Source organism: Zootoca vivipara, chromosome 15, assembly GCF_963506605.1.
Source record: "Zootoca vivipara chromosome 15, rZooViv1.1, whole genome shotgun sequence".
NCBI classification, from domain to species: Eukaryota; Metazoa; Chordata; class Lepidosauria; order Squamata; family Lacertidae; genus Zootoca; species Zootoca vivipara.
In genome coordinates, this window is record NC_083290.1 from 11787946 (window position 1) to 11910576 (window position 122631).

Here is a 122631-nt window from a genome sequence, read left to right on the forward strand (position 1 = left end):
TCCCCAGTGGGGCTTATTCACAGGATGAGTGGGCAGAGAAGCTGGAGAAATTCAATTAAAAATGAAGCGGAAATTGGTGCAGTTTGCATGTTCCTCTGGTCGGGAACATAAATCAGTCAAGCAAATGCAATTGATATTCACATCATTGTTGTCCACAGATAATGCCTAATTAAACTGCTTTTTTCACATGGCGTTGATGGTTCCTTTACATTTAAATGAATGTCAGTAATGTAAGTTGCATAAATAGTTATGCAAGTCACATAGTATTTGGCAGAAACTGACCTGCAGCAGAATGTAAACAGTACCGATTGCAATGAATACACTTCACAATGGAAATCACTCCCTTCTTACATCCTGTGAATAAGTCCCATTGGGATCAGCTGTGCTTACCTATAAGTAAGCGTGTATCATTTCACTGTTGTTGACATCCGTCTGTCTCGCGAGAGGCACACAAGGCACCATCCAACTGTCTTCAGGACTCCGTTCCTGATTTGTGCAGGGTTTACTCCTTAGCCTTTTCTTCTCCCAAAGAAATCCTGCAAGGCAGCGGAAGTTTAGGATCAGAGTTTTCGTTCTCCTAGATCAGGCATCCCCAAACTGTGGCCCTCTAGATATTTTGGCCTACAACTCCCATGATCCCTAGCTAACAGGACCAGTGGCCAGGGAAGATGGGAATTGTAGTCCAAAACATCTGGAGGGTCGAAGTTTGGGGATGCCTGTCCTAGATGGGCTGTCTTCCCATCTGCCCCTCACTTCCCTCTGCAGCCCGTACAGAAACCACCTTCTTGACCATTGAACCCACTATTGGTCTTGTCCATTCAATCTGCCGCATGCAGGGGAAGTTCCTAACTCACTGAGGGTTTGAGGCCCATCACCAGCTACCCTCACCTGGTTTAGCCGGCCAGTCAAAGCCGTTTCCTGCTGTTACAATGCTGACATCTAGGAGCCACTGGTGAGAGCTGAGTGCTGGGTGGGCAGCAAAGATGGATAAACTAACCCAGAAGTAGCACGATGTGTGTGTGTCTCCCCCTCCAGGTACTATCCCTCCTCTAACACCATATATACCCTCACTGTATTGCAAATATTAAAGTGAATAGAGATAAGTTGGTTTTCTCCCTTATAAGACTGGAACTCGTGGGCATCCAAAGAAGCTGGAAGATTTGGGACAGATAAAATAAAGTATCGTACTTCTTTTTTAATGTATTTTTTATTTTGCATTTCACTTTTGCATTTTATTTATGCATTTCACTAATTTTATGCATTTCACTAATTTTACAATCATGTTGACATTTCAAACCTTGACTTCCTTCCCCCTCTTTCTGCAGTTCCTTAAATTTGTTTTTAATGCCTTCTGCATATCCAAATTAACTTAATTTGCTCACTTAGTCATCTTCTTTAAATATATATTCTTATGAAACTGCAGGTTATTACAATAACCCTGCCAATGTTTTTATCTGTTTATAATTTATCTGTAAATATTCAATAAACCGTTTTCATTCATATAGAGAGAGATATATAAAAATTGTTAAATTGATGTATTATTCTTCCGGTAAGTTTCGCCATTTCTGCATATTCCATAAGTTTTTTTGTATCCGTTCTTCCTTTGCTTCTTTCCACTTCTTCACACAGTTGTTAAAACTATGGATCTCGCTTCAGCAAGAAGCAGGGGTGGGCCCCATCTTGGATAGTACAATTTTATGGAAGATTGGGCTTCTTTCACAGTGGCGATTAGCCACAATAGTTATGGCTCTGCCTCCACAATCAGAGGCAGCAATGCTTCTGAATACCAGTTGCTCGAAGCCACAACACGGCATGGAGCGTGTTTGGGTGCTGCTTGATGGTTTCCCACAGGCATCTGGCCACTGTGAGAACAGAATGATGGAGTAGATGGGTCTCCTTTGGCTTGATCCAGCAGGCTCTTCTTGGGTTCCTAAGCCCTATATCAGGGCATCACCAAACTGCGGCCCTCCAGATGTTTTGGCCTACAACTCCCATGATCCCTAGCTAACAGGACTAGTGGTCAGGGAAGATGGGAATTGTAGTCCAAAACATCTGGAGGGCCAAAGTTTGGGGATGCCTGCCCTATAGCATGCGCATACAATGCATTAGGCTGGAATAACTCAGCCGGTAGAGCGTGAGTCTCTTCATCTCAGGGACGTGGGTTCAAGCCCCATGTTGGGTAAAAGATTCCTGCATTGCAGGGGGTTGGACTAGATGGCCCTTTTGGTCCCATCCAACTCTACCATTCTATAAGTGCAAAGGCACCATCTGGTGCACTTTATATCATTCTCCCCAGTGTGCCAGAGTGAAGTTCTCCACGTATCTAGGCGAACGCCTCTTCCTGGCTATTGGAAAGGTCTCGTGGCCAGGATTTGGGAGCAGAATAGAGAAGAAACATCCAACATATATAAGGTGCTGAGAAAAAGCTAAGTAGGAACTATGAGTCTCTGCACATGGGCATGTACAGAGTGCACCTCCTTTGCAGAACCTCTGTAATAAGATGGTCTCACAAAACAATAGAGCCCATCAGGGCTAGCTATCTCATTAGAGAAGGATAAAAGGTTAAAAAAAAGTATGGTATTATTTTTCATTTGTTTCACTTGCTTATTTTTTTTCCAAATTTTTCCACATTTAGGATTCCTAATAATGATGATTGGTGATTAATAAATCTGGGTTACATATTGATAATAATAATAATAATTTATTATTTATACCCCGCCCATCTGGGTTGCGAGTGACAATAACTTTATGAGCTCATCAAGGAGTCAGTGAACTCAGAAATATTGCCATATTATGTACAGTACATTATGTGGTCATCCAGATATGAGAAGGAGGTAGCAGTAGACTTGGGGCATGGATAGGCAACCTAAGGCCCGTGGGCCGGATCTGGCCCAATCACCTTCTAAATCCGGCTTGCAGACGGTCTGGGAATCAGCGTGTTTTTACATGAGTAGAATGGTCCTTTTATTTAAAATGCATCTCTGGGTTATTTGTGGGGCATAGGAATTTGTTCACACACACCCCAAAAAATAGTCCGGCCCCCCACAAGGTCTGAGGGACAGTGGACCGGCCCCCTGCTGAAAAAGTCTGCTGACCCCTGAGGCAACCCCAAGCTTTGCAGAAGTAAAAGGACAAAACCCTAAAAGGAGGGGGGAATCAATCAAAGTGTCCCTGTAAGTATTCTGTAAGCTCTGAGGCACAGAGTGCTGGCTGGCTTTTGGAAAAAAAACAAAGCAGGAAACCAGGTGTGGAGAGGAGTGGAATACAGTGGTACCTCGGTTTATAAACAAAATTGGTTCCGGAAGTCTGTACTTAACCTGAAGCGTACTTAACCTGAAGCAAACTTTCCCATTGAAAGTAGTGGAACCTCGGTTTATGAACACCTCGGTTTATGAATTTTCGGTTTACGAACGCCGCGGACCCATCTGGAACGGATTAATTCACTTTCCATTACTTTCAATGGGAAAGTTCGCTTCAGTTTATGAACAGACTTCCGGAAACAATTACACCCATGCTTTGGGTTAAGTACGCTTCAGGTTGAGTACTACGTGGACCCGTCTGGAACGGATTAATCCACTTTCCATTACTTTCAATGGGAAAGTTCGCTTCAGTTTATGAACGCTTCAGTTTATGAACAGACTTCCGGAACCAATTGTGTTCATAAACCGAGGTACCACTGTAATGGAAAGTGGATTAATCTGTTCCAGACGGGTCCACGGAGTACTTAACTTGAAGCGTACTTAACCCGAGGTATGACTGTAATTGGTTCCGGAAGTCCGTACTTAACCTGAAGCATACTTAACCTGAAGCGAACTTTCCCATTGAAAGTAATGGAAAGTGGATTAATCCGTTCCAGACGGATCCACGGACTACTTAAACTGAAAATACTCAAACCGAGGCGTACTTAAATCGAGGTATGACTGTAGAATATTCCAAAAGAGGCTGGCTGGGCAGCTGGCTGGGGCCCTAAACAGGAGCCCATTGCACTGCCACGCAGGCCTCACTTTTGATAACATCTCCCAAGATGCCTGTTGTTTTCAATGGGTCTGAGCAGGACTGCAAAGGATACAGTTGAGTAGGACTGTGGTGTAGCGGTTAGAGTGCTGGACTAGGACCTGGGAGAACAGGGTTCAAATCCCCTGGAGCCCACTGAGTGACTTTTGGGGCCATTTGCCATCTCTCAGCCTAACCTACCCCACAGGGTTCTCGTGCAGTTAAAACTAAGAAAGGGAGAAGTCTGGGTGTCACCTTGAGCTCCTTGGAGGGAGAAGCATGTAAAATGGGACGTAAATGGAATAATAAATGCAAATAAATAAATAGGGCTGTATCCCACCAAGTTCTGCTCGATAGTAGATTGATCCCTAGCTCTTGGTAAGACTGCAGATGCTGATAACCTGTTTTCTCCAACATCTCAGCGCCGTCGCTTTCCAAGGAACGGTTTTAATCAAAGCTGTCGTTCTTTAATTAAGCTCCATTGAGATGCCATCTGCTCAGGACACTCTTTCCCCCCTTCCTTTCTTAATAAACCCGTTTCATGTTTCGCCACTTCTAACAAGGATCGTGATTGAATTTGGAGCGTGCAAGCATGTGCAACATGAACAAATAAACCGTCAAACTCCTTCAAAAGTTGTAAAAGGATGCGTGGAGGGGGGGGTTGGAAGAATTGCAGCTCCCGCCTCTTAATTGCAATGAAGCAAAAAGTCCCTTCTGCATATAATTATGTTATATACAGAAGCTTTGCGTGGAAAGCAGGAGACGAGTGAAAAGATGGGTGATTGTGGGAAACAGCAAGAATTAGCAGCAGAGGGAAAACAGTAATAAAGCAATCATGGGATTCTCTTGCAATTTTGGCAGAGAGAGAAAGAGAGATTCCTTATGAAAGCCATCCATAGAACACAAGCCTGACTACATATGAGCAACACTTGTGATCATCTGGGGCACCAGCAATGCAAGACCTGGTCCAGGAGGAAGGCCTAACACCCGCTGCGATATCACCAAAGGCGCCGAGTTCTGCACAACATTGTGGGGGCTCGTTCCATGCGTGTGATGTCACACGTGCAACACCTGTGACGTCACACGTGTTGGGAGGAGGCCACGAGGCCCGGGGAGCTGCCACCACCACGGGCAGGCCCAACAAGGCCCTCTGCCACCATGCCTCGGCCCAGTGTAACTGAAGGAGCGTCTCCACCCCCATTGTTCAGCTCTGAGGGCCTTCTGGCGGTTTCCTTCTGCAAGATGTGAGGCTACAGGAAGCGAAGCAGAGGGCCTTCTCGGTAGTGGCACCCGACAGACACAAGTGTCTTTGTAAGGAATCTCTTCATGACCAGCAGCTGTGCTTAGGAAGTGGTTTAGGAGGCCACAGTAGATAAGACCTCTCTCTTGAGCCTTCTAGTTGTTTACTTAGATGTGCTTCTAGTTCACTGTCTGCGATTGACCTTGGACTGTTCCCTGACCTTGTTTCTGATTCATCTTTTTGGACCTAAGCTGACTATCTATGCTTGGCCTTTGCTTGTTGGGGCTATGCTCTCTTGGGCGTTTGGTCAAAGGCTTGACCCTCCTTGGAGCTTGTGACCCTCTGGAGCTCGTGACATTCAGCTGCTTCTATCAGCTGCACCTCCATGGGCCAAAAACTAAGCCAAGTGATGCTTAACAGGCCCTACAGACCCCCCTGGATGTTAAGACCAGCAGGTGGGGACCCTCAGAAGCTCGAAGGTGGTGGTAGCCCAGGAGAGGACATTTTCTGCGGCAGTCCTTTAGTTGTAGAATTCCCTCCTTCATTATACAGCTTTCATATGCTGAAGACACACTTTTGTTGCCTTGGCCCAGGGGTAGTCAACCTTTTTACAGGGGCGTACGAAAGGGGGGTAGAGGGGACGGGCCGCCCCGGGCACCACTCAGGGGGTGACAAGATGGCCTGCTGCCCCATCTGTAGAGCAGCCGAGGGCGCACGCAGTTAGTACAGGCTGCCGCTCTCGTGCGCCATCTGTACGGGATGCCGCACGTGCGCAGTCCGTACGGACGTCGTGTGCGCGCTGCTGGGCGGTTTGCCCCGCCCCTCAGTGTCCTGCCCCAGGTTCCAGAGAGGGTTCCTCAGCCACTGCCTTTTTATACCTACCGCCCACTAATGCATCTTTCTTGATGGTAAAATTTCCTTACCGCCCACCAGTGCTCGATGGAAGGAGGATTCAGCTTGTGCCGTAGAACCCCCTACCACCCACCTAGAATCCTGAAACGCCCACTAGTGGGCGGTAGGGACCAGGTTGACAATCCCTGCCTTGGCCTCTGAACACTCAAGATATATGTATTTTAGTACCCACTCTAGTGCAACAGAAATTTGTTTTAAATCATTTTTAATACTGTATTTTATATTACCCATCCCAGGACCCTCTGATGAAGGCTGTGTAATAAATATAATAGTAAGAAGTTGAGACCCAAATTGGCTTGGTGGGACTGGCCTACTACCAGGTAGGGCTTCCAAGAACTGGCATCACATTCTACTGTTTTCAATGGGACTTCCTTCTCCGTAAGCATGCAGACGTGCTCAACAATAACTTTAAAACATTTTTTTTTAAGAGCAAGGCAACACTTCCTTTTTTTATTCAAAAAGGCCCTGGCGGCAGGAATATAGTGTAAAAATCATTGGAAAAACTAAAAGGCATCGATACATATTGGAATATACACTTTGTACAAAAAAATTACACATCGTCAGAGATTTCTTTTTGTGTGTGTGTTTGTGTGTTATATAATCTGAGGTTCCAATTCGGTGAATGAGTTCTCAATAATTCATGGGTCCTGGGATCTGAACGTTGAGACCTCCGTAGTCCAACATGTACATCGGCCATTGCTGGGGGGGGAAAGCAAGAGAGGGGAAAACTCATTATAATAATAATAATAATAATAATAATAATAATAATAATAATAATGAATTTTAAAACACAAAAGGACATTGCAACACTGCAAATATTGGGCTGCATTAGGGCCAAATGGGATGGCTACATTTGCACATAGTTGAACATTAACTCGGAAGAGCCAGTGAGCCTTGGACCTGCACTGTTCCCCTTTCCTCCTGGTGTGACTGTCAGGAGGTGTTTGGAAGTTTTCACTTGCATTTCATGTTATTTGGTGATGTTCCAACCTGGACAAACTGCAATGAGTCTTTAACTATGGTTAGTGGTTATTAGCTAACCATGGTTCATGGCAGCAAGTCAACCTTCAAACCATAGGTCATGAAGCTGGCTTGTTTTTGCTAATTGTATTTAAGATGAACCATAGTTTACGGTTTGGGTTAACACACGAAACTGTGGTTAATCGAAGCTTACAATCTCCTTGCAACCACACTGGGAAAGGAGAACAGGGACGAGCTTGATCTCGCAGCGCTAAACCAGGGTTGAGAACCTTCATTAGCCCCCAAACCACTTTTACCCTTGGCATGCCAGCTGGGGGCGCAACCGAAAATTGGACATGACTTCCCACACTCTACAAACACAGCACACACATCTACGATTGGTAGAAGAGAAGGAATTTCATTTTTTCTAAGCTACTGCCTGCTACTCACTGATTTTTAAGCAATTAATTTTTTTAAAGCATTAAAAAAAGCACTATACCTGGTTAATTACAGTGTGCTTTTATTAAACACGAAGCCTTTTAACCAAATCGGCTAATGTACCACAATGAGTACAAGGACTCAGCTACATTTGTAAACATAAAACATTATAAATGTGTTATAACACTGTGACACCAGATGGTGCTGTAGAGCTGAAATCAGAACTCTATGAATTTTTCCATTGTGAACTTTAAAATGGTTTTTCTTCCAGAGCGTTTTCAGAATGTTTTTTTATAGCTGTGTAGATGCAGCCCTCGAAACAGCCAACAAACAAAGAACCCCCAAGGGATTCCAGGAAGCTAGTGCTCTATAATGGGGCCTGTCTAGACCAAGGGTAGTCAATGTGGGCCACCTCAAATTTGTTGGAGTGCAACTCCCATCAGCCCCAGCCTGCTACACCAATGGCCAAAGATGTGGGAGATGCTGTCTAGTAATATCTGGAGGATACCGTGTTGGTTTCCCTGGGTCTAGGGGATATTTTTCTAGCCCCAAATATAAGCCTTCTCAGGCCGGTTCACAAGCTAGAACATGTGGAAAGGAGGGCAACCAAAACGATTAAGGGTCTGGAAACCAAGCCTGATGGGGAACAGTTGAGGAGTTGGAGATGTTTAGCCTGGAGAAGAGAAGACTGAGAGGTGGTATGAGGGCCACCTTCAAATATCTAAAGGGCCTTCCTGTGGAAAATGGAGCAAGCTTGTTTCCTGCTGCTCTGGGGAGGAGATCCAGCCTAAACATCAGGAAGAACTTTCTGACACTAAGAACTGTTCAACAGTGGAACCGACTGCCGCGGGAGGTGGTGGACTCTCCTTCCTTGGAAGATTTTAAGCAGAGGTTGGATGGCCATTGGTCATGGATGCTTTAGCTGAGATTCCTGCATTGCAGGGGGTTGGACTTGATGACCCTCGGGGTCTCTTCCAACTCTACAATTATGTGATTGTAAGTTAGCAATGCCCATTATTTTCAGTGGGTCTACTCTGAGCAGCACTAGCATTTGATAAAGCCCTCCATCTGAATCCTCTTTAGGGCAACACTGGGTTTTGAACGCAGCGGACGTGCTGTGCGTTCAGTCATAGAATCATAGAGTTGGAAGAGACCAGTCCAAGCAGGAAACACCATCAAAGCATTCCTGACAGATGGCTGTCAAGCCTCTGCTTAAAGACCTCCAAAGAAGGAAACTCTACCACACTCATTGGCAGGAAATTCCACTGTCGAGTAGCTCTTACTGTCAGCAAGTTCTTCCTAATGTTTAGGTGGAATCTTCTTTCTTGTGGTTTGAATCCATTGCTTCGTGTCCGCTTCTCTGGAGCAGCAGAAAACAACCTTTCTCCCTCCTCTATATGACATCCTTTTATATATCTGAACATGGCTATCATACCACCCCTTAACCTTCTCTTCTCCAGGCTAAACATACCCAGCTCCCTAAGCCGTTCCTCATAAAGCATCGTTTCCAGACCTTTGACCATTTGGGTTGCCCTCTTCTGGACACGTTCCAGCTTGTCAGTATCCTTCTTGAACTGTGGTGCCCAGAACTGGACACAGTACTCCAGGTGAGGTCTGACCAGAGCGAAATACAGTGGTACTATCACTTCCCTTGATCTAGAAGCTATACTCCTATTGATGCAGCCCAGAATTGCATTGGCTTTTTTAGCTGCTGCATCACACTGCTGACTCATGTCAACAGTGTGATGGGAGGCCCGATCCACAGCCTGAGGTGGTGCAGTCCAGACTCAGACTGACCCTCCCCTTCAGCAAAAAACAAGCCCCTTGGTGTATATTTACCACAAGTGAGATCTGGTTGGTTGCTGACGTGGACTCCAGATTTGAAGAGGAGGAAGATGATGATGATGATGAAGAGGAGGACACGGAATTCCCTTCCGAAATCCTCTTCCGCTTCCGTTTGGGAATGGTGCTATCGTTTTCTAGGGACATCCAAGGGGGACATGGGTTCAAACGGGAACTGAAGCAGCCCTCCTGCTTCCCACCCCACTATTCTTCGCAACACAATACACACACCTTCAGTGCCCTAGTTGTGCGGAAACCACGAGTGCGGGGAAGGATTAAACAACAACCCTCTCCCACTTAAAATCTCATCCTCCCCCTACTAGAAGTTTTAAGAGACTCGCAGGATTCTTCTGAAGTTCTTACGGGCAAAGAGAGACTGTTTTGGGGTTGGGGGTTGTTTGTTTTTAATCTCCCCTCCGCCTCGCTTTTCAACCTACCTGGCTGTTTGGCCTCTGATCCTAGGTCTGCAAAGGGCCTGCAGTGTAAAAAGAAAAGAAAAGAAAAGAAATAAAAATGAATGGATAAATAAAAAAATATGGCATTTGCATAGTGAAAGATTGATGGTGATTCTTAAGAAAATGAAACAAGACAAAGTTTCACAGACAAAGAAGAGTTTGGAAGTCCCTGTGAAAAGTCTGCAATCTTGGAATCAAAACAGAAGAGGTGCCTTTATCTGTGTAATCAGAGGTATGTTCCATTGACTTAATCCCAGGGAAGTATGTATAACAGAATGCACAAGCTTCGTATCCTGGCAAGGACGACGCTCCCCCAGGGCTCATCAATCTGGGGTCAATAAAAGCCCCCCCTCCCCTCCTGGTTTCCTATTTTCTCTCCCATCTCTTTCCTGCCCAGTGGGCTACTGTCAGAAACATAGAATCATAGAAATGCAGAGTTGGAATGCACTAAAGGATCATCTAGTGACCAACCCCCTGAAATACAGGAATCACAGCTAAACAATTCCAGACAGATCCTCTACCATTCCTCACACAGACCCTCGATCATGTTGGTCACCCTCATCTATACACATTCCAGCTTTAATTGTGGTGCCCAGAACCGGACACAGTACTCCAGGTGTGTTCTGATCAAGGCGAAATAGAGCAGTACTATTACGCCCCTTGATCTGGACACTAGACTTCTGTTGGTGCAGCCTAGAATAGCATTAGCTTTTTTTGCTGCTGCATCACACTGTTGACTTATGTTAAGCTTGTGGTCCACTAAGACCCCCAGATCCTTTTCTCGTGTACTGAATGCTGAAAATGCTCCACTTTAACTTGGCCTTTGACCCTTGTGATGTCTATTTTTTAGGACCCCCTCTTTTCTGGTGAGTGTAATTTGTTTCAAACTGTGGTTTTGTTTTGTTTTTGCTTGCCTTTGTTTATTGAAAAAGTTTTATGTACCACTTCTCTTTAAAATAATACGAAGACGGTATATACTAAAACAATTCAATACAAATTAGCAACTGTTATTTTGAAATGTTTTAAACCGTTTTTAATGTTTTATGATCCTTCAGATATTTGGGGCCTAAGTTATTTAGAGCTTTAAACACCAATGTGAGTACTTGAACTGGGCCCAGAAATGAGCTGGCAATCATATGCTATTATGTTATTAGTGAATCATAGAGTTGGAAGGGACCTTGAGGATCATCTAGTCCAACCCCCTGCAATGCAGGAATATGCAGCTGTCCCATAAGGGAACTGAACCTGCGACCTTGGTATTATCAACACCACGCCCTAACCAACTGAGCTATCCAGCGATATTATACTTTGGGAGGGGGCTAGCCATTATTTTTGAACTACCATCTTTAGATTGTTTCTTAGCGTGAACTGCTTTGACCCCAGGTGCTGTGGAGGAAAATGCGGTAAATAAATGAATCGACTTGTGTTTGTATGTTCTGATAAATTCACTTTCTGCAATTCTGCCGCAATTAAACCAACAAAGCAGTTCTGGTTTAAGGCCAGCAGAGGCCACTGTGACATTACATATCCAACAGAAGCGCTCGGAGGTGCGAGGTGGGAACTGGGGTGCCCTTACTGAAGCTGGTTGGTAACCGCCATCCGGATACGATCTCTGGCTTTGAGGATCTTCTCCAGCCGGTGGATGTCGTAGGTGTTGGGGTTTCGGAAAGGAATGTCATCCGGCAGGCCAGTTACTTCGATGGCATCGGGAGTGTCCCTGATCAATTTGTATGGCACCAGGACGGGTCGGTTCAGGCCCAGAGCTTCTCCTGTAACAACAGCGAAGGATATTCAGTGGAACCTCGGTTTATGAACACAATTGGTTCATAAGTCTGTTCATAAATTGAAGCGTTCATAAACTGAAGCAAACTTTCCCACTGAAAGTAATGGAAAGTGGATTAATCCGTTCCAGACGGGTCCGCGGAGTACTCAACCTGAAGCGTACTTAACCCGAAGCATGGGTGTAATTGGTTCCGGAAGCCTGTTCATAAACGGAAGCGTTCATAAACTGAAGCAAAGTTTCCCATTGAAAGTAATGGAAAGTGAATTAATCCGTTTCAGCTGGGTCCGTGGCGTTCGTAAACTGAAAATTCGTAAACCGAGGTGTTCATAAACCGAGGTTCCACTGTAGTGAGATGCAAAAGGCAAAAGACGGAGAACGCTTTCACAACTCACAGCAAAAAGGGAACCGGCCTGGTCCCCATCCTGTTTGTGGTTTCCAAAACATCCCTGGAACGGCTGGTCCTAAGTCGTAACTGTGAACATCTACTCTGAGTAAAAGTTAGTTGGCCTATTCTCTTTCACGAACTGGGCAGAAGGAGGCAGCAAGCAGACTTGGAAGTAACAGAGAGATACGTGTGGTGTGCTGTTTGTCAAGCGAGAGAATGGAGTGTGCCACCCACGGGTGAAGTCAAACCCCGGGAGAATCTTGGCACCTGCTGCAGCGGCAGAGACCGCTAACTCATAACTGCTGCCTCCTGTGTTGTTTTGGCTGAGTTAGAAGGATTGGACTGACCTCCCTGGGGCGCAAGGTGACCTGGGCTGCCCAGACAACAGGGCTGGTCCAAAGGAAAGCAAAGCAATACGTTTGGCACCAGCTTGGCTGCAGGAGTTGCCGGAAGGAGACGCACAAGGCAGCATCCAACTGTCTTAGATTTTGTGTAGGGTTTACTCCTTTCTTCTCCCCAAGATGTCCTGCAAGGCAGCGGGTATGGAGTTTTCCTTAGGGTTTACAGTGGTACCCCACAAAACGAATGCCCTGCAAGATGAATTTTTCGCAAGACGAATGTGTCTTGCGATCTGATGGTGAGTCACAAGACGAATTCGTCTTGTGAAAAATCCGTCTTGCGAATCGCGGTTTCCCATAGGAATGCATTGAAATTTAATTAATGCGTTCCTATGGGCTATAGTGGTGAGTATCCCCGCCTGTCACGCGGGAGACCGGGGTTCGATTCCCTGACGGGGAGCCAGGTGGGACCCAGGTGGCGCTGTGGTTAAACCACTGAGCCTAGGACTTGCTGATCAGAAGGTCGGCGGTTCGAATCCCTGTGACGGGGTGAGCTCCCGTTGCTTGGTCCCAGCTCCTGCCAACCTAGCAGTTCGAAAGCACGTCAAAAATGCAAGTGGATAAATAGGAACCGCTACAGCGGGAAGGTAAACGGCGTTTCCGTGTGCTGCTCTGGTTTGCCAGAAGCAGCTTTGTCATGCTGGCCACATGACCTGGAAGCTATACGCCGGCTCCCTCGGCCAATAATGCAAGATGAGCGTGCAACCCCAGAGTCGTTCACGACTGGATCTAATGGTCAGGTGTCCCTTTACCTTTACCTTTACCTTATGGGCAAAAAAAGAAATTTCAGTGCATTCCTATGGGAAACCGCGATTCGCAAGACGAATTTTTCGCAAAACGAATTGACTCGCGGAACGAATTAAATTCCTCTTGCGAGGCACCACTGTATTCCTGAAGCCTTTTTCACAAACAACTGCACTTGCTGGAGTTTAGGAGGCCAGATTACACAAGGCCTCCTTGAGCCTTCCTATTGCTGCCCCTCTGCCTCACTGAGGTGCACTCAGCCCGCGTTTCCTGTGATTCCAAAATTATCCACCTCTCCCCTTAGGAACCAACCCAGACCCTGCAGTGGTCCTCTTGAGGCCCCCCTCCATGGGATGCCCAGAGAGGGGCGAGAGGAGCACGGCCTTTTCAGTGGTTGCCCCCTGATTACAGAATGCTTTCCCGGGGAGGTTCTCCTGGCGCCATCATTGGATATCACTGGGCAAGAGGCAAAACCTTTTTTTCGCTGACCGCCAGCGCCACCACGGCAGATCTAGTGTCGCTCACAGAGCAAGGCAACCCACCGTATTTTTCGTTGAAGAGCTCCTTCACTTGTTCTCGGAGAATCACCTTCTCGCCTAAGCGGTTGGCGTCATCCTCGTCTGCGGAGACAGGAAGCGGAGCTGTAACCTTGAGAGCGCTTCCTCCCACCCATCCGGTTGCTGACATAACCCACTGCATGTGACACGTAGTTTGCCTCCGCCTGGTTTATTTTAGCTCGTTACGTTAACTGCCCGCCTTTCCTCCAAGGAACTCAAGGTGGCGTACGCATGCCTTCCTATTTTATCCCCCAAACAACCTTGCGAGGTGGACTAGGCTGAGGGTGACTGGTCCACGCTTCACCCCCCGTGACCTTTCTTGGCTGAGTGGGGATTCGAACTCTGGTCTCCCACATCCTAGTCCGACAATCTAACCACTACACTGCACTGGCTAACTGTCTAGCTTGTGTGTAGGAGCTGCATCTGGACTTAGAATCATAGAGTTGGAAGAGACCACAAGGGCCATCCAGTCCAACCCCCTGCCGAGCAGGAAACACCATCAAGGCATTCTTAACATATGCCTGTCAAGCCCCTGCTTAAAGACCTCCAAAGAAGGAGACTCCACCATACTCCTTGGCAGCAAATTCCCCTGTCGAACAGCTCTTACTGTCAGGAAGACTCCACTTCAATGTGAGGAGTGGGAGGCATTTCGCCCTTGGTCTTTAAAAATTCAGGGGCACCCTGTACAAGGCCAAAATTCGTCCCCCTCCCCCTCCCTGCCTTCCGCCTCCCATTCTGCTCAATTCACTATGTCATAGTTGCGAAGCCCCAGGCTCAGATGAAGGGTAGCATATAAATTTAATAAACAAATTAAAAATTTGCAAGCCAGTTTGAAGGTGTGGGTCAGCTTGGGTACTTGAGGGGCAGGACTGATACAGATCTGGCCCTCTGGGGTCCTCAACACAGGCACTTTATGACAACCCTATCTGGTGCCTTTCGGACTTTTTGGACTACAACTCCCATCAGCCCCAGCCAACACAGCTTTGCCGGGAGTTATGGGAGTTGTAGTCCAAAGCACCCAGAAGGGCACCAGGTTGGAAGAAGATGATCTATGGCCTGTTGCCACCCAGGTCTGCAGCTTTTCATGCTATCAGGGTGGAAAGATGGCCTGAAGCAGGCATCCCCAAACTGCGGCCCTCCAGATGTTTTGGCTTACAACTCCCATGATCCCTAGCTAACAGGACCAGTGGTCAGGGAAGGTGGGAATTGTAGTCCCAAACATCTGGAGGGCCGAAGTTTGGGGGTGCCTGGCCTGAAGGATTTAGAAGGATCCGGAGGAAAGGGGCTCGGCCTCCCCTTCGCTCTTTGAGCTTCCCGCCACTTATGCTCAGTTTGGCAGACGTGGGTGTGTTGATGGTAGCAGACAAAGAAAGCAAACTCTGGACTGAAAAACGCGGCTGGGTATTTTGCTCGGTTTGAAACAGCACCAAGCAAAGGAAGCTGCCTCACATTGAGTCACACTGACGGTACCTCAAACTCAGTAGGGTTTACGCCGGGGATGTGGAACCTGTGGTTCATTGAGTGCTAACAGAATCATAGAACTGTAGAGCTGGAAGGGACCTTGAGGATCGTCTAGTCCAACCCCCTGCAATGCAGGAATCTCAACTAGATCATCCATGACAGATGGCCATCCAACCTCTGCTTAAAAACCTCCAAGGAAGGAGAGGCCACCACCTCTTGTGATCCTCTTCCACCTGCTGAGCAGCTCTTAACTGCTGTTGCGCTACAATTCCCATAATGCCTGACTGTTGGCAATGCCCGATGGGAGTCCTAGTACAGCGCCACCTGGAGGGCTGCAGGTTCCCTGCACCTGCCTCAGGCAGTGAATATTGGGTGCAATGCAAGGACAGAGAAGTCTGGACCGTTTTTATCCGAAACCTTGGCTTTTGGCACAGCTGCTCAAGCCCCTCGCGACAGCAGAGGCCGGCCTCAAAAAGATAGCTATGCAGGATGTACAAGACTTCCTCCAGCTATGGTGTGTCCCCAGCTACGCACCATCGATGGGGGAAATGGCGGGGCCACCAGTGTGCTTCAGGAGCCACTGGTGTGCTTCAGAAGGTGCCATTGCGCACCAGGGGCTGACTGCTCCCGTTCCATCATTGCGACTCATAGTGGTGGGCAAGGTCACAAAAATCCCATCATCCTGGAAGCACCCTTGGGTGCCAATGCAGCCGTTGTCACCCCTTGAGTTGCTCTTGAGGACGCAAGAAGTCCCAACGGGCCGGATGTGAGTATGATCTCGCTCTCCCGCAGTCTCAACACAACTTGAGTCCAAAGTATCTAAAGGACCATCTCATTCCTTATGCTCTGCGTCGATCCTTTGATGGCCACTCCCTGAGGTTCCTCACACCCCTGGGGTTTGGCCAGTCTTTACTAGAGGCCTCCAAGCCTTTAATGCGGCAATCTGTGCCCTGTGGAACTCCCTGCCGCTAGAGGCTCGGCGGGAATTATCCCTACATTCCTTCAGGCGTCTCCTATAAACTGTTACTCAGCGCTCTGCAAGGTGACTTTCCTTTTTGGCCAGCCGGAATTTACTGCTGTTTTTATTTATCTCACAGTAATTCTGCATGCTGCATTTTTTTTAATGGAAGTGCTGTCTATAAATAGTTCAAAAAAGTAAACAAACTTCTTCCTTATTCTGCCCCAAAGACCTACTCCGATGCCATTGCTGACAATTGCAATTAATGAGAGATATAAAATGCAGAGACGTTGTAATTCATGGCTACTGTAGAATGCCTTGGTCAGCTCCTTCAGCCTAGGAGTAAGGTCCTCTCTAGCTAACCTAAGAACATAAGGAGAACTCTGCAGGATCAGACCAGATCCCCCAATGGAATAGCTATGAACAGGTCATGGGAGCCATAGACTAATCTTGTGGTGGCTGCTTCCCAGCGACTGCTCTTCAAGGGCACGCTGCCACTAATCCTGATGGCTATTTGTCATCCATAGTCTTATCCTTCTGCCTAATCTCCTTTTGAAAGCTGTCCAAGGATCAGGTCCTCACTGCATCTTGTGGCAGCGAGTGCCACAGTTCAGCTGTAAAATGAAGCACCTCCTTTTGTCTGTCCTGAATCTCCCAACTCTCACCTCACCTGACCACACAGAGAGAGGGCCTTCTCTGTGGCAGTCCCTAAGTTGTGAAATTTCCCTCCCCACGTGGTATTTTCGCAATACAGCTTTTAGAGAATGTGGAAGACACACTTGGCTTTTTAAACTTGAGGTGTACATTTTTAGGACCCATCTTATTGGTGTAATTTTGAATTGTTTGGAATAGTCTCTAATATTGCGTTTTAATTGTTGTAAGCCGCTGTGGGATCTTTGGGTGATAGGCAGGTAATTAATAATAATAAAATAATAAATCTTGTCTATTTTTCCACTGCAAAAAGTGGGTGCAACTCTTAAGATTGCTTATTCTCACTTTAAGTGGGGGTAAGAATCAACCTATAGATCTGCAATCTGATCTCTTGTGCCTGGTTAAGTTTTATTTTAAATATTCAAAGAAGCCTTTGGGAGGGAAGCAAAGAATGAAGCTGAACCAGGGCTATATTCACACCATGCATTTAAAGCACGATGCTATGCCACTTTAAACAGCCGTAGATTCCCACCCCCACCCCCACAAAAAAGAATCCCGGGAGCTGTGGCTTCCTAAGGGTGCCGAGAGTTGTTTGGAAGGGCCCCTCTTCCCCTCAATGAGCTACAGTTCCCAGCGTGGTTTTAACAGTCAATCCCTCTTCCCATGCAACTCTGTGAACTATAGCTCTGCAAGGGGAACAAGGGTCTTCTAACAGCTCTCAGCCACCCTCAACAAACTACCATTCCCAGAATGCTTTGGTGGAAGCCATGGCTGTTTAATGTGGAACCATGTTGCTTTAAACATAAGGCATAAATGTGGCTCAGGTCAGGGCGCAACTTTCCCAGCCAAGTTGCCATCTCCCTCCATCCCATTGCCACCTGTTCTTTATAGGATCACAGAACTGTAGAGTTGGAAGGGACCACAAGGGTCATCTAGTCCAACCCCCAGCAATGCAGGAATATTCCCCCCCAATAGATCCCTGAAATGGTGAGGGTTGGCAGCCTCTTTGGCGGGTAGTGGGGGTAGCCAGGCTTAGCAGCTCCACGGCACTCCTAAAATGCCAGCTACAGTCCCCGGGGGCCAAGCAGTCCTCTCGGCACTCGATCTCAGGAGCCGATGCCAGCTATTAAAAACCCACCAGGGCCCTTCCACAGCCGCTCGGTTTAATCGCATGTGCCCTTAGCCAAGCGTTTCTTGTCTGCTACCATCCATGACGCACCCACTGAGCAACGTACCGTGCAGAGCAGCGTAAGCTTTTTCCAGTGTGGAAATCCGTCTAGGCGCTAAGGAAAGAGAGAAGGGGGAGCGAGAATGAGCAGAGTTCAGTTTTCGCACGAAAACCGAGACAAAGAGGCTGCGGCTGATCCACACACGGAGCTTGCCCCCGTCCCCCAAAAGCTCTGTGCCAAAATTAAGCTACAAATCTGGAGGCAAGAGACCTTGGGGACATTGCACCAGAGGCATAATCTCTCATGCCGGTGGCGTTTGTTCTACTGCTCCCCTGAGGTTAAGTGTTTTTTTCCCGGGGACGAGGGCCGTAGCATAAGAGTTGCAGGTAGAAGATCCCGGGGCCAGTCTCTAGTATCTCCAGCCAAGGGAGGGAGAGGCTCACCCCCCACCCAGCATCTCTTAGCAAGATTGGGGGGGGGGGAACCTCTCGCTTGAAACCCTGGAGTCATGGTAGACAATATTGACCCAAATGGCCCAGTGGTCTGAATTGGAATCAGGTAGCTCACTTCCTCTTCTCCTTTTAATATGTTGGGTGGCACTGCGGTCTAAACCACTGAGCCTCTTGGGCTTGCCGATCGGAAGGTCGGCAGTTCGAATCCCCGCCCGTTGCTCTGTTCCAGCTCCTGCCAACCTAGCAGTTCGAAAGCACACCAGTGCAAGTAGATAAATAGGTACTGCTGTGGCGGGAAAGTAAACGGCGTTTCCATGCGCTCTGATTTCTGTCACGGTGTTCTGTTGCACCAGAAGCGGTTTAGTCATGCTGGCCACATGCCCCGGATCCCTCGGCCTGAGGGCGAGATGAGCACTGCAACCCCATAGTCGCCTTGGACTTGACTTAACCGTCCAGGGGTCCTTTACCTTTTACCTACTTTAAAAACCGCTAATTCTGTTGTGTGTGTGCATGCCCTTTAAGTTGTGCAATGTATTTTATTTATTAAATTTGAATTCCGAAGATCACAGGGCAGTTTGCAATGTAAAATAATGGCAAGCGCTTCTTTGTTCTGGCCGTAGGAAAAGCTAGCCTTGTGGAGTGGCAGTAAGTGTGCCAGACTAGGACCCGGGATGCCTGATCTCAGGGTGTCAACTTGAACAAAATATAGGGAGGGGGCAGGTAAGCCCCCCTCACTTAGAATCATAGAGTTGGAAGAGACCACAAGGGCCGTCCAGTCCAACCCCCTGCCAAGCAGGAAACACCATCAAAGCATTCTTGACAGATGGCTGTCAAGCCTCTGCTTAAAGACCTCCAAAGAAGGAGACTCCACCACACTCCTTGGCAGCAAATTCCACTGTCGAACAGCTCTTACTGTCAGGAAGTTCTTCCTAATGTTTAGGTGGAATCTTCTTTCTTGTAGTTTGAATCCATTGCTTAATCGATCACAAAACACGACACACACGTACCAATTGAATGTCAGTGCCCATTAACTTTGGGGGGCTTTGCACCCTCAAATATTTTATTGGGGTGTGTGTGAAGGGACCTCAGCCCCTAGGAGATGACTCCTGTTGCCTGGTCTCAAATCTCCACTGGATGTCCTTGGGCTAGTCATTGCCCCTCAGCCTATGCCTATCCCACAGGGTTGTTGTGTGAGGATAAAACCGAGAGCGGAAGAACCTTGTACGCCATTGTGAGCTCCTTGGAAGGAAGGTGGATTAGAAATGTAATACATGAATAACAGTAAATTGCAGTTGCAATATGGGATTTCAATGTATAATCAATCTTGCTTTGATATCTTTGTGAGCATATGGACTCTTTGTATGAATATGTAAATATTTAAATTCAGATTGATAATAATTCTTATTATCTGGCGTTTCTTTTTCTGTTATATTTGCTATTAAAATTATTCTTATTCTTATTCTTATTATTATTATTATTATTATTATTATTATTAAAAGATAGATACATTTTTAAAAATCCTTGCTTTCTTGCCTTAAGCTGAAAGTTTAAAACAGGCATAGGCAACCCTGGCTCTCCAGATGTTTTGGAACTACAACTCCCATGATCCCTGACCACTGGCCCTGTTAGCTAGGGATCATGGGAGTTGTAGTTCCAAAACATCTGGAGAGCCAAGGTTGCCTATGCCTGGTTCAAAAGGTACTCTGCTTTCAGGTGGGCAAAGCCTTCCCTCCCTCCTCATTGCATTCCCAAGCATGATTGCTCCCTGCCCCTGGGCAATTCATGAGACTTAGAAGAAACTCTTCTTGATAAATTGGCAAACAGGTCACTAATAATAATGATAAGTCACCTTCTAACTTGCAATTTCCTTTCCCCCTCCTTTTTTGGAATAAGCATAATACATGCAACATATTGACCCTAATGACCCTTTTTTCCTTTTTCAAACATATTTGTTCTCCATCTCTCCTGCTTTCGAAAGCCCCATTTTCCCAAACACGTCATTTTTCAGACTGAAAAGGAAGGGCTCGTTGTCATATTTTTGGGTTACACCATATCCTCTTCACCAAAAGTCATAGAGAGCTTTCTTCCTTAATACAATTTCTGCTTCTGATGGGCTGTGTTCTCAAAATATGAACTCTTCATCAGAATAAGCAATGATCTGCCAACCCCCCCCCCCCCCAAAGTCCTAAGCCTTTTGTTCCCTCACTTGCAAAATGGACTTAACATTGAACTCAATAGGTTTTTGAAGTATGAGAAAAGAAGTTATAAAGCACATTCACTATTTAAAATGTTATGGAAGGCCCCTTATATACCACACTGTTGCTCCATCCAGCTTAGTTTTGTCTGGACCAGGGATAGGGAATTTGTGAACCTCCGGTTGTTGTTGTACGACAATTCCCACCACCTCTAACCATTAGTCATGCTGGCTAGGGCTGGTGCGAGTTGAAATCCAATAACATCTGGAAGGCACGTAGTTAGGGAAGGCTAATTTACACTGACTAGCTCTCCAGGCCTTTTTAGACGGTTGTGTTTCCTAGCCCTGGTAGATGGAGATGCCACAGGCTGAACCTCAGATGGTCTGCATAAAAAGCACACACTTTTTGTGTGTTGTGTGTGTGTGTTCAATTTGTAAATGCTGAGCTGTTTGTTGATGAAACGTTTTCTGTTGCTCACCCTTTTGCTGCTTTGCTTGGTCTGTTTATGGGTCATTGCAGTGACTTCTATTGTAAGGCAATGTTTCTGATTTTATGCAGTGCCTTTGGCTCTTAAGAGATCTTGTCGTAATAAGCCACTAATGAAAGCCATTATGAACAAATTAGAAACCGAGCATCCAAAGAAGGCCAACTAGGCTGTATGAAAACCAAAGTATGACTGCGGTTCATGTTAGTTATACAGAACTAGCATTCTGTATAACTAATATGAACTACAGTCGTACCTTGGTTTTCGAACAGCCTAGTTCTCGAACGTTTTGGCTCCTGAACGCCGCAAACCCGGAAGCGATTGTTCCAGTTAGCGAACATTCTTTGGAACCCAAACATCTGACACAAGTTCCGTGGCTTCTGATTGGCTGCAGGAGCTTCCTGCAGCCAAGCAGAAGCCGCGCTTTGGTTTCCGAACGTTTTGGAAGTCAAACGGACTTCCGGAACGGATTCCGTTCGACCTCCAAGGTACGACTGTATTATAAACAGACCAAATATAAAATGGCTGGACTCCCGTCAACCAAAACGAAATATGGCCAGACACATTTTGGCCCTGTGGTCATCCTCAGTTTGGCATGTATATATAGAATATGAATTTACAGGGTAACAAACAATTTAAACCAGGCAATGGAATACACACACACACACACACACACACACAGAGAGAGAGAGAGAGAGAGAGAGAGAGAGAGAGAGAGAGAGAGAGAGAGAGAGAGAGGTGAAAAGCAACTACATCTGCAAAGACACACAGAACTAATGCACATACAGAAGGGAGAATACCATGGAGCAAAACTTTAACAGACAACACGCCACCTCCCCCAAATGGACAGCCCCACAAAATTGTTAAAGTTATCTTGTTTTCCAGAATCAAGATATACTTAAGTCGTTGGTTGCACTCGGCACTTACCAGGCTTGGGAATGAGTCCTTGGAAAGGCCTGGAAAACAAAATATGTATTAATAAATAAGTAAGCAATTATTACGATTATCATAATTGATTAGAGTATTTCCTTTCTTTAACTCCCCACCCTCACCCCCATTTCAGTCTTTGTTCTTTGTGGGTTATGGTGTGATTTATTTATCCTGTTTATAATAAGCAATTCCACCCCAAACTTACATTAATATTTAGTTATAGTGCCATGTACGTTTGGCAACAAAGAACTTTTGTTTATTTTTATAACGGGGGGGGGGGGGGAGAGAAGAAGCATTTCCCATCATGTCTCATTCTGTATTTACACGAATCTAATGCGCACCTCAGTTTTCAAAACCCTGAGACCGAGAAAACTATTTGCTGGCAAATGTAAATGCGCCATCAAATCTAATGTGCATGCTAAATCACGACGTCATTTGGCCAAGAAAGGTGCGCATTAGGGTGATGACTTTTTCATTTTTTCCTCAAAAATTATTTTCTGTACCACAAATGGATGAACTTTTGCCTATTAATGACTAAAATGAGGTATATTCCATTGAAATGTTTTAAAAGGTTACGCACAAACCGCTTTAAATTTTTTTGTATGCCGTTTTACCATTTCATAAAATTGTATTAACAATTCTATATATATTTCGTATCAAATTTGGACACAACGCCACATTCCACAATGGGGAGTGTTCTTAGCAACACTGGATATACAAACGTCACACCTGCGCAAGGTAAAAGCCCCTTTTGGGGACCTCAAAACTCAGCCAGCAGGCCCTGCCGGGCATGCTGGGAAAAGAACCTACAGGAGAGGTAGCAAAACATCGTCCTCTAGCGGCGTCTATACTGTTACTGCAGCTAAAAAAAGCTTCCTTGTGTGTTTGAGGGCCCTATATAATGTTGTATATATGTGACTCTAAAGCTTGGGTTCAATTTTATATCTGCTTACAGTGACTTCAAAAATGGTCAAAAAACTGATAAATAAAAATTTTAAAATCATTTTGTGTGTGAGGTGTTTTTTTTTAATCGAATCTCTTTGAAAGTAAGATTTTATCTAATCTTTAATGAAAGCCCATCAAATTATGATACAGGGAAATGAGGTTGTAAAAAAGTCATCGCCCTAATGTGCACGCTAAATCGCGACGTCATTTGGCCAAGAATGGTGCGCATTACATTTGAGCAGCAGGTGGGAGAACCTTTCTGCACCTTCTTCACCTGCTAGGCCAGATACCTTTGGAGGGGAAATGCACGACAGTGGTGGGCAAGGCCGACACATCCACGTTCTCACACATATACAAACCCATGTAAGCCTAGGACAGTGATGGCGAACCTATGACACGCGTGTCAGACATGACACGCAGAGCCCTCACTGCTGGCACGCACCCCATCGGCCCATTCGCACTGTTGTTGTTGTTTCCTGCCCCGCCCCCCCATTTGTTCTCCCGCTCCTCCTCACGCTACAGCTTGTCTCCGCTGTTAAAACCCGGATCCTTTTGTTGTTGTTGTTGTTGCTGGTAGCCAGAGATTGGTTTTTTAACCCTTTCTGTGCTGGGTTTTATTGGCGCTTTCGCAGACTATGTCAGTGCTGCGTGTTAGTTCCAGTGAAGGTATTATTCGTCATTTATTTCTGTTTTCTTTCCCCCCCAAAAAGCGCAGCAACTTTTTCACACACCCCCAAAAGAAACCTCCAAAACTTTGGTCAGCAGCTCCCCCCAAAAAGCTCAACAACTCTGGGCGCTTTGTGATAAATAAGGGGTTTTTGGTTTGGTTTGGTTTGGTTTGGTCAAATAATTAGTTTTTGGTTTATTAAATACAGTTATATATTACAATTATACATTTTTGTTATTTAAACTATAAATATTGCAAAATTATGGTTTTTTTCTTGAAGTGACACACCACCCGAGTTATGCTCGGTTTTTTGTGTGTGCAAATTTTGACACACCAAGCTCAAAAGGTTGCCCATCACTGGCCTAGGAAGAAACCCCAAGCGACTTGTTTTAGCAGAGAGTCATAAACGCAGGCCACAAGGCAGAAGGCCCACTGCTCCCTGCAGCACAAACCCACTTGCCCTCACAAAAGCGCAACCTGGGAAGGATCCCTGAGGAGGGAAATACCTTGTTACCGTGAACTTGATCTTGTCTGCCACGGCTAATATCCTCTCCAGGTTCTGGGAGCCGAAAGTGCAGGGCTTCCGGAAGGGGATCCCGGGGGGCAGCCCGTCGATGATCACAGAGCCCGGGTTGCTCTTGATGCGCTTGTATGGAACCTGGACAGGGTACTTGATGCCCAACGCCTCACCTGAAAGGCAAGGCAGGCAGGTGAAAGGTGGGCAGGACGGCGCAGTGGTTATAGCACTTATTTTACCCCTTGACTTATTTTACCCCTTTTATCAAAATTTACACCCTTACAATATTATTTGGAATCCCCCCCTCCTGGAAATCTTACAAAAATTCCTTCTGGAAGATTCCTCAAGCCCAGTGTCGTATGACGTGGCCAAATTCTGCACTTTAGCTATTAAGAAACGTAAATCCCTTCTATTGCAAATTCCTTTTGTGTAATTGTTCTATTTCTGGTGATGTTATTGCTGATTTTCTTTCGTTTGAAATTATGATATTGTGTATTGCTGGCTTTTGCTGTAATAAAAATTGAACTGGGGTTGGAGACAGGCATGCCCAAGTTCTGCTCCGGCTTGGCCTTGATAAATGTGGAGTTCGGGTCGGTGACAACAGACAACGCTGTTGGAGCCATGCTGCCTTGCCAGGATCAGACCCCATATGGAAATGTAAAAGGAAAGAAGGTACTTTCTATCATATGTGGTGGACATGTGGGATGGTAAAAGCTTTCTGGGAAATGATATATAATGAGTTTAAGATAACTTTTGTTTAAAAAAACACCAGAGGCCTTTTTGTTAGGTATTATAGGCGAGGAAATACCAAAAGAAAATAAAAGACTTTTTATGTATGCAACGACAGTGGCAACAAGAATGCTTCTAGCCCAGAGATCGAAAGGAGGAGAAGTGCCGACCAGAGAAGACTGGCAGACTAAGCCGATGGAATATGCAGAAATGGCAAGACTGGCGGGAAAGATCAGAAAGCAGGAAGACCAAGTATTTTTTAAAGACTGGAATAACTTTTTGATGTATCTGGAAGACCACTGCAGAAAGCTGAAATCACTGGCAGGAATACAATGACACTTGTAAAGTCAAACGAACTTTGGTTACTAGGATTTTATAATAGATCGATTGCAGTAAAAGATGCAGAAAATAGAACGGTTTTTGGAACGGTTATGTACAGGTGAAACTCGGAAAATTAGAATATCGTCGAAAAGTGGATTTATTTCAGTAATGCAACTTAAAAGGTGAAACCAATAGATGAGATAGATGCATGACATGCAAAGCAAGATGTGTCAAGCCTTTATTTGTTGTAATTGTAATTATTTGTCGTTAGGCGGGTCAATTATAAATGGAAGGTAATTAATGAAATGTAATGTAATTAAATGAAATAAATGTAATGTAATTAAATGAAGGTAATTAATGAAATGTAAAGGTAATTAATGAAATGTAATAGCGATGTTTATTTTTGTATTATTGTAACTATTTGTTTTATTACTGTGGAATTTCCAAAAGAAAGCATTTGTGAAAACTAAAAGAAAAAGAAAAAATAATAAGTTGCATTACTGAAATAAATCCACTTTTCGACGATATTTATTCGACGATATCTAATTTTCCGAGTTTCACTTGTATAACTTTACGTAAAAGTAATAAAAATTTATTATCAGCCCCCATATGACCAGGAGACAGAGAACATCACAGAGGGGGAATACTGGGGACAGGGATCACCATGCCCTGAAGCAAAGCTCCGAAGACACCTCTGGACCAGAGACCTCTGCGGGAGGAGACCTCTAGGGCCTAGAACTAGCTCTACCACCACAGCCTTTGGAGGCTGCACTCCTCTCCTCTCACCCTTCTGAGGACCACCTACAAACTTTGCAGCTCTCCCCAGAGCAAGGTAGAATGTTTAGGGTCTGATGAGCTGCACTCGAAGGTGCTAAAGGAGCCTGCAGGTGCAATTTCAGAGCCTCTGTCTACAACCCTAGACAGATTCTTGGAGAACAGGTGAGGTTCCTGCAGACTGGAGGTGGGCAAACGTTGTCCCCACTTTCAAAAAACTGTAGGGAGAAGATCCAGGCAACTACCTATCTACCCCAGGGCCCCTTCCAACTCTACAATTCTATGGACCGCAAATGTCAAGATTAGCATCCAGCCAGATTACTCACCATACTTCTTATTGAACAGATCTTGAACCTGTTCCCTTAGCGTGTTTGCAATATCTATCCTTGAAAGCCGAGTGTCGTAATTTTCTGAGAGAGAGAGAGAGAGAGAGAGAGAGAGAGAGAGAGAGAGAGAGAGAGAGAGAGGAAACTATCATAAAGTTCTGCCTGTTAAGTTTTTTTGGGGGGACACACTACACACAACAATGCTTAACTATAGTACACTTTTACAACAGGGAAAACCAGGATATAGGCTCAGCTCTGAAATAGCCGGTCCATTTTTTAAAAATGGGGGGTGGTGGGGAAGCATCCTAGAACTATGTCAAATGCCTGTTCCTTTTTCATACAATTCTGTTTACATTATTAGGGGGAAAGCTACCAACAAGGGCCATTTCAGCTGCAATCTCAATCATACTAATGTGAAGTAATGTGCCACTCAAATCAATGGGGCTTACTTCTGAGTAGACAGTAGAAGGATAGGGCCGTTTGTCTGAGACCCAATAAACACTGGTATTCTGAAAGTCGGTATTAAACAGATTTTAAAACACAGAGAGAGGGGGGGGGAGAGATGGGAGCTCACATACAAAAATCAGATCAAATCCCAACTAAAGCAATAGAATGCAATCGAGTCAAGAAGGCTAGACAAGAAATCTCTTCCTTGCAATCTAGTTTTCTATATGCAGGGATTTCTTAACTGCAGGGGCACCATCTACAGGGGGCCAGCCCCCCATATTTTCAAGACAGGGGCCGCCCCCCCCAAAGGACAAACCAGGATAAAGTTGCTTGGCCATACCACGTCCTTTTGAGGATGGCCAGGGTACTGTAGGGCAAAGCAACTTCACCCCACACATCTCTTTGAGGTGGGTGGTTAATGGCGGGCCAGGTGGGGGGGGCGTCACGCATGTGATGTCATGCACGTGTGACGGGCCCCCCCAACGTTAGGCGCAACTCAGCTCCTACGCTCAACTGTTAACACATATCTTGAACTGAAATATTATATACGGGTGGGACTGGCAACAAAATGTTGCAGCACAGAGTTCTCCTCTTCAGGGTTCATGGCGGCCAGATGTATTCTAGGATACTCCAATCCATTCCACCCTCGTACCCAGTTTTCAGTTGTTGCCCTTGTTTTGCCCTGCAACAAGAAGCTTGGCTTCTACACACACATACATACCTCTCTCGATCTTCCATCCAGGCAACAGAAAGGCATTGTTAAGAGTTCAAAGACAGAGCTCAGAGAGGCAAAATCACTTGAGAAGGGGACAGAGCAGTGCTAATGTAGCAGCAACCCTATGCGCAGTTCCTTGGGAGAAAGTCTCTGCAAACCCACAGCAGGAGTGGGCAATGTGTTAAGGCACCCAACTGAACGCCAAATCGGACGTGACATTACCGGAGCCAAGTTGCCCTGGGATGTCAACAGTAAAATAAATAAGCACCACATAATTTGGGATATCAGATGGATTGTCGTCATTTCTTCTTTTCTCACCTTGAAATCCTGGTCTTTTCACCGGTTCTTCTACAAGACGTTCACTAGAGTCTCTCTCGCTGGCTGCCAACAGAAGAGGCACCAAGGTTCTTATTTATTTGTCTTAACTTCAACGTCTGTTCTGAGGACTCATCCTCTTCCACATTTAAAGCAGCATCTAGCTATTCCCCTCTTCAGCATCCAACCCCACGACGCCCCACAGAGTACGCTGTTTCTGACCCAATTCTACCCACTGAAATCAACTGGACTTAAGTCGGGCCACACCCTACATTTAACGTGGTGTCATACCACTTTAAACAGCCATGGCTTCTCTCAAACATTCCAGGAAGTTTAGCTTGCCAAGGGTGCTGGGAATTACTAGGGAGCCCGTCAAGAGAGTTCTGATTCCCAGAATTCCCTGGGAATTCAGCACTCCTTGAATTGTAGCTCTGTAAGGGCCACACCCTTAACAAACCTCAGCTTCCAGGATACTTTGGGCGGAAGCCACGACTGTTTGAAGTGGCATCATAGTGCTTTAAATGTTTAGATGGGGGCTTATCATGCCTATTCGTTGCAGAGGTTCTACACTGGATATGGCCCCACGAGTTCTATTTTGAGCTCTTAGGGCTAACAGTATGTCCCAAGCTAAACTGGCCTGTTCCAAAAATGGATTACCTCTTTTGCTAGGTGATCCTAAGGCTCAGGACTGTAACACTGCTTATTCACACATGCATGCAAGAGCTTCCTTGCCCCCAAAAGCTTACAATCTAAATGTAAATAAGGAGAGACAATGCAAGAGAGCAGACCCTCCACATGTCCCTATTTTCCAGGGACTGTCCTGGATTTACAGAAGCTGTCCTGGATAGCTGAGGCAACCCAGTAAGATGTGTGGGGCATAAATATGATGATGATGATGATGATGATGATGATGATGATGATGATGATGATGATTGAATAGCCACAGACTGCTCGTTGACTGCTGATGGTCCACATGACTCAGTTCAGGAACCCATGGGTTCATTAATCAAATCACTGGAAATAAATGTGCTTTACCTATTGTTCCTGGGCTATCAGAAACTGTCTCCTTCACTGCTTCTGTAAGAAGTTCTGGCCTGAAAGAGAAATTTGCAATAATAATAATAATAATAATAATAATAATAATAATTAGGAAACACAGAAAGCTGCCTTCTCTTGGTGGGACATGGTTGGGCCAAAGCGAGAGGAAGGCTTTGAACTTACTTCTTGATAACAAACCGGATACTGCTGCTTGCCTGGAGGATCTTTTTCAGTTTCGCAATCCCGAAACAGTTTGGCCGCCTGAGCAAGATCCCATCTGGCAAGCCCACGACAAAGAGATCTTCCGGGTACATCAGGAACTTGGAATACGGGACTTTGACAGGCTCGGAAATTCCTATGGCTTTAGCTGCAAGCGCAAGAAACACAACTTCAGAAAGGATCTTTGGCCTGAGCCCCTGTATATTAAAGGTCATTTGTCAAGATATCGAAACATCACTGAGAATGTTAAAATGCTTGCTGCTGCCAACATGATATTACCTCAAAAAGGATACAGTCATACCTCGGGTTGCGTCCGCGGCAGGTTGCGTTTTTCTGGGTTGCGAACGCGGCGGACCCAAAAGTGTTTACTTCTGGTTTCCGACGTGCGTGCATGCGCAGAAGCTTTCTGTGCGATTCACACATGCACAGAAGCGCTCTATCACGCTTTTGTGCATGCGTGAAAGCGCCGCTCAGGTTGCGGACATTTTGGGGTGCGAACGGCACTCCGGAACAGATCGGGTCCGCAACCCGAGGTTTAGGAAATGGTTTAGGAAAAGGTTGCCTCTCCCCATAAAAAACAACCCGGACACTGTGTTAATCCTATGAGGCCCTTTGTGTGACTCTTCCACGATCTCTAGAGGGTGGCAACACAAGAAGGGGCTTTTTTGCAGTGGCTCCCCATTTGTGGAATGCTCTCCCCGGGGAGGTTTGCCTGGTTCCTTCATTATACATCTTGAGGCGCCAGGTGAAAGCACTCCTCTTCAACCAGGCCTCTGGCTGATTAATATTCTACAGCCTTTTAAATGTGTTTGTGAGGGGGGGGGGGTGTTATTCTTTTGTTTTAACTTCCTAATATGTGCTTTTATGGAGACAGTATATTTTATCTTCTGACCTGCCCTGAGATCTTCACATGAAGGGGGGTGGAATAGCTGTCCTGCCTAGGAAGTTCTAGAGAAGGTGTGAGAAACCCAGAGCGTTCCAGATGTGCAAAGGTTAAAGGCAGATCCAGGTTCCAAAAAACACACTTAAAAGGAAGAAGCCAAGTATCTCACCATATCTAGCGTTGAACAAAATTTCAACTTGTTTCCTCAAGTGACTTAAAACGTCACTGACGCCATCTGGAAAAAAACACACAACAAACTCAGGGATTAACGGCAATAAGATTCACATATGTGTGTGTGTGTGTGTGTGTGTGTGTGTGTTATCTTGGCATCCTCAAAGAAAAAAAATCCAGGCCAACTCATAAACAAAGGACTAAAATGCAAATCAAAGCAAGGAATAAAGCAACAGCAAAAATCACAAGCAAGCAAAGCACTGATTAAAATTGAGATGGTTGACACGTCTGGGGAAATGCAAAAGAATAAGGCTCGAGGCCACAAGTAGGAGAGGGAGAGGAATTGGGCAGGTCAGTGTCGTACAGATGAACCGACCTGCCCACCCCTCATTAAAAGGACTTCCCTATTAGACTCCAGGACTGGAGAGACTATTCCTTTAGTGAGGAAACAACACCACAAAGGGCCTCCACACCTACCATCTGCCTCATCTGAGATGATGCAGGGGGGGGGGGGGTAAGGTGAAGCGCCTATGAAAGCCATCTTCAGGTACCTGCAGGCCTACACTGGAGGCGGTGACCCATCAGGTATCCAGGCAACGGGCCAAACTCACCTTTGCCCTCCATCTGCTTCTCATTATGTTGTAAATCACTGCTGGGCCCTTTATCTGAAACCAGAGAGGAGACGGGCATTTAGCAGGAAACTAAACAAACTGAACAGCGGGTGGCGCTGTGGGTTAAACCACAGAGTCTAGGGCTTGCCGATCAGAAGGTCGGCGGTTCGAATCCCACAACGGGGTGAGCTCCCGTTGCTCGGTCCCTGCTCCTGCCCACCTAGCAGTTCGAAAGCATGTCAAAGTACAAGTAGATAAATAGGTACCGCTACAGCAGGAAGGTAAACGGTGTTTCCGTGTGCTGCTCTGGTTCGCCAGAAGCGGCTTAGTCATGCTGGCCACATGACCTGGAAGCTGTACACCGGCTCCCTCGGCCAGTAAAGCAAGATGAGCACCACAACCCCAGAGTCGGTCACGACTGGACCTAATGGTCAGGGGTCCCTTTACCTTTTAAACATCCTAGCTGAGGACTGTAACCTGAAAAATGCATTATATTAAGGGAAATTGCTGGCAAAAAAAAATGTGTAGATTAGTCCAGCCTTCACGCAAATGTGTTTATTAGGAGAAATTTGCACCAAAATGCTGGCGAATCTTCACGAGGCTTAAAAAAAAATACACTCTTTCAAATTGCTGCAGAAGTGTGGAGAACTGTATTTCAGTTGACGAAAATGAGAAACCGAGAGAAGTGAAGATGGCAGACCCTTCTGTCTTGGCTCCGGAGCCATTTCCTGGTCAACCTCTCCTCTCTGCCACTGGCCCCCACTTGCCTCCCCCCCCCGCAGTCCGCCATTTTGGTGATGCCAATGACGTGGCAGCGCCACCATTACCTCAGCCCCTGACCCCCTCTTAGCTCTCCCCACATTCACACCATATATTTGAAGCACTATGACAACACTTAAAACCGTCATGGTTTCCACCAGAGAATTCTGGGAGCCATCATTTGTTGAGGGAGCTGTTAGGTGACCTTCTTGTTCCCCTCACAAAGCTACAATTCCCTTCGGGGTGGTTTAACAACCAACCCCTTTTTCCCAAGGGAACTCCTTGCTCTGTGAGGGGAACAGGGGCTTCCTAAACAACTCTCAGACACCCTCAGTTTTTTGAGCCTACTGCTCCCAGAATTCTCTGGGCCGTAACCCAGCAGGCTGAAAACTGTTCCCAAATCGACACTGCCCATCTAAGAAGCAATCTTAATCATGCCGGCATTGTCGAGAGCTTTTATCAAGTCTACCTGGAACGGTGATTTGAATGATGTCCACTTCGTCCGGTTCTATCTTGATGCGTTTTATGCTTCCCAGTTCTCCTGAAGTACCTTGTCAAGGAAGATGGAAACAGGAATGAAGAGGGGCGACGACAAATCACCACTGACTGGTAGAAGCTATCCAGGGTTCGAGGCCGGAGTCTTTCCCAGCATTGAACCTGGGACCTTCTGCACTCAAAGCAGCTGCTCTCCCGCTGAGGGACAGCCTTCCTTAAGCCAGCGTTTCTCAACCGCTGTTCCGCGGCACAGTACTGTGCCGCGGGACGCTGGTTGGTGTGCCGGGAGACGCTGGCGACGAGAAGGGCGATTTGCTGCCCTGTCACGTGACTGGCGGCCTCCATTAGGGGCGCTGACCCGCCGGAAAGGAAGCTGGCCGGGTCACGACGGGGGCGGGGCGAGCGCAGCTCTCAACAGCCACCACCGTGGCTGTTTGTCTCGCTCTCGCTCCTCTTGCTGGCGGCGCCCGGGAGTTTTTTGGTCGGCGCGGGAGTGAGCGGCCTCTTCGGCAAGGAGTCCTGCAGAAGGTGAGGTGCTCTTCTTGCTAGCCCAGGGGTCGGCAACCCGCGGCTCCGGAGCCGCATGTGGGAGCCTCAAAAGGGAGCCTCACCAAGAAGCCCCAGCCCACACAGACAGGGACCGATCGGAGGTCGGTCCGTCGTTTGTTCCCTTCCGCTGCAGAAACTCCGCCGCCGGGGCTGCGCGCACGGGGAGAAGGCGGCGAGTGGCTCCGCCAAGGACATAATGCAGAACAGACCCGCAAAGGAACCCCTCAACAGTCTTTTGCCATTAAACTCCAACTTTTACACCATGCACTTTTTGCACCCGTGTGTGTAATGATTACGTCTCCCCTCCAAACTAAACTAAATATAGGGCGGCACAGAGTTGGTGTGCTGCGGGATTTTTTTTCATAGAACAAGTGTGCCGTGGCCCAAAAAAGGTTGAGAAACACCTTAAGCCACCTGCCTCATGTTAACTTAGGTTATTGGTCCCTCTACCTCAGCATTGTCTACATTAGCTGCCAGTCAGAACAGGAAGCACTGGGCTAGATGGACAATGTCCTGGCATTTATTCATTTGGAAATACACTTATCATGTACTTCCAGTGCCAAGGGCCTTCTGGTGGTTCCCTCGCTATGAGAAGCCAAGTTACAGGGAACCAGGCAGAGGGCCTTCTCAGTAGTGGCACCCGCCCTGTGGAACGCCCTCCCACCAGAGGTCAAAGAGAAAAACAACTACCAGACTTTTAGGAGACACCTGGAGGCAGCCCTATTTAGGGAAGCTTTTAATGTTTAATAGATTGTTGTATTTTCATGTTCTGTTGGAAGCCACCTAGAGTGGCTGGGGAAACCCAGCCAGATGGGCGGGGAATAAATAAATTGTTGTTGTTGTTGTTGTTGTTGTTGTTGTTGTTGTTGCAACAGTTCTGGATTCAGGGTCGCTAGTTGTCATGATCCCAGAATCCAGCAGTGGCAAGAATAGGGGATTCATGCGAATTAGACTCTACGCTTCATTTAATGCAGAAGCAGAGAGCTTGACTATAGCTGTACTGAAATCCTTTTCATCCCTAACCACTGAGTGCGCTGACTGGGGCAGTGGACAGTTGGAGTCCAACAACATTCCTGTGTTGCAGTGGGTGGACTAGAAGACCCCCCCCAGGCTCCCTTCCAATTGTACAACAACAAAAGAGCTACAGGTTCTGCCCTCTCCCACGAGCCCCCAAATCTACATAGAATCGTAGAGTTGGAAGGGACCACGAGGGTCCTCTAGTCCAACTTTCTGCAATGAAAGAATAGTTTTGCCCAATGTGGGGCTCGAACCTTTGACCCTGAAATCCAGAGTCTTATGCTTTTACCAACCAAGCTGCTGCTTTACTACTTCAAGCAGTGTGTTGAAAGGACACAATGCGGTAGTTCTGGGGTCCCCTAAGGCAGGGCTTCAGAATCTCCAGCCCATGGGTCTAACAAGGCCTGTTCATGCTCTGTATTTGGTCCGTGAGGCCATTTCAGCCAAGCTACACCCACGTGATTTGCACCTAGCATCATACAGTCAAAAGGGGGGTTTTGCAGGCATTTCCCCATCAGCTGAGCAGAGCATTGTGAACAGGGCTTTTGCAAGATGACAATTCCCCTGCTTTCACACAGCTTCACAAGAAGCAGTGGCTTTTTGCAGCTTACCTGGTTCACATTCTCCAGAAATGGGGCACTTTTCAGATCTGGCAAAGGAAAGCAATCATGGTTAAATTTCATTTCTATCAAGTGCTTGATGGGGGGGGGGGATACAATGTGCTGTACAACCAAACAGGTACAGCCCACAAAAAGAAGCAATTCCATAGATTCATTTTTTTAAAAAAGCACAATGTTTGAGCTTTTTTCACCCATAGGAGCAAACACGACATTGTTCTGCATAATGGAGGGTCTATATTAGAGTTGCCCTATTTCAAAAAGTGAAAATCCGGACACAATTTTTTTTTGTGTGTGTGTGTTTTTGGCCAAAATTGTTACAAAATCTTTATTTAAAAAAAGAGGAAATTTGCCAGAATCTAGACTTCCAAAATGGGATGCCATATGTCCGGATTTTGCACGACATTTCAGCGATTTCCACCTGGACACTGCTTCCAAATGCTGTATTCTTTCTATGTACGATAATTTCGGTCATATGGCATAGTCTGTATGGAAGCAGGTGGTCTTTCAGTTATTTGGGAACGTAGTTTTTATCTTGCATTTTAATACTCTGAACCAGCCTGAGATGTACAGATGAAGGGCGATATACAAATTTAATAACTAACTAACTAACTAAAATGAAATAAATAGTCATTTAGGGCTTTAAATTTCAGGGCAAGACCTAAAATTAAGCAAACTGGCAGCCAGATACATTCTCAATACAAAAACACAAAATACATACCGTAATCAAAATATAAACAGAAACAGGCAAATACCCCCCCAAAAAACATCAAAACAGTGAAAAATAATTATAAAAAACTTAAAAACACAATTAAAAAGCAGTTGAAAAGAATGTTAACAGTAATCTCTGCTTGGCGGCAGCAGTTCTTCGGTAGTCTGTCAGGCCCCAACCTAGGCCTGGTGGAGAGAGACAGGAGCAGGACCCTCAGACTCTCAGCAGATTTCCCTTTCTTGCTGGGCTGTTGGATTCAACTCACAGGCTGCGATCATATGCCCTCTTACAAAGAGGAATGTCCCATTGTGTTTAATGTTACTCACTGCTGAGCAGACATGCATAGGACTGCTCTGTTACCACTGCTCAGTTTACCTTCATAATTCACCAAAAGTCCACCATCACAGACAAATCAGATTACACTCTTAAATGGCACGGGGTGCTGCTCAATGTTGGACCGAGTCCCAACCCATCAGATTCCAGCGCTCCATTGATTCATAAGCTTATTATCTGTCTTGCTGCCTTTCCTGCCTCTGGCAAGACGTGTTGATTTAATCATAGAATCATAGAGTTCGAAGAGACGACAAGGGCCACCCAGTCCAACCCCCTGCCGAGCAGGAAACACCATCAAAGCATTCTTGACATATGCCTGTCAAGCCTCTGCTTAAAGACCTCCAAAGAAGGAGACTCCACCCCACTCCTTGGTAGCAAATTCCACTGCCAAACAGCTCTTACTGTCAGGAAGTTCTTCCTAATGTTTAGGTGGAATCTTCTTTCTTGTAGTTTGAATCCATTGCTCCGGGTCCGCTTCTCTGGAGCAGCAGAAAACAACCTTTCTCCCTCCTCTATATGACATCCTTTTATACCGTGTTTCCCACATTTTAAGACACCGTCTTATATTAATTTTACTCAAGAAAATACGCCTATGGCTTATTTTCGGGGGGTGTCTTTTTTAAAAAAAATATTATTACTGTAAGTACCCCTCCTTACCGCGGCCAGCATTGCTGCTGCTGGGTCCCGCTAGCTCAGGGCGCACAGCAAGGAGGACGCCTCTGACCAAAAGTTTAAGGGGGGCGTGTCGGGAATGTTCCATTTGGCAGGGGGGAGTTGGAGGCACAATAGTCCTCCATTGCAGGGCCTTCGTGGTCCCTTCCAATTCCACAATTCTGTGAAACCGGAGGACATCATCGGCAATGGTGGCATATGACAAAGGCGACGCTAAGCAAACCAAGCCGAGAACGGATGGCATAGACAGAAAAGTCCCTCCTCCCCCGACGCTGCGGTGGACCTGCTGGCGGTGCTGAGCGGGGGGCCGAGGCCGTAGAGCATGGCTTGCGCAGGTGGCTGGAGCGGGAGCGCAGGGGCTGCCGTGGGGCTGAGCTGCACCATGCAGGCATCGCTGCTGGCGTTGCTGCTGAGGCTGGCGCCGGTGGGGGACATGCCCGTGCCTGTGCCCGCAGCAGTGGCGAGGGTGAGGGTGCTGGCCGGCTCGGCGCGCTGCGCTTGGCTGTTGCTGCGCCGTGCGGAGCACCGGATCGAGGACCCGGTCTGCAGAGTTAGCGCCCAGCAACGCCGCACGGAGCATCGCCTCCTCAATCCAGCACGGCGCTGCTGAGCGCTGACTCTGCAGACCGGATCCTCGATCCGGTGCTCCGTGCAGCGCTGATCAGTGCTGACCCGGCAGGCCGCCGGATCAAGTAAGCAGCCTGGAAGCTTCCCAGGGTAGTGGGAAAGAAAGAGGGAAAAGATGTCGGCGGGGAGAGAAAACGTGTGAGTCCTCTCCCTTTCTTTCCTGCTTAGCCAGCTTGTGGGCAGGCCGAAGCAATCGAGCCGACGTCTCTAATGACAGAACAGCTTCTGTTATTAGAGACGTTGGCTCGATTGCTTCGGCCTGCCCACAAGCTGGCTAAGCAGGAAAGAAAGGGAGAGGACTCACGCGTTTTCTCTCCCCGCCGACATCTTTTCCCTCTTTCTTTCCCCCCTCCCACCACCCTGGAAAGCAACATAGGCGAGGATCAATTGCTTTCGCCCAGGGGTTGCCATTTTACAGGAACAAACAACATGAAAAGAAAACAGAAGCAACAAGCCCAGTCAGCAGTGCCTCCCTCCCTCCAACTCCCCCCCCCCCCCCGCCAAATGGAACTTCTCGACACCCCCCCTAAACTTTTGGCCAGAGGCGTCCTCGGCCCCGTTCCCACCTTCGCTGCTGGGCGCCAACCCTGCAGGTAGACCTATGTCTTATTTTCGGGGTATGTCTTATATTTTAAAAATCTTAAAAATCCTGCCATGGCTTACTTTATGACTACGGCTTAAAAAAGGGGAAACACGGTATATTTGAACATGGCTATCATATCACCCCTTAACCTTCTCTTCTCCAGGCTAAACATACCCAGCTCCCTAAGCCGTTCCTCATAAGGCATCGTTTCCAGGCCTTTGACCATTTTGGTTGCCCTCTTCTGGACACGTTCCAGCTTGTCATACTTGCTGCATGGCAGATCCTTAAGAACCAGCCTGAGATCGGCAGAACGTAAGAACGGCATGGCGGGACTAGGCCAAAGGCTCATCTAATCTGGCATCCTGTTTTTACAGTGGCCCGACAGATGCCTCAATGTGAAGCCCAAAAGCAGGACATGAACACAACAGCTCATGATTCCCAGCAACATAAGGCATAATGCTTCCAACTGTGGAGGAAGAATACAGCCGTTACGGCTAGTAGCCACAGATAGCCTCGCCCTCCGTGAATTTGCCAAATCCTCTTTTAAAGCCGCTCAGACTGGTGGCCGTCCCTGCCTCCTGTGGGAGGGAGTTCCATAGTTTAAACAGCGTGTGAAGAAATAATTTCTATCGTCTGCCCTGAATCTCCAACCATACAGCTTCATTGGATGTCCCCAAGTTCTAGGCAGGGAGAAAAAACCATCGAAAAATCTCCTCTAAATAATTAAATGTAGAGCAGGTGGTCTCTCAGGAATCAACTTGGGGACTCCAAAATAGGTTTTGGGGTGGTGATGGGCAAGGACGGAAGGACACCCTAATCACGGCAGAAGCTTCCTTTCTTTTCTCTGTTTTTTTTCCCAATGGTTTCGAAGTCACTGGCCTGGGGCGGCGGCCATGTTTTCCTCCTGTCCAGTAGTGGCATTTCAGAGAGAAAACATGCTGGCCGGAGCAAATTAAAGACAATACACTAAGACACCAGGCTTCCCCAACCTGGCGCCTTCTAGATGTTGCAAGACTACAACTCCCATCATCCCTGACCATATGGTTATGCTGGCTGGGGCTAATGGGAGTTGCAATTCAACAACATCTGGAGGAGGGCGCAGCTGGGTTAGGAACTGGGAACCTTGGGTTTTTGAGGAAGTGCTGTGAATTTCTGCCATCAAGGAGGGGGTTTAACTAGAGGACCTTGCAGGACCCTCCAACTCTATGATTTGATACGGGCTTACCTATGACTGGCCTGTGAAGTTCCTGCTACATCAAGAAACGCCATTCTGTGCGGGTCAGGAGAGATTTCCCCAGAAGGGCTGGATGGCTCTATCTTGGTTGAATCTTTGGTAAATTTACTTCCTGTTTGCAAGGAAGGAAGAACAAACAGATATTTTCCAGGCACAGAGTTTTGAAGCAATAATTACCCATGGCCAGGCACAACCTCTCCCTGTCTCTTCCTAGTAAGCCTGCCATTCATACAAGATTGGTTTAATAGCTAGGGGGGGGGATATTTCGAATTGCTATGACTTTATTGAATTGCATTAATCACTTTGGTGAACCTGTTGCTGTTTGCTTTATTTATATGTTCTTGTGTGTGCTTGTTTGGAGGTTCCAGCAGGGGAGCGCAGCTATCGTATACCCTCGACCGAAGAACGGTACACTCCTTCTATCTGGGAAGGTCGTCCTCTTCCACCGAGCGCGCAGCTTCGGGAGGGACGCACATGGGGCGGTGAGGGAGGAAGGGGACACCCGCCTAGCCAGCCAGATCGGCCGAATCAACCCTGGCGATCAATGGGGTGACAGATGTCGCAGCCCGATCGTTTACAGTGGCAGCTGTAAACAAAATTTGCTCCCCTATATTCTATGATTTAAATATCCTAAATAGCAGAGCCAATTACGTCACCAAGTTAATAATCCCAGCCCAACATAGAGCTTTGATGTTGGCCCGTCTGAATGTTTTTCCCTCGGCATTTGTCAGGGGAAGATATCAAAACATTCCTAGAAACAAGAGATTCTGCAGATGTTCTATGAATGTCCCGGACACTGTGGAGCATATTCTCTTTCATTGTCCATTGTACAGTATGCTCCGTCAATGTGCGCTGTCCCCTCTTTTGGGTGGTCTGGAACCCCAGCAAGGTGAAAGTGTGGGATTCTGCCTGTCTGACATTGACCAAAGGGTAACGGCGGGGGTAGCCGAATTTTTGGTAGCAGTCCTCCAAGGAGCAGGTTAACAGGGAAAACCCCAGGTTCTACATATATTTATACAATCAGACTATGTAGCCAACGGCTGCCTACTTTATATATATTTCAAGGCTCTTATATGTGATTTTCTCTTTTATGGTTTTACAGTGGAACCTTGGTTTACGAACACCTCGGTTTATGAATTTCCGGTTTACGAACGCTGCGGACCCATCTGGAACGGATTAATTCACTTTCCATTACTTTCAATGGGAAAGTTCGCTTCAGTTTACGAACACTTCAGTTTAAGTACTCCGTGGACCGTCTGCAACAGATTAATCCACTTTCCATTACTTTCAATGTAACTGAAGTTCGCTTCAGTTTATGAACGCTTCAGTTTATGAACAGACTTCCGGAACCAATTGTGTTCATAAACCGAGGTACCACTGTATTTGTAAAATGCCTAATAAAGGTTTGATAAGTAGTTATTGTGTGTGATAGCACAGTGATGATGATGTTTGTTGTTTTTTGAAGCTTTTGTGATCATTGTGAGCCGCCTTTGTTGTTGGAAAAGCAAAATAGAAATATCAAATCAAAAGCTATGTGGGAAAGAGATTCGGGCATCAAATGCCCCAATATGGAGGGAAAGGTCCAAATTCTTCCCAGCGGATTTGGGAAGGTAAACTGCCTAAATGCTGAGCATATTCTGGTCACCTCCCAAAACTACCAGAAACTTGTGACTTGGCTCGGAAATGGGACACTGTGGCAATGCGGTTGGTCAGCTTTTAAGGCAGGTTTGGGGGAACATTGGCCCTCCAGGTGTTGCTGAGATACAACTCCCATCAGCCCCATAAAGTATGGCCAATGGCCAGGGATGGTGGCAGTCACAGTTCAGAAACAACTGGAGGGCCACCCGTCCCCAGTCAGCAAGGCCAATACCCTGTTTCTCCGAAAATAAGACACTGTCTTATTTTATGGTTACGTCTTGTTTTCGGAGAAACAGGGTAGTTATGGAGAATGGGAGCTGCAGTCCAACAGCGTCTGGAGGGCAAGAGGTTCCCAGTCTCCGCCAGGTAGATGCCTTTCCCATCCTTACCGAGAGATGCTAGGGACTGAGTGTGGGACTGTCTGGAGACAAAGCATGCGCTCTACCCACTGAGCTACCACCCCTTCCCCAAAATGAAAGACTATGCCCATTGCCCAACGTACCTGTAAAGATCCTTTCATCAAACATCCTGTAAAAGGAAAGGCAACGATTTAGGAGGAGGAGGAGGGAAAGGAGGAGGGTAAAGATAATTCAAGATTTCATTTAGGATCTTCAACTGGTGGGTTGTGCTCTGGAGCCTTAGGAGGGTCACCACAACGGCCATTTTATTGGCTTGATACAATTTATATACCGCTCTTGATTCTTTTTAGTGCACCGCTTTGGGATTTTCATGACAAAGTAAAATGTTTAAATGATCAATAAAAGATGGTTAAAAGCAGGTTTTTTAACACACACACACACACACACACACACACACACACACACACACCATGCAGAACTAATTAAAAACAAGAATAAGCTAAATCAGATTATTGCCACCACCTTTACCACATTCATTTGTTGCCATATAGCAGGGGTGAGGAACCAATATTGGCAGTGGAATTTTAAAGGAAAGCAGATTAAAGTTTGGATTATCTGCACCCTGACTTGACGCCAGCCAGTGCGGCAGAGCGGTTAGAGTGTCGGACTAGGACCTGGGAGACGCCAGGGTTCAAATCCCTGTTTGGCCACAAACGGTGTGACTTTGGCCCAGTCACCGCCTCTCTGCCTAACCTACCTCACAGGGTTGCTGTGAGGATGAAATGAGGAGGGGTGGAACCATGGCCTCCTTGGAGGAAAGGTGGGGTGTGAATAAAATAAACAAAAGTATGCACACAATTAGGGAAAACAATGGTCTGTATCCAACTAAGTTTTCCTCAGAACAGATCCACGGGAATGAACGGGTTTAAGTTGGTAATGTTCATGAACTTCAGTGGGTGTACTTCAGAGCCGTCCCATCCATGATGCAGGGGGAGGCAGCTGCCTCAGGTGGCAGAAACGTAAGAGGCGGTACCCCTGCAAGCGCCCAAACTTCCCGCCTCCCTGTTGCCGCAGAAGCACCCCACTGTTGGGTGGTTTATGGTTTAAAATATTTCACCTCCTGAATATGTTTTTCAACTCTATTGTCTATTTAGTATTCTTGCACTCCACCTGGAAATGTTTCCATGACGAGTGGTATACAAATATTTTAAAATGGAGGAGAAACAGCAATTTTGGGGAAAGAAGAACCTCTCTCACACAAAGCTTGCTTTTGAGTCACGCAGAGTCAAGCCCACCTCTCGGTTCTCTGCAGTCATGAGCCTCTCAAAACAATCACATACCTTTTGATGACGAAGTGGATGTTGTGCCTCTCTTCCAATATCCGCTTGAGTTTGGGGACGCCGTACGTGCAGGGCCGTTTGAACGGGATTTTGTCAGGGATGCCGATGATTTCTACCGCTTCCGGGTCGCAAGCAATTTTCCGGTACGGGACAGGGACCATGTGATCGAGCCCCAAAGCTTCAGCTGAAAGTGACAGAACATTTAACCTTTAAAGGGTAAGAGCAGACAGGACACTCTTAACAGCAGACACTGCTAAACTGGGTCCGCCACTGGCATAAACCCAGTTTCGCAACCCAGTTTTCCCTGCAGGGAAAGTTTTTTGAAAGTTAAATGCTGCTTTGCCCTTTCAGTAAGTCCTGGCCATGTTTCAAACATGTCGCATTGGCATGATAACAGAGAAATAATAATAATAATAATAATAATAATAATAATAATAATAATAATAATAATATATTATTTATACCCCACCCATCTGGCCGGGTTCCCCCAGCCACTCTGGGCGGCTTCCAACAAAATATTAAAATACAGAAATCCATCAAACATTAAAAGCTTCCCTAAACAGGGCTGCCTTGAGATGCCTTCTAAAGGTCTGGTAATTGTTGTTCTCTTTGACCTCTGGTGGGAGGGCATTCCACAGGGTGGGTGCCACTACCGAGAAGGCCCTCTGCCTGGTTCCCTGTAACCTAGCTTCTCATAGTGAGGGAACCGCCAGAAGGCCCTCGGTGCTGGACCTCAGTGTCCAGGCAGAGCGAAAGCTGGAATATAATGTCCTGTGCTCAGAAACTAAGGTGCCCAACAGGATGCCATGAGTTCAATAAATACTCTGAAGTGCTATAGAAATTATTATCATCATCCATTAATTTATGGCCACCCTTTTCAGTTCAATGGCAGCCAATATGGTAAAGTGGCAAATCACATTCTCAGTGAAAATATTGGAAGTGGAAGATTGCTCAGTGGGCTCCTGAAGGCAATGCAATGCCCGTGGACAGCTTCTTGGGGACCACAATACTAACTGCATACATCCAGACTCATAAAGACAGCAATTTATATAGTATCAGTTCAAAGATAGGCAGGGTCCTAGCAGGATACTGGCATAAGGCAGCCTTCCCAAACTTGGTCCCCTCTGTCAGTGTTTCTCAAACTTGGTTCCCCAGCTGTTGTTGGGACTACATATCCCATCGCCCCTGCCCGCTGTTCCTGCTAGCTAGGAATGATGGAAGTTGTAGTCCAACAGCAGCTGCAGACTCAAGTTTGAGAAACTCACCCATTGGGGACTCCAACTCCCACCCGTCTCAGCCAGCTTACCCAATGGCAAGGGATGATGGGAGTTGTAGTTCAAAGGGCACCTAGAAGGCACCAGACTGAAAAAATTATGTATAGGAGATGGCTTTTCTGTGGCTTTTGCCCCATCAGTTTTGACTCCAAGAAGGACTTCCACTGAGGAAGCCAGAGGACCCCATTTAGGCCAACTGCACATTTACTGACTTGATACAAACGAGTTTTTTTTTTTTAAAAAAAAACCCCCACCCCAGTAACATTTGCATTAATTAGAAGCCGTGGGCCTGGAAAATGCCATGCCAAGAAAGCAATTAAGTGAAGGGACACATAGCATATGGTGTCTGATGCTGCGTCAGAGAATAAGAAAAAGAAAAGGGGGGGAAAACACCAGAAAGTCAGAAAAAAAAGTCCAGAAAATCTCTCCATAATGATATGCGCGCCATAAGCACCGCAGATGAAAAACAGGCACTTCACATCCACTCACCATATCTGCTGTTGAACAGAATTTGCACACATTCCCTCAGGGTGTTGATATCCTCGGTTTCTTTTATAAAACTGTCCCATTTATCTAGCAAAAACAAAACAAGAAGTTTCCATATGGCATCTCTCGGCACAGAGGCTCCCCATCCCTCTCACTCTGCTCTCAGGAACAAGTTTTTTGTGGTTCCTCCCCCCTCTGAGAACAAGCCTGAGCTTGAGGGGGAAGCAGGAGGTTCCTACTGCGCCAGCTGCACTGGGTTCGAATCCTGGGTGCTGCTAGACGGTTTCCCTTAGGCAAACCCTGCAGCTGGCAAATGGAGACAGTGACTGTAAACCACCCAAGATAAGAACGAGAGGAGCAACTGGGCTGCTGCATCAGGGCAAAGGCCTAGCTAGCCCAGCACCCTGAGCCCCAACGAGATGCCTCTTCTGGGAAGCGCATAACCAGAGCATGGAGGCAACTATGCTCTCCCCAGCAACTGGCTTCCAACCTCCAGTCATTTATTTACTTAAAGCCATTTCTATTATGGCTTTATACGTCAAGAAATATCTCTCAGCAGTGTGCAGAAAACCAAACGAACAACCGATGTTACAAAAACACGCAACAAACCCAGTCGTTTTTATTTATTGTATATTATTGCTTAACACCCCACCTTCCCTCCAAGAAGCTCAAAGTGGCACACGTGGTTCTTCTCCATTTTTCTCCTCACAACAACCCTGTGAGGTAGGTTAGGCGGATTGTGACTGGCCCCAAATCACCCAGTGAATCCCATGGTTGAGTGGGTCACGAATTCTGTGCCAGTAAGCCCCTGACCATCAGGTCCAGTCGTGTCCGACTCAGGGACTCAGGAAGTTTATTCGGCTTTACGCCCATCATAAAACACAACACAACAAAATAAATCAAATAAAACAGCGGACTCGTTCAAGCCACAAATAATAAAACACAATTCACAGCTCACAAGGACAAATATTAACTATTAAAAAGAACAGTTTAAGATAATGATTAAAAATTTAGGCACTACGCTAAAATCAATATCAGATGTCATTATAGAAAATTCTTATGACTATAAATAATCTGCTAACATTCCATTCCGTCTCTTGTACGAGAGGACGGCTGTTAGGAATTTAGCAACCTGTAGAGTAATATTAGGATCCACATCTTGAAGAACCCAGGCAAGCTGTAGGTCAACTGGTTTGTCAGCCATAGGGTGGATTATGGAATTTAGTATACTAGCACAAGCCGAACTGTACATAGGGCAGATAAACATAACATGATGTAGAGTTTCAGATGTTTTAATTTCACAAGGACACATTGAAGAGACTTGGCCCTGAGTAAATCTATGTCTCAGCACGTTTGTTGGAAAAACATTAAACCTAGCTTTAATGAAGGCATATCGGTGAGACGCAGCCGTAAGCGATGTTAAATAGGACGGAGCACGGTAGATAGGGGTTATGCCGAAATTTAACGGCGAGCATACTCCACCACCAGCTAAGAAATTTTGGTATAGCTCCGCATCATCCAGCCTTTGATTTATACACCTTTTTGCCGCATTTAGATCCAGTTTGAGCAATTCAGTGGGCGAGATCTCATAGGACAGCAATTTGGCATGGATTTTTCCTGACCACAAATTTGTGAAGTCATCCCGCCACATGCATTGAATGAGATAGTGGTTCGGGAGTTTATGCCATAGGGATATCCAATGAATCAAAACTCGCCTCCATAAAACTAACTCCACTGAGGGGATCTTCATTTCTAAGCGAATAGCCGCATTACTTACGCATGTTGGTAATTTTAGAAGTCGGCTCCGACTCTGGGGTTGCGGCGCTCATCTCACTCTATAGGCCGAGGGAGCCGGCGTTTATCCGCAGACAGCTTCTGGGTCATGTGGCCAGCATGACAAAGCTGCTTCTGGCGAACCAGAGCAGCGCACGGAAACGCCGTTTACCTTCCCGCCGGAGCGGTCGCTATTTATCTACTTGCACTTTGACGTGCTTTCGAACTGCTGGGACCGAGCAACGGGAGCTCACCCCGTTGCAGGGATTCGAACCGCCGACCTTCTGATCAGCAAGCCCTAGACTCTGTGGTTTAACCCACAGCGCCACCTGGGTCCCTACAGGTTGTATAAGTACACATTTAATAATTGCTTTTGTTCCTTAATGATGGAAACTACATACAACTTGCAGCCGACCATCATAGAATCACAACTGTAGAGTTAAAAGGGACCCCGAGGTTCATCTACAATGTAAAAAATCCCCTGCAATGTAGGAATCTTTCGTAAGGCTCAAACCCATGACCCGGAGAGTAAGAGTCTTATGCTCTACCAACTGAGCTAGGTCGGGAAGGCCCAGTCATATGTTTTAGCACTTGGGAACTGCTCTCTGCCGGCTGAAGGCAGATGTGGCAGCAATTCACCACAATGGGCTCATACAGGGAGTCGTTCTGAGCAATTACTGCAGCTCCCTCCTGATGCGCAGGAATATTCTGAAGTCAGATGGCTGGTGTTCACACATCCCCATAAACAAACTGTGATTAACCCTGTCAGTACTAAAAAATATTCCAATAAAATTTTCATGTTAATAGCGGCATCCAAAATCCACGTGGCGATAAACCGATGGGTCAAGTAAATTTGGACTCACGGGTTGCTGTATATCAAAAAGGTCGGAAACCATTAGTTAAGAGAACACTCAGAACAGAGGGACCGCCGTGGTCTGACTCAGGATAAAGCAGCCTCTAATGCCAGGGAGGGAATTTGCAGAGGAAGCTCGCTCATGCGCCGCTAAACTATGGTTTGGCGCTGCATGCAAAGCGGTCGATGTTGTCGATTCGTTCCTACGAAAGACCCCTGCCCAAACATCCAAAATGAATATTTCATATTGGAAGGATTATCCAAGCGCCTAGGTAATTATTGACACATCTACTTCAAACATTGAGTTCATGACCAGACTTAGAAGAGCGGAAGAAACACACGAGTCTAAAAATGGGAGTTTGTTACGCTTGGGAAAAAATAAAAATAAAAAAGCTAGCCTCAGCCGTTGCTCTTTAGTCCTCTTCACCTCAACACTGACGCAGAGATGCAGGTGCGAAACATGACATGGACACCCTATCAGTTGTATATATGAACTGTGGCACCGTTGCGCTGTCCTTGCAGGGAAAGAACTCGGGTGGCAGTGGCATTACAAGCAGGTGTGGATCTGCAGTTGCCGCTGCTCTGCCCCGTCTCGAGCCTGGCAAGCGCTGGCACTGCCATGGCTGCGACTGTGGTGCGCCTACGTCATGTGCTGTGACTGCATAGCTGCCTTCTTCATTCACCCCATGCCCCCAGGTATTGCCTAGGAGCAGATACTGCGAATGGCAAGGACAACAGAAATATGTGCAGTGCCTTGATGCTCTGGGCATCAGCGTGTTGGCTGGAGGTTGCCTAGCACACCCTTGTGGTGCGTTCCACCTCTCCTCTGGGGGGTACGGGCAGGTCAGATCCAAGAAAGCGTTGGGCGATCAGTGGGTGGCTGCACACCCAGCATAGGAAAATGTTGTCGACTGAGCCAGACCGCTGCTCCATCTTTTTCAGTATTGTCTTCTGTCACGGGTTGGATGGACGCAGAGGAACGGCAGGAGGAACCAGCTGGGGAACCCCAAGGAAAGAAGGCTGAGAGCCTGGGGAGTAGTGATGAGTGGTCAGAAGAAGAAGATTGGGAAGAGGTGGTGTCGGAAGCTGAGGAGGTAACAGGGCTTCGTGAGCTGGGAGAGTCTGTGGCAGAGAGCAGTCCAGACTCGGAGGCAGAAACTGAAGAAGGAGGTTTGGAAGAGAGAAGCCAAGAGGCAGAGATGAGTCAGGGACTCTCTCCCGCCTTCTGCGGCAAGTTCCCCTCCCCCCGGTCCCTCAGAACCAGAAGAGGCATGAAAAGGATGGAGGGTTGGCAATGTTCAGACAAAGTCTCTGATTGCTTGGGGGAGCGGGGAAACCCTGGAGAGGAGGGGACTTAGAGAGCTGTGGGGAAGTGAAGACCTACCGGGGATGAGTTGCTGTGCTCATTAGGCCTGAGACTCCTGTGTCGACCGTGTTTTTGCCAAGAAAGGGTTAACTCCAACTTGCATGGTGTGATTTACAGCTGGCTCGCTCCTGACATCTACACTGGCTGGCAGTGGCTCTCCCGGGTTTCAGGCAAGAGTCCAGCTGGGGATTGAACCAAGGACCTTCTGCATGCAAAGCAGATGCTCTAACCACTGAGGATAGGGGTGGGGGGCACTGAAGGGACCGTGAGGGGACGGTGGGTTGGGTGAGGTATAAAGGGGGAGTGGGTTGGCAGGGGGGAATTTGGTAGGGAGCAGAGTGGTCCAGGTTGGCAAGCAACACGAGCAGAGGTGGCAGCCCCTTCTAAGAAATAAAATTCCAAGAACAATAAACTTAAGAATGCCCCAGGCCTTAAATCTGCCATTCTAATGGTTCTGGAATAGGTTTAGCTTCTGCCAATAACCTGGGCCTGCCCAAACGTCATACCCTTTTCGCTCTATGGTTCCTAAGCAAGGGTGTGTGTGTGATTTAAAGCCCACACGCCGACACTCCTAAACCCCATTTCCATTTCGCAAGCGCCAGCAAGCGTACCTGATTTGTCGTGCACTATGGAGAACAGAATACGTTTGGAGGAGTGTACGTTCTGGATGAGCGGACCGCCGGGGAGAGCAGATTTCTGTCCTGGACACAGGAAGGAACGAAAGCAAAGCAAAGAAAAAAGAAGAAATAAATAAGATGAGTTTTTCTCTTTTTGGGGGGGGGGAATCCAAAAGGGCAAGGACAAATGGAAAGGTGTTGGGTGCAAACAAAGCTGGACTCCATCCCTCCTGACCTGATATGCAAGTTTTGGCTAAGGCTATTACAGCTCAGTCAGGTCTGTGTGCCAGCATGCAGCATCCGCTGGCAGCTGCCGGGAATCTGCGCCCCCCCCCCAACAAGTATTGGGTGCCTTGACCTGGGAGGCAGTATTTCACATCTAATTTGAACTGAGCCGTGGGATTCTTGCCTATTAGCAACCACCGTCATATGGGGAGTTATCAGCATTTCAAAGAATCATAGAATCACAGAGTTGGAAGAGACCACAGGGGCCATCCAGTCCAAGCAGGAAACACCATCAAAGCATTCCTGACAGATGGCTCTCAAGCCTCCGCTTAAAGACCTCCAAAGAAGGAGACTCCACCACACTCCTTGGCAGCAAATTCCACTGTCGAACACCTCTTACTGTCAGGAAGTTCTTCCTAATGTTTAGGTGGAATCTTCTCTCTTGTAGCTTGAATCCATTGCTCCGTGTCTGCTTCTCTGGAGCAGCAGAAAACAACCTTTCTCCCTCTTCTATATGACATCCTTTTGTATATTTGAACATGGCTATCATATCACCCCTTAACCTTCTCTTCTCCAGGCTAAACATACCCAGCTCCCTAAGCCCATTTGCACAAGGGGTCGTGTGACCCCCCCTCCCCAAAGCATGGGAATCTGCCTTCCTGCTGCTAGAAGGAGAAACTGAAGCTCATTCCAGACCACCTCCCCATTTCAGCTCCCCGTTTGGAAAGGGCTGTGGCTCAGCGGCAGAAGGCCCTGGGTTCAGTCCTTGAGGGCAACCCCAGGCAGGGGACTACCTGTTTGAAACCCTGGAGAGCTGCTGCCAGTCAGTGCGTAGACAATGTTGAGCTAGATGGACCCAAGGCCTGGCTCAACATATGGCAGCTTCCTATGTTGCACTACTTGGCTGCAAACCCCGAAGTGAGCTTTCCCGGGTTCTCTGAACGGAGCTCAACCTAGAACCATAGAACTGTAGAGTTGGAAGGGACCCCCAAGGGTCATCTAGGCCAACCCCCTGCAAGGCAGGAATCTTTCGCCCAACGTGAGGCTCAAACCTCATGAGATTAAGAGTCTCTACCAACTCAGCTGTGGCTACTGCGCCTTCTGCAGGCATCGTGGGGGACACAGCTGCAGTTGTGACGCTAGAAAAGCCACCAGGACAGGATTCCTGGTTCCCCACCCAGTTTTAGTCCCGATCCAAGGCATTTGAGGGCCTCTCCGTAGGCTTTTAACCAGCCACGCCTCGGACAGCAAACATGAAGGCCATTACCACAGCAGTCACCGAACTCCTGTGGCGAGGGCACCTTCGCTTCGCCTGACAGCCGGGGCCTCAGCATCTCGCCGGCCGTGCTCATCCCGTGCCGTCCGGCAGGACCCTCCTGCTTTATCTCCATGGCGATCTGCGCGGGGAGCGACACCCCATACAGGAAGCTGTTCGTAGTGACCGCAGGAAGAGCTTCCGGGTTGGCCGGCTTAGCGTGCACGTGGTTCAGCCCTGGCTCTCGGTTCCCCTTTGGCATTTGGATGGGGCCGCCCGCCTCGACAGGAGGGTTGGGGTCCCAGCCGGAGTCCTCAGGAGGTCTGAGAAAAGGAGAGGAAACTGTAGCTAAATGACATGGGGGGGGGACTCCAAAGAGGGTCGTAGAACTGGGGTCGGAGGCAGTGCTGAAGGAGCGTCTCCACCTCCATCGTTCTGCCCGGACACTGAGGTCCAGTGCCGAGGGCCTTCTGGAGGTTCCCTTTACTGCGCGAAGCCAAGTTACAGGGAACCAGGCAGAGGGCCTTCTCGGTAGTGGCACCCGCCCTGTGGAACGCCCTCCCACTAGATGTCAAAGAGAACAACAACTACCAGACTTTTAGGAGACATCTGAAGGCAGCCCTGTTTAGGGAAGCTTTTTAATGTTTAATAGATTATTGTATTTTAATGTTTCATTGGAAGCCGCCCAGAGTGGCTGGGGAAACCCAGCCAGATGGGCGGGGTATAAATATATTATTATTATTATTATTATTATTATTATTATTATTATTATTATTATTATTATTGCCAGTTGCTGGGGAGAAAGAAATGGAGAGGGCAGTTGCCTCCCTGTCCCGCTGCTTCCCTGAATTCTGAACAGGATTATTCTCCTCGTGTCCTATGCTTTCTGTGAGATGTGGGGAGGAGAGGCTTCTTGGAAAACCCCATCCCTCCTCCAGCAGCCTGCTATTCTTAGTCGCCCACATTCAACTCCACTGACCACCTGCAGCGTTAGAAATCAGCCAGGCACAAGGTGTGTTTTGCGACTGGCGCGGGTCCGATTGTGACCACGCAGAGGCTAGGTTAGTGGTGGACATCTCCATCTAGCTAGCCCCTCCAGCTTTTTCGAGCAGGTAAGCAGAAGAGCTTATTTACTGTGGTTATCTCCCACCTTTTTCTCCAAAGCGTATACATGGTTCATTCCCCTCCTCGGTTAATCCCTACAACAACCCTGTGAGGGACGTTCAGAGGCTGACTGGCCCAAGATCACCCAGTGAGCTTCATGAGTGAGTGGAGATTTGAACCTTGATTTCCCAGGTCCCAGTCCAACACTCTAACCACTACACCACACTGGCTTCCTAGAGTACAGTCATACCTTGGATCTGAAACGCCTTGGCTCCCAAACAAATTTGCTCCCGAACAATCGAAACCCGGAAGTGAGTGTTCCTGTTTTCGAATGCTTTGCGGAAGCCAAATGTCCAGCGTAGCTTCCGATTGGCTGCAGGATGCTCCTGCAGCCAATCGGAAGCCGCGCCTTGGTTTCCGAACAGTTTCAGGAGTCGAACAGACTCCCAGAACGCAATCTGCTTGAGAACCAAGGTACAACTGTGCTTCTGCTCTATAAATTAAGTAGGTCAATAAATAAATATGGGGATATAAGTAGGTAAATAAAAAATGTCACATCGAGAAAGATCTGAAATATTGAAGCTTGCATTTGTTTTATTCTGCATTGTTTTATTGGGTGTTTTAATGTGTTGTAAACCACTTTGAGATTTAATTCTCTTTAAAGTATAAAGCGGTATAGAAATGAAATAAATAATAATAACTGCCATTGCAAAAACAAAAAAGGCACCTAGATAATCCGTGATACCAGCCATAACCTAGGTTTAAGGTGGCCTTTGGGGATTAGCTTATATTTCTAAGTTTCTAACACTGACTACCTGCATGCAATTCCTGCTCACTTATGCCTACCAGGCTAGCGCTTAAATGCAAGGTTGCAACAAACCACAGTTTAGTGTGGCGTCCAAAGGCAGCCATGGGAGGACAGCCTGTTTTATCCTCATGCAGATCGACTCTCGAGGCCTGAAAGTATTAGCTGAGCACACGGGAGGACACCCCTTACCTTTTGAGCCTGAAGCACATGCTGTGGCTGTGCTCCAAGATGGCCATCAGAGATTTTGCATCGTACTCGGCGGGCCTCCTGAAGGTGAGCCCGTCGGGCAGCCCAGCAACCATCAGAGAGCCAGGCTCTTTCAAGAACTTCTCGTAGGGGAGTTGCACCACACTGCTCTTCCCTAAGGCCTCGCCTGGGGCAAAAAGGAAGAATCACAAACACAGATCAAAAACAGAGTTCAGATTTTAGCCGGGCCACGAGGTGATCCTGGGCCCCATCTCTTTGCCACACCGTTACCAAGAAATGCAAACACTGTTTGGTTGGAGAATTGGGAAATATGGGAAAGTTTTGGCGTTACGGCTCCTATTAGAGAAGACAACATGACCTAGACACCCAGCTGCAGAAGGCAGCAGAGACTGAGCCCAAACCGAACTGGATCCCAAGCTCTTCCTTACTGTAAAGCACGTCAAAGACTTCTTCCACCATCTTCCTGAGAAGGTAAACATCCGATCCCTGATCCGGGGAGATCCGGGGAATGGTCCGGCCAAAGTCCTTGGGCTTCTTCTGGCCATCCAGATCCTGCTCTTTCCTCTGTTGGACTCCTGCCAACAGGAAGAGGGAGAGGCGGAAATTCAGAAGGCGGGCGCTAGGACCCAGCACCGCATCTCAGACCAAATGCAGTCCCCATCTAAGGCCCTGCCCCTTCTTCCTAAGCCCCACCCCTCAAGGACTCTGCTCCATAACCCTAACCTGGAGACATCAGGGATTGAACTGTTGGCATCAAAGGCAGATCCTCTGCCACTGAGCCACAGTCTATCAAGGAGCTGTCTATCAAGGAGCTGTCAAGCTTTGCCCAGGTCAACCACAGGGCAGGGAAGCACAGGAGGCGGGGAATGCAATTAGCTTTTTATTAACAGAAAATGACAACACAGTAGAGTCCTTCAGTTCATCTGAGATGTTGCTGAAACTGACCACTAGCCCCACCCTTTCCCCAACCTCTCTCTCTGAATCCTTCAAGTTGTCTTCTTCTGTGTCCTCCCGGGGGGGGCTTTTGGGCTGGGGGCTCCCACCACTCTTCCTCATCCAGTGAGCCCCTGACACAGTCCTTCCCCTAATCCAGATTGCGGCAGCTAGACTGGTGACTGGGAGTGGCCGCCGGGACCACATAACACCGGTCCTGAGAGATCTACAATGGCTCCCAGTACGTTTCCGAGCACAATTCAAAGTGTTGGTGCTGACCCTTAAAGCCCTAAATGGCCTCAGTCCAGTATACCTGAAGGAGCATCTCCACCCCCATCATTCAGCCCGGACATTGAGATCCAGCACCGAGGGCCTTCTGGCGGTTCCCTCATTGCGAGAAGTGAGGTTACAGGGAACCAGGCAGAGGGCCTTCTCGGTAGTGGCACCCGCCCTATGGAACGCCCTCCCAGCAGATGTCAAGGCAATAAGCAACTATTTTACTTTTAGAAGACAACTGAAGGTGGCCCTGTTTAGGGAGGGTTTTAATGTTTGATGCTGTACTGTTTTTAATATTCGTTTGGAAGCCGCCCAGAGTGGCTGGGGAAACCCAGCCAGATGGGCGGGGTATAAATAATAAATTATTATTATAATTATTATAAGGATGGGGCAGAGAAATAAGGACGAAAAGCAAAAGGCAAGATCAGGCAGATTTTTAAAGGAAAGGTTTTTTAAGAATTTTATTTCTTAAACGCATGGATAAGAAGTCTTGCTAGAATCAAACTGCCCCTCAAAATCCAGCCTCTTTGCTCCACTTCTGGCCTGCCTAAAACACATACCAGGAGCGAAGCGAAAGGCCACAATCTTTGCTAATGCTGAAAGCTCAGAAACGGATTAGACTCTGGGCGAAATTCGCAGCTGGTGCAGACTCGGCACATAATCCAAGCCAGCATTGACCTTGACAGCCTAGCAAGGCTAATATTTGCCGGAGAATGAACTGTTCTTGAGCAGTCCCACTGAGGGGATTAAGCATAAACTCTCTGCCAGCATTGAGCACGCAGGCCCCCGCCTGGTTTTCCTAGCACATCAGAAACCTCGGGATTATAACTAAGCAAACATGTGTGTTTTTGTTTACAAGGCTTTAAGGCACTTTGTCCCGCAGAAAAAGCCCAACTCGGAAGCGCTTGCCTACCTGACCGCTCTCTGAGCACCCTGCAAATCAAACCCAAGCAGAGCTCAGTCAGAAAAGCGTGAGGCTCTTAATCTCAGGGTTGTGGGTTTGAGCCCCACTTTGGGCAAAAGATTCCTGCAATGCAGGGGGTTGGACTAGATGACCCTCGGGGTCCCTTCTAACTCTTACAATGCCAGGATTCTGTAATCACAACTGAGTGGAGGCTCGGTCATACACAGCGGAGGCTGGCGCATTCGGGCAAATCATAGCATTGCCCCACGAGGGGGGCTGGAAGCACACACACACACACAATATTATATTAAATTAAAATTCACAAAAATCTCAAAGCCACCATCTTTCTTCTCTTTCATTCTTGTAACTTATAACTAGCCTTTATTGGCATAAGTTAAAACAGTAAAATCATAAACTCAAACAAAGTCATTCAAATACATTGATAATCCAAACACATGCAATATATAAAAGACTAGATAACCACCATTGAATAAACCAGCCAACTTTAGATTTAGCTTTAAAGATCTCGGGTAAGTACCCTGAAACAATCTTGGTAGTTTCGGGAGTATTGTCCCTCAACAAATATTGGATTACAGGCCCTTTGCAAATCGATATTTTTCGCTGTAAGGGAGACAACTAGGAGATCTCTGCGATGGTTGTCAAGAATAGGGCAATCCAAAATTATGTAATGTATTGTATCTTGACAAAGGTCCGTATAGTTAAAGCTTTGGTTTTCCCAGTAGTGATGTATGGAAGTGAGAGCTGGACCATAAAGAAGGCTGATTGCTGAAGAATTGATGTTTTTGAATTCTGGTGCTGGAGGAGACTCTTGAGAGTCCCATGGACTGCAAGAAGATCAAACCTATCCATTCTGAAGGAAATCAGCCCTGAGTGCTCACTGGAAGGACAGATCCTGAAGCTGAGGCTCCAATACTTTGGCCACCTCATGAGAAGAGAAGACTCCCTGGGAAAGACCTTGATGTTGGGAAAGATTGAGGGCACTAGGAGAAGGGGACGTCAGAGGACAAGATGGTTGGACAGTGTTCTCGAAGCTACGAACATGAGTTTGACCAAACTGCGGGAGGCAGTGGAAGACAGGAGTGCCTGGTGTGCTCTGGTCCATGGGGTCACGAAGAGTTGGACACGACTAAACGACTAGACAACAACAATTGTATCTTGTGTTTTCTTATTACAGGAACAGAATCTGTTCTGGAAGGGGATTTTCTGAAACCTTCCAAACAGTACAGACAAGGGGGTGGGATGCATTTAGATGAGCTAGCATGAAAGCTCTTTCATTCTCCAGGATATTCCCAGCCCTATCAGGAGATGCTAAGAATTGAACCTCCATGAAAAGCTGATGCTCTAACACTGAACGACAGCTGAAACACACTCAGTTTCCACTAACAGGCTTCTTGGGGGGAGTCCGGTCAGCCACTGTGAGAATAGGGTGCCAGACTAGATGGACCAGTGGCCTGACCAGTGGCCTTTATATGTTTATATGATGTAGTAGGAACAAACGTGTCCTGAAAGCTTCACATCTGCCTGCCCCTCTTCTACAAGATTGGCGCAGGCCCAAGACCACTGGTGGAGGAAGGGGTGTGTGGGCCGCCCTGGGTGCCATCCCAGGTGGGGACATCGCCGCCGCCCCCACTCGCCTCGCCCCTTGGGCATTCACCATGCGGGGGGCTAGCATCGCCCCCCATGATGCTCACTGCACGGGCAGCAGGAGGGTGTTGGAGCAGGTAGCTCCGCTTCTGCCCAAGACTGAACAATGCGGCTCTGCAACCATCCTATCCAGTTCTACCCAAGGTTTCAAAACCCAGCATAAGGTATATGCAGGCAGCAGGATCTGATCTCGCCCCATTCTTGCCAGACGCAGGACAACCCAATACCTACTGCAGAACTTCTTGAAATCTGCTTGGACCTCCTTCCTCGTGTTCATGAAGATCCTCCCTTTTTCTGTCCCGACGACAAAGGTGTTTTCATCGTGGACCGCGATGCAGGCAACCTCAGCGTTGAGTTTAGAAAGTGCTGAACACTGCGAAAGAAAGAGAGGAGAGAACCCGGGTCGTTTGAATTTAAGCATTATGTAGTCTACATGTTTCTGTCTCGTCGTTCTGACACAAGGGGAGCTCCAAGGCGGCTTAGCATTGTGAGTGTAATAAAACAGCATGTGGAAATATCTTAAGAGATTGCCATACCAGTACCAGGAAATCTCCTTCTGGACTGCTGCAAAAGCATTCTACACAGGAGATTTACTGGTTGCAGGTATGACCTAACACCAATTCTGGCCTGAGTGCAGCTGCCAATTAGTTTCTGGAAGTAGAGGTTGGTGCAGAATGCTACAGCACGATTGCTGATGTGAGTGAGGTACTGTCAGCATATAACTGAGAGACCCACACTGCAGAGAGACCCATACTGGTTGCCAATTTCCTAACAAGTCAAGTTCAAAGTGTTACTATCCATATACATACAAACATGTAAACTGGGCATGTGGGTTACTATCCACTTTTCTCAGAAACCGCTTCACCGATTCCGTTCAAATTTGAACACAACGTCCAAAGCGAATGTCCGAAGGCTCTTATAAGGTTTTCAAAGACAGATGCCACACTTCCGCCAGGTGAAACCCCCCCAAAACCCGTTCCAGAATGCACCACTCAGCCAAAAGTGCATGCTGGGAAAAGAAACAGGTTGCAAAGCAGCGCCTTCTAGTGGCAGCTACACTGGTACTGCACCTATAAAACCTTTCCTCTCAACAGCACCTCAGCTGCCGTTTACATACTAGGCCGAAGTCTTTACAGACTAGGCCGAATGGGGGTACTGACTCGCCTGGGTGGGGGTTGGGGGGGGAGGGGATAGGTCAGGACACAGTGGGACCAGTCACAGGGATGACCCAGGGGTGGGTGGAAGAGGGGGCATGATACGTCATGGGACGGGCCAGGTTGGGGGAAATCACAGGGGAAACCCGGGGGTGGGGGGAGGAGGGGGCGAGATACGTCAGGGTGGTGGCAGTCACAGGGATTAGCCATGGCAACGCGTGGCAGGGCCAGCTAGTTAGTATAGAAAATGCTGAGCAACTTGGAACCAGTTTGTCTGCAAGATCACTTTACCCAATACAGGCCCACTCGACTGCTTTGATCCGCAGAACCAGCACTGTTACAAATGCCCCATAATACTCATTCTGCATTTGCAAGAACCCAATATTTTAGTGTGGCACCACCTACCCTACGGAACTCCCTGCCTCTTGATGTGCCTTCACTGTACTCTTTTGGGTGCCCACTAAAAACATTTTCGCCTAGGCAAGCCTGTCCAGATATGTAGACTGTTGATGGACCCATTGATGCACTCTTCAATCTGCTTTTAGTCTATTTCTGGCTTTAATTTTTTTGAATGTTTTCAACTGTTGTTAATTGTTTCCACCAATAATTTTATCGTTTTATCTTATTTTTAAACCACTTTGTTTGTTTTTTGTTTTTTTACAATCAAATGGTGAATAAATTGTAAGCGCGCACACTCATCATTTTTCATGTGCATTACAAACCACAACAGAAGAGGTCTCTGCCCCTGTGACTTACAAACCAACGAATCCATCACAGAATTCCCACACAGCTACAGTTTCAGGGGGTGAGAACAGTGTATGGGGAATCCATTTCAGTCGAATCGGTTTCAAGCATGTGTAGTCTGAATGTGTCCCCCTGAATGGGGCTTTTATTTAAAGAGCTTCTCTTTTTATTTACAGCATTTTGAAAACATGTGTGAGCAAATACACACACACACACACACACACACACAAACTGTTGCCTGTCTGATCTATTTTGTAGTTAGAATAAGATCACTTTTGATGCAGAGATGTAGCCAGGCACATACATCTTGTATAAGGGAAAAAAATAAACTTATGTAAGATTCATCGTGGGATTCATTTATTTTAAGCCATCAAAAAGCAGAGAGGGGGAGAAGACTCTTACTTCTTCCTTTTTTGCAGGAATTCATGCAAATTATTTTCTTTGTCACAGAGATAAAAGCCACCACTGTCTTGTTGTGGAAAACCCCACACAGGAGTTTGCAAAACACAAGGGACGATCAAGCAGCAGATTCCAGCATAAAGGTCAATAGAAACCTCAATATGTGTTCTTAAAGATTCTGACTTCAAAACCCTTCTGGCTGTGGATGCGAGGAAGCGATTTTCACTTCAGAGCCCAAATCATCCCTAAAGCTGTTTGTCCATAATATCAGCATAAGGCAACAGGAGTGCCGTGTCCACTCTCTGACATGTTCCCAAGCACAGCTCATAGTCTTCTTTCCGGTCCCAAGGAAACATTCCAGGACTGATCCTTCCCCCTCAGTCACATCACAGCAGCTCAGCAAATAGTGGGCAAGAGGAAATGGGCATATTTTTTTAAAAAGAATTTTTTTAAAAAAATATTCATGAAAAAGAAGAAAAGAAAAATATACAATTTCACAACTCTTAAACTATCTTATACATAAGTATATGTTAACCAAACTTAAAAATGAAAATATACAGAAAATGTGAAATAATCATAAGGTCACATCTGTGTGACTTCCCTCCACCTCAACTCGACTTACTTGAAACTCGGGAAATTAGAATATCGTCGAAAAGTGCATTTATTTCAGTAACGCAACTTAAAAGGTGAAACCAATATATGAGATAGATGCATGACATGCAAAGCAAGATATGTCAAGCCTTTATTTGTTGTAGTTGTAAATATTTGTCATTCAGCGGGTCAATTATAAATGGAATGTAATTAATGAAATGTAATAGCAATGTTTATTTTTGTTTATTTTTGTATTATTGTAACTATGTGTTTTATTACTATGGAATTTCCAAAAGAAAGCATCTGTAAAAATTAAAATAAAAATAAAAAATAATAAGTTGCATTACTGAAATAAATGCACTTCTCGACGATATTCTAATTTTCCGAGTTTCACCTGTATTAGAATCTTATTATCATTGTGCAACGAAATGGGCATTTTTGTGTGTGTCATAAAAACTTAAGATGAGCCTGTTGGGCCAGGACAATGGCCCATCTAGTCCAGCAACCTCTTCTCACTGCGGCCAACCTGCGGGAAACCCGAAAGCAAGATTTGAACACAAAAGCCCTCTCCCCGCCTGCGGTTTCCAGCAACTGGTATTCAGAAGCATTGCTGCCTCTGTCCATGGAAGCAAAGCAATAAGCCCCTGGCTGCCTTCTCCTCCTCCAAAAATTTGTTTGACACCAACTTGAATGCTTTAAAAAAGAACAATCACCAGTCTAACTATAGGCTAGTTTGAAGAAGTTGGGTTTTTTTATCTGCCCTGCGTGTTACAACATGTCGCTGAGTTCTAGCATCTTGTCACTCTGTGGCAGGCACCCCCAAACTCGGCCCTCCAGATGTTTTGGGACTACAATTCCCATCATCCACTGGTCCTATTAGCTAGGGATGATGGGAGTTGTAGTCCCAAAACGTTTGGGGAGGACTGCTTGTGGGAGTCAGTGACCATTGCAAAAGCAGCAGAGCAGCGATGCCACAGGAAGCAAGATACCAGCGGGGACTTCCGTAAGTCTTGTCTCGAGCACACACACACCTTCCCACCGCATTAAAGTTTGCAAATCATGCGTGGTTTGGCCCTCACCTAGATCTCTGCTAGCCCCTTCACAAAGAATCCACATTTTAATGTTTTATAACGTCGTACAGTTTGGGTGCAGAGAAGAGGCAGAGGAAGAAGCTTACCATAGAATCTAAGGCAGATACTAAGCTGGTGATGACTTCATCTTTTTGAGAGAAGACTAAGTGCCACTGGTCAGACCTGGAGTGGTTTGGAGGGCCCTCGGAGAGCTTTCCCAGCAGTGCCATAGCCACCTGGAAATCAACAAGAACGAGATCTCCGTTATTGTTATTTATTTAAATTTATATGGCCGCCCCTCGATAAAATTTGTAAATTACACCATCCCATATTTTAAAAATCCAGCAATTACAGCATTTGAAGAAGAAAAACAAGATAAAACTCTTCTTCCAATGGAAACGGAATAAAGACGCATGGCAATTCAGCTCAAAACTATGGTACACAAGAGCATCAGTTTTCTTTGAAAGGCACAAGCCTAGAACTTGTTTCAAAACACAAGCTTGTTCAAATAAAATTTGTCTTTGTGTGGTACTGAAAGGATCATAAGGAATGTTCCAGGTATAGCATCTAGATCAAGGGAAGTAATAGTACCACTGTATTCCGCTCTGGTCAGACCTCACCTGGAGTACTGTGTCCAGTTCTGGGCACCACAGTTCAAGAAGGATACTGACAAGCTGGAACGTGTCCAGAGGAGGGCAACCAAAATGGTCAAAGGCCTGGAAACGATGCCTTATGAGGAACAGCTTAGCGAGCTGGGTATGTTTAGGCTGGAGAAGAGAAGGTTAAGGGGTGATATGATAGCCGCGTTCAAAGAGAAGCGGAGACGGAGCAATGGATTCAAACTACAAGAAAGAAGATTCCATCTAAACATTAGGAAGAACTTCCTGACAGTAAGAGCTGTTCGACAGTGGAATTTGCTGCCAAGAAGTGTGGTGGAGTCTCCTCCTCTGGAGGTCTTTAAGCGGAGGCTTGATGGCCATATGTCAAGAATGCTTTGATGGTGTTTCCTGCTTGGCAGGGGGTTGGACTGGATGGCCCTCGTGGTCTCTTCCAACTCTAAGATTCTATGATTCTAAGTGAGCCTCTCTGGGGCAGCTATTCCATAACAATGGAGACACCGGCAATAAGACCCTCTCGGTCACTTGGTGGGAGCACTCAGAGCAGGGCATCTAAATATGGCCTTGAGGTCATCTAAGACACAATTGTTTAGCTCCTAAGCTGTTTAAGGCTCTATAGGTGAAAACCAGAATTTTACACTGAGCCCGGAAACCGACTGGGAGCCGGTTACAAGCGCTGCAGTTATAGGACTGAAAGTCCCCGCTAAGGGTCTTGCGGCTGTGTTTTGAACCAAACTGCAGTTTCCAGGTTGTTTTTTAAACACAGTCCCATGTAAAACATTCCCCGGTTGTAGAAAGCCCTGCCGAGAAGCTTCCTAAAGACGTGGGTGTAGAAGAGATGGCACCTTCTCACGTTTGATGGGGAACCCTCCTGTTCACAGAATGCACCTACGTAAGGGCTGCCAGGTCAGGAGGAGCGTTAGAAATTCCCCCATGTGCCAGGTGCATTTTGCAACTGATACTGGTCCAACTGCAACCCTGTGGAGATCTCTGGATGCCACGTTGGTGACGAGCATCTCCATCGAGCTGGCCCCTCCAGCATTTTTCAGCAGGCAAGCAGGAGAGTTTATTTATTGCCTTCATCTCCCACCTTTTTCTCCAAGGAGTACATGGTTCACCCCACCTCCTCGGTTAATCCCTACAACGACCCTGTGAGGGAGGTTCAGAGGCTGACTGGCCCAAGAACACCCAGTGAGCTTCAGGACTGAGTGGGGATTTGAACCCTGCTCTCCCAGGTCCTGGTCTGACACTCTAACCACTATACCACATGGCTTCCTAGAGTGCTTCTGCTATGGGGCAGCTCTATAAATTAAGCAGGTAACTAAATAAATACAGACATACCTTGGAAGTCAAACGGAATCCGTTCTGGAAGTCCATTCGACTTCCAAAACGTTCGACTTCCAAGGTGCGGCTTCCGATTGGCTGCAGGAGCCAATCGGAAGCCACGCCAGACGTTCGGCGTCCGAAAACCAGAACAATCACTTCTGGTTTTCAATCGTTCAGGAGTCGAAACGTTTGATTCTACAGGCGTTCGGTTTCTGAGGTTCCACTGTATGGGGAAAGCAAAATGTCACTTAGAGAAGGATCTGAAAAATTTTCCTTGAAGCTTGAATTTGTTTTATTCTGGGTTGTTTTATTGGATGTTTTAATGTGCTTTAAACCACATGGAGATTCCCCCCCTTTGAAATATAAACCAGTGTATTATTTGTTTATTATATATATATATATATATATATATATATATATATATATATATATATATAATATTAATTTCATTGTAAAAAAAATGGTGCCTAGGCATTCCGTTGTGGCGACTGTCACCTAGGTTTAAGGTGGCGTTTGGCGATTAGCTTATATAGCTGAGTTTCTAACATTGGTCAGGAGCATCCCTGATCCTGCAATTTCAGGGCTCAAACCTGTAACTTAGTGATGGCCCCGCTGATGTCACGGGGGTTGGCTCTGGTAATTCTTCCTTTGTACTCCCTCCCACCACTTATTCCTGGAGATGGAGGTTAATTGGGAGCAAGGCTGGAGGGAGCGGAGGGAGCCAGGATCGCCACCCTCATCCACCTGGAGAGTCTATGCAATCATTTGCAGTTGCTTGCAAGCTGTGCGCTTAGTTTTTATGATAAAAAATAAACACATTTAACGCCACTCTTGCTCACCTGGTGATTCCTGCCCTCCTCCTCCTCCTGCCACCTGGAGAGGGCCAGGCCAACCTGGAAACTTGGGGGTCTGGCAACCCTTACCCTACACATTTGGATTTTGACAACTGTTTGACAACGCTTGGATCCTATTATTCCTCACCCATCACTGTCTTCCTGCAACTGTTTCACGTCCCAAACACCTGCCTCCTGCTGTAAACGATTTTTGCACAGTAACATTGAGTGGTGGGGGTTTTCTTTTTAAAAAAACCCGAAACCCTGCCTCACTTCTCCAGCTTCTTTCTGCAAACAGGATTCTGTAGTTTCCTTGGCCTGGCTCTCAGGGAGCCAGTGAGAAAAGAAGAAGACTGTGTCTCAGTTACACCGCTGCAGTCTGTGGGTGGAGGGCTGCTATGACAAAAAGCAGAAGGATGGGGCGGGGAAGGGGGGGGGAGGAATGACTAGAATAGAATTGGGGTGGATGGGTCAGTCTATTTCCGGACCGTATCAGTTTTCTGTGTGTTCATTCATAAGTCCATTCCATCTGTTTCCCCATCCACTTGTGATTTCTTTTTCTAAAAAAGACTGTACCTTACCTTAAAAATACGTATTTCTGAACACAATTTTATCATTAAGAAATATTTTGGGCGTGCCAAAAACTGAATCTCAAAATTCAGAGACCTCAGGAGAGCTGCTTCCCAATCTAAATTTTTTTTGTATACCACTACTCGTATAGCTTTGTTTATTTTAAAAAAAACACCCAAAACAAAATCAGAGCGGTTTTCAGCAACCATACATACAACCAAAAACCATGCAAAAATTCAAATTTAAAAATCAGTGCAAATCAGGTTGGTTTTGCTTTACAAAATCTTCTGAGCATCCCTGGGCGAAGATGGAGGACTCCACAAATGATATTGACATGATGTCACAGTCGAAAACCTTTTCATCCCCCTGCCTCCCACCTCCTTGGGCTACTAAGCTCCATCAACAGCTGTGAAATTTATTTGTTTATTTGTTATGCTTATACCCCAGGCGCAGTTCTGCCCCCATCCCCATTTTATCCCCTCAACAACCCTGTGAGGTAGGCTAGGGTCAGAGAATGTGACTTGTCCAAGGTCGCCCAGTGAGCTTCATGGCTGAGCGGGGATTTGAACCCTGGTCCCCCGAGGTCCTAGCCTGACACTCTGACCACTGAACCACACTGGCTCTCGTTTTGCAACAACTCTGTCCCCCCACCATGGATGCGTGTTCCCCGTCACAGCGCTACAATTCCCAGAATGGTCTAACAACCAACCTCTCTTTACTGAGGGACCTCTAGGAATTGTAGCTCTGTGAGGGAAACAGGGGTCTCCTAAGGACTCTAGTCACCCATACAAACTACAGCTCCCAGAATGCTTTGGGGGGAAGCCATGAGGGCTTAAAGTGGTATCGTATCCGAATGTGGTCCTGGTGGGAGCAAACTCCACTGCCAAAAGGGAGTGGCAATGAAGATGGCCATCATTCACAGTTGCGGGGGTGGGCAGGCGATCAGAGACAGAAAACCTCTAATGGAGGAGAGGAGGAGGAATTGCTGAGTCTGGGAGCGCCTGTCTGGAGAATAAGAATGAAGCCAGCTCGGTTTAACTCAATTTGCTAAGCAGACAAAAAGATTCCTCCAGGCTCTGTGGGGGTCTGGGATCAAACTCCTCCTCCCCACCGTGCAAGGATGGATGCAAAACATGACTGGCAGAGGAAAGAAATGAGGAAGGAGATGGGGGGGGGCGTTTTAAATGGGTTGGCCAATGCCTTTAAAAAAAATATCATAATTAAATATTTTCTTCTAATGAGCAATTGCTAAGAGCAAGCTTGGATGCAGATATTGACTCTGAGCAAAACTGCCGCACTCACAAGGAACATACGAAGTCCCATCTAGACATAGAATCCAGACCCTCAAAGTGTCCCTATTTTCCAAGGACAGTCCCAGATTTACAGAAGCCATCCTGGTGTCTGATTTAAACCTTGAATTTCCCACTTTTGCTTAGGACATCCCTATTATCATCAGATAAATGTTGAAGGGTATGGAGTAATGCGACCCCCCAAGCCAAGGAGATAAGTAACTATGCAACCTTTAAAAGACACCTGAAGGCAGCCCTGCATAGGAACTTTTAAAATGTTTAATGTTTCATTATGTTTTTATGTATGTTGGAAGCTGTCCAGAGTGGCTGGGACAACCCAGGCAGGGGAATAAATAAGAAAATTATTATTATTAATATGGAATAGTCTAACAGGGTTGCCATATTTTTAAAGAGCAAAAAAGAGGGCACATATGCCAACTTCTGCTTTTAACTATGGATCACTATCACGACTCTACCCATGAAAGAATGTACCTGTCCTGGAAAAAGAGGACCTATGGCAACCTTAGAATTGGACATCCCTATTTTCATCAGATAAATGTTGGAGGGTATGAGAATCGTAGAGGTGGAACAAGAAAGAGCTAAGTTTATCATAGGAAAAAGGCGAAAGATTTATACGATCTGAAGAGAAACCAACGGAGAGGTAAAAGATTTGGATTATTATAAAAGACGCAGGAGGAAATGATTAGCAATAGGACCCACAACGGGGAGGAGGGAAGTCCGAGAGATTTCTTGGAATCTTGTTTTTTATGTTGTATGTTGAATATGTGACTGTAAAATTGTAGTTACAGGTAGGTAGCCGTGTTGGTCTGACGCAGTCAAAACAAAATTAAAAAAAATCTTTCCAGTAGCACCTTAGAGACCAACTAAGTTTGTCATAGGTACGAGCTTTCGTGTGCCTATGACAAACTTAGTTGGTCTCTAAGGTGCTACCGTGTTTCTCATATTATAAGACACGTCTTATATTTATTTTTTTCCTCAAAAAACACACTATGGCTTATTTTCAAGGGATGTCTTATTTTTTTCCTCCTCCTCCTGCCGCGGCCGGCATTGCTGCTGCGCCTATCACTATGTCTTATTTTCGGGGTATGGCTTATATTCCTTGAATGCTTAAAAATCCTGCTATGGCTTATTTTATGGGTATGTCTTAAAATATGAGAAACAGGGTACTGGAAGGATTTTTTTTATTTTGTAAAATTTTAATCTGAAAAAACCAAATGAATAAATTTATATATACATGCTTGCTTTCCCATCTTTGCAAGAGAGAGAGAGAGAGAGAGACTCAGCAGCCTGGCTCAGCATAAGGAAGATTCCTTAGTGAAGGCTGCAGCTCAGCAGTAGAGAACATAAGTCAACCCTGCTGGATCAGGCCAGGGGCTCATCGAGTCCAGCATCCTGTTCTCACAGAGGCCAACCAGACGCACCTATGGGAAAGCAGGATTTGACAGCAACAACGTTCTCCCCTCCTGCGGTTTCCAGCAACTGACATTCGCCTCGAGCTCCTTAGAGGAAAAGGTGGGGTACAGATGCAATAAATCTATAATAAGATAAGGCAGAGCGGGGGAGAGAAAATGCACTGTTCACCCTATTTAGGCTGAGTTTCAGCAAAAGATGAGGACTAGCAATTTATGCTGAAGGAGGAAGGCTTGCTTCTGAGGCCATCAGAGTTAGTAGCCACTGAGCAGGAAAAGGAATGCAGGTTCAGCCTTTGGCAGGACTCCTGCCTGAAAACCTGGAAATTTGCTCTCTAGATGGAGCTGGGAACCACTTTTCTCTGCCTGAGACCCTGCAGATTTGCTGCAAGTCAATGCAAACAGCACTGGGCAGGCCAGGACAATGGTCTTGACTCTGGAGAAGACTGTGCAAGGTGCCATCATGAAGCAAATGGATTTTTGCCGATTCGGTGAGCAAAATCCTTCACCACTGTCCTGTTCTGGTGGCCCCTTCTTTCACAGCCAAAGGCTACAGGAGTGATTCTGGAATGCAGAGAAAGCAACGTGACCTGGTTTTTGACAGTTGCAGACAGATATCCGGGGAAGCCAGCGGAAGAGCGAGAGAAGAGGAAGCATATGGAAGTGGAAGGAGGAGGGGGCGGGTTGAGGGTGCGTTCGGGACATGGGGAGCACAACAAGAGGAGTATTTGCCTTCCTTGGGAGAAAGTTCGGCTTTATTCTGCAATGTCTCCAAGTGCTTTACCAGGTCTTTATTAACTTTTGAGAACGGCAAGTCTCTAGTCCTTATGATGGAGAACCTGGGCTCCAAAAGGATGCGGGGCAATGCCTGATGAATTCAGAAGCAGTGGAGAGAAAGGGGTTGATCAGCTCCAAAAGACTGGGAAAAAATTTTAAAAACTGGGCTTTGCCTGTTGCCTGACCTCAGCGGCGGAGAAAGCCGATCAGGCTACTGGGGCGGTGCATGTGCCCTGTGCCCAGGGGCAGGGACAGCCGGGGCAGGATGCTCTGTGGGGCCACCGAGGAGTCCACCTGCCTCCTCCCACTCAGCTGAGGAGGAGGCAGCAGGCGGACCCTTTGAGCAGCGCGGAGCCTGCGGGCGCCTAAGCGACCACATCACTCCCAGGAGAGACATGTGGCTCGGGCGCGCTGCAGGCCCTGTGGTGAGTGCCGCCCGGCATTTTGTCACCCCCCACAGTGGTGACACCCGGGGCGGCCCGCCCCCACCGCACCCCCTTCCTCTGCCCCTGCCTGACCCTTTTCTGAGCATCCTGCTTGCTTAGACTCTGACCGGCCCTGGATGCTGCTTTGGTTGCTGCCCACATTGGCATTGGTGCATACCTGCCAAGTCTCCCGCTGAAAAATGCAGGATCAGCAGCGGCGCGGCACTGGACGTTGCGTAGAAGCAACTTCTGGGGCCGCTCTGACCATGTGTGGGCACCGGAAATAGGGCAGAGTGGCACCAGAAGTCACTTCTACACATGCCCAGTGACCATCTTGGTGGTGGCCGCATGGCGGTGGCCATCTTGGTGATGGCCACCAGGCACACATAGAAGAGACTTCCGGTGCCGCTCTGCCCTATTTCCGGTGCCCACACATGGTCAGAGCAGCACCCAAAATGGAAGCTCCGTGGCAGGTAGGAAATCCGGGGGATTTCCGGGATTTTTCTCCATTCGGGAGAACAGCGGGAAACGGATTAAAATCCGGGGGTTTCCCGCGAAAAACGGGATACTTGGCAGCTAAGCATTGGTGCTGGCGAGCCCTCTGGTTGTTCAGGTGCCCAGTGAGGACAGAACAGTCGGGGAGGATGGGAATTATGCATCCGGGATGGCGTGCCTGATCAGGAAAGGTTGGATCACATTACTTCTAAAGCTCTGCCCAACTCATTGTCAACATCAGTGACAGAGAGCTTTGCTCTGGCCCAACATTTCTGCTCCATTTGGTGCTCATCTTGACTGCCAATAGCTTTTAGCTCACTGAAGAAATCAACTCTTCAGGTGAACAAGGCAGCAAGGCAAGAACTGAAATGGAAAGAGGAGAGCTGACCACAGCAGGGACCACTATTTTTTGGGGGGGGAATCCATTTCGCTTTCCCTCAGCCCTCTCAGAGCACAGGAAACTGCCTGGTGCCGAGTCAGGACACTGCACCCACCCAGCTCAGTAATAATGCCTACACTGGCTGGCAGAAGCTCTCCAGGAGATTTCGGACTACACAAATATTGTGTTTCCAATCGCTTTTAACCACCTCTCTCTCCTGTTGCACAACAAAACCATAACAGGCTCTTGGGCCCATTAACCCAATACAGTTGCATCACTCCCGTTTTATGAGCTGACGGAAGCTTCCATGGGAGTTCCCCTGGTTTGCACGTCCTTTGAACCAAACTTCTGCAGATGCAGTGTTTCCCGTTCAGTGCAGCTTTGCACAGCTTCTCAGCTTGCTGAAGGAAGCTATAGAAGGTCTAGAAATGCAAACAGACGGTGTACCTATTTTGCAGGACCCCAGGAATTATCTACGGGCCTGCGATCACCTCCTGGTATGGTTATGCCGCCTACCTACAACACCCAAAGGGCAATCTCCAGAGAATCACCCTGAGCATTTCAAATTAAAGCCAAGGTTTTAGCTCCCAGGTTTCTGAAGGAAAACTTGAAAAACGGGCAGTAGGTTTAGGTGGCAGTACGGAAAACAGGAATGGGTAGAATAAGCTTCTTTAGCTTCAGGCCATTGGCTCACTCAGTATTTCCTACACTGGCAGGCAGCAGCTCACCAGGAGTTTGGACAGGGCTCTCTCTCAGCCCAACTCAAGCTGCAGGGAATTAAATGTGGGACGCTCTGCCAGATGCTCTATCAACTGGTCCCTTCTCAAAGTTGGGTTCTTTCCTTTAGAACAGCAATTTTATCTCCCAGATAACCCTCAGCTCATTTCTTAGCATAAGAAGAACCTCCTGGATCAGGCAATGTCAACACAGGACTTGGGAGCAGGTCAGTAAAAACCCACAAGGCATCAGTGAAGTTAACGCTTTATCCGAAGAAACCAAACAGCTCAGGCCTAGCGAGCAAAGCAACTCTTCCCAGTAGGTCTTGCCTCCTCCCTCTGGTCCTTTCCTTGCAACCTGAGACTTCTTCGGCTTGTCTATCTTCGCTCCTCCCTCTTCATACCTCTTCTGGTTCTGCCACACCAGAGGGAGGGAAGCTGGTCGCAGCAGGAAGGGGAGACTCCCTGGCTTCTTCAGCAGCCTGCTTCATCTTTGCCTCTTCGGCCCCTTCCTCTCCAGCCTTCGCTTCTACCTCTGATTATGGACTGCTCTTTGCCCCAGCCTCTTCCCGCTCACTGAACCCTGTTCCCCCTTCAGCTTCAGATGCCACCTCCTCCTAGTCTTCTCCCTTTTCTCCCTCTGACTCCTCATTGCCGTCCCACCACCACTCCCCGTGCGCTGAGCCTTCTTCCTTTGGGGGTTCCCCAGCTGGTTTCTCCCACCAGTCCTCTGCATCCAGCCAGTCCATGACAGGCCAGTGGGCCATGATTAATCCAGCATCCTGTTCTCACAGTGGCTAACCGGTTGCCTCTGAGAAGCTTACAGCGAAGACCTGAGTGCAAAATTACTCTCTCCCTCCTCTGGGTTCCAGCAACTGGAATTCAGAAGGATACTGCCTCTGATTGTGGAAGCACATGCCCCAGCCATCAAGATAAGTTGTACCCTCCTTGAATTTTCCCAGTGCCTGCAAAAGTGGGGGTCCATAGTTTAACAAAAGTCCTCAGTCTTCCAACAGTCAGACCTGGTCCCCCCCTGCGAAACTTCACTTCTTCCTTTCCCAGTCCCTGGGATCAGCATGAAATTCAGAACATGCAATGCGCTTGTCAGAGTAGGTGGAGCAAAGGCCTGGAAACGATGCCTTATGAGGAACGGCTTAGGGAGCTGGGCATGTTTAGCCTGGAGAAGAGAAGGTTAAGGGGTGATATGATAGCCATGTTCAAATATATAAAATGATGTCATATAGAAGAGGGTTAAAAGTTGTTTTCTGCTGCTCCAGAGAAGCGGACACGGAGCAATGGATTCAAGCTACAAGAAAGAAGATTCCACCTAAACATTAGGAAGAACTGCCTGACAGTAAGAGCTGTTCGACAGTGGAATTTGCTGCCAAGGAGTGTGGCGGAGTCTCCTTCTTTGGAGGTCTATAAGCGGAGGCTTGACAGGCATATGCCAAGAATGCTTTGATGGTGTTTCCTGCTTGGCAGGGGGTTGGACTGGATGGCCCTTGTGGTCTCTTCCAACTCTAAGATTCTATGAGCCTGTTGCAAGCCTCTCCTGCTCTGCCATAACAATGCAGGACTCAGGAGCGCCCGAGCCAGCGGCCTCGTCTCTTCCTGGCCCTGCCAAGGAGGCCTGCCACCCCGCCGCCCAGCACGGTGGGACGCTCCTCCTGGTGCTGCTGAGCGCTCCATCCGCGCTGCTGGGCGCTCCACCCGGGCGCTGCTGGGCGCTCCACCCGGCGCTGTTGAGTGCTCCGCGCTGCAGCAGCCGGTTCCGGGCGGCGGGGAGGCAGGCTGAAATCACTTCAAACGGCGTTTTTAAATGCCATTTTCCCTTCTCAGGGCTGACTTCGCTAGGCGCGCGCTACAGCAGAACCAGGAACAGCTGATTTCTGCACTACAGCTGATCTGTATCTCCAACTGCATGTGCCAGAAAGTGTCATGTGTGATTGCACTGACCACTAGAGCACCAAGCCTTAAGACATCCCCTGAAAATAAGACACCGTGTTTTTTTTTTGAGGAAAAAAAGTTATAAGACGGTGTCTTAAAAAGGGGGAAACACGGTACCTCTGAAGATCGCAGGGCGATTAACAAGACGAAGAGAAAAGGAAGAGACATATTGGGATTCTTAGGCAACAATTCCCCCCTTGGTTTATATTATCATCCCTGCACCAGACATGAGAATATTGACTAATAAATATTTACGATTAGCAAACAGAGGGCACATATTTATAAAAGCTGTTCTGTTACCAAGATTCCATCTCAAACTCGGAATCCAGTTTCTTCTCCCTTCCTTTAAAAAAAGAGTCGGGATCTTCAAACGCTCCCATTCAAACTGAATCAATGTTTATTGACTACACATTAAAAAGAAAGAAAAGCGCTCTTTTATGCACTAGAATTTCCGAATCCTTGGAAACCGAGGCTCTTTTTACACTAACTCAAAGCAGCTCCTGGCCATCTTAACATGCGTTTCTGCAGGAAATAAATAATTGGTCCCACATGGCCTTTAAAGCAAAATAAGCCAGGGGGAAAGATCCGTCAGGTGAGGGAAACACGGAGATTCCAGCACATGTTTTAAGTCACTGTGGTCTTTATAAACCAAAAAAGGCTCAATCCGAAGTTTCAGCAGGGTGTGTGGGGTGTGTGTGTGTGGGTGTGTGTCGCTCTTTGTTTTTAACACAGAGGGAAGGGGGAAAACGGCAACTTTGACAAAAAGCTGGGAAAAAGTGACCTATATCCGCCAGCAACTCTGGGCACAATGGAAAATCTTATTACAAAAAAAAAAATCCACCCTGTTTGAAGTTCAGCCAAGAAGCAATTAAAGATTAATCTCCACACACACACTCACACACACTGCTCCAACCCCAGAGTCAGTAACAAAGCTCCTATTGATTACAAGCAGGCCAGGATTTGACCTTCACTTCAGGCTTGCTGAGTGACTGCGGTGGGAGGGGGGGAGAAACCCACAGAGCAGCCACCATTTTGAAATGAGCACACACGGAAAGAGGGAAAAACCTCTCAGCCACCCATTGAAGGTGGTTATATAAACCGACGACTAGTCAGCTGCAGAGGTTGCGTGCTTATTAAGGCCTCCTCTGTCTTCATTATATACACTTAAAGCATCATCATACCGCTTTAAACCATCATGGCTTTACCCCAAAGAATCCTGGGAGGTGTAGTTTGTTGCAGGTGTTAGGAAACACACACGTGCGCCCCATTCCTTCAAAGGGCTACAATTCCCAGCGTGGTTTAACTATCAATCCCTCCTCACAGGGAACTCTGGAGGTTGTCGCTCTGTGAGGGGAACGTGTGTGTGTGTGTGTGTGTGTGTGTGTGTCTCCTGACACCTTTTTGCACTCTTCACAAACTACATTTCCCAGGATTCTTTGGGGGAAGCCATGACTCTTTCAAGTGGCATCAGAGCACTTTAAATGTAGGGTTGCCAGACTCAATAGAGGACAGGACTTCTGTGCCTTTAATTGCCCTGCTCTCTCTTGAGTCTGGAAACCTTAAAGAGAAACCAGCAGACCCTTTGTTTAATTTCCAAGCTGGTTTCTCTTTAAGGTTTCCAGACTCAAAAGAGAGCAGGGCAATTAAAAGGCACAGAAGTCCTGTCCTCTATTGAGTCTGGCAACCCTATTTAAATGTGTGGTGCAGCAGTGGCTTTTGCCGTATTCACTAATTTCAGTCTGTCTACTCAGAGTAGGACTAACAGTAGACACAGGAGTAAACTTTCCCCCATAGTTGTACAGCTTTGGGGAGAAGCAAGTCCCCACCACCAACACCACCTATTTTAGAAAAAGTTGTCATACTTCGGACACATCTGAAAGCTGGTGGGGAGAGGCACATATATGCTTCCCAGGATGGTAGAGGTGTAGGTCTGTACAATAAAAAAGAAATAACCTTCCAACAGCTGCATGCCAGCAGTGGGCGGGGCCAGAGGCAAAAGAGGGTGGGGGAACTACAGTGGTGCCTCGCTAGACGAATTTGATTCGTTCCATGGGTCTTTTCTTATAACGAAAAATTCATCTAGCGAATCCCATAGGAATGCACTGGAATTTTTTTTTGGAATTTTTTTTTGCCCATAGGAATGTATTAATTGAATTTCAATGCATTCCTATGGGAAATCGCGATTCGCTAGATGAATTTTTCATAAAACGAATTCGTCTAGCGAGGCAACCTCCGCTCGAAAAATCCTTTCGTTAAGCAGAAATTTTGTTAAGCAGGGCATTCGTTAAGCGAGGCACCACTGTACTTAATTGGTTCCGGAATTCCGTACTTAACCTGAAGCAAACTTTCCCATTGAAAGTAATGGAAAGTGGATTAATCCGTTCCATACAATGAAAAACACCCCCTAAAACAGCAATTTAACACGAATTCTACTGTCTAATGAGACCGTTGATCCACAAAATGAAGGCAATCATCAATGTACTGTACTATAAAATAAATAAGACAGTACAGTGGTACAGTGGTACCTCTATTTACGAATTTAATGTGTTCCGAACGCACATTTGTAAGTCGAATCCCATAGGAATGCATTGGGAGAAAAAATTCGTAAGTAGAAGCAACCCTATCTAAAAATTCGTAAGTAGAAAAAATCTAAACCACATCCAAGATGGCGGATGGAGCTCTGTTCGTAAGTAGAAACATTCGTAAGTAGAGTTATTCGTAAGTAGAGGTACCACTGTATCTCGGGTTAAGTACTTAATTAGTTCCAGGGTGCCATTTGCACCCCGAAAAGTACTTAACCTGAGCGGCGATAGTGCACAAAGTGCCGATAGAGTGCTTCTGCGCATGCGCGAAGCACGCAGATCGCTTCTGCACATGCACGCGTGGCGGAACCTGGAAGTAAACACTTCCGGGTCCACGGAATACTTAACCTGAAAGTACTCAACCTGAAGCATACTTAACCCGAGGTATGACTGTAATGTAAATTTTACGTTGGTGGGGCCTTTTCAGTGGTGGTCCCCTTGGTTGTGGAATGCCCTTCCTAGTTAGTCTCTGTCATTATTATCTTCATCTTTGTCATTATTAACTTTCAGGAGGAATGTAAAAGTTTGCCCTGACATTTGGTGCCCGAAGAATACTATTCCTGGCAACCTTTGTGGTTGTCATTGTATCTGTTTGCCGCCCTGCGCTGCTTGAGGAGGAAGGGTGGGAAACAAATTTAACAAATAATAGATAAAAGAAGCAGATTGTCACAGGTGAAAACAAGAAAAGGGCTTATACACCGCTGTGTAGAAGAAGCCTGCTGAAATTCCTTCTTCTACTTGACTATTAAAGGGGCACAAGCTCACAGCATCCTTGTTTGTCACCAGGCCACCCCAAGGCCTAGCAGAAAAACATCGTCTGTGGTGAGAGGCTTATGTAATAACCACACACAACTGCCAAACGAAACAGGAGTTTTGAGGTTGGGGAAGCGTGTGGGAACCACAGCTTTTCAATAAATAAAAGCAGAAGTGAAGCAAGCCAAGTTTCATAGGCCAGACTTGGATTTAAAGTTGTGGGTCAAAACCAGAACTATGCAAGCAGGCTTGGATCAGTGTCATTCTGCACCAGCTGAAATTCCCAAACTGTCTTCGGAGGCAGCCCTACATATAACACGTTGCAGTAATCTAACGTAGAGGCTACCAGAGCATAGACAACAGAAGTTAGTCTATCTCTATCCAGATAAGTGTGCAGCTGGGCCACCAGCCGAAGCTGATGGAAGGCACTCTGTGACACCGAGGCCACCTGAGCTTCAAGTGACAGCAAAGGATCCAGGGGGACCCCAAGCTATGTACCCACTCCTTCAGAGGCAGTGTAACCCCATCAGGAGCATGTGACCATCCATCCAGTCTGGAGAACCACCTCCTAACAGTGCCATAGACTTTCCTGGATCGAGCTTCAATTCATTGGCTCTCATCCAGTCCATTACTGAGACAAGACATTCGTTCAGCGGCTTTTGACACCATCGACCATAACATCCTTCTGGGCCGTCTAGAAGGCTTGGGAGCTGGGGGGCACTGTCATACAGTGGTTCCGCTCCTTCCTCCTGGGCCATGTTCAGAAAGTGGTGGTGGAGGATGAGTGTTCAGACCCCTGGGCTATCACTTGTGGGGTGCCGCAGGGTTCTGTCCTCTCCCCCATGCTTTTTAACATCTACATGCAGCCGCTGGGAGAGATCATCAAGGGGTTTGGGCTGGGTGTTCATCAGTATGTGGATGATACCCAGCTCTACCTCTCTTTCAAATCAGAACCAGTAAAGGCGGTGAAGGTCCTGTGTGAGTGCCTGGAGGCGGTTGGAGGATGGATGGTGGCTAACAGATTGGGGTTCAATCCTGACAAGACAGAAGTATTGTTTGTGGGGGACAGGGAACAGGCAGGTGTGGAGGACTCCCTGGTCCTGAATGGGGTAACTGTGCCCCTGAAGGACCAGGTGCGCAGCCTGGGAGTCATTTTGGACTCATAGCTGTCCATGGGGGCGCAGGTCAATTCTGTGTCCAGGGCAGCTGTCTATCAGCTCCATCTGGTACGCAGGCTGAGACCCTACCTGCCAGCAGACTGTCTCGCCAGAGTGGTGCGTGCTCTAGTTAACTCCCACTTGGACTACTGCAATGCACTCTGCGTGGGGCTACCTTTGAAGGTGACCCAGAAGCTACAACTAATTCAGAATGCGGCAGCTAGACTGGTGACTGGGAGTGGCCACCAAGACCACACAACACTGGTCTCACCGATCTATATTAGCTCCCAGTATGTTTCTGAGCACAATTCAAAGTGTTGCTGCTGACCTTTAAAGCCCTAAATGGCCTCGGTCCAGTATACCTGAAGGAGTGTCTCCACCCCCATCGTTCTGCCCGGACACTGAGGTCCAGTACCGAGGGCCTTCTGGTGGTCCCCTCACTGCAAGAAGCCAAGTTGCAGGGAACCAGGCAGAGGGCCTTCTCGGTAGTGGCACCCGCCCTGTGGAACGCCCTCCCATCAGATATCAAAGAGAAAAAGAGCTACCGGATTTTTAGAAGATATCTGAAGCCAGCCCTGTTTAGAGAGGCTTTTAATGTTTAATAAATTATTTTATTTTATGTTTCTGTTGGAAGCCGCCCAGAGTGGCTGGGGAAACCCAGCCAGATGGGCGGGGTATAAATAATAAATTATTATTATCATTATTATTATTATTATCATTATTATTATTATTATTACTACCCCACTGAAGCTCCCTGAAGGAGCTTTTAGACGGGTGCCTCAGATATGAACTTCTCTTTGGACTAACTAAACAAACAGGTCCTTGCTGAGGTACCTGCCCATGGAGAAACCGATGGGTTTGTACAGATAGAGGCGCCGGGGCCCAGGCCTCTCCGGAAGCCACAAGACTCCGAGAGAAGAGTCATGGGGCCAAGACATGGAGGGCAAAGCTGTGGTTACTCAAATCCAAGGCATGTCCTCATGTCCTCATTGCAGGGAGAAGGGAGGGTGTGTGATGACTCTGGCTTTGAAAGAAGGTTCAGGGGCCTCAAATTGATTAAGCCTTTTGCTCACAAGACATGCGCAGGAACACACCCTGTATTCATTGGGCCCTGGACAACGACCAACCCTGCATCGCTAGAAATGCTTCCCGTTTCAAAAAGCACCCGAAATGCAATGGGAAACATTGTCTAGTAACGCCACAGACCCTTGGACCACCCTTTTCTCTCCCCACTTTTTCTAGGGCAGGCTGGCAACACAACTTGCGAACACAGCCTGCCTGCCAGCCACAAGATAGGAGGAGAAGGAGGAGGGGGGAATCCAGGATTAATCGCTCCTCTTTGAGGACTAGTAGCATGCAGACAATGCAAATGTGTGCTAGTAGGCCTGTACGTAAGATTAGGCTTAGCTTTGTTATATTGCAGAGGGGAATTACAATACCTTGAAGGTGTTTCCATATTTGCTGATTTAAAAGGAACACTAGAAACCACCGTATCTGCACTATATGTCTAAGGGTCTTGGTAGAATACAAGCGTAACATGGGCCGACAGCAGCAAAAACAGCTAATGCTATTCTACGCTGCATCAAAAGAAGCCTAGTGCAGGGGTAGGCAATCTAAGGCCCGTGGACCGGATGCGGCCCAATCGCCTTCTCAATCCAGCCCACAGACAGTCCGGGAATCAGCGTGTTTTTATATGAGTAGAATGTGTCCTTTCATTTAAAATGCATCTCTAGGTTATTTGTGGGGCCTGTCTAGTGTTTTTACATGAGTAGAATGTGTCTTTTTATTTAAAATGCATCTCTGGGTTATTTGTGGGGCCTGCCTAGTGTTTTTACATGAGTTGAATGTGTCCTTTTATTTAAAATGCATCTCTGGGTTATTTGTGGGGCCTGCCTGGTGTTTTTACATGAATAGAATGTGTCCTTTTATTTAAAATGCATCTCTGGGTTATTTGTGGGGCCTGCCTAGTGTTTTTACACGAGTAGAATGTGTACTTTTACTTAAAATGCATCTCTGGGTTATTTGTGGGGCATAGGAATCCGCTCATTTCCCCCCCCCCCAAATATAGACCGGCCCACCACATGGTCTGAGGGACGGTGGGCCGGCCCACAGCTGAAAAAGGTTGCTGACCCCTGGCCTAGTGCCACAATCAAGGTAAGCAATTGTTGGCATCTCTTGAGAGACAATGGAGTGCACCTATGGGGAGTGAAGTCAAACCGCTGTGTTAGCAGCACTGAAGTGACCTCTCAGGGGCACAAGCCTAGGCAGTGTGTCTGGAGATCCTGGGCCGTCCAGACAACAAGACAACTCCCCCTCCGTTGGCCTCACTTATGTGGTTCAAAGGAAAGCAGAGCAATACTTTTGGCGCCAGTTTGGCTGCAGGAGTTGCCGGAAGGAGGCGTACAAGACACCATCCAACCGTCTTAGGAACTCCACTCCAGAATTGTGCTACTCCTTAGCCTTTTCTTCTCCTGAAGATGTCCTGCAAGGCAACGGAGTTTTCCTTCTCCTAGATGGGCTCCCTTCCCAGGCTGATGAGCCCCATGTGCCCCTCTATAGCACATGCAGAAACCACCTTCTTGACCATTGGGCCCACTATTGGTCTCATCCATTCAATCTGCTGCATGCAGGGGAAGTCCCTACCGCACTGAGGGTTGGAGACCCATTGGCTACCCTCACCTGGTTTAGCCAACCAGTCAAAGCCATTCCTGTAGTGTGGCCACTGGCACATGCCGACAGCTTCTAAGAACCACAGGTGAGAGATGAGTGCAGGGTGGGGATCAAAGGTGGATAAACTATCCCACTATTCCGCCTTGGTCAGACAACACCTGGAGCACTGTTTCCAGTTCTGGGCACCAAAATTTAAGGAGGATATTGACAAACTGGAATGTGTGCAGAGGAGGGTAACCAAGATGATCAAGGGGTTGGAAGCCAAGCCTTATGAGGAACAGTTGAGGGAAGTGGGTATGTTTTGCCTGGTAAACTGAGAGACACCATGATACTCCTATCTAAAGGGCTGGCTTGTTTTCTCCTGCTTCAGAGGGTAGAACGCGAACCAATGGATTCAAGTTACAAGAAAGGAGATAAACATCAGGAAAAGCTTTCTGACAGTCAGAGCTTTCTGACTGTGAAACCTACTCCCAGGAGAGGCGGTTGATTCCCCTTCCTTGGAAATTTTTCAGCAGAGGTTGGATGGGCCACCTGTCATGTATGATCTAGTTGAGATTCCTGCATTGCAGGGGGTTGGACTAGATGTCCCTCGGGGTCCCTTCACAACTCTACAATTCTATGATTCTATGCAGCCTCCCGGTTCTTAAACAGCCATGGCTTCCCCCAAGGAATCCTGGGAACCATAGTTTCTTAAGTTGCTGAGAGTTGTTAGGAGACCCCTATTCCCCTCACAGAGCTACAATTCCCAGGGTAGTTTAAGGGGAATAGAGGAAGGGAGAGAGCAAAGCATTAAAAAAAAAAATCAAGACAGCTTTTGCCGACATGAAAAAAGAGAGGCCGTTCTATTTTGATTTCTGGAAGATCTGGAGGGAATTCGTTCAAGCTTCTGTTTCAAAAGGATGCCTCTCCCTGGGGTTCAGCATCCCTTTGGTGATGGGGCTGTTTGAGATCAAAGAAATAAACTCTCGTGTGCTGCAGCAAAGCACTACACACTCACACACCCCACAGCCACTGTTTTCCTTGCTTCTAAATTCTCTCAAAGCGTAGAGGAAGGCGAATGAGCACATGAGATTATTTAGATGTCATTCTCCTTGAGAAAAAAAAACACAAGGATGAACACACCTGTAATTAAATTCACATAGGCCTGGTTCGGTTGTGCGAAATTTCGGCCTGCCGTTGAACATTCGACTCGGCTCCTCTGCCAAACAAACAAAAAAGCCCGCTTCAGTTTCTGGGGGCATCAGACAATAGTCAATGCTGAATGCTACAGTAAATTAGCAGTGGCATGTAGGGGTGGTAGACAGAAGGGAGCCAAGAGGCGGCAAGACATATGGTCAAAGCAGGGAGAAAGTACGAGAAAGCAGTGGCTTGGCTTCTCAAGCTCACAGGCCAGGGCAAGGCAAGGCACATTGAAGCACATTTAAAGCATACGACTTCCCCCAAAGAATCCTGGGGACTGCAGTTTAACTCCTTGCAGAGCTGCAACTTCCAGCACCCTTAACAAATCGCAGTTCCCAGGATTTAAATGTGCTTCTGAGAAATGTCGCTGGTGAATCCTGCTTCACCTGCACACATGCGCTTGTGTTATACGGGCACAAATTTCCTGGATCTCCCGAGGAAATCTTTCAGAAAAGGGCCGCTGAAATGACCAAGGAGATGGAGCAACTCCCCGACGGAAAAAGGTTGCAGCGCCTGGGAATTTTTAGTTTGGAGAAAAGGCAAGTAGGAAGTGACACGATAGAAGTTTATAAAAGTACTAGCTGGCTCTGCCATGCGTTGCTGTGGCTCGTCTGTGTGATTCCCCCCATCCTGTCCCGATCCATGACATACCCCGTCCCCGGCTTATCCCTGTGATTCCCCCCCCCCGTCCCGACCCATGACGTATCACGCTCCCTCCTCCCCCCCCCCGCTCATCCCTGTGACTGGTCCCACCGCGTCCTGACCTATCACTTCCCCTCTTCCCCCACCCTGGCGAGTCAGTACCTCCATTCAGCCTAGTCTGTAAAGGCTTCGGGGCTAGTATGTAAACGGGAGCCGAGGTGCTGTGGAGAGGGAAGGTTTTATAGGTGCAGTACCAGTGTAGCTGCCGCTAGAGGGCACTGGTTTGCAACCTGGTTCTTTTCCCAGCATGCATTTTCATCTGAGTGGTGTGTTTTGAAACACAACGTTTTGGGGGTTTTACCTGGCACAGGTGTTGGTGAAAAGTGGATACTAACAGACATGGCCAGTTTACATTTATATATATATATAGATTCATCATGGTGTAGAGGTAGTGGATAGAGAAAGGTTTTCTTCTCCCTCTCTCATTACAATAGAATTCCTAGACATCTGAACATGGGAAGATTCAGGACGCGGTGCATAGTTAAACTGTGGAACTCACTGCCACAAGAGGCAGCGATGACCTCCAAACTAGATGGCTTCAAAAAAGGATTGGACAATTTCAGGGAGGATAAGGCTATCAAGGGCTACTAGCCATGATGGCTATGCTCTGCTTCCATGGCTGGAGGCAGCAATGCTTCTGAATACCAGTTGCTGGAAACCACAGGAGAGAAGAGAGCTCTTATGCTTAAATCCTGCTTGTTGGTTTTTCCGCAGGCATCAGGTTGGCCATTGTGCTGAACTAGATGGGTCACTGGCTGGACCCGGAAGCCACTTCTGGGGGCACCACCCCATAAAAAGAAAGAAAACAAACTTCCGATGCTAGCTGGGAAATTGCACATCACAGAAGCAAACATTTCAGAAGGAAGGCTAAAATTAGCAAGGTGTATTAATGAACGAAGACCATCTCAATTCATCACTAGCAGCCTATTCCCTCTCCCCTTCGCTCCCCTCTTCCTAATCACAAAGATTGCTTTCTGCATTCCCTCGAGAAAGGCCGTTAAATGCCTTGCCAATCAACATGTACCTTCCAAAGTCACTGATAATGAAAGTCTGCACTTGGAACTTTTTTTAAAAAAGAAATGCAAGATGTAAGTCTTAGAAACACACAGATCTCTTAAGTAAGGCTGGGTGATATATCGATATTGATGTCCGTTTCATAATTTTGGACCTGGCATCATGGTGTGTGTGTGTGTGTGTGCTATGCAAAAATCACAATGCAGGGAAAACTGTGAAACCAGCCAATGCCTCTACATAGCTCCATCCTTATTTCAGACATCGTGATATATCAGTATATTGCGATGTTTAGCTGGTGATATATCACAGTGTTGAAAACCAGTTATCCGCCAACCCTACTCTTTAAGCTGGGATTTAAGAAAAGGGAGTGACCTTTCAAATAATTTTTGCAGGAGAATAGTTTTTTTTCCCAAATTTTGTTATGTTATTAAGGACACCTCAGTACTTGTTACTATTTAACTTTATTTTATTGGGGGGGGGGGAGAGATTCACCTTGCCTTTTGGACAAAAGGCATCTATCAAATTTAGAAATACGCACTGAGAAAATGATCCGATATAATGAAATGAAAACAAGAGAAGCAGGAACCGAGCAAGGAATTCCTCAACCAATCAGGGCTCCTTAAACAAGAATGACCTGAGTCACAAATCTAGAGGAAGTGAAACGAAATCGGCTCCCTTGGAGCAGTGTTTGTGCTCCACATAGTTAATTTAATAATTAAATTTATATCCTTCCCTTCCACCCCAAAAAGCCAGGGCGGCAAACAGCGAGTGATGAAACAATAAAGACATATCCTCCAACATGTCTCCGATGAAAACAGGGACGTCCTATTCAATAATAATAATAATAATAATAATAATAATAATAATAATAATAATAAATGCTGTTGCTGTTGCTGTTGTTTTATACCAGGCATAGGCAACCTTGGTTTTCCAGATGTTTTGGAACTACAACTCCCATGATCCCTAGCTAACAGGGCCAGTGGTCAGGGATCATGGGAGTTGTAGTTCCAAAACATCTGGAGAGCCAAGGTTGTCTATGCCTGTTTTATACCCTGGGTTGCCCCAGCCACTCTGGGCAGCTTCAAACATATATAAAAACACACAAAAAAATCAAAATTTCAGAGTCACAACAATCTTTTCCCCCCACCCTCTCCTTGCTTTCTGCTAAACACATGCACGCATGCACACACGACTGCGGTTCAGCTACTGTTTGCGTGACCAGGGTAAAAAATAAATAAATACATCCTCAATCTCAATTCCAGGCCCCTACGGTGCCTATGGCAACTGGCACCCGTCGCCTTGGAAACTAATCTCGTGGTATTTGAACAACGTAACAAGGGCCTTTAATCTCCCAAACACTGTAAATCTTTATTCTCGCCCGCTTGGCGAGATCCAGAAGAGGCAATATAAAAAGCCTGTTGTTCCCACCTGGAAAGGGAGCTCCCTTGACTAGGGTTTTGTATACACGGGGTGGTTGTGTGTGTTTTGCTCCCCCAACTCAAAAGGGAGGGCCTACGGAGAGAGGCCTACCGTCAAGTAAATAATTAGTCACATTTCATGAGGCAAAAAATGCGTCCCCCGAGGCGATGGGGACTCTGGAGGAAGCGCTGCACACGCAGCGTTTCCACGCTAACCTGTTCCCCACATTTAAAAACAAAAGCATGGGTTATTAATTTGCACTTAGATTCCACCTTTCCTCCAAGGGGCTCCAGGTGGAGTAGTCATCATCATCATCATCTTATTATTATTATTATTAGTAGTAGTAGTAATAGTACGCTGCCCATCTAACTGGGTTGTCCCAGCCACTCTGGGCAGCTTCCAACAAAATATAAAAACAAAGTAAAACATCAAACATTAAAAACTCCCCTATACAGAGCTGGTTTCAGATACAGTGGTACCACGACTTACGAAGGCGATCCGTTCCGCGGCGCTCTTCGGAAGTCGGATCCTTCGTAAGTCGAAGCATCCATTTTGCACATGTGCAAAGCACGATTTTGCGCTTGGCGCAGAACGCACGCGCGGCAAAAATACTTCTGGGTTAGCGGACTTCGGAAGTCGAAACCTTCAGAAGTCGAGGCATCCTTAAGTCGAGGTACCACTGTATCTTCTGAATGTCATATTGCTACTTATCTCCTTGACATCTGACAAGAGGGCGTTCCACAAGGTGGGGGCCACTACTGAGAAGGCCCTCTGCCTGGTTCCCTATAACTTCCGCCCTCGTTTTATCCTTGCAGCAGTCCTGCGAAACAGCATTTTAAATTCGCCAGGTGCATTTTGCACCTGGCTATCGGCCACTTGCGACCAAGTGAAGATGCCCGGGCGCCGGGATGGCGCCTGACGCCTGCACCATCTGGAGGTGCATGCCTGGGGATCATTGGATCTTGACTGTTTTCACACACTAGCAACACATCCTGTAGAATTCTACCTGTGCTATTTTATCTGCACAATCAGAACAAATTTCAGGAACCAAAACGCCATATTGAATAACACGACTTTCGAGCCGTTTGTCCCCCAAACGGCAACTAGACATTACATATTGGTGGCTGTAACCCTTGCTTAAGGGTTTATACATGAGAGTTTCTAACACTTCCTGCGAGGTAGAAAAGGTTGAAAAAATGAGGGAGGGAAGGAGGGAGGGGGTATGGGGGAGGGAGGGAGAGGGAGAGGGACCCCCAAAGTCATTCAGTATGTTTGATGGCTTGAGTGAAGATTTGAAATGGAGGCCCCATTTGCACTATACAGTGGTACCTCAGTTTAAATACTCAATTGGTTCTGGGGAGCCATTCGCTCCCCGAAAAGTACTTCAACTGAGCGCCGCTTCTGCGCATGCGCGCACCGTGGAACCTGGAAGTAAACACTTCCGGGTCCGCGGAGTACTTAAACTGAAAGTACTCAAACCGCAGCATTCTCAAACCGAGGTATGACTGTACTTTGAAAGCACTATTATACAACTTTAACTGTTTGTGGCTTCCTCCAAGGCATCCTGGGAACTGTAGTTCGCTAAGGGTGCTGAGGATTGTTAGGAGACCCCCTTTCCACTTCACAGAGCTACAATTCCCTGGGTGCTTTAACAATCCTTCAGAGGGAGCTGTGCGAATTGTAGCTCTTGGGAGGGGGGGGGGTAGGCAACCTGCTAACAACTCTCAACAGCCTTGGAAAAGAAACTACAGCTCCCAGGATTCTTGGACGGAAGCCATGGCTGAATGAAGCGGTTTCGTGGTGCTTTAAATGTACACTGTAGTTGGAGCGTAAGGCTTGCCTTTGGCTATGAGTCAGACCACAGAACAATCCCTAATGACTAGACGAAGCCGCCTTACACCAGCTCAGACATTTTGGCTGCCTAACTCAGTATTGTCCACTCCCAACCGTCAGAGGCTCTCCAGAGTCCCGTTTCCATCACCCGCTCCCTAATCCTTTTTAATCTGGAGATGCAAGGGATTAAACCTGGGACCTTCTGCATGAAAAACATGTGCTCTACCACTGATCTGTGGATTACTTATTACTAGCAGCCTCATTACCTGCTGCCGTTGCTCAGGAATTCAAAGGAACAAAACAAAAAAATCAGTGCAGTTTTGAACCCAGCGGCTAAAGACCAATGGTTACAGTCCACCATATGGATTCACATTGCCACCCGACCGTATCCAACCATGAAAATCAGCCCCTTGGACTCAGGAACCGTCATGGAAAAGTTGGTTAAAATCAGTGCAAGTTTGAAAGGTTCGGTCTCCGAGGCTCGGTGTCGGGAGACCTTATGGTGGTTTGTGAAGGAAAGCAAGGCTCTGTGAAAGAGCTTGGCTGAAGTGCAATAATACTACTGCCAGTTGTTGGCGGCAGGGGGACTTTTCCTTGACCTTGCTATGTCACTAAGTCCAAAGAAGAGCACATCCAAGCAACTCCTCCGCTTCCTGAGAACTGTCCATGGTTCTGAAGGACCCAGATCTGACCACCTTTGGTGCTCTGATTCAATGTTCTCAGCCCCTCTAACTTGCTGGTTCTTCACTCTCTCTGCTCCAGACCCCTCTATGGGTTTAGCCTCAGTCTCATCAGGATTTATCAATCAGAAGGTGAAGGAGCATGTACCAAGATTCTTTGGGGGAAACTTAAAAGTGGTATGATTTGAATGTATGGGGCCTCAGTGGCAGAGCACATCCTTTCCATGCAAACCCTCCTATGCTCAATCCCCGGCTGGGAAAGACTTCTGCCCGAATCCCTGATAAGCAGCTGCCCGTCAGTGTTGACAGTACTGGGCTAGATGGACCAATGTTCTGACTCCGGTGGAAGGCAGCTCCCTATGCTGCTACGTGCTAGAGACTGAGGCCAGGAAATAGAGGCTGTGCCTAGCAAACAGGGACAACTGGAGCATATGCTGTTTGCAGATGAATATTTGGCGTATGGAATACTAATTACCTGAGCATCTCAAGATCCACAGCTAAACAGTGGATTTTGCAACAACAGACCCTCCAAATGTCCCGATTTTCCAGGGACAGTCCTAGATTTACAGAAGCCATCCCAGTTTCTGATTTGATCCTGGAATGTCCCGCTTTTCCTTAGGACATCCCTATTTTCATGGGAGAAATGTTGGAGGATATGGAGCTATGCGACCCCCCCCAAGCCAAGGAGATAAGTAACTATACAACCTTGAGAAGACATCTGAATGCAGTCCTGTATAGGGATGTTTTTAATGTTTAATGTTTTAGTATGTTTTTATATATGTTGGAAGCTGCCCAGAGTTGCTGCGGCAACCCAGCCAGATGGGTGGGGTATAATAATAATTATTATTATTATTTATACCCCGCCCATCTGGCTGGGTCCCCCCCCCCCGGGCTGCTTCTAACACACATTAAATACATTAAAATATCACAGATTAAAAACTTCCCTAAACAGGGCTGCCTTTAGGTATTTTCTAAATGTCAGGTAGTTGTTTATCTCTCTCACCTCTGATGGGAGGGCGTTCCACAGGACGGGTGCCACTACCGAGAAGGCCCTCTGCCTGGTTCCCTGTAGCTTTGCTTCTCGCAGTGAGGGAACCGCCAGAAGGCCCTCGGCGCTCGACCCCAGTGTATATACAGGACCAAAGCCGTTTAGGGCTTTAAAGGTCAGCACCAACACTTTGAATTGTGCTTGGAAACGTACTTGGAGCCAATGTAGATCTTGTAAAACGATGTATAACAACAACAACAAAAACAAAAACAAAAACAAAAACAACAACAACAACAACAACAACAACAACAACAACAACAACAACAACAATGGAATAGGGTGTCCCTATTTTCATCGGAAAAATGTTGGAAGGTATGTCAGCAACTTACAGGTTTCTAAAAAGGGGATTTGATGAATTCATTAGGATAAAGGCTCTCAGCTGCACCAGCCATAATGCTTGTTTACAACCTGCAGGACCACCACCAGCAATGGCTCTAATATGCCGGAGGAAGGTAAATCAGGAGAGGACTTTTGCTCTTGATTCCTGCTTGTGAGCTTCCCAGAGGCATCTGGCCAGCCAGTTGCTCTGGAATATAGACTGCCAGACTAGATGGGCCTTGGCCTGATCCTGCAGCCATGCTCTTCTTGCTCCTCCTTCCCTTCCTGCATTCCTACTAGGGAAAGTGGGGGAGACGAAACCTCCTCTTCAGACAACAAGGAATTTGGTACGCCAGCAAACACTGCCTAATCTCCTCCCCGCAACTCTTAAAAGGCTTCCTGTTTTCCACGGCGCTCAAATCTTATCACGTCTTATTTGCATATTGCATAAATATTTATTTGCTTCTAATCCTGCAAACAAAACTTGCCTTCGGGGTGGTGGGGGAAGGAATGAAAATTATATTTTTTTAAAAAGAAGAAGTAGTAGCAGCAGCAGCAGCGACTCTTTAATCAGAAACGGCAGGCTTCTGGAAGCTGGAAACAAAAATGGCATGACGGGCTTTACCAGAGGAAGGAGATGAGTGTTGCCACCAGAACATGACTTTCAGGCAGCTGTCTAGGGTGTTCCTAACCTAAGCAAAACAAGCAGGAGACTATTCCGTAGCTAGGGTGCCACCCATAGCTGCCAAGTTTTCCCTTTTCTCGCGAGGAAGCCTATTCAGCATAAGGAAATTTCCCTTAAAATAGGGAGAACTTGGCAGCTATGGTGCCACCACTAAGAAGGCCCTCTCTCCCTGGTGGCCTACTCCCACTGTTGAAGGCTACTAAATTTAATGAACTGATTGACACGACTGTTCTAAAATTATTCAGGGTGTGGTCGGAGATAAAAAAATTCTTCCTAGCTCCTTTTACTAGAAACTGACAGGTAGGAGCTTCAGGGCACACACAAGAAAGAAGAAGAAGAAGAGTTTGGATTTGATATCCCGCTTTATCACTACCCGAAGGAGTCTCAAAGCGGCTAACAATCTCCTTCCCCCCCTCCCCCACAACAGACACCCTGTGAGGTGGGTGGGGCTGAGAGATTTCAGAGAAGTGTGACTAGCCCAAGGTCACCCAGCAGCTGCATGTGGAGGAGTGGAGACACGAACCCGGTTCCCCAGATTACAAGTCTACTGCTCTTAACCACTACACCACACTGGCTCTCATTCAAGAAGTGAAAGCACTTCTTCATTCAAGGAGTAATGAGTATCTGCTGCAAGATGTGATCGTTGGAAGTGAAATAGCAGGGATCATTCAGTTTGCAGCTTAAGGGCTAATTCTGTCAGTGCTAACGTCAACTAGCCAGGGGAGGGGGACAGGTGGTGTTGCTTAGCAACCAGGCAGAGTGGCATGATCTTTGCTGAGGTGGAACATGCTCCGATTGGCTGTGTCGTTCTGAGGGAGATTTCCTCTGTATGTTTGGTTGAATGTCTCCCCACTATGTACAAAGGCCAAAGTAAGAAAGAGAAAAGCTCCCTGTCCCTTCCTCCTCAAATTATACGCTGTTTCTTTTCAAGTTTTTTCAGTACTGTAATGTGTTGTTGGCATTTTTCTTTCTGGATTCTGCTAAGCAGCTTTGCTACTGGGAGTGATGGTTGCCCTTTAGAAGCGATCAGATAAATATATGGCGAAGGAAAGGTTTGTGTATGGCTACTAATTATACCTATATTAGTAGAGAGTCAGAGGGATCATGCCTCTGAATTTCAGCTGCCGGGGAACAAAAGGGCTATTACACTCATGTCCTGCTTCCCATAGGTAGGGAAGCGAGATGCAGGATTAAATGGACCACTGAGCTCATCCGCCACCTCATCGTATGATCTTAGGTCAGCCACTACAGGCGGTAACAAAAAATGACGCTCCACAATTTCCCCCCAAGAGGTATCAGGGCAAATGGGATCACCCAGATCTAAAGGCCTCTCCACGTAAATCAAGACTCTGGAGCCTCGCTTGTGACAGTAACCATCAGACGCCACCCTTAATTATATCTTGCCATGGCCCGAAGGATGAAGGGCAAAACACATTTGCCAGTACCTAGACTTCTCCTCCTGTGATCAAAGTGCTTGCGATCGGAAGCAGCGTAAACCCGAAAAAGCGACTCTCGTTTTCTCTCGAAAACAGCTTCTCCTTTTTCTATCAGCGACACACGGAGACAGAAGATGAGTTGCAAGAGGTTAGGGGATCTGAGAAAGTCACACAGGAAATCAGAAGCGGTATTTGCTGCCAAGCCATTTCCCGGCTGAAGATGACTGCAAGGGAGAAATCTCCAGGAACGGTACCAAAAGGAAGATGGAGATGAGAAAGCTTTGCATGCTGCTATTTTTTGAACCGAAGAGCAAATACTGGAAGAACAGCCTTATTTATTCCTTTTCCCGTCTGTACTACCTGCACCTTTCAGGAGAGGAACCACACAAACGAATGCAAACACCTCCAACTGACATTTTTGTGTCGGAAGCTCTCTTCTGTTGAGCCAGCCTAACTCAGTATTATCTGCATAGAGTAACTGGGAGTGATTTCCCAAGGTTTCAAGCAAGGGGTGCAATTCAGACGTGGAGGTTACTGTGTTAGTTTTCCCCGGTTGAAGCGCTGGCTCCCCTGTCCATTTTCTAATGTCCCTTTCGCACTGCGTTACCTGTTTGTTGTGTTAAAGCACTATGACTTTTTTAATCGATACAGCGCCGTGTCATGCTAAATTTCACACGCACCCTGGGCGTGGAGTGGCATGACAACAAGCGCCAATGGACATGTTGCCTCCTTTAATACTTCTGCTCCTCCATGATTTACCCATGGAAATGTTGGTAAAGAACATTATTTCCCCAAATTTTGCTAGACAGCATGCTCCATGAAGACCACAGGGAAATTACAGTGCAAAAAAAAAAAAACCTCTTGTGGTTTTCCAGGGTGTTGCAAGCAGTGTTTGAAACTCAGATATATAAGCTAATTGCCAAATGGAGCCATAAACCTAGGTTACGGTTGCCACAATGGAATGTTATAACCAGCGTAAAAACAAAACTATGCCGTGATAACTCCCTGAATAACTACCTTATAGGTAAGGTGGAAAAACTCAACTAATAATTCCTCAAAGACAAATAATAGATTTAAATATTCCAAAAGAAACTTGGTATAAAAAAAGAAATAAATATCCCTAAATAACCTCTAAATAAAATAAACCTTGACGAGGTGCCGGCTAAGTGACTCGCTTCGCTGGAAAATATCTCTTTCCTCAGAAGGAAAATGTTAAAGGGCTGAGAAATATCATTGCTCTTTGAAAAGTTTAAATACAGGGCTGCAAAAGCTCTCCATTGTCTCTATTGTTCAGACTGCACCTTCTTTTTGCAATTGATTTCGTTAATAATAATAATAATAATTCATTATTCATTTCTATACAGCTTTATAGTCTAAAGAAAAACATCTCCAAGCACCTTACAACACATTGAAACAAATAAAACAGTCCAGGATAAAACAAATGAAAGCTTCAAGAGAAATCCTTCTCTAAGTGACTTTTCCCCTTTTTATTCCTGCCTGAGAACCTGAGGTGCTGCTGCCAGTCAGTGTAGGCAATGCTGAAAGAGATGGACCATTGATCTGATTGGCTGTAAAGCTGTTGCCTCTATTCCTCTTCCACAGACAGTGGGAGGGAGACTTGGAAGTTCCCACCAACCCTTAGCATCTGAACAGCAGACCAAGTAAAGAAACAGATCACTTGATCACGATCTTTCCAACGATGGTGAGAAGGATAGCGTTTCTCTTTAAAGGACACCAACTATTTTTCAGGGAGCATTCATACATATTTTATGCAATTCAGTGTCCTCAGCTGCCCTGGGCAACATACATGGATATCCAATTCCTTCCTCTGCAATTTCATTTCTATCGGCTGCCTGCCTGGGCACGTAACACTAAGCCATGGTTTGCTTTAACAATGCTTGGCTGAACAAACCAGGATCATTCTAGCAGACGGGCCAAGTAACCATGGCTTGTTCCACCGAAAGCTGGCTCCATTTTCAGTCCGCTCTTGCCTTGCCCCTCTGTAGCAGGGTGAGCCTCTGGGGCAGGGCTCTGAAACAAACCAGGGTTGTGGGTTGGATGCAATGGGAGAGCAAGATAATGAAAGCCAAGATTCGTAGTCCAAACAAACCACAGTTAGCTGGCCTGGGTGGTTTTGGGTGTACAAACCATAGTTAAGCCAAACCACGGTGTAGTGTTATGCGTGAACCTGACCAGAAACTCTAGGGAGGTAGTTGAGAAGGCATATTTGACATGCCACAACAGAGGGGCTATCGCTGGCAAACAGGGACAACAGGGGCATAATTACAGATTATTACAGTGACATATCATCAACTGATAGCCATCCCCGCAATGGCAGTCGCTGTTTTAAGAAGGTCAGCGGTTCGAATCCCCGTGACGGGGTGAGCTCCCGTTGCTCGGTCCCAGCTCCTGCCAACCTAGCAGTTCGAAAGCACGTCAAAATGCAAGTAGATGAATAGGAACCGCTTCAGCGGGAAGGTAAACGGCGTTTCCTTGTGCTGCTCTGGTTTGCCAGAAGCGGCTTTGTCATGCTGGCCACATGACCTGGAAGCTATACGCCGGCTCCCTCGGCCAATAATGCGAGATGAGCGCGCAACCCCAGAGTCGGTCACGACTGGACCTAATGGTCAGGGGTCCCTTTACCTTTTACCTTTATTCTTTTTCTGTCTTAGGCTGAACTTCTAAAGCAGAGGGACAGGACTGGGGGGGGGAGAGACCATATTTGGCTTTGGGCAAATTGCTTGTTTTGATTCCCCCTAGCAGCATCTTTCTTTATTCATTTTCAAAATGGCTCCTTTTGTCTCTAATTTAGCGGTTTGAGAATTGTGCTCCTGGAAGGGAGGGAAAGGAAAACTCCTTTGCTTTGATGTTTGTAATTGCTTTGATGTTTGTAATTCATTAACGATATTGGTGCTTCTCGAAACATCACTGTCTTGTTCCCCGCGGGAATGGCACCTGCATAAATGCAACCCTCTCAGCAGAGATGCTTACGGACCACTTCGCGATGAAAGCTGACTCGGGCAATACACGAGGGATTCAAGGGGTCTTACCAGGAAAATATTAGAACACATTTCAATCTGGACAAGTTTGCAACCAGTTTTCTGCTGCGTAAAGGGGAATGCACTCTGCGAAGTAAAGGAACTCGCTAGTGCAAGTTAGGAAGGATATTAATAAGCAACATATCCTCTCCTGTCACCCTCAACATTCCCACACTATCGGCCACTTGCGACCAAGTGAAAATGCCTGGGTGCCAGGATGGTGCCTCAAATCTCCACTATCTGGAGCTGCATGACTGGGGATCATTGGATCTGGACAGTTTTCACACACTGTAGAATTCTATCCGTTCTATTTTATCTGCACCATCAGCATGAATTTCTGATTCATTCAAAATGCTTTTTCTTTGCAGCCAGCAGTCAGCAACGTTAGAGCTAATTGTTCTAACTCGTCTTCACGTACCCCACTCCACTACCCTTCTCACAGTTGTGAAGAACATATTTACGTTATGAATGTTCCGTCTCACCATTAAGAAAAAGAGGTCGGAATAGGCCAATACATATGCAGACTGGCCCTGGATCAAGTGACTTTCCTTCTTTAAGTTCTCAAAGTTCTTGACTTAGCTGAAGGTTGTCATCTGAACTAACCAGATGCTTAGCTGGTAATCAATCACAGTCAGTGTATCATTTGAAGAAGAAAAAAGACTTTGGAGCCGTCTTGCCCCCAAATGGCAACTAGACATTCCGTTTGGGTGACTTGGTTCAAAAAGCCGTTTGGTGCGTACCGTATTTTTCGCTCCATAAGACATACTTTTTTCCTCCTTAAAAGTAAGGGAAAATGTCTGTGCGTCTTATGGAGCGAATGTGTGGTCCCTGGAGCCGAATTGCCCAGGGGCGAAAAGCAGATCGTGCTTTTTTTTAAAAAAAAAAAAGAAAGAGCTAAAGGCTAACAAAAGGGAAAGAGGAAGCCGCTCAGCAGTTGATTGCAAGAGATCAGGGAGGGAGATAAGGGACCAAGCTCCCTTCCGGCCTGCCCCCTTGCCCTGGCCTCCATTGTTGAATGTTCTGCAGAGGGAGGCTGTTTGTTTCCCCAGCAACATGTGACTGGTTGATTGGATTATCTGGCTGCTTAGATCAGTGTTTCCCAACCAGTGTGCCTCCAGATGTTTTGGGACTACAACTCCCATCATCCCTAGCTAGCAAGACCAGTGGTCAGGAATGATGGGAGTTGTAGTCCCAAAACATTTGGAGGCACACTGGTTGGGAAACACTGGCTTAGGTTATCAGAAGCTGCAGAACTGTGAGTTGAACAGGATTTTTTCCCTTTGCAAAATAAACTCAACAACTTTGAGCTGATCCTTTAAAAAACGGCGCTTTCCCCCTTTCCTCCTCTGAAAACTAAGTGTGTCTTATGGTCAGGTGCGTCTTATGGTTAGGTGCGTCTTTTGGAGCGACAAATACGAGGGCTTATATTATCTGAGTTTCTGACACTGAATCATAGTTCTCTTCCCCAATATGCAGCAGCTAAAAGCAATATCACAAATGTTTAGCTGTGATCCCTGCATTGCAGGGGGTTGGACTAGAGGGTTCTTGGGGTCCCTTTCCAGCTCTGTGGTTCTACGATTCTATGAAAGAAGCAGGAAAACAACCAATGGTGATTATCAACAATGTTAACAACACAAAGAGCAAGAAAGGCGAGTCTGCTGTAAGAAGAATGTTGGTGGATCATGAGATCCTAGCAACTGATTGACAGGTGCATTCTCTATGAAGAGTGACCCTTGCGTGCCAGAAGGAAATGCAGAGAGAATAAGAGGTTTGGTCAGCCGCTCCACACCTAACATGGTTAAAAGCTACAATAAAGCCTGAACAAAAATAACATCTAGTCACACATGTACTTGCATGATAATGTGTTCACACACAAGCAGATCTGTCGGCAAACACGCCTATATATTTGTTTTATCTGAATACAAGGGGTCAATAGGTCCTAGCTAACAGGACCAGTGGTCAGGGATGATGGGAGTTGTAGTCCCAAAACATCTGGAGGGCCAAGGTGGGAGTGCCTGCTTTAAAGCTTCAGTAAATGAGCAGTAGGGAAATAAGCAGGTTATGCAAGTGAATTATATAGTGAAAATTCTGAATTTCCTGTTTGTTTTTTTAGCCATTTACTGTTTGTGGCAAAAATCAATAAATGGGGGATGAGTTATAACAACACACTACAATTAAACAAAAACCAGTCATGTTGCTCATGGTTAACTCACTTCAAAAGCTCCTGAAATTAACCAAGTTTCTGCCCTCCTGATGATTAAACATATCTCTTCTCTAAACTAAAAAAAAAAAATCCAAAATATTTGAATGGTCAGTTGATCTTTTCTACTTTTGACCAGTCAAATACCCAGTCCTGAATGAAATGAAACACTCTGGTCCAGATATTAATGGAGAGACCTCGGTGGCACAGGGCACAGAGGTATCTCACCTAAAAACCTGGAGCCAGCACTGGAGCCCAGAACTAGTATGGTGTGATGGTTGATGTGTCGGACTGGGGGTGGATCTAAACACAGCGGGGGAAACGCTATAAAAAAGCCAGCAATTAGATTGTTTTAACAAAAAGAAAAAAAATCCCTATGGGAAATTGCGTTGTAAAATTTCCTGCTCTCTGGCGCCATCTGGTGTTGCAGGTTCATAGCGCATTCAAATCTCTGTTTCTCTATTAATGTAGCTGAGTCCTGGGAGCTGGCAAACCAGGGTTCAAATCCCCATTCAGCCACAAAGCTCGCTGGGTTACCTTGGCCCAGTCATGCGCTCGCTCTGTCTCTCTCTCATCCTGGCCTACATTACAGGGTTGTTGTGAGGACCAAATGAGAACCACGTGTGGCACCTTGAGCTCCTTGAAGAAAAGGCGAGATACAAATGTGGTAATAATAAAGGAAAGGGGGGCGGAGGAAACACATTTCCTCTGCCCACCTCGCCGTTGACTGTAGCTTCCCCTGCGCTTCTCCTTTTAAATCAATACGACCTGACACTAATTCTAATGGTTTTAATAAATGCTTAATGCCTTGCTCAAAGGCCTCCCGCCTCTCGCTCCCCACCGCAAGATTTGTATTAATAGCGTTGGGGCCTGATTTCACCAGGCTTTTTAAAAACTGCTTGGCATACCGGTAGGTGCTTGTCCTTAAAAACAAGAAACACTTTCTGTGGCGGCCTCTCGTAATAAAACTGGTCAGAGAAGCTGTGGCAAGAGGCCAGCAAGGATGGAGAGAGGAGAGGAGGCGAGGGGGGGACGACGACTCACACGAGGTAAAATGAGGCAGAGGGAAAAGATAGATCACTTGAGACTGCTATGAATGACGTCTAAGATCTGGAAGCGGGGGGGGGGGGGGGTTGACCAAACATCTGCCCCCAACCATCTTCAAAACAAACCTTCATCTCCCTTCCACAGCCAGGGCGGACGAGACACAGGAAATCTGGGGTTGGATCTCCTGGATTTATTTTAATTCAGAGAATCGTGGCGTTGCAAGGACCACAAGGGTCATCCAATCCAACCCCCTGCAAAGCAGGAATCTTTTGCCCAATGTGGAGCTCGAACCCATGACGCTGAGATGAAGAATCTCCTACCCTCCAACATTCCTCAGGTGCAAATACAGTAGGGACATTTCTTACTCCCCACCCAACTGACCCTCCTTGACCCCCCCATTTTTTTTGCACAAAGCATTCAAAAATAAAGACTCCTTGCGCTCCGCTTCCCCCTTTCCCCCCGCCCAGCTGCCCAAGAGAGAAGGCCGGCAGCCGCTGCCATAGAGGCACCATGGGATGTGCTCCTTCTAAGCCGCCTCTGCTGCCGCCATCGCTCAGGACAAACGCCGGCTCATCCACCTCTCGGAACTGGGGGTCCCTTCCATCGCTACAATTCTCCGATTTAACAATCAATTCCTTTCCCCAGGTGGCTCTGGGAATTGTAGCTCTGTGAGCGAAACAGGGACCCTTAACAACTCTCAGCACCCTTTAACAAACTGAGATGCTTTGGGAGCAAACTCCCAGGATGCTTTGGGAGCAGTGTCAGAAACACAGATACTGTAGATATAATCTAATCGCCAACTGGCACCTTAAGCCTAGGTTACGGGTTCCCACAACAGAATGTCTAGTTGCCTTTTATTTCCTTGCAATGGAGTTATTTACAGTCATACCTCAGTTTAAGTACGCCTCGGTTTGAGTACTTTCAGTTTAAGTACTCCGCGGACCCGTCTGGAACGGATTAATCCACTTTCCATTACTTTCAATGGGAAAGTTCGCTTCAGGTTAAGTACAGACTTCCGGGAACCAATTGTGTTTGTAAACCGAGGTACCACTGTATTAGAATTATCATTAAGAATTTCATTTCTATACGGCTTTATATTTTAAAGAACAAATCTCACATCAAATAGAACAATAACAGGGCCAACACTAGCCTCGTGGAAAATATTTCAGGTCCTTCTTGGAGAGACATTTTGCTTCCCCTAGTAACCAAGCTGGCATCCAGAGATCTTCATGGGGTCGCAGTTGGACCCACGCCAGCTGCAAAACACGCCTGGCGCCTGGATAATTTCTACCACTTTGGCGAAGGTTTTGGCCAACTATCGGTTTACCTAGCACAGGCATGTCCAAAGTCCGTTTCGGGGTCCTAACCTGGCCCGCTGGTCAACTTAATCTGGCCCCCGTGGCAGTATACACCCTGGGGTAAAATCCGTTTAAAAACTCAGCAACTTCAATCCTGAAAACTTTGGTCGGCCCTCACGCATGTTCACTTCATCAAATCTGGCCCTCTGGGCATGCCTGACCTAGCTCAATACGGTGTACCTGTCCATACACAGTTCCCAGGATGCTTTGGGAGAAGCCGTGGCCGTTAAAGTGGTGTAATAGTACTTGAAATCCTCTCTCAGCCTAACCAACCTTGCGAATCTGATTGGGAGGATCAAATGAGCTCAGTACGTGCCCAGCCTTGAGGTCCTTGCAGAAGAGACAGGCCAGCAAAGGCAAGGAATAAAATAAATAATCATAATATTCTACATCTGCCGTCGGAAGGCACAAGGAAAGAGAGGGAAAAGGCTAGCCCTTAACAAAAGAAACTCAGCTGCAGTATCTAGATTAAAATCGCACAGAAAACGTTCCATGTGACCCAGATATGGTGGCAGGCGTCTACTTTTTCGGCCCCGGAAAATAAGTGGAATTCAAAACGCTGTGCCTTATCAGGAAAGCCTTGTGCCAGCCAAAGAGGTTTCAGAATACACCTCGGACTTGGATCGGTATCACCCGCTGTCACTCTAGGCGCTAGATAGCAAAAAACGGAGGTCATCGTCAGCCGCCTTCCCGCGCTAAAGCGCCAGGTAACTGGGCGCAGGCCAAACAAGGAGAGAGCGAAATGAGATCAGACGTGGAAAAGCAGTTTCAGGGAGAATTTGTGTTCTCTCTCCCCCCAGTTTCAACCTCACTGCGAGAGCTGGCACACCACACAGACTGGATATAGGGAATGTTTGCAGTGATTCTCCACTGGATTAAAAAGGGGGCGGTATGGAGAGAGGGAGAGAAACAGCTTGAAGTGGAAGTGGTGAGAGGAATCTCACAAAGGAGGTTATATTTGCAAATGCAACATAATGCTCCTCCCACATAGGATGTCAATAAGATGTCAATAAGATCAACCAAAGGCCTGGTTAAAAATGAATGTTTTTGCCTGTTGCCTAAAGATGTATAATGAAGGCGCCAGGCAAACTTCCCTGGGGAGAGCATTCCACAGATGGGGAGCCACTGCAGAAAAGGCCCTGTTCTCGTGTTGTCACCCTCTGGACCTCTTGAGGAAGAGGCACATGAAAAAGGGCCTCAGAAGATGATCTCAGGGTCTGGGTTGGTTCATATGGAAAGAAGCAGTCGTTGATGTATTGCGGTTCTGAGCCGTTTAAACTTTAAGGCTTTATAGGTCAAAACCAGCACTTTGAATTGGACCCGGAAACTAACTGGTAGCCAGTGCAGCTGGACTAGGATCGGTGTAATATGCTCAAACCGTCTTGCTCCGGTGAGCGACCTGGCCGCTGAATTCTGCTGGCAAAGATAGCTCAGTAGAACCTCCATTTTCGGTGCAGTATACCTTTGAACCCCGTAGAGAGCCTGTGTGGTGTAGTGTTTAGAGTGTCAGGCTACAGGCCTAGGAGACCAGGGTTCAAATTCCCCACTCTGCCAGGAAGCTCAATGAGTAACCTTGGGCTACTCACTGCCTCTCTCAGCCTAATCTACCTGGAGCTTTTCTTGGATGCAGCAGAGCACACTGTCTGCACCAAGGAGGAGACAGGGGATCTCCCTGAGGAGGAGGTCAGTTCCCCAACACAGCAGCCAGATGTATGGAGGAACGTGACTCATAGAAGTAGAAGGCCCAGGGATCGCTCTGAGTGCTTAGAATTACACAACCGTTTTGAAGTGCTCATGGAAGACGAGGAACAGACTCCACCTGAGGATCTCTCCCTCATCACAGTTGATGAGGAATATGAAGACGAGCAACCAAGTCAGTCCTCTGGAAATATGCAGGTAACCTTGGAAGGGACAGCACATAGAAGAATCCCAACCAAGCCTATGAAGAGGCGTGTAGTGGTGATTGGGGATTCCCTACTGAGGGGTACAGAAGCAGTGATCTGTGGGCCTGACAAGATGTCTCGAGAGGTGTGCTGTCTACCTGGGGCCAAGATCAAAGATGTAACAGAACGGCTGCAAGGAATCATAAAACCCACCGACAAATACCCCTTCCTTTTGGTGCATGTGGGAACCAATGACACTGCAAGCCATAGCTTACAGAAGATCAAAAATGATTATGAGGCTCTGGGCAGGAAGTTGAAGCAATTAGATGCACAAATTGTCATCTCTTCTGTCCTCCCAGTTGAACGACATGGCCCAGGGAGAGAGGGAAAAATAGGGGAAGTGAACAACTGGCTTCGCAAATGGTGCAAACAGGAACGGTTTGGATTCCTAGATCACGGTCTGCAGTTTCTTGAAGATGGACTTCTGGCAAGTGATGGACTGCACCTCACAAAAGTTGGGAGGAATGTTTTTGCCACAAAACTCAAAAACCTCATCAGGAGGGCTTTAAACTGACTTATGTGGGGGAGGGAGACAGTGGTCCTGAAGGTAGGAGTCTATCAAATGCTGAAGATGATCATCCAAATGTCAAGGACCAAATGGAGCAAGCAGCATGCAGACCTAGTGGTGGGACGAAAATATCCTTAAATAAGAGACATGGGGGAATGATCAACGGTCTTCAATGTCTGTATACTAATGCACAGAGCATGGGAAATAAACAAGATGAACTTGAGCTCTTGGTACAGCAAACTAAATATGACATAATAGGCATCACTGAAACCTGGTGGGATGAGTCTCATGACTGGAATGTAGTAATAGAGGGATACAATCTATTTAAGAGAAATAGACCAAACAGGAAAGGAGGAGGAGTAGCTTTATATGTTAGGGATATGTATACCTGTGAAGAGATCCAGGATTTAAAACTTCAAAGCCAAATTGAGAGTATCTGGGTCAAAATTAAGGGAGAGAAAAACAACAGTGACCTCATTGTGGGAGTTTACTATAGATCCCCAAGCCAAACTGAGGACACAGATGATGCCTTCCTGGAACAGATGGCCAAGCATTCCAAAGGAAGTGAGATAGTAGTAATGGGGGATTTCAACTATCCTGATATTTGTTGGATGTCAAACTCAGCCAAGAGCATAAGGTCGAACAGATTCCTCACTGGCCTTGCAGACAACTTCATTGTCCAGAAAGTGGGAGAAGCAACAAGAGGATCAGCCATTTTAGATCTGGTCCTAACCAATAGTGATGACTTGGTTAGTGGGGTAGAAGTGGCAGGATCATTAGGTGGGAGTGACCATGCTCTTCTGGAGTTTATTATCCAGCGGAAAGGAGCAACCAAGCATACTAAGGTCCAAATTCTAGACTTTAAGAAAGCCGACTTCAGAAAACTTAGGGAAACGCTGGGTGAAATCCCATGGACAGTAATACTAAAAGGGAAGGGAGTTCATGATGGTTGGGAGTTTGTTAAAAGGGAGATATTAAAAGCACAACTTCAGGCAATACCAATGAGACAGAAACATGGAAGGTGCCTAAAGAAGCCAGGCTGGCTATCTAAAGAACTTTTGACTGAGTTAAGATTTAAAAGGGATATGTACAAAAAATGGAAAAGGGGGGAAATCTCCAGAGAGGAATTCAAACATATAGCCAGCACGTGTAGAGACAAAGTCAGAAAAGCTAAAGCACAGAATGAACTCAGGCTCGCCAGAGAGGTTAAAAGCAACAAAAAGGGCTTTTATGGGTATGTCCGTAGCAAAAGGAAAAACAAGGAAACAGTGGGGTCACTCAGAGGAGAAGATGGTGAAATGCAAACAGGGGACAGAGAAAGGGCAGAACTCCTCAATGCCTTCTTTGCCTCAGTCTTCTCCAAGAAAGAAAACAACGCCCGACCTGAAGAATATGGAGCAGATGATTCAGCAGGGGAAACACAGCCCAGAATAAGTAAGGAGGTAGTACAAGAATACTTGGCTAGTTTAGATGTATTCAAGTCTCCAGGGCCAGATGAACTACATCCAAGAGTATTAAAAGAACTGGCAGAGGTGATTTCAGAACCACTGGCAATAATCTTTGAAAATTCCTGGAGAACAGGCGAAGTTCCAGCAGACTGGAGGAGGGCAAATGTTGTCCCTATTTTCAAAAAGGGGAAAAGAGAGGACCCAAACAATTACCGCCCAGTCAGCCTGACATCAATACCAGGAAAGATTCTAGAGCAGATCATTAAGCAAACAGTCTGTGAGCACCTAGAAAGAAACTCTGTGATCACTAAAAGTCAGCATGGGTTCCTGAAAAATAAGTCATGTCAGACTAATCTGATCTCATTTTTTGACAGAATTACAAGCCTGGTAGATGAAGGGAACGCTGTGGATGTAGCCTATCTTGATTTCAGCAAGGCCTTTGACAAGGTGCCCCATGATATTCTTGTAAAGAAGCTGGTAAAATGTGGGCTAGACAATGCTACCATTCAGTGGATTTGTAGCTGGATTACTGACCGAACCCAAAGGGTGCTCATCAATGGCTCCTCCTCATCCTGGAGAGTAGTGACTAGTGGGGTGCCACAGGGTTCTGTCTTGGGCCCAGTCTTGTTCAACATCTTTATCAATGACTTGGATGATGGGCTTGAGGGAATCCTGAGCAAGTTTGCAGATGACACCAAGTTGGGAGGGGTGGCTAACACCCCAGAGGACAGGATCACACTTCAGAATGACCTTAACAGATTAGACAACTGGGCCAAAGCAAACAAGATGAATGTTAACAAGGAGAAATGTAAAGTACTACACTTGGGCAAAAAAAATGAAAGGCACAGATACAGGATGGGAGACACCTGGCTTGAGAGCAGTACATGTGAAAAGGATCTAGGAGTTTTGGTTGACCACAAACTTGACATGAGTCAGCAGTGTGATGCAGCAGCTAAAAAAGCCAATGCAATTCTGGGCTGCATCAATAGGAGTATAGCATCTAGATCAAGGGAAGTAATAGTACCACTGTATTCTGCTCTGGTCAGACCTCACCTGGAGTATTGTGTCCAGTTCTGGGCACCACAGTTCAAGAAGGATACTGATAAGCTGGAACGTGTCCAGAAGAGGGCAACCAAAATGGTCAAAGGCCTGGAAACGATGCCTTATGAGGAACGGCTTAGGGAGCTGGGTATGTTTAGCCTGGAGAAGAGAAGGTTAAGGGGTGATATGATAACCATGTTCAAATATATAAAAGGATGTCATATAAAGGAGGGAGAAAGGTTGTTTTCTGCTGCTCCAGAGAAGCGGACACGGAGCAACGGATTCAAACTACAAGAAAGGAAATTCCACCTAAACATTAGGAAGAACTTCCTGACAGTAAGAGCTGTTCGGCAGTGGAATTTGCTGCCAAGGAGTGTGGTGGAGTCTCCTTCTTTGGAGGTCTTTAAGCAGAGGCTTGACAGCCATCTGTCAGGAATGCTTTGATGGTGTTTCCTGCTTGGCAGGGGGTTGGACTGGATGGCCCTTGTGGTCTCTTCCAACTCTATGATTCTATGATTCTATGATTCTACCTCACAGGGATGTTGTGGGAATTAAATGCTGATGAGGAGGAGAACCACATAGATCACCTTTACCTCCTTGGAGGAAAGAATAGTGGGATGTAACTAGAGTATGTATGTATGTATGTATGTATGTATGTATGTATGTATGTATGTATAAATAGGGACATTTAGTGGTTTTAACATCTACAAAAAGGGGGGGGGAGGAACACATCCCCTGCAAACACTCCCTTGAAACAACCTTCTTTAATATATTATAACAGGGCAGTGGGTTTGTTTTAACCCACAGCTTCAGAGAGAGAACAAAACTATCCAGGCTAGGAATTGGAAGAATGAAGACCTACCTACAGTGGACGAATGGCAGTCGAAGATGACCGAATTTATGGAACTGGCGGAACTGACCGGGAGACTCCGTGACCAGAGGGAAGAGTCGGTGGAAGAAGATTGGAAGAAATTCAAAGTTCATTTGAAAAATAATCGCAATCTTGGAAATGTTTAGGATTTGGAAGTACATAGGGGTTGTAGAAAAGGATTTCTTGAAATATTTTTTTTCTATTCTTTTTTTAATATATTAAGATTTCGATATAAGTGTTAATTACGGTAAAAAGTGAACGGGTTATGAATTGTGAAATAAAAGAAATAATAGGTTGTGTAATATAAAAACAAGATTTGAACCATGATTTAGAAATTACTAAAGAGGATATATAATGAAACGCAGTTGGGAGGGACATGAGGAAGTCAACAGTGTTAGGGAGTTAGATATATAAACAGGATTGTTTTTCTTTATTATTGTATTTTACTGTTTCTACTTTTGTATGTTATTCTTTTTGTATGCTTGTATTTTGTGTAAGCCATATGGTTTGTTTGCCATATGGCCTGGCTTTATTTCTTTTTGTTTTTCTGTTATAAAATTTAATAAATATATTTTTTTTAAAAAAGAGAGAACAAAACTATCCAAGTTAAATTGTCAATACTGTAGAACTCAAAATCTGGCATTGTGACCCAATCTCACCAATCTATTTCCTTTCTTTCTTTTTTAAGTGTGAAGACAACCAAATCTGGCTATAGACTCATACGGCTGGAAGGGGGCCAAGGGCTATCTATGAAGAAATCCCAGCCAGAAAATGCTTGACAGGTAGCCCATACCACCTCAGTTTAAAAACCTCCAAGTCCACCACCTTCCGAGGGCGCCCATTCTGCAGTCAAACAGCTCTTAGGGTCAGAAAGCTCTTCCTAATGTTTAGCTGGAATCTCCTTTCTCGTCATCTGAATCCATTGGTTTGGGCCATGCCCTCCAGGGCAGGAGGAAACAAGCTTTTCCCATCTTCCATGAGATAGCCCTTGAGATATTTGAAGGTGGCTAGCCTATCTCCTCTCCGTCTCCTCTTTTCCAGGTTAAACATCCCCAACTCCTTCAACCATTCCTCATCAGGCTTGGCTTCCAGACCCTTGGTCATCTTGGTCGCCCTCCTCTGCATGCATTCCAGCTTGTCAACATCCTTCTTAAATTGTGGTGCCCAGAACTGGACACAGTATTCCAGGTGTGGTCTGTCCAACACAGAATAGAGCGGTACTGTGACTTCCCTTGATCTGGACACCAGACTTCCGTTGATGCAGCCTGGAATAGCAGGAGCTTTTTTTGCTGCTGCATCACAGTTGATGACTGTGTTCTCCACCTTACCTTTAAATAGCAAGAGATATAGATAACCCAGCACAGCCCTCTCTCCCCTTGTTTGAGGGCTGAAGAAGCTTTTATTCCAAACTGAGTCTTGCTTCTGTGGGGTTGGTTTTTGGTTTGTTTTTCGTAAAACCTTCTTTTTTTCTTGAGAGCTGGTTTTTAATACAGCTGAATGCTTTTAATTTTTATGAGACCGTTTAGATTACATTTTGCAGCAGCAGTTACACCGTTTTCGTTGAAAGCAGCATGGGGAAATTTGGAATTAAAAAAAAAACTCAGCGACTTAACAAAACGAAGCAAGCAAACGAAATATTGGCTTGCGGTTGGAGGGAAGGCTTCAGACAGCGGACTGAGGAGGCTGTCCATAAATCAAGTCAGGTTCATCTTAAACAGAAACCTCCATCCATCTCCCAAGCAGACAGAATACAACCCTATTGAACAAAACATAACCCTTAAAACAGACACTTTCCGATTCTGTCTGAGTAATTCTTGCTCTGAAAGCAGCAGAGTGCAATGCGTAGAACTGTTGCCGACTTTGCCCACTGGGTGCTCTCTGGAGTTCTCAAACTACAACTCCCATCAGTGCCAGTCAGAACAACTCCTGGTTGACAACAGCATGGCAGTGTGTCCTACATTACAGAAGACAGTCCTCTATTTGACTGTCTGGGTCCAGTTTAAAACATAAGAAACCGTCAGAGGCGAGGTGACGGGGACACCCCAAACTTTCCCAGCAGGATTGCCTGTTCCAGTCTGGGGTTGCATTCAGACATGGCGGATATTACGCTAGTTTTCCTGGTTATAATGCTTTCTGTCCCATTTCCAGTGTTAGCAGCTCATATATATATAAGCCAGGGGTGGCCAACTTCCAAGAGACTGCGATCTACTCACAGAATTAAAAACTGAAAGTGATCTACCCCCGTTTTTTAGGGGTTCAGGTCAAAGTTGTTGAGCTTTTCTAGGGAGGGGGGAAAGCCATGTTTTTAGGAGGTTCAGGAGGCATAGGTTGCTTGGCTTTGGGAGGGGGACACAACATCTGAACATTATTTTGGGGTCAAAGAGAAACAGCAACACACCAAAAGATCATTGGGGGGAAAACAGCCTCAGTTTGTAAACTCCATTTTCCGTTCTCCAACCATGGAGGGTGGGGTGGGGTGAGGGGCAGGGCTGGAAGGGGGCTAGCGATCGACCACGATCGACCAAAACCTCAGAGGGATCGACCAGTAGATCACGATCGACCTGTTGGACATCCCTGATATAAGCCAATCACCAAATGGCACTTCAAACCTGGGTTACAGTCACTGCAACGTATGTCTAGGTACTGTTTATGCAATGGTATTATTATTATTATTATTATTATTATTATTATTATTATTATTATTATTTCATTTCTATACCGTTTTATATTTTAGGGGAGGGATCTCAACATAGTTTAAAGATAAAGGTAAAGGGACCCCTGACCATTAGGTCCAGTCGCGGACGACTCTGGGGTTGCAGCGCTCATCTCGCTTTACTGGCTGAGGGAGCCGGCGTACAGCTTCCAGGTCATGTGGCCAGCATGACAAAGCCACTTCTGGCGAACCAGAGCAGCACACGGAAACACTGTTTCCCTTCCCGCTGGAGTGGTACCTATTTATCTACTTGCACTTTGACGTGCTTTCAAACTGCTAGGTTGGCAGGAGCTGGGACCGAGCAACAGGAGCTCACCCCGTCGCGGGGATTCGAACTGCCGACCTTCTGATCAGCAAGCCCAGGAGTCTCAGTGGTTTAGATCACAGCGCCACCCGCGTCCCTCAACATAGTTTACAACACGTTAAAACACCCAATGAAACAATCCAGAACAGAACAAATTCAAGTTTCCGGGAAAATATTTCAGATCCTTCCCTCCAAGTGACATTTTGCTTTCCCCATATATATTTATTGACCTACTTATATATTGACCTACATATATATTTATTGACCTATAGAGCTGCCCCATAGCAGGAGGTCTCTAGGGTGGTATAGCGGTTAGAGTGTCAAGCTAGGAATCTGGGAGATCAGGGTTCAAATCCCCACTCAGACATAAACTCAATGGGTAGCCATGGGCCAATGGCTGTCTCTCGGTCTAACCTACCTCACAGGGCTGTTGCGAGAATAAAATGGGGAGGGAAGAACCATGTATGCGATCTTGAGCTCCTCAAATATAAATGCAATAATAAAACATTCACGCAATTGGCTGTTATTAACTGTGGTTTATGTAAAACATTTAAATTCATGAAGTGCTTCCCAACCAAGACTTTTTTTTGTCCCCGATGCTCAAATTATGGGCAAAGGGCTTTTACACACAAAATCTGCAAATATCCCTTCCAACAGCACTCAGTCCTAAATGCTATTTGTCCACCTAATCTAGCATTGTCTGCTGGGCCATTTGAAAGTCAAGAGTATTAATGAATATTTTGCCATCACCTCCAACCAAGTTCTGTCCCTTTTTTTAACTGGGATCGAACCTAAGACCTTCTGCGTGTTCGACTGCACAAAAAACCTCGAAGCAGTTTACAATAAGAATAAATAAAACAATTAAAAGGCGATGGGTTGAAAACAGTTAAAAAGCAATCTGGAACATTCAAAAAAATTAAAACCAGCACTAAACTAAAAAGCAGATTAAAACACACACCAACTTTATACATATCTGGACAAGCTTGTCTAAACAAAAAAAATTTTTAGCAGGCACCAAAAAGGTGTTTTGCTGATATCAATAGGCAGAGAGTTCCAAAGTATAGCTTTCTTACAAATGCGGCTTGGGTATGACATGGCACCTTAGAGAAGGGATTGACCACATTTTACAAGTGCGAGCTGAACTCACCCAAAGCCACACAGTGAACTATGACGGGGGGGGGGGGGGCGGGAGTAGCCTTCTGGGTCAAGCATGACTCCTTATGCACAGGAAAAAACACTCCATCTCTCATGAAAGACACGCATGAATATATACCCATCTGCACAGAATTGTCACGCACCCATCACCCTGCTGAGCATCCCCACCACCGAGCACAGAACCTGCGCAGCTGAAAAGCCCCGTTCAATTTTCCCATTAACAGGTAAACCAGAACTGGAAAATGTGCCGGCATGTGCAACATACCGAGGGGGAATTTAATCCGACAGGAACTCTTGCGGCACGTTGCCCTTCCTGACCGAATTCCTCACTGTGTCAATTTTTTTTTAAAGGAATAAATCTTTGCCAGGGTGCAACTTGCCAGGCAGACCTGGAGTTTAACCTCTCCCCTGCACCCCCCCCTCCCCGCACCTCTCTTCCGCAACAGCCTTGCTTGCAATTTCCCTTCAGAAAGGGCAAAGCGCACGGTCGCATTTTTCTGTGTCTGGTTAGCGGTTTTCTATTTTAAAAAAAAGAAAAAAAAGACCTAGGGAGTGCCTCGCCGGTTAAACCACCCGTTTCTATTTTTAAGCCTGTGCTGGGTTATCCACACAAACGCACACACACTTTCCTCCTGCTTGTGGATAAAATCTGTTTTGGGGTTGTTGTTTTTAAAGAAGACTTGCCTCCTTGCAAAGTGCCGCAAAGCTGATCGATGCGACCCTTGAGGCAGGCCTGGCTGCTCCTGCTGATACTCTGGTGATGCCAGTACAAGCTCCCCCCTCCTTTTTCTCCTTTATATTAAAAAAAGCATCTATCATATGCACAGGGGTGGGGGAATAAATAGGCACCCACCCCACCAAAGATATGGCTTTTGGGGGGAGTAGAGGGGGCTGAAGTCAGACCAGCTCTCCAGGTATACCAAGGTATATTCCCAACCTGACCTGGAGATGCCAGAGATACAGACAGATGCTCTTCCACCAAGCTGCAGATCACCCTCCTCCTAAAGCGCTGGTCCTCCTTTTTTTAAAAAAAAAATGTACAAATACTGTACAACACCAAGTACAAACAGAGAACACTTTTTCCTTTTGCTGGGGGTGGCAACAGGGTGTCCAGGGTTCACCCAAAGCTCAGCTCAACTTCCCCTTTTTTATTTTACACCAGAGCTAAACTGCCAAGCATCCGAAGGACGAAGCCTCTGAGCATATGCAGAGCGCCTTTTGCTCACCCACGAATCAAATAACAAGCAGGCCGCACACACAGGGAAGGAAGGGATTTCCACTTTTTGAAGGCTGGGAGGGATCCAGGTGGGTGCTTTTATTATGAAATTTAAGCAATAATCAGATCTCTCCGATAAGGAGGGAAATGTTACAAGGGATTGGTTAGAGTTGGGGGGGGAGAGAGAATTGCCCTTTAAAAAACCAACAACTTGGGGTAGAACTTGGAGCAGAAATTGGAAATGAGATGAGGATTGCCATAAATAGCTGTTCAAAATCTAAGAATGTGCCGGCAGTGTCAAAATGGTTAAATCGCATTCAGGTCTCCCCTTCCTCATTGACAGCTCTCAGCCTAACAGAAAATAGGAAGGCCAGGGCAAAAAGGGAAAGGACTGGATGTGTTTGCAGTCTGAAAAAGAGAGCTCCCAATTTTCAAGTTTGGGGAAGAGGGGAGAGGGATGAATGGCTGTTGCAAGTCCAGGTAGGTGGGGGGGGGGGTTAGTGGAAGAGAACCAGAAACTGTATGAAAAGCTGCAAAGTGTTGTGGATGGGAGAAAGAAAGAAAGAGAGAGAGAGAGAGAGAGAGAGAGAGAGAGAGAGAGAGAGAAAGAAAGGGTGAAAGGTCTTAGTCAATCATCAACTCACTTTTCCATAGCTTGGCATCCCCACACTGACCTCATTCCCAAACCGCAGAGGAGGAGGAGGGTGCCAGAGGAAGGCTCAAGCCCCCCCCCTCCCCACACACAAACCGTCTCACCATCACCCCCACAGCAACATTCCCTGCAACTCAGCTTGAAATTAACCTTTCCCCCCAACCCAACCCCACCGGGACAAGAGGAAAAAAGCACGGGCACAACCTGCTCTCCACCCCAAGACGCAAAGCACCCCGTAAGCTCCCCCAAAAACACACACCACAAATACGACTGCGGTGTCTTACACCTGAGACACATCAGGGATGACTGGCCATATAGCCCTCCCCAACCCAACCCCCCAGCCACCCCTTTTTCTCCAACTCCTCCCTGGCAGACCAGCCCCCTCCCCTCCCCACCGCACCACGTCTTTTAATTCCGAATAATCCCACCTCCCCACCCCCACCCCAGGAACATCCGCAAGGCAGGCGCGCAAGCTGCAAAACTGCGCGCCCGCGAAACACGCGCGCGCGCAAAAATCAAGGCGCAAAAGAGAGATGAGATTGGGGGTGGGGGGGATGCTCGCGATGTAAACGGGGGGGGAGGGGAGAGGGAGAGGTGGGATGTGGATCTGGACCAGGGTCTGGGGCAAAGAGGAAGTAGAAGGGGTGAGTGGGGGGCTGTAGGTTGGGGGGGGGGGTTGGAAAAGTTACTCTTACCGCAGGGATCAGCCTCTCCCAGCTGCCGGCTCCTCCCGCCTGGATTGCAGGGTGGAATTAATCTGTATGGAGGAGGAGGAGGAGGAGGAGGAGGAAGGAGAGAGAGGAGGAAAGAGGAGGAGGGTGGGGGGACTGGAAGGGGGGGTAATTGGCACCCTGGGCGCCCCGGGGGTGGGGGTGGGTGCTACGGGGAGGGGGGGTGCCGGGCCGGGCAGGGGGGGCCCATGCAGCCAGCCCCTTCCTCCTGGGGGCTGCAGCGCAGGCGAGCGAGGGGGAGGGCGCCTCTTTGTTCTGTAATCCCAGTAAGATTGCCACCCATTCGCCCTGGCTCTAATCCCAGCCCCGCTCAAGAGCCGCATCCATTGGCTGCCATTTACATACAGGATTAAGAGGCAGGGAAAGGGAAAGCAGGCAGAGAGAGAGAGAGAGAGAGAGAGAGAGAGAGAGAGAGAGAGAGAGAGAGAGTGAGTTTTGCAGCAGCAGCAGCAGCAGCAAATCGTAAACTGCAGGCGTGCAAGAGCTTTTTCTCTCTCTCCGTGTGTGTGTGCCTTTCTCCCCGAGATAAATAAAGGCTTCCTTTTTTTCTCAAATGCATTTTCTAGGATGCGAAGAAAACCCCGCAGCAGAACTTAGAGGAAAAGGCAAGAGCCCAAGGCCCCATCAAGTTGGATGGCTTTAAAAAGGCGGATTGGGACCAGTTCGTGGAGGAGGAGGAGGAGGGCTGCAGAGGGGACGATGCATGCTCTGCCCCCACGAGTCGGAGGCAGCAAGGCTTCTGAATGGCAGTTGTTGTTGGAACCCCCAGGAGGGGAGAGTTGCTTTTGTGCACGGATCCTGCTGGAGGGTTTCCCTCACCTAGGTGCTGAGCCAGGGCGCTGGGCAGGCTGGGGCGTTGGCCTGATCCGGCAATGCTCTTCTGTCTTTTTTTTTTATATATATAAAGGATTTTCAGGTCAGCTCAGCAGAGGAATCCCCCAAATCAGCCCAAGAGAGAATAGGAAGGAAAATGCTCCGGCTGTTTCTCAAGGAGGAAAGTCTCATCCACCCAAGTGCAGAGGTTGGGTGGCCACCTCCCATGTATGATCCAGTTGAGATTCCTGCATTGCAGGGGGTTGGACTAGATGACCCCTGGGGGTGCCTTCCAATCCTACCAGTCTGTGTTCCTTGCAAGAGACACATGCAATGAACGAACGAAGCAGCCTTCAGGTGCCCTCCAGACGTTTTGGACTACAATTCCCAATCAGTCCTGGCTGGGGCTCATGGGAGTTATAGTCCAGAACTCCATGGGGGAAGGTTGTAAAATAAGCAATGCCCCCTGCCTCCCAATCTATTTGGGATTGTGTCCTTATCAGGAGAGTTTCAAAGTTCCCGTAAAAGTTTTGATGGATTTCAGCATGCGACCTTCAGGTCAAATCCATGCCGTACATTGAAAATGCATGGTTTCCCTCTAAAACAATCCTGGGAGCTGTAGTTTGCTAAGAGTGCTAGGAATTGCTGCTGCCCGTCAGTGCGGACTAGCCTGCCCCAGCAGCCTTGAATCACAGCTGCCTTTGGCTCCCAGCATCAAAGAGCTGAACAAGTTGAGAAGCACAGGTCCCATGGGGCTGATCCCTGAGGAACTCCTACATCCATTGGGGAAACTCTCCATTCATTTATAATCTTTGCATCCTGTTCATTAACCAGCAACTGACCTCTCCTCATGCCCCATGATGTCTAAGCTTACTCAGAGTCTTTGGTGAGGGACTTTGTCAAAAGTGCATCCTATCTGAGTTGCATTAAATCATTGGCAATTTGCTGTTTTGTTTTTATAATGCCTGCCAAGTTGAGATGTTTCAGCCTATCCCACCCCTTTCCTTGGTGGGCAAATCCCCCTAACAGAGGGGGCACCATGCCGTGCCCCACTGGGGTTGCCCTTTGCCTGCCACCGTCTGTACCCACTCACTGTGGGCCTGGGCTGTTTCCGCCACCCCCTGGGGAGCACAGCGCACCAAGTGAGAAGCGGGTGAGCTCTGGCTGGGTGGCCATTCAGCCAGGAGGCCGGCCTCAGTGCCGTCTGGAGACCAAGGGGCTTCAGAAATGCGCTCTCGTGGAAGGCAGACAGAGCCCTCTGGAGGCTTTGCAATTGCCAGCCTCTGCCAGGGACCTGCTAGGCCAGCTCCGGGGCTCAGAGGCCCCTGGCAACAGGAAAGCAGGGGGGAAGGGAAGGGCGGAGAGCTGGGGAAGGGGCCCACCACCCCACCGTGATGTGTCTGGCCAGGGTCAGCAGCTTCCCCCTGGTGGGCTGCTCTGCCACTTTTTCTGGGGCGGTGCGGAGATCCCCATGGAAGCCAGTGCCTGCATGGGGGGGCTCCTGGTTGTGAACCTTCAGAATTTTCTCCCGGGGCCACAGCTCCCCTGCCTCCCACGCTATGCCACTGTGCTGGGTTAGAAGTACAGTGGTACCTCGGTTTATGAACACAATTGGTTCCGGAAGTCTGTTCATAAACTGAAGCGTTCATAAACTGAAGCGAACTTTCCCATTAAAAGTAATGGAAAGTGAATTAATCCGTTCCAGATGGGTCCGCGGCGTTCATAAACCGAAAATTCATAAACCAAGGTGTTCGTAAACCGAGGTTCCACTGTACCGTGTTTCTCATATTATAAGACACGTCTTATATTTATTTTTTCCTCAAAAAAACACACTATGGCTCATTTTCAAGGGATGTCTTATTTTTTTCCTCCTCCTCCTGCCGCGGCCGGCATTGCTGCTGCGCCTATCACTATGTCTTATTTTCGGGGTATGGCTTATATTCCTTGAATGCTTAAAATCCTGCTATGGCTTATTTTATGGGTATGTCTTAAAATATGAGAAACAGGGTAGTCAGAGAGTAACGGGGGGGGCGCATTATTGCTTGGGGCAAACCCCACAGAACCGGCCACAACTGGGGGAAATGTAAAACATGACTGCCGCCTGGCAGCAATTTCGTGCTTGCTGAAGCAAAGGATTGCAGTAACTGAGCTGGGGGAGGCGATTCCTCCTTCCAAACGGTGACACACCACCCCGTGAAGCGGCTCCGTACAGCGGTGCCCAAGGTCAGCCTGATATTGATCCATTTTTAAATAGGGCTCGCAACTGGAGTTGGAACGGAAAGCCTCCTTCGATCCAGTTCTTAAATAAATAAATCTCCATTTAGATTTAAGGGGCGACTGGGCTGGAAAAAAGCAGAAGGCTGCCTTTCTAGAAAGGATAAATTACTCTCTCACACATCTCCAGTTTCTTGGGAGTAATTTGGGCTTCCACAAGTGGTTAGAGGGTGAGTGGACAAAGGGGAGATTGATATCATTCAGAAAAGCTCAGGGAGGGGGAAAATCCTGGCTGTTTTCTCCACCTCTGATGTGTGAGTGTGGTGCTTTGTGGCCTTCCGGTTCCACCCCTGCCGCATAGAACAGAGTGACACCTCGGGCCATTTCACTTCAACAGCAAAACATTCCAGGCTTACCCTCCCTTTTGGCATCTGGTAGGCCACTGTGAGAACAGAATGTTGGATTATCGTAGTTGGACCATTGGCCAGATCCAGCAGAACTTGATAAATGGTTGGATTTTTTATTATTTGGGATGTGAAGGGAGAAATACAATCTGCAGAGGAATTCCTGAGCCAGCCTATGCAGAAGCTAGGGCCATTAAGAAACATGAGAGGGCCACTGGCAGTGCAAGAGAAGAGAACTGTCCTCCCCGCTTTCCCTGAGGTGTGAGCAGAGCCTGGGGATTTGGAAGCTTACGGTGGTAACTGGGTGTGAGGCGACAGGAAAAGAGAGTTTTTAGCAGGGTGTTCTGGGAAGAAGACTGGGGTCCATCTTGGGCAGGCTGGCCGAAGGCTGGCTGGGAGAGATGCCTTGGTTTCCAGAGCTGCACTGCTATGGAATGACCATGCTGTAAGATCTGGACTCCCTCCATGCAGACTGAACATGTAAACAGGTGAATAAGCCAATTTGTTAAAGCTTCAACAGTCTCCCCTGTGCCTCAGTTCTCCAAAGGAACACGGGTCCTTTTGTAACATTATGTTGTAGCTGAGCCTTTGCCTGAGCCGCGAATTCTGGCATCTTCTTGTTATCTTTTTCTCTGTCCTTTGGTCTCCCCTTGTCTCCCCAGAGAATAGCACCTGTCCACCAGCTCTGTGTTGCGACCAAAGCGATGCTAGGGAGGCAGGATTTTAAAGGAGCCCTTTGCTCAATGCTGATTGGCTGAAGTGCATAAGGGGAGGAGCTTGCCAAAGCATCTTTTTGTACTGTGGTGGAAAGCAAGTGAAGGAAACCTTCACTTCAAGGTGTGCAGGAGTGAAACGGTTGCTCTGCAAGCAGTGCACTGGAGAAACCTTGCTGGGGCCCTGAGGTCATATTCTTATATTCTCTTGTAAGACACATTGGGGAAGGGTTTGTTTGTTTTTATTGTGGGCATAATGCCGATCAGTGCAGCAGAGATTAGGGCAGGAGTGGCTAAGCTGTGGCTCTCTAGATCGTGTTGGACTCCAACTCCCATCAGCCCCAGCCAGCAGGAACGATGGGAGTTGGAGTCCAATGGCGTTTGGAAGGACACAAGTTCCGAATCATAGAAGTATAGAATTATAGAGTTGGAAGGGTATACTCGAGGGTCATCTAGTCCAACCCCCTGCAAAGCAGGAATCTTTTTGCCCGAAGTCGGGCTCAAACCCACAACTTTAAGAGTAGAGTATCCTGCTCTACTGACTGAGCCATTCAGAGTGTTGGGCTAGGATTGGGGCGACCAAAACCAGCCACAGAGCTCACAAGGTGTCCTTGGGTCAGTCACCATCAGACTAACCTACCTCGCAGGGTTGTCTTGAGGATAAAATGGAGGGGGCACAAAACCTAAGCTTGCTGTCTTGAGTTCCCTGGAGGAAAGGCAGGATATAATCTCAAATGAAAGCAAAGAAACATGGTTGGTCCTTCAACCTTTTTTGAACTCTGGGTTCGCACCCTTAGCAGATGGTACCAAAAGTTGTCCAAAATTGTTTCCCCCCCTGGGATCCTTGTGCATCTCCAACAGGAGATTTTCCCAAGACAAGCAGCTAGCTTTATTTTTTCTCCTCCCGACTCCCCACCCTGCTTCTCCCTCTCCTTCTTTCACAGCTCCCCTGGCTATTTGTAATCCCGATGCCTTATTGAGATTCAAAGGCACACTTCAGATCCTTCATCCTGTGCATAATTCTTTTTAATTAATACTTCAAACGGTTTAAATGCAAGAGCCATATTCTTTCCTCTAGCAAAGTTTGACAGCATCTCGAGTGCCCCAAAGCCTTCCTCTCACTTTTTGCTCAGAATTAAAGCTCCGTATATGTGCTTTAAAAAAAAGAAAAACAGCAAAAGAGAGAGGATGCACTATAATAAGAATGGGATGCGAGGGAAGGGAGGATCCACCGTCCATATTTCCCCTTCATTATTACAAAAACACTGAAAGGTTGTAGCGAACCTGAAGGGAAGGGAGTTGATCCACACTGAGATGTTTTAGTGCCAAAGACAGGCAAGCAATTCAACACACATACACACATTTATCGACACACAGGGCGATTTCCATAGCCGACCTGCACAATGCCAATTGAACAAAGCTGTTCCTTTCAGAGGGGCTTGTTGCTCTGGTTCCTGTGCACTGACCCTCATCCCCTCACCATCTTCTGCCACTCTGTGAAGACTTCCTGGTTGGCTCTGGCGCCACCTGCTGTTGGCCTCCCTGCTTTCTGCCCAGCCAGTCTCAATAATTGACACCAACCAGCACTGGGGGGATAAGGAGTCCATAACATCTAGGGAGCCACAGGTGGGCAAAGGCTGGTTTAGGCCAGGGGTCAGCAACCTTTTTCAGCTGTGGGCCGGTCCACCGTCCCTCAGACCATGTGGTGGGCTGGACTATATATTTTTTTTTGGGGGGGGGGGAATGAACGAATTCCTATGCCCCACAAATAACTCAGAGATTCATTTTAAATAAAAGCACACATTCTACTCATGTAAAAACACCAGGCAGGGGCCACAAATAACCCAGAGATGCATTTTAAATAAAAGGACTCATTCTACTCATGTAAAAACATGCTGATTCCTGGGCCATCCATGGGCCGGATTTAGAAGGTGATGGGCCGCATCCGGCCCATGGCCATAGGTTGCCTACCCCTGGATTAGACCCTACTAAGCTGCAGAGGATCAATATATGTCTACAATTGCAGTGGCACTCCCGCATTCTCTCTCGATCAAACTGACTATGGGAAATCCTCTATGACTATGGGAAAGCCCTTTCGGTTTAAAGTATTTAAACTTAATAGTTTTGGTGCTTTTAAAAAATAGGCTGTTTTATATACTCCCATGCTGCTCATTGTCTCCCTTCTAATTTTCATTCTTTTTTTCTTTTGTGTGTGTGTGTGTGTGTGTGTGTAGCTTTGGTTTTAATTTTTTATGGCCTTTTACAATTGACTCATTCAGCATCCAGAGAACGTGGGTTATGGGGCTGCATTGAAATGTAAATAAAGAAGTCTCGCTGTAGCCAATCACGCTTCTTAATGCAGGCTCTTTTTCCTCTCTCACACACACAGACGCAGACACAAGCACCAGCCACCCAAACATGGGCGATGCTTCTCCAGCTGGTGCAGAACTGAGTCACAGCACCCAATCTCATCTACATTTGGCTGATTGATTCAATGAAGCAACATATGCATTGATTCGCTTTTTAAAAAAATAAGCAACGGCAGCAACAAGAACCCTGCAGACTGCCCGCCTGGCCTTCTCTGAAACTTGGGAGTGAGTCTTCTTCTTCTTCTTCTTCTTCTTCAATCACTCATAGCCGAGTAAGATTGTCTTCCATAAACACAGTTTTAACAATGAGTCCATAAGTGACTGTGGAGGCCAATTCTGGCTCCACACGTGTGTCCATAGTGGGGACATTGGTTTCCGGGCGGGAGTTGATAATGGTGTGGATTTGCCAAGCGTGGCTTCCTCTTAGTGCGTTTCTCCCTTGCGTCCTGAGTTTGAGTGTCTTCAAAGCCCATGACACCTTTGGTAAAGGCTGTTCTCCAACTGGAGCGCTCGCAGGCCAGTGTTTCCCAGTTGTCTGTGTTTATACTACATTTTTAAAGATTTGCCTTGAGACAGTCTTTAAACCTCTTTTGTTGACCACTAGCATTACTCTTTCCATTTTTAAGTTCGGAATAGAGTAGTTGCTTTGTAAGATGATCATCAGGCATCCGCACAACATGACCAGTCCAACAAAGTTGAAGTTGAAGTCTTATAGTAATCCAATAAAGAAACCTGCATCCCCAAGCCAAACACTTTCGCTCCCCCCCACCACCAGAATGTTCACAAACATTCTTACTGCTGAGGGAAGAGGGCAAGTGGTGGGAATCGTGGTATAGGGACAGGGCATTCTGTCTGGCTGGGGGGAAACTCACACAGGGTTTGAAGTGTGGACAGGAGCAAAATAGCATAGAATCATAGAGTTGGAAGAGACCACAAGGGCCATCCAGTCCAACCCCCTGCCAAGCAGGAAACACCATCAAAGCATTTCTGACATATGGCTGTCAAGCCTCTGCTTAAAGACCTCCAAAGAAGGAGATTCCACCCCACTCCTTGGTAGCAAATTCCACTGTCGAACAGCTATTACTGTCAGGAAGTTCTTCCTAATGTTTAGGTAGAATCTTCTTTCTTGTAGCTTGAATCCATTGCTCCATGTCCGCTTCTCTGGAGCAGCAGAAAACAATCTTTCTCCCTTCTCTATATGACATCCTTTCATATATTTGAACATGGCTATCATATCACCCCTTAACCTTCTCTTCTCCAGGCTAAACATACCCAGCTCCCTAAGCCGTTCCTCATAAGGCATCGTTTCCAGGCCTTTGACCATTTTGGTTGCCCTCTTCTGGACATGTTCCAGCTTGTCAGTATCCTTCTTGAACTGTGGTGCCCAGAACTGGATACAGTACAGTACTCCAGGTGAGGTCTGACCAGAGCCGAATACAGTGGTACTATTAATTCCCTTGATCTAGATGCTATACTCCTATTGATGCAGCCCAGAATTGCATTGGCTTTTTTAGCTGCTGCATCACACTGTTGACTCATGTCAAGTTTGTGGTCTACCAAGACTCCTAGATCCTTTTCACATGTACTGCTCTCAAGCCAGGTGTCACCCACCCTGTATTTGTGCCTTTCATGTATTTTTGCCCAAGTGTAGTACTTTACATTCTCCCTGTTAAAATTCATCTTGCTTGCTTGTGTAATCTGTTAAGGTCATTTTGAAGTGTGATCCTGTCCTCTGGGGTATTAGCCACCCCTCCCAATTTGGTGTCATCTGCAAACTTGCTCAGGATGCCCTCAAGCCCATCATCCAAGTCATTGATAAAGATGTTGAACAAGACTGGGCCCAAGACAGAACCCTGTGGCACCCCACTAGTCACTACTCTCCAGGATGAGGAGGAGCCATTGATGAGCACCCTTTGGGTTCGGTCAGTCAGCCAGTTACAAATCCACTGAATGGTAGCATTGTCTAGCCCACATTTTACCAGCTTCTTTACAAGAATATCATGGGGCACCTTGTCAAAGGCCTTGCTGAAATCAAGATAGGCTACATCCACAACGTTCCCTTCATCTAACAGGCTTGTAATTCTGTCAAAAAATGAGATCAGATTAGTCTGACATGACTTATTTTTCAGAAACCCATGCTGACTTTTAGTGATCACAGCGTGATCACAAGAGGATTCTTGGTTGGCATGGGGCAATGGACAGGGAGCTTTGGCACGCTGATAGTCTATCTCTTCAGTTAATTGCTAGGCATCAATAGGCTAGGAAGGGAGGCATAATAGGCCGATTCTGGGAATTGGCGCATTGATCCAGAAAGTGTGGGTTTCAACACATTGCCATAAGGACCACATCGCCATCTAGTGGTAGATTGAAGCGAGATCAGCTTCAAAATAAGGAGGAGGCTGGAATCAAGATTTGGGTATTTTTCTACCTTTTGCGAGGTATTCAAAGAGAGCGGGGGCTCGGAAACAGGTCCACGCCAGAGTTTGCACAGCTCCTCTGCTTTTAGGAAATGTGTTTTTTGCTGCAACTGGTTCCGCACAGAAATCGAATATATTATAAGATTCGCAATTTGCTGAGCATGTGGAGGTCTGAATTTAAGACAGGTAAAATGAGAAACCGAGAGAGCTGCAGTTGAGAGAGCCAACCCGTGAAAACAACTTGCTGGGCTGAGCTTTTTTGCTAGGCTGTTGGTTTCCTCAATTATTTCTGATCAGAGATTAAAGAAGCAGCGCTCCTGCAGGTGGGGCGGGCTGTTTACGCAGCATTTGTCCTGACTTGCATGCACAATGCAGCAATTACGACTATGCCTGGTCTTTATCAAACCTTCGTTTTGATTGTTTGCAGGGCAGTTATGTGACAAGGAGCATTTGTCCTGCATTATCCTGATGAGATTGCACAGTGACTAAATGTCTTTCCATTAATCATTCGTTCACCCCACACTTTTCAATACATTTCCCCCTATCGCTTTCCAAACCGCCAAAAAAAAACACCTTAAAAAGAACAACTGCTTTGATCCACTTTAGTTGCACAGACTTAAAAGTTCCAATATGTGTTTGGATCTTTCCTGCAAAATACTGAAAGTATGGAGGTCCTGGGACTTTAGCAGAATTGCCATTTCTTCTACCTTGCCCTATGAGGGAGTAAAAAAGGAGTTTGGAAAGGAGCATAGAGCTGGAAGGGACCATCATGGTCATCTAATCCAACCCCCTGTAATGCAGGAATCTTTTTACCCAATGCAGGGGTAATATAGGTCAAAGTAGTGGGGAAATTTCCTCCTGGGTAAGAGAAAAAAATAGCCGCCCAGTGGAAGTTTGGAAAGGTATGGAATTGGGTCAGGAAGAGGGAAGTTCTTTGAATTTTAACCTACTTTCTCTTTATATTTATTTTTAAAAGTCTAATACATTTCAAGAGGGGACGCGGGTGGTGCTGTGGGTTAAACCACAGAGCCCCTTGGGCTTGCCGATCAGAAGGTTGGTGGTTCGAATCCCAGCGACGGGGTGAGCTCCTGTTGCTCAGTCCCAGCTCCTGCCAACCTAGCAGTTCGAAAGCACATCAAAGTGCAGGTACCGTAGATAAATACGTACCGCTACAGCGGAAAGGTAAACGGCGTTTCCGTGTGCTGCTCTGGTTCGCCAGAAGCGGCTTTATCATGCTGGCCACATAACCTGGAAGCTGTACGCCGGCTCCCTTGGCCAATAACGCGAGATGAGCGCCGCAACCCCAGTTGGTCACGACTGGACCAAATGGTCAGGGGTCCCTTTACCTTTCAAGAATTTAGCTCATCTTCTAATGTCCATCTGTGCAACTCCTTCCTGTTTTGTGTCATCTTAGAGAAGGGACCACAGGAAAAAAAACAGGGGGGGGGCCTTCTCTTCCGCAACAAGTTTTATTGGTTTAGTATGAGCTCATCACACTTTAGCAAGCCTGTCGCAGGGCCTGCGATACATGAATACATAATCTGTAGAAGTAGTTACACTTAATAGACTCCCATCTGTAAAGCTTTTGTACAGAGAGAAAAAAAGAAAAGGAAAAAATTAAGCCGATAACAAAATAGGACATTAGCTGTCAAACTGATTTTTCTTTCTCTAACAAAATTCGATAGCCAAAAAAGTGACTAAAACTACAAAATTGGAATACATACCACAAGGGTAAAAGGTTATCCGTATTTTAATTCATTTGTACATCTAGTATCGGCTTAATTCTGGCCCTGCTCAGAAGGCCGACAAGTTGGCTTTGTTCGTTTAGTGTATTTATTAAGGGATCCGTAACAGATTTAAGTGCTGACTTGCTGGAAAGCTTTCTGTTACGACTTGTGTTGGTACCTCGGGTTTTGTCTTAGTGTGAAGTTGACAACATGCATATATTTGGTTGGCATCCTCAACTAAAGGGAGAGGACCAGGAAGGGTGGGCGAGTCACGGGCACCTCTCTGCAACCTGTGGCTTCCTGTATTTGGCTTTTGGGGTGTACCATTGTGCCTTAACGAAAGGAGACAATACACAGGGCTTTGCATTGCCTCTGAAAGTTTTCTAAGTGTTTTCGCCAACCCGGTGCCTTCTAAGTGGTTGGGAGTGGTAGTTCAAAGTAATCTGGTAAGCGCCAAGCTTGGCAAAGCCTGGTTCACGGAGTCCTCCCGATAAGTCATGGAATCAGAGTTGGAAGGGACCCTGAGGATCATCTAGTCCAACCCCCCGCAATGCAGCTGTCCTGTATGAAGATCGAACCTGCAACCTTGGTGTTACTAGCACCACGTGCTAACCAACTGAGCTATCCAGTCCTCTTGATCATTACAGGGAAAAGAATTCAGCCTTCTAGAGCAGGGTTTCCCAAACTTGGGTCTCCAGCTGTTTTTGGACTACAATTCCCATCATCCCTGACCACTGGTCCTGCTAGCTAGGGATGATGGGAGTTGTAGTCTAAACACACACACACACACACACACACACACACACAGAGCTGGAGAGCCAAGTTTGGGAAACCCTGCTCTAGATTCTCGGCAGGGTGGGTGTCTCCTCCTTCACCCTCTGTGACTGGACTTAAGTTTCGATTCTTGCACTCGCAGATCCCTAAGGCTTTTTCCTGCTCACGCAGCAAAATGCCCGGGGGAAAATAAATTAAGCATTACATCCCTTTATGAATTTATTCAGGTCCCTTTTTCAGCTCCTGATGAAGAGGGCGTGTCCACCACAGGTGAGAAGATACTGGCCCTATGTACGAAAATATCTTCTGGGGGGGGGGGGAGAATGATCCAGGCAAACAGACCCCCTGACCCTCCAGATGTTGTTGGACATGCAGCACCCATCAGCCCCAACCAGCATGGCCAATGGGAGTTGTAATCCAGAAACATCTGGGGAGGGGGCACAGAGGTTCCCCACCCTTGGTCTAGAATAGATTTGCACAGCACTTTGCTTGGGGGGGTGGGGGGGAAGGTGCCGGTGCTCTGGGAATGAGGCCCTCAGAACTTGGGCGGGAAGCGTGAGCTGTCTTTGGAATGGGACTTCCCCCAAAAGGCCCTGTGGCTAAATCCATCGGAAAGCACAGGGAAATGGCACCGATGGAGAAGAATTTACATGTGTTTCTGCCCGTCCATAAATAGAAGTACAGTACGTACAGTAATAGAAGCAATTCATCAAAACAAAACTGAGAAGCGGCATGGGGTGCTTTGCCAGAGGTCCACTCGAAGACCAATGAAGACCACACTCAAACTATTCATTTCAGCACTAAGACACCACTTTGATTGGTCATGGCTTCCCCCCCAAAGAATTCTGGGAACTCTGGCTTGTTATGGGTGCTGAGAGTTGCCAGGAGGTCCCTTAGTCTCCTCACAGAGCTACAAATCCCCTCAAAGTGGTTTAAGCAATTGATCCCTCTCTTCCCAAGGAACTCTGGGAATGGTGTACAATATCTCTCTGAGGGGAATTGTAGCTCCATGAAGAGAATAGCTCCCCCCCAAGCAACTTTCAGAACCTATAACAAAAGTTCCCATGTTATTCTGAAGCAAGATCTCACAGAAGTTATATTGGAGTCATTTCCCCCACTTCTTGGTGCCCTCCAGAAGTTTTGAACCACAACTCTACTAAACTAGCTGGGGCTGATGGGAGATGGCAGAGTTCAATAACATTTTGAGGGCACCAGGTTGGCAAAGGCAGTTCTGGTCATTTTGGTCAACTGTTTTGGTCGGCTATTCTTACCAAACCATGCCTTGACGCGCAAACGTTTGGCAAGAATACCTCAAAACAGCAGACGAAAAATACAGATGTTTCTTCTCACCCTTTCTTCCTAATACTGCAGGTATTGGCACAGTGTACGTTTAGGGGTGTAGACAACACAGTGCCCTCCAGACGTTCGACTGCAACTCCCATCATTCCTGAGCATTGGCTACGCTGGCTGGGGCTGACGAGAGATGGAGTTCAACAATAGCTGGAGGGCACCAGCTTGGCTATCCGTGCTCTTATTGTGGAAAACAGCAGTGTTGCCTGGGCAAGAAATTCTGCTGTGCTCCTTCAGGCATTCCTTACCGGGATCCTCAAAAGAGGTCCACGTTACGTGATGCTGGTATGCTCACTTTGGGTAGCAGCTCTCACTGTGACCTCGATGAGTTCCATCAGAAGAACCATGGAGTTGTTAGGTCCACAGTTGGAGAACCTGTGGCCTTCTGTCCCTCCACAGCGATTCCCAGAAACTGCTTCTTCACCTGGAGTCTCGTGCTCCCCATTGCTGGATGTCCAAGGCAGACAACGAGTCTAGGGATGAACTAAGGTAGAGGGCCTTCAGTCCAGGACTCCTGGCAGGGCCTGAGAAGATAAGTCTGTAGAAAAGGCCTTGTTTGCATTCCAGTCTTAGGTTTATCCACATTTCCTACTGCCCTGAGCCCTGAGTCGGAGAGGTCTACTGATTTAGAGCTCTGCACAGTTCTGAAACTCTGGCCTTGCACTGCTCCACGCTGCTTCTCCTGGAGGTCAGGAGAGGAGCCCTGGAGAAGACATTAGGGAAGGGCTTTCCCTGCGCAGGTCGAAGGACCTGTTAGGGACACGGAACTGAACCGTCAGGCATTGTGAACTGACTGCATTAGGAACAAATCTGCAACAAGGAGTCCACCCTCCCTAAAAAACCATCCAGAAATATTTTAGTGGTTAGTGGCGTACCTGAAAGAAACAAAGTCCAGTTGCTTCAAAAGGGGGGGGGATAAGTAAAGAGCTGGGCCAAAGAGCAGCAATGATGGGAGAAGAGGGGTCAAACCAGGCATAGGCAAACTCGGCCCTCCAGATGTTTTGGGACTACAACTCCCATCATCCCTCGCTAACAGGACCAGCGGTCAGGGATGATGGGAATTGTAGTCCCAAAACATCTGGAGGGCAGAGTTTGCCTATGCCTGGGTCAAGCTGTTGTGGCAGGGACTGCGTTGACATCAACAAACTAGATTAGGAGCTGGGGTGGCATGCTTTTGGCATATTAGCTCAACCTGTAATCCATTGGGGAGGAGGGACACTGTTGGCTTTCCATGTTTCTGAGTCGAAATAAAAATAAAATTGTCCAGTAGCACCTTAGAGACCAACTAAGTTTGTTCTGGGTATAAGCCTTTCGTGTGCATGCACACTTCTTCAGATACCACACGAAAAGCTTATACAGTGGTACCTCGGGTTAAGAACTTAATTCGTTCTGGAGGTCCGTTCTTAACCTGAAACTGTTCTTAACCTGAGGTACCACTTTTGCTAATGGGGCCTCCTGCTGCCGCCACACGATTTCTGTTCTCACCCTGAAGCAAAGTTCTTAAAAGCGGAGGTACTATTTCTGGGTTCGTGGAGTCTGTAACCTGAAGCGTCTGCACCCAGAAAAAAGTTAGTTGGTCTCTAAGGTGCTACTAGACCATTTTTTATTTTATTTTGACTGTGTCAGGCCAACACAGCTACCTACCTGAATCTAGAACCATGTTTCTGAGGTTCAGCACCCTCATTTATAGGAGCCTTTCATTCCGTGTGCTAGAGGCGCCAGCCCTGCTGGGTTTTAAGCAACACCCACACTTGTTCAACAGGCAGGCTAAATCTTCCCTTGAACTGGTCCAGGGATGGGCAACTCCACAACCCCCCCCCCAAATTCATCCTATTGTGACTCCTTTTGGTTGCAGCCAGCATGGATGATAAGCATGGAGGGTTCAATGGCATGTACCCCCTCCCCCCGTTCCCACAGCACCCTGGCTTGCTACTCTTCTCGATTCCTTGGGTTGGGACAGAGGTTCTGAATGGTGGCAGTGACCACGGGCACATCTGCCTCGCAGCTACTCTCTGATTTGC

General features: G+C 47.0%; 1 protein-coding gene across 4 annotated transcripts; it reads right to left on the reverse strand.

Moving 5' to 3' along the window:
* Positions 1-6081: 6081 nt before the first annotated feature.
* On the reverse strand, positions 6082-107974 carry GTF2IRD1 (GTF2I repeat domain containing 1). 4 transcript variants are annotated; one of them, XM_060268566.1, is made up of 27 exons: positions 107794-107972; positions 59432-59560; positions 55598-55739; positions 52017-52163; positions 51571-51754; positions 49482-49792; positions 47984-48073; positions 43384-43467; positions 41621-41804; positions 40424-40449; positions 38275-38395; positions 34117-34154; positions 31914-31994; positions 30686-30739; positions 30073-30138; positions 28985-29168; positions 28799-28857; positions 27767-27829; positions 26287-26370; positions 24126-24309; positions 22005-22033; positions 18013-18060; positions 13693-13770; positions 11417-11609; positions 9823-9860; positions 9383-9522; positions 6082-6844 (listed from the first exon to the last, which is right to left on the reverse strand). In XM_060268566.1, exons 2-27 carry the CDS (start codon positions 59552-59554, stop codon positions 6776-6778), a joined length of 2820 nt encoding a protein of 939 aa, XP_060124549.1. In that variant the 5' UTR covers positions 59555-59560; positions 107794-107972; the 3' UTR covers positions 6082-6775. The 4 variants fall into 4 exon arrangements, with proteins under 4 accessions (XP_060124549.1, XP_060124550.1, XP_060124551.1 ...); XM_060268567.1 differs by lacking the exon at positions 107794-107972 and adding an exon at positions 78413-79107; XM_060268568.1 differs by lacking the exon at positions 18013-18060 and having other exon boundaries at positions 107794-107971.
* Positions 107975-122631: the final 14657 nt, after the last annotated feature.

Bases quoted from the DNA above. Each gene is read 5' to 3' on its own strand.
- GTF2IRD1 (XM_060268566.1), bottom strand. From the start codon at position 59,554: ATGGCACTGCTGGGAAAGCTCTCCGAGGGCCCTCCAAACCACTCCAGG. The intron at 30,139-30,685 runs GTGAGTTTGGCC...GTTTTTTTCCAG, and splicing joins GAAGCAGATGGAGGGCAAAG to ATGGCGTCAGTGACGTTTTA. The intron at 29,169-30,072 runs GTGAGATACTTG...TTGCGCTTGCAG, and splicing joins TTTGTTCAACGCTAGATATG to CTAAAGCCATAGGAATTTCC.